Raw genomic sequence first — 126,658 nt, 5'->3', positions numbered from 1 at the left:
ATGAATGCAACGTTGTGTCAAAATTTAAAAGCATCGGTGAATAACTTTTGAAGATTTAAGATTTTCAACAAACGAACATAAACATTTTTATTTGTATAAAATAGATTACACAAAGTGTTTTACATAGTGACCTATACATAATAGTAAAAAACTATATTCTTATTATTTTTTCCAGAAAATAATTATTTACAAATTCATGATTTTCATGTTGCTGTATGTCTACCCTAAAGGCACTTGACCTTATATTATTATGCAAGGGTAAATAATTACGGATATGCAACCCTGAGTGTCCTTGCCATTGCTGCCGTTTTATTTTTTCGTCCTTATTAATAGTGCCGGCAAACCTCTTCCATTATCTTTCCCTTATATGGGAAATATCCTTCACCCTACGTTCCTTTACTTATGTTACCTAAATTCTTAAAAAATATTCCACTACTAGATCTAATAAATTTTATATGCAGGATCACTTTATCTTTATAAATTTCACGATCAAGTTAGCACCAATACGTAAGGATTACTGGTAAAGAGAATTTTTTTTTCTGAGAAATGAATATTAAACTTCTCATAACTTTACTCGTTTTTTTACATAGAACATTTGTTTATTGCTATGAATACTAACTTCTGCCTAAAGCCCAATACAGACATTACGGTAAGCTTTGAGGAAAAGCCTTGAAACTTTGTTTAGATGTCCGCATTGAGTTCTATATACCGCCCTTTCTATTTTTAGAACGATATTTATACACGAGTTTGCGAAGAAATATGGACAATAAATTGAAGAAAAGTTTTTATTTGTACACACATTTATGTATGTGCGAATGTATATACATATATATATATATATATATATAATATATATATATATATATATATATATATATATATATATATATATATATATATATATATATATATATATATATATATATATATATATATATATATATATATATATATATATATATATATATATATATAATATATATATATATATATATATATATATATATATATATATATATATATATATATATATATATATATATATATATATATTTATATATATATATGTTTATATATATATATATATATATATATATATATATATATATAAATATATATATATATATATAAATATATATATATATATATATATATATATATATATATATATATATATATATATATATATATATATATATATATATATATATTATATATATATATATATATGTTTATATATATATATATATATATATATATATATATATATATATATATATATATATATAAATATATATATATATATATATATATATATATATATATATATATATATATATATATATATATATATATATATATATATATATATATATATATATATATATATATATATATATATATATATATATATATATATATATATATATATATATATATATATATATATATATATATATATATATATATATATATATATATATATATATATATATATATATATATATATATATATATATATATATATATATATATATATATATATATATATATATATATATATATATATATATATATATATATATATATATATATATATATATATATATATATATATATATATATATATATATATATATATATATATATATATATATATATATATATATATATATATATATATATATATATATATATATATATATATATATATATATATATATATATATATATATATATATATATATATATATATATGGTCCTGGTACCAACCGTAATGTTTGATAGATGTTCGAATGATGCAATAAGGAATGAATGCAAGGCTGTGGATAAGCGTAGTCGATGAAATTTAAAAAAAAAAGCGTATTGAGATTTGCACGAGAGGAATGTATGAGTACGGAGAGAATGGTAAAACAAATTTAAGAGGCGAATGTAGTTGGAAATAGGAGCAGAGGAAAACTGATTTTTTTTGGCAAGATTAAGGTTTCCAAATACTTAAGTGTGGTTAGGTTAGGAGTCGCTTATCATCGGATTTGTAAAAGGAGATGCGTAATTGTGAAAGAGCCGATGAATCATTTCAAAAGCAGATTGGTGTGGCGTTCTATTCTCTCCTACCCCTGCAGGGAAGCGGTGTGATAGTTAGTTTTTTTTGTATTGAATTACTTTGTATCATATCAGCAGAATTAAAATGTACACAAAAACAGAAACGATCTTAATTTTTACGTTATATCTAACGTAAGTGATACTTTTTTTCTGGAAAAAACTTTTACTAAGTTTGACGCATTTCGATATGTTGGTTATTTACTCGTAACTTTTTTCAACATCTGAAAGCTCCAATATATTTTCTGCAAAGTTTTCAATTTTCAGGGCTCATGAAGTTCCAGGATCAAGGCATAATTATTTCATCTGATTGTCGGAATGCTACGCGCAAGCATTTTGCAAACTTTGGGGCTACCTGAAATTCTGAAACTTTACTGAAATTTATGATGGAGCTTTTCTACGCCGGAAGATTGATGGTGCGAGCACTGTGTATTTAGGGCTAAACATTTGCCCTAAGTTTAAATTCTGGAGTTACGTTTTGAAGTTTTGTTGGTAAATAAATAAATTACTGCCCCGATCTAGTATATGCACTTAGGGTGTCACACCGTTTAATTTATGTGCAATGGTTAATACGACAATTTTACAGACTACGTCAAAAGTGAGCACACCGATTTATTAAAATATTTAATTGTAATTATGTAACATCTTGTTAGCTTTTGACCTTTACTTTGAATTAATTTTTCATTCGCGTACATTTTTCTCCTTCATATCTGCTTATTCGCACCTAATTGTGCATAGGACACTGCATCGTATTGACATAGTGTCATCTTGATCGTTACTTACACGAAGGTAAGGTTATTACTCCTGCACTTCAGGGACCAGTCCAGGGTAATATTAAATAAATATTGTAGTGTAAAATCACCAATAATTATTTTACTTTCTTCTCCCTGGGTATCGAACCCGGGACCTCCAGCACGGTAGTTAAATAAGCTAAATATTACACCGCGGAGGTGGCTTGAGTAGGTTCATGTTAATACGCACACACATACTTTATAAGTATAGTAAAAATGTACGTGTTTATTTGTTAAAAATCTTGATTCTGAAATCGATAAAAATGCCATCATAAATTATTCACTGATTGCTTGAATTATTTTTTTACTTAAAAAAACATAATCGATTATCTTATTTATTTTTTAAAGAATGGGTGAAAACATGACGAGGACTAGAAATGCACTTGTGATGGAACAACTCTATGTTTTACTTCCAAACATTAGTGTTGGAACCAAGACTCCATTGTACACTGCTAGTGTAGCCTTATTTATTTTGCTTTAATAATTTTTTTTACAAACAATTGATTTAAGAAATGCATATTTTAATATTTTATGTATTCAGCATAACTCTTTTTCATATCGTTTTTTAAATGTAGATTATATTAATAAAAAAAGACAATTCTTAAAAATCTTGATTTTTAATAAAAAATAAATACTTATTTTTTTATCATATTTATCGAAACAAAAAACATTTCCTCAGAAAAGAAACGAAATACTTACCTAATACTTTCGAAAGCTAAGAGCATATTTGGAAAATTTACAAAAAAGTTTGAAAGATGAAGAAAATGTAATTAAATACAAAAGTCAAATTTGTAATTTCAATTTAAGTTTATTTTCATTAAACAGAATTTTATTTGTTTTAAAGTTGACATATAAAAACAAATATTCAATATTTAAGCGTTATGTCTTCAAAAAATTTATTAAATTTTTATATGGGACTCTAGTTTATAAATTAATATTTATGTTGTAAAACTTCTTAATTCCATCGCTCTTATAAATATAAAACCCGCATATTTTACGATAAATAATTTATGATAAGTTCTTGAAAACTCAAGATCAAAGAAAACTTTAAGATGATGAAAGAAAAAATAGTTTTAAAGAAATCTTTCGTGGAGTTAGCGAAAAGGAAAATATAAAAATTAATCAAAACTTTTATTAAAACACAAATTAATATTATTTATTTTATTTTATTTGTCACTCTGTTTCCCGTATTTTCGTTGCAGTAAAGACCTTTTCTTTCTTCCTTAAATAATTTATTCGTTCTATTGCCTTTGTATTTTCACTTGTTGATGGGAACATCAGTAGTTCTCATAACTCGAAAAGTTAAAAAATAAACTGAAAACAATGAAAGGATTTTATTTTTATTATTAGAAGTATAATGTTATTTTGTAGTTATGAAAAATTAACGCCTATAATTAAATTTAAAAAAATAGTAGTTGAATATAAATAAAATATATTTTTAAACATTTATTTAATCTTTACTCGCTACGAGACAAAAAAATTGCTGTTATGACATAATGATATCAATATAAAAATAAAACGCTTTTTTGACACTAAACGTGAGCTTATACAATTGTTTTATTGTTATATCTCAACAAATATGAATGACAATTGAACAACATGAAGTCGAGATAAGACTTGTCATAGGCTGGTCGGTTGACCATTTTATACACGTGTAACATTCACCAATTTACCCATGATTGACGACCACAGTAATAAAATTTTACAAATTTCTATCCTTCAATTGACACCTTCTTTCACATAAAGTTCTAAGCATCATCTATGCTTAATTTGAGTAAGTTTTTCATTTAACAAAGACATTTATGGAATTTATATTAGATTCTTCCCGAATTTACATACTAGGAGACGCTTGAAAATATATTATAATGTAAATTTTTATTTAACATATCTGACAGTTACAATATGTATATTGTTACAATATACACAATATTTCATATGTAATTATTACATAATTAATTCTACCATATATTCAGTGTTCAATTTTTGTTCACAAATCTGTGCAAGTACACATAGAAGTTTTTATTATTATTATTTATTGATATCTCAACATAGGTAAAAAAGAATGGAAAGAAAATAGTCTAGGTTTTATTGTTTTATTTTTTTATTTTAATCTTACTATTGCCCATGAATTACAAAATAATGCTTTTTTGTTGTTGTTTTTTACATACAAAATAAAAGATACTAGAGAGTAAAATACAAAATTATAATTAGGTGATTGAATCAGCTTTGAAAAACTGTTATATTTGACAAATTACAGTTTCGTGTCGTGTGTACTGTATGTTGGTATGTTCCACCTTCTAGGTCCAGATTAATTAAATAATTAGTCTTCAGGACACGTTCTCCCGTGGATACCACGCCTTGCTTCGCTAATAGTACGAAATCAATAAATTCTTATGGTGCTGACCAGAAAATATAATAATGTATTAGAAAAGTCGAACGTACTGGTTCTTGGCGATTACTTTTTGTTTTCCCTTATTAGAAAAAGGGTGGAATCTGTTGTATGAAATATTCAGTAGGTCTGTGGAATGGCGGGTTTAACGAATTTCCATAAGAATCTTTATTCTAGAGCCGTGTTCGATCGTGGGTCTAACAGTAGTCGAGGTCTGATCTCCTGGTACTACGGTATATGAAGTCAAACATTGCTTCCAAAAATCTCAAATATACGTATAATATTTTATTCGCATAAAATGGTTAAATAGTGGTTTAATAGTTTTAATCATGAAATTAAAATAATTTTACATTTTGTCATCTCAACAAAGATGATGAGGTATATGGATGTCTGGGTATATATGGGTATATAAGGCTCACAACCTGTCCAAGTGTTACACGTGTAATACTTGTGACTGGTCATAAGTCCTGTAAATACCTAGACTTACATATTCTTCTTCTATGTTGAGAAGTCGAAATTGAAAAATTATTCTTATGTGGGACCCATGAAAATTTCAAAATGAAAAATTAATTTATATTTTTTTTGTTTCTTTTTGTTTCAGGTTGGCGTTAGTGGTAATTAAGGTGTTTTTATTTGGAAGTGAAGTGTTAAAATACATTTGTGGTTTGGTTTTGTGGTTTAATATGTGAAATATTTTGTTCGATTTTGTCGTTAAAATATGAGTGAAACATAAATATTAGATCGTATTTAGCCAAATTTATCTTTGTATATAAATTCAGAGTACTGTGATTATCACAATGATGTTGCATAGAAGTTCTTCTTCGCGACGCCGTAGAGCGTCGAGGAGTGCCGCATCCTCTCCGCAGGGAAGGCCTGTACAACAAAAACCAGAAGGCGTAGCCGCCCCTGCAACATCGCTCTCGCCAGCTCGCAGGGCCAGTGTAGCTGTCACCTCAGATACAGAAAGCCTCCAGCTTCCACGAAGTCCAAGGCGAAGTCCCCGACACAGTCTCGCCCCAGACCTCGACGTCAGTCCGGGAACTCCTGACTTAGAGGATAGAACAATGCCCATACCTTACTTGGACAGAAGCCCGAGACACAGTCTAGCTCCAGATATGCCGAGCTTTAACAAAAGCCCAAGGCATAGTCTGGTACCAGATTACAACAGAAGCCCTCGAAACTCTCTAGTTCCAGAAAGCGCTTCCAGAAGCCATCGAAACTCTCTAGTTCCAGACAGCGCTATGAGTCCAAGAAACAGTCTCGCTCCCGGTTTGGAAAGGTCATCCAGACAAAGTAACGCTCCCGATGGTGGTTACGGATCGAGATTAAGTTTGAATCCGCTAGATTTCAACAGAAGTCCGAGGAACAGTTTAGTACCCGATACAGCCAGAAGTCCGAGAAACAGCTTGGTTCCGGATACTTCTAATTGGAGTCAGCATAGAAATTCATTAGTTCCTGATGTTGGTAGAAGTCCGAGGCACTCTCTGACCCCGGCGCAGACTGAAATGAACAGGAGTCCGCGAGGGAGTATTGGTCCAGAGAGTCCGCGGCTAAGTCCCCGGGGCAGTTTGGGTGACGGGAGCCGAAGTCCAAGAGGGAGTATCGGAGGAGGAGTTATCACTGATTCGGGGCTCCGCAGTCCTCGTGGAAGTATCGGCATGATTCCCGAAATCGGCAGGAGTCCCAGAGGAAGTATCGGGGGGCCAATTGCGGAAGGGAGGAGTCCGAGGGGTAGCATCGGAGGCGGGGAGAATGGACGCGGAGCTAGAGGAAGCCTGACTTTGACCTTCCAGGAGCCACCTAGCTCTGGTACGAGAAGAGCCAGCGACGATAATGGTGCTGCTGGTAAGTAACAATACACTCATTAGTAATTTAATTTGAATGAAGTCTAATTGTATCATACATAAATGCTGTCCATAACGTTCTCCCCTATAGCACTTTGTTGAGAGCCGGGGTTCTAATTAACCATTTTAGCACTAAATATTTTCCATAGAACTATCAAGAAGCGCGACCACGCTCTTCCGTACTAAAATGGTTAACAGCTAACTGGCAAGTGATTAGATACATACGTATCTGCTTACGCTCAAACGCTATAAAGGTTTCTAACTGTCTAAATTAAATAACAACAATAACAAAAAATCACGTTCTGGTTGAACTTTTCGTTGAAAAGGGAGTGATTTTTCTAAACACATGTACCTCGCTGCACGTTTGCAGTAAAAAAATGCGTAAATAAAGAAGTGTTATATTGTATTATTATTTTTTTTTCCATTTTCCTTTACGAATAATAAAAGTTATTTATTGGCAATTAAAGTTTTTACTAAAATAATGAATAAACCATGAACCAAATATATTTAACACGATTTTAACCCAAAATAATGAAATTTAAATAATTTTCATTTAAATTTTTCAAAAATTCCTCGAGTATTAAAAATACGTATTCAGTATATGGGGAAAAATTGTTCAGCCTGTAAAGTGTACTCAAGAGATTAGATCCGTTTCTAGAGCCGTGCGCTATTGAATATTTTATGATACTATTGGATCCTCTACTTTATACGGAGCCTTAGACAGGCTTTTTCAATGTAAAAAGTATACGATAATTATACGTTCAGTAGAATTAGCTGTACACTATATTGTCTTCTTCTTCTTTTTTTAAAGGACTATGTTTTATCATTCTCCGGTCCGCTCCTGGGAGGTGGAAGATCAGCTATCTCTCCATCGTTTAGGTGGTCTTCCTGGGGGTCTGCTCCCTCTTACCCTGCTGTCCACTCGATCCGAACTCGCTATTCCAACATGATTTCTCCAGAAACGTCTTCTTTCTCTTCTCTGCCGCGCAACATCTTCCACATCGCAGATTTTTCTTATTTCAGAGTTTCTTACTATGTCGCGAAGTGTTAGGTCTGCAATGGGTCGTAGAGTCTTCATTTCGGATGTTCTAAGAAAGCTTTTCGTTCTCGCGGTGTCGGCTCTTGTATTATATTGTATTTATACTTTATGTATTGTATATATATTTAATGTACATATATTATAATATATCCAAGACAGACTTTGCGTTGTTGGATATTTGTTGGTACAGAAATAAATATTTAAAAAATATAAAAAAATTAAAACATTTCGTGATACTATCAGGGATTAATAAAAATAAAAATAAAAGGATTATTTTAACTGGCATTGAGTCTTTCACTCAACGGATGGAGTACCGTAGAACGGGGCTACTTGAAATTTATGTGTTACTTGAGCCCGGTACAAAAAAGATTTAAATCTGTATTTGGTCTACAGTAATGAACGTATCGTGACAGTATGTGTCACCTATCAGGGAAACAATGAATCATTTCGATACGTTTATTATTGTAGACCAAATACAGATCTAAATATTTTTTTGTACCGGGCCCAAGTAACACATCAAAGTTCAAGTAGCCCCGTTCTTCAGTTTTACCTTTTTATTGTGGATGCCTCAACAGAGACGAAGCATCTATTGTTTTTGCACAAAGAAAACATAAGAGCATTTCAGCACTCTTAGCAATTAGGTGTCTTCAGTGATCACTGTGAACCCCTTTGTAATGTTCACCATACTACCCATTATTAAACATCTACAATTCATAATTTTTTAAAGTTGTATATATGCTTTTGTAAGTGTTTTTTTTTTATTTCGATAGACATAGAATTTCAATACATGGTGGTGCCATCGGTTAAAATTTTTGAGTTATTTGTGTCCTTGCCGCCTCCGTAGTGTAATAATGGTCAGCACGCTTGGCTACCGTTCTGAAGGTTCCGGGTTCGATTCCCAGGGAGGGATAAAATAAATACAAGTGATTTTTTCACTCTAATATTTATTCAATATTACCCTGGACTGGTACCTGAAGCGGAGGGCTGATCACCTTTCCTTCACATGTTAACGATCAAGATAACCCTGCGTTTATATGATCCAGTGCCCTATGCACCATTGGGGCGCAGATGATGGTTCGAAGTCTTCTCCAAGTGGACATACTTGAGATTTATTCTGCATCGACACACACACACACACACACACACACACACACACACACACACACGCACACACACACACACACACACGCACACACACGCACACACACGCAGACACACGCAAACACACACGCACACACACACACACACACACACAAATACATATATATCTTCCCTCGGGAAAAGACATGATAATATCAAAATTAATGAGGATCAAAATCATGAAAGGTATCTTTTTTCTTTTGAATGTTTGGAATACGTTCGTCGATAATTATGAATGTAAATAATAACAAACAACCATTTTACAGACAAAAAGGGAGATCGAATAATAATACATACACACTAAGGATCTTATTTAACTTATTTGTGTTTTACCTCTTATTTCCATAATTCGAAATTTTAGATGCTCATTATAATGACATGTTCATGCGCCTACACGCTCTTTTCTGCTGTTAAATATTTTGAGCTTTTGAGAAAGCACAAATGTTGTAAGAATTATAAGATAATGAAAACGAAAAATTGTTTACTGAATTATAAAACAGTAAACATATTTAAACACACACGTGCATCTTTTTTTCCTCATTCGCGACCATAGTGCATAGGGCTCTGCCTCAAATTATAATGTAAAGTTAATCATCAATTATTATTTTTCATTGACAAGGTGGTCAGTTTTTTGACGATTAAAAAAGAGAAGGATATTGGTACCGCAAAGCAAAATATGACACAAAATGCCAAACCCTCTTCTAGTGGAACGGAAGTCCTGTTGACGACAGTCAACAGTCCGGGTTTTTTGAGGACTTTTACGTAGATTTCTCCCAGCAATGAGCAAATGCTAAGAAGTTCCTGATTTGGCCACATAGTTTATCCTTCCTGTTATCAATGCATATTAAAATAAAACATGTTCTTAGCTGAAGAAACAATAATCCATTTAATGATCTATAAGCTTTGTATATATTAAGTTACGTAAATAATAAATGTGACTCCCATAAAAAAGGTGGCCAGTTTCACGATTCCATTGGACTCCACAGAGTCTACTGGACTTACATTTGAAATAAACATTTGAATGAAAAATTATTCACTTAAATATACCACTTTAATGAGTTTTATTTATATAAACGACTAGTTTCGAAAACTTACAGATGTTTTCATCTTCTGGTAAAAATTAAAACAGTTAGTTACCAGAAGATGACAACATCTGTAAGTTTTCGAAACTAGTCGTATATATTGTAAATAAAACACATTAAAGTGATATTTTCAAATGTTTGATTAAAAAAATCAACACGTCTTTCCACAAAGTAAATGCCGAATCAATAAATAATTAAAATCTGCACGTTTATTTTGATCCTCATGAAAATCGTTCGCCTCAATATTGTAGTGGTTAACGGGATTGGCTACCCTGCTGAAAGTCCCAGGTTCGATAAATGTATCTAAAAGTTCTCTCTCTCTCTCTCTTTCTTTCTCTTTCTTTCTTTTTTCTGAGCCCTATCCGCACTTAATTAATTTAAATACGGATGTATTTGTACATCTGTGTGATGTTATTGCCAGAGATTGGATATAAATGGGAGTTACCCTTAGGTAGATTCACAAAACCATTCCACAGTCCCACTGAATATTTCATACAATCTAAATCTACCCTTTCTGCCTGGCTGTAACTTAATAGTTCTCTAAGGGTCCAAACACAGTCGAGCCTTGTCGGTCGCGTAAAACACCCACACATTAGAGCCTCTTTTTACCTGATTGCTAGCACAGCATGAAGTATCAGGGTTTTCCATGTTTTCACTTTTCACAAATCGTTTATTTATCGTTAATCAAAGATGCAAGAAAAATACGATCCGTTTTATTGTTGGGATTTTTTAAATACGTATACAAACTATGTATAATTGTTTCTTTTGAAAAAATCGTCCTGTTTCATTACATGTAGGTACCATATACAAAATCAACAGTATTTTTTTTTTTAATTACCGATTTATAACTAGTTTTCTTTGAATTCACAATATTTTTATACTTTTGTTCACAAATTTTGGATTCGTCTCACTAAGGACACATTTATAAAAACAACTTTTTAGTGAAGCTTATGCAGAATTTGTGAACAAACATTTGCACACACTCAAAATACTGTTAAAATGCATCTGTGTTTAGAATTTAAATTTATTCGGTTAACCAAGCTCCAGTGTGAATGTGCCGTTTTAAGCTAGGGTATCAACCAGGTAAACAGCGCGTATTCCCCGCTACCATCCAGCTCCATTGTGAAAAGACCCTAAGGATTCTTATATAGGTCGGGTCATACTTTTTCTTATCTTTTGGGTTAGCTACACAGACTATACCGTATCACGCAATTTGGCGATAACTCACCTTATGCGATTGTACCATTTGTATGCTTGCTATACGATGTTATTACACCCTTATGTTTGTGTATTTCTGCATACATTTGTTGTATATGTATTTTTATTAAAAAACACAATAAAAAATTGAAATAAAAGTTACTGAGGCGTGTGTAATTTAACAACAAAGCAATGACATAAATCATACGATAACACTTCATTTTGTACAAGTCTACATTAATCATGTTACGATTTAGTGCTCTACGAAATTACTTTAAAAGTTATCGAATTTGCGATTCTCACATAGGAGATACATTTATAGAGAATGATAAGGAATTCGCCTACCTTGCATAAGATCTTGATTTACTTTTTTTTTTCAAACCAATAATAATTTATATTTCATGATGGATATTACATGACTGATTATTTTTTAAAGAAGAGATAATTGTATTTTACGAAAAATATAAAGAAAATGAAAAATAATTATTTTACACCATTTAACAACATAAATATTTTTCATATACATAGTAAACATTTCACAACTTATTGTATTCTTTGATAAATGTGAAAAAATATTTAAAAAGAAATAAATTTATGAAAATAAAACATTTAAGGTCATTTTTTACTTTATTAATGTAAACACGACTAGTTTCGAGAACTTAAGATATTCTCATCAATAGGCATTTGTATGTACAAAGTTTGTATTTTCACCTATAGTTCTCGAAACTGGTTTTGTTAAAATCAATGAATTAATAAATGTTTTGGGTGATTTTTTAAAAATAGTTTAATCATCGTGTTATTTCATAAAGTAAATACCAAATCTAATAATCTTCTGAAAAAAAATGTATATAAAACGTACAAACTATCACTGATCCTAACCGTACGATATCAAATACCTTCTATTTGAAAATCTATTAGGATCGCTTATTTATATCTACCTATTAAAAAAACAAACCCTTATACGTTGGTTATATTCAGTATTCATTGAAATTAGGGCCTGTAGGGTAGTTCAAAATGATAGAGCTTTTAAAGTCGTTATGCCTTGCAAAACTGTATAATTATCTATAATGATGTAATTATAAAGCCTAAGTTTGATGATTGTCAAATAATTTTGATTGACTAAACTGGATCGTTTTCAAAATAAATTATGAGGCATTTATAACGCATAAAAGAAAAACTAAGCCCTCGCACTATATATACTCAGTAGTCGAGATATGACGTCATAGTGTCAAGTAAAAAAATACATAAAACTTTGGTAAAATAAGCACTTAGGCGTTTGTCGTATGTAATATTGTAAATCCTTTTACGGTATAAAACTTTTACAACCCCATCGAAATAATACGATTACGGGGGTACATAAGGATATTAAAAACTTTTCCAATGCCATGAAATTAGTTTTTATTTTCGAATTTTTCTAATTATTTCAACCTAAATGATAGAACAATGGTATAAAAATATTATAATTGATTAGATTTAAGTTTTGTACTAACCATTTTCCAATTTTTTGGTGGAACTGAATTTTGTAAAATAAAATAATAAATTTAGAGTTTGATAGTAATTGTTTAATGTAAAATACGTGAAAAAACTGTATTTTTGTTATTTTATTTTATAATGATTAAAGAAAATACTTGTTTTTTACCACTTGAGTTTTATTATAGACTACATGTTTCAGAAGTTAAACTTCCATCATTCAGGTCTGTATAATAACATGTTATTATACAGACCTGAATGATGGAAGTTTAACTTCTGAAACATGTAGTCTATAATAAAAGTCAAGTGGTAAAAAACAAGTGTTTTCTTTAATCATTGTAACATGTCTTACTACAAAGTTAATGCCGAAACAATAAATTAAATATTTTATTTTATATTATATACTAAACTATATTATAAACTATAACTATTATTACGCCATTTCTCAGCAGGGGTACATAGGGATGATGGAATGCCAATCTACTGTATCTTTGAAGTTATGTTTCGCCTCTTCAACATCCATGCGTCTCCTGTATGCACGCCAATTATTTGGACCTCTGATCAGTCAACATTGAGGAATTCGAAGTAGATAATTTGAAATCTAAAAATGTCCTCAGCAGATGAGCTTATGATACGCAAGCTAACAGGAATACAAGTACGAGTACGGGTATAAAACTACGGGTGCCTTAGTTGTAGCTGTTTTTTTCCATTCCTAATATTTTAACTCAATTTCCTTACTCATATATAAATTTGTTTAAACGGGACTCTCACTTACATCATCTGTATCCTGTAAAACTTTGTCCACTCGCTTATGGAAAAGATTATCTCAACATCATATAAATCTTGATCTAGTTAGGGTCGCGTTTATCTGATGCGGTGACTTATTTACTGCTTAGATATGAGACAAAAGACGAAGAAGAAGAAAAGCTTAACTAATACTCACAAACAAAGATTTAACATTTCTGTTAAAAAAACGTAATTTGACTGTGTAAAGAGTTGTTTTTTTTAATGGATATGTTCGAGATAAGGGTTGCTTGAGTTAATTTAGCGTGGGAGTTGTAAAGGTTTCAGAATTAAGGGCGGAACAGTCCACACTGTTAATTTGGTTAAACTTTGAGAAAAGTCGAAAAATTTCACCGTTAAAAAAAATATTTATACGCTTTCTCTCCAATTTAATGCTCGTTCGAATGAAATAGGAGAAGGATTGAATGTTATTTATTAATCTCACGGTTTTTTATTTAATATATTTTCGGTTTGGGTCTAAAACACCTACTACCAGTTCGCCAGGTTTCGCAGCTTACCAAAAACCATTTACGCCACAAAGCTTTTAAAATGAAGATTTATGTAGGTACGTTTTTAAAACTTTATTGAATGAGCTACAGTTTATTTTACGAATCTGTTTTGTAAAACTTTAAAAATCCTTTCGATACTAAAATTGCCATTCGCGTTTGAAATGGGATCACCGTAAAATTCTTAAAGTAGTTAGTGAAATCGTAATTAGAAGTTCATGATAAATAACAAATCTAGGCATACTGGCATACACTACCAGGTTCTCATAGAACTAGCGATGGACGATCGAATCGAATAACGACTGCTTTAAAATAAGGCATTATTTATTTCCGTTTCAGGATTCATTAGTTACTTTTAACTAAGCACGGCAATCAGAGCATATATTTGGTTACGTCTTGCGTATTTATCGCTTTTAATATATTTAGCAATACACGTATGTTATAAATTGAGAAAACGTTTAATTACGTCCTAATTGGAATTAAAAAAATAGAAACATATTAAAAGACTAAACCATAACAAAGAATGAGCGGTTTTTTCTATTCATTGAATCATTTGACATGGTTTTTAATATTATTATTATTCATTATTAGTTGCTTTATAAATTTTCCATGCCCATTTTTTCAAGGATTTATGGCATTTTCTGTTAAAATATATTAAAAAACTGATGTGATGTGTTTAGTTAATAATAAGTAAATAAGGTTAATCCCTAAAAAAAATACGTAGGGTGAATACCCAGTTGTATGGTATAAATATGTGTACTTAGGTTTTTTTAACTGTCTTTTTCTGTTTAAAAGAAAATAATTGTTTTTATAATATTCTAAATGATTACATCGTCAGCAGTACGTTTTTATTAACAAAGAACTCAGGATCAAAATTCAAAAATAATTGAAACAAGCTTTAGATTGCTGATTAACTCACAATTCAAAGAACCCAGTATACCTGTACCACTTAAAGTACTTGAGAGAATGATAATTTAACGTTTTGAAATAAAGCTCCTTTGACGCTCTTGAAATGACACGAATAATAAGCTTATTTATCTAACAAGAAAAGCGATCTGTGGAACCGTAACAAAACAAGGTTTGGTAAAGAGATGTTATATTGAGATGATCATTGTTTTTCTCGGAAGAAAACAGTTGAATGCGTAGGTGTATCGTTTTTCACGCGGGTGAAAATTGTTTTTAGGTGTTTATTCCCTCCTTTGAAAATACCAACATAAACATATATTCTCGTGAAAGCAATAACGTTAAAGCAACATTGATTTTACTTAACGTTGAATTTTATTTCACCTTGTGTCATATTACACTAGTCCAATTGGTGATGTTTTAACAGTTTAATAATATCCTCTAATTAAATTCCTGTTCAGTTAAAAAATTAGTGAAATATATTACACGTGTATAAAGTGATCATTTAAACCTTCATTTAACAGGCAAGCCCTGTAAATACCGAGACGTCCATATTCTTCTTAATGTAAATTAAGATGTCAATATAAAAATTACTCCTTTGAGAAGAAACCAGATTTGTGAATCATGATTTGGGCACACTAATATTTTTGTAAATACAAGTAATTGTTCCCTTCAATATTTATTTAATATTACTCCAAGATGATACTGCTTACACTCGATGAAGTACCCTAAGCACCATCGGGTGCAGATAAGGGCTAGAAGAAGAAGATAATCAAACTTTTATCTCTAAGACCTTCTGTGTCATTTTAACTCATTTATACTCGAATTACTCTTGATTATTTGATGGATAATATTGCAACGTTACTTACATACATATATTAAACTCGTTATTTATATTTTTCCCTAATACATTCAAATAATCTATTTTTGAACTTTTTAAATATTTCTTTTTATCCGTTAATTTATTTAAAATCTTTTCCGCCGTATATTTATGTATTCGTACATCACAAACTGGTATTTGTTACTCGTCGATTAACTTTGTAAAATAAAATAAACATTTCGCTCACTCCTATCAACAACGTCATAAGTATATCAAAAAAACTTGATTTTTCAAGAGATCGTTTTTAAAGTTTAAAAAAAATATATAATGTATTAATTAAATTGAATAAATATCATGCCATTTATTGAACTTTTTACTGTGCAACGAATCATTTAAGGTAACCCCTGAATATTTTTCCTTTATTTGAAAAATATTTACTTTAGTTAAAAAAAATAATTAAACACTACCTATTCTTCAGAATGCAAAAACATCACTTTTTGCCCTGTAGCGGGTAAATATTAATACATTGTCTGGGCATTTCGAAAACACGCACAACTAAAAAATGCCGATTTTTGATATATGACGTTGTTGAAAGGAGTGAGCGATATATCCTTTGTTTGTTTATAACGATGATGATGGTGAAACAATTACATCATTTAAACAGTCATGTTTTCAACCAAAATAAAATAACCATTTGCCTCGGTCGTGATACGTGCGAATGAGACACTTTGTTCATACAAATTTATGTTAATTTATTTCGGCAAGCACGTCTCGATACAAATTGTGTTATCTCGGAGTTGAAATGTCAAATGTGTATCAACAGTTTGTAATTTAATTGCAAGCGGCACTCTCTCACAGCTCGATAGTAAATTGGACACATTATTTCTATTTGAAACGAAATCTCTCAGACATGTTGAGAGATATTTGTTTCGCCTACTTTCAAAATCCACCAGATCCAATTTAATTAGATTTAAAAACAAAAACTCTATCGGAATGCCAATTGTTGGTTTTATTATTTAAAATACTTATATACTTGAAAACCCTGCTAAAAAATACTTAAAAATAGCGTTGTATTTCAAATTCCGCTATATTCATGGAATTTATTTTCTGACCCATATCGGCCAATCACAGAGCGGGGATAGGTCAAACATTAAGATGACGTCATTATCAGTTATTGTCTCGTGTTTTCTTTTTTAATACTTAAAAATAATCTAAAAAAATGGGAAAATTCTTTATTACATAATATTTTATCTAAATAGAGACAAATCTTTGAAACATAAATGTTACCCGGAGAATTTTGCAAATTTTATAAAATCGACTTACATGGATCTGGCGGATTTTGAAAGTAGGCAACACATTTGTGGGATGAGTTTTATTGGAAAAGCTCAGTGCTGGCAGCGAATAACTAAGCGTTTGTTGCGATATGTACTGAAAATTGTATTTGCCACGTTTCAGGGCCAGTTTATGAAATTTTAAGGGTTGTTTTTCATGATGATATACTATTCAAAAGATTTAAAATCCAAACTGAAGAAACTTTGATCGAATTATTTGTGATTTTGAGAGGATAATTTTTTTTGATGGAAAAATAAAATCGTTGATTTTTATGACTGTTATTGTGTTCGCATGTTGACTAAAAAAATTATCTTGTCTTCAGTTGTCACAACTTGAGAACATGGATGAGATTCATATCAAATTCGTTCACATATATTATTAGGAGAGAGAATTTGTACTTTCATTTCAATATTTTTTATTAAGTTTAATTTGACGTCCGCCTCCGTAGTGTAATAGTCAGCACGCTCGGCTACCGTTCTGGAGGTCCCAGGTTCAATTCCCAGAGGGGGTCAAATAAATATAAGTGATTTTTTCACTCTAATATTTATTCAATATTACCTTGGACTGGTACCTGAAGTGGAGGGCTGATCACTTTTCCTTCGTGTATATGATCAAGATAACACTGTGTTTTTATAATACAGTGCCCTATGCACCATTGGGGTGCGGATAAGGGTTTCAAAATAAGTTTAATTTGATCAGTTAGTTATTATCAATTAATTGTTATTTATTCATATTTATTATATCAGGCAGTGGATTTTTTACCCTGCAGATAATATTTGAATTAAAGTTGCATGTAATATTGATGTAGTATTTGCAAGATGCATAATCCAGAATAGATTTTATACTCTTGTGAAATACAAAATTTACGTTAATAGGATGAAAAAAAACAGCTTTTTGATAGTTATTGTTTTGCAGAATGAGTTTTAGGAGTTAAATGTTTAAGCGTTTTAAATAAACAAAAAAATACTCGAAAATTGAAGATAAAATTAAATACATTTTTTTTACTCAAACTATTCTATAAAATGTTTTTTTAGAAAAGCACTGAAATTGGTCTTGATGAAATAAAAAAATTCTTTCGTTTCCGCTCTAATATCCTCGATTCCATCTTAAATAACCGAACAATTGAATGAGAAACAGCTTATAAAGAATGTATGGTACGTCTTTATAAACTCTTAACCACAAAAATGTGTTTGTATTAGACATACAAAGATGTGTTTGACGAAACGTAAAAGGTTTTTTCTCTTTAAAATTAGCCACTTTGAGGAATAACCCTCTGATGTTTCAAGAACTGGTCCCGAAATTGAGTGAATTGGCAAATACGTTCTGAGAATTCTCGCCGTTCAAATTGATTTCGTTAGATACCAATTTTATTTAGTACGTAAAATGGACGAGGAATTAGCCAGGTAAAATGATGGAATTGTTGAATGTGTATTATTTCGTGGAAAACCATTTTCTATTTGTAATTTGATAAAGAATATTGAAAAGCTCCATAAAATTCATCAGTTTTCGTGACAAATATGAAACATGGGGGGGTATTTTTGAAATGAGTGTGATAAAGAATCAAACAAACGTTGAATTAGTTAGAAAACATTTTTTTTATTCATTTCGCAAGATTTTTTGTCTGTCCAAATACTTGTTCACAAATCTGGATTATCTCCAAAAAGGAGTTTTTTTTATATTTCAACAAATATGAAGAAAAGTATAGACGTTTTGGCATTTCCGAGGCATACTACCGTCATAGACTGGTTTAAGTGATCAATTTATACACGTGTAACATTCACCAATTCTACCGATGATAAACAACCACACTACATAGCATAAATAGAAGTTCCAAGAATGTGAGAGGTTGTCAATCATGGATAGAATTGGTGAATGTTACACCTGTGTACACGTGTGTAAAGTGATCAATTAAACCAGCCTATGACGGTCGTAAGCCCCGTAAATCCCCAGACTTCCTTACTCTTGTTCATATATGTCAAAAAATAATAGTACTTCATTTTATGCATACAGATAATGTGAAACCTTTGTATTGTTGAATTGAATAATAAAAAAAAGTATTATACTTTATAATGAACCACAGGTGTAGACATTTCGCTCACTCCTTTCAACAACGTCATAAATCAAAAATCGACAATTTTCAGTTGTGCATGTTTTCGGAATGCTCAGAAAATGTACTATATCCCAGCAAAAGAGGCATATTTTTAATTTAATATTTACCCGCCACAGGGCAGAAAATGTTGTTTTTGCATTTTGAAGAAAAGGTATTGTTAATTATTTTTTTATATATGTTAAATATTTTTCGAATGGAGAAAAAACATTCAGGTTTTACCTAAAAAGATTAGTTGCACAGTAAAAAGTTCAATAAGTGGCTTGATATTTATTTTTAATACATTGTATTTTATTTTTAAACTTTAAAAACGATTTCCTGAAAAATCAAGTTTTTTGATGTACTTATGACGTTGTTGATAGGAGTGAGCGAAATGTTTATTTTATTTTACAAAGTTAATCGACGAGTAACAACTACCAGTTTGTGATGTACGAATACATAAATATACGGCGGAAAAGATTTTAAATAAATTAACGGATAAAAAGAAATATTTAAAAAGTTCAAAAATAGATTATTTAAATGTATTAGGGAAAAATATAAACAACGAGTTTAATGTATGTATGTAAGTAACGTAGCAATATTCTCCATCAAATAATCAAGAGTACCTCGAGTATAAATGAGATAAAATGAGAAAAATGACACAGAAGGTCTTAGAGATAAAAGTTTGATAATCTTCTTCTTCTAGCCCTTATCTGCACCCGATGGTGCTTAGCGTACTGCATCTAGTGTAAACAGTATCATCTTTGAGTAATATAAAATAAATATTGGAGGGAACAATCACTTGTATTTAAGATGTGTTGCACAGTAAAAAGTTCAATAAGTGGCTTGATATTTATTTTTAATAAACTGTGTTATATTCTTATACTTTAAAAACGTTCTCCTGATAAATCAAGTTTTTTGATTTATGACGTTCTTGAAAGGAGTGAGCGATTTGGGAATTTACTTCTTTTTCATAACATGTTTTATTTATGCGATAATGCTTTTCTGTCAATCTTATGCACCATGTAGTTAGTCAATAAAGGTACAGATTTATTAAGAATTAAGTTTTGTACCGATATTTCTTGGTGGGACTGCATTTTATAGAATAAAATAAAACTTTGTAGTATTTTCCATATGAATTTAATTTAACCAACAACTGGGTTTCATCGAAACCGGCATAATCAGACTGATGATGTCAGTTACGACGAAACCCGATTTAAAATTTAAGCCCGAATTAAAACATTAAATTAATTAAAAAAACGTGACTTAGTTAAGTCAAAGACAAATTCATGGTATTTCCAATTAGTTTTTATTCATAGCTCGTATTAAATTTACTATCGAAACAATTAAAAATAGGCTGAACAAAAAAGAAATAAACGTAACTAATTATTTGCATATTTTTAATTAAATTTAACTTTTTTTTCAACCCCTATGAAAAGTCATACAGAAACAAGTAAAAGGTGAAAAAGGAACTCGGATAAATTTAATATTGGCACGTCACGTCCAAACATAAATACCTGTGAATTATATAAGAGAAAAAAGGAATAGGAGCTTTAATCCATTTTAAGGTATTAAGATTCCATTAAGGGTTGGTTCTCCGTGGAATTAAAGAATATCGGACATAATAAAATATTATTCTAAATTTGGCACAAAGATCCAAGGGGTCTTTTTGAATATTTGAATATAATAAAGGATAGCTTTTGTCTTTCCAACAAATCGCTTTGGTCCCTTATGCGAAAGGCATATTTTTGCATTTAGATTGTATTTCAAGACTCATTTTCATTTTTTTCAATGTTTGTTTTATTACGAAAGCGATTATCCTCTGAAATGGACTCTTTTGAATTTCATGAGATTAAATGAAGCTGTTATTTTTTGAAAAGTATTCAATGATTGTTTTTTGAGAATCGATTTGACAAGTGAAGTTAAGCGAAAAGAGTTTAAAACATTCTTTCACGAAAACAAAGAGCTTTTTATATTTTATAATGTTTTATTTACGTTAAAAACTTTATTGTATTTTTTTATAAACATGATCTCTATCCATTTATTTTTCATTAAATTAGACTTAGCCATAACAACGCATAGCTGGGTACAGCTAGTAAATATAACTTTCCAAATATAAAGTATCTCCCAGCAATGTTTTTAACTGTTTATTTTTTTATACTTTGAGTGCAAAGTTGAACGAACTCCAAATAAGAACCTTATCGTGTTACCCTAAGAATGAAAAGAAGCGTAATGTTTCCCGGAGCAATATTAAACCTTCATACCTTTTAGTTGGAAAATTTTCATTTTCTCCGTACCACATTCTCGCATCAATATGCCATTTCAAACGTAATAAAAAAGGACATTGAATTTCAAATAAGGTACATTATACTCGTAGTAACAACGTTTTTATCAGAACATGATGAAGTCAGGTATTGCGTAATATATATATATGTATATATATATATATATATATATATATATATATATATATATATATATATATATATATATATATATATATATATATATATATATATATATATATATATATATATATATATATATATATATGTATATATATATATTTATATATATATATATATATATATATATATATATATATATATATATATATATGTATATATATATATATATATATATATATATATGTAGATCGGCAGCAAGATCAAGATATACAAAACTTGTGTCCGACCCATCATGACGTATGGAATCGAAAGTAGAGCAGACACCGCTGCCACAAAAAACACGCTTAGAGTGTCAGAAATGAAGACTCTGAAAAGCATAACAGGCAAGAGTCTTCGAGATAGACTGAGAAATGCCAAGATCAGGGAAATATGCGAGATCGAAGATGTCGTTAGGTGGGGAAGGCAACGAAGAAGACAATGGTATGCGCATGTGAGAAGAATGGAACCATCCAGACTCCCCCACATCGCATTGTACGGCCAACCCCATGGTAGACGACTCCCGGGCAGACCACCAAAGAGATGGGCCGATAGCTGGGAATCGACGTCGCAGGAGGCTAATCCCTCTTAAAAACAGGTCGTAAGGCCTACAATAAGAAGAAGAAGAAGAAGAAGATATAAATATATATATATATATATATATATATATATATATATATATATATATATATATATATATATATATATATATATATATATATATATATATATATATATATATATATATATATATATATATATATATATATATATATATATATATATATATATATATATATATATTTACATTCGTAAGCTACCCGGGCAGGGGATGAAAAATGAATAATTGGTGATAACGTTAAGAGAAAAAATAATGGCTCTCGAAAATTTTACACTTATTCCAATAGCAAAGTAAAAGACCTCAGGGTTTTACCTCATCCTCCATATTCACCAGATCTTGCTTCATTTGATTTTAATCTATTTTGGTGTCTAAAAGTTTCCAAAATATAGTCGATTTAAAAAAAATAAGAGGTATTAAAAATGCACAAAATATATGCGAATAAGTTATCATTATTGATGGAAATTATATTTTGTAATTTTAGCAACAACAAAAAATTAACCAATTTTATTGCGACACTAAAATAATTGGTCCACCATATACGATGTATGAAAGAAAACTGAATAACATATTAGATTTACCTTTTGTACTGACATTCCTTGGTGGAACTGCATTTTAAAGAAAAAAAAACTGATTTTTTTCCAGAGGAATTTTATTTGACCAGCAACCGAGTTGCTGACGAAGCTGGGTTACGAGTTGCTTCGTTAAATAAAATTCACGTGGAAAAAATAACATAATTTTTATTTTATTCTATGAATAACATATAACATATACCAAGATGACAAATATACATAACAAAGCCTTATTTTACAGTCCCTTTCCGTCTTTTATCGATTACAGATATCCTGAATTTCGAAACGCTTTAAGGAAATTTTTACCCTTTCAGGTAAGCAAACCCTTGGTATTCAAAAATGAATCCTGTTTCGATTGACACATATTGAGTTTGTTCTGAGACAAGGGACCAGTTTGGGCAGGTTTTAGTAACATTCATTGAAAAGTACCAGGTGTGAGACGAAATGGTTCTTCATACGCAATGAAAGGGGATATTTTTAGGACAATTCGATCAAAATAAGATGAAAATGAAATTTGTAAAAGAATACTAAATGTGTAAATAATGCAAATTCCATCAAAAAAGAAATGTAAAGGACTCTTGAAGAAAATGATTTAATTTTTCCATAAGTAAACAGGTTGTTGTTTTAAATCTTATCACTTTCATATATGTTAAGATATCAAAAATATATAAACATTTATTTTTAATAATAAATACATTTTGAGATAGTCATAAAAATTACTTATTCATGTCTCAAACCAGAAAATAGTTGACATCTCAACACAGGTGAAGAAGATTATAGAAGTCTGGGTATTTAGGCTGGTTTAAGTGATCACTTTATTCACGTGTAATATTCACCGATGATAAACAATTACACTTCTCAATTTTTTTAATTTTTGGTCAGGAGAACGGAACTCCACCCCTATATGTTTTGGCAAACAACCTTTGCCTCTTCTACATTTATTTATATTTCCTCATACAAACCTGACAATTATTACAACTCTTGACCTGACCGCTTTCAAGTAGTTGAAATATTCGAGATCGAATTTTCACTCACTTTTAAGTATTTGAAATGATTTCAAACCATTTCAATACGCCATTGTAAATTTTATCGATTATGCTTTTTTATAGATATCTTATCAATACTGAAAACTCGTTAAGAGCTTTGAGATACTTTCGATATTTTAGTCATTATTTGAACGAATCTTCTTCTAACCCTTATCCGCACCCAATTGTACATAAGACACTTTATCGTATTAACGCAGTGTTATTTTAATCGTTAATTACCAATAATTCAGAGACCAGTCATGGGTTATATTAAATATATATTAGAGCGTAAAACCACTAATATTTATTTTTAACCCCCCCTCGAAATCGAACCCGGAACCTCTAGCACGGTAGCTAAACATACTTACCATTATACTACGCAGACGGACAAATGTTAAATATTTATATTAATGAATGATTCTAGAACAAATAAGAACGTAAAGAAATGTCAGTGTTTGGTGTAATTACATTGCTTGCTAAATAAGAGCAGACATTTAGTTCTAGTTTTCATATGATTCCGTGTCAATAATTGAGTTAAATAAATAAAAAGTTAAGATAAGGAAAAGATAAGATAAGATCAGATTATTAAATAATAAAAATATATAAAAACAGACGTGAAAGACAAAATGAAAGAAACGTAGAATTAAAACACATTATATTCCATGTCGTTCATAACTAACGCTGATTATTTTCTCTCGCAGAAATACTAAACACAGATAAAAATAATGAAAGTCTGGGCATAAAAAGAGCTTACGATCCTCATAAGTTTGGTTAAATGATCAATTTACACACGTGTAACATTCACTAATTCTACCCATGATTGACAATCACACTACTCAATTTTTTTAAACTTCTAGGTATATTGGTCAAACTCGTATGTGCGAGTTTACAGTAGCCATCAATGTTGGGATAAGGAAAGCTTGTATGGTCGTTAGCTCTGTTAATACCCAGACTTACATATTACTATATTTGTAAGTCTGGGTATCTATCTTTATTACCTATCTTTATTGTGATGTGTCAACAATATGTAAAAAAAACTTTTTTTTTTGTGTGCCCAAATACTTACAATCCAGATTTTAAAGTATTTGGGCACACTCAAAATGTTGTTAAGATGAAAAGGTTATTTGAATTTTATATTCAAGAAACGCAATACATCTTAATAAAGAAAATATCTTCGTAGCAGTCCAAATACCTGTTGAGTTACAGGATGCCAAAGTCGGAAATCTTTTATGTAATATACTAAGTAATTGCAAGAACCTACCTTGCAGGATATTATGATTCAAAGGATTTGTATAGTAAACAATGTCTGAAAAGTACGTTTCAAGTACAGGGTAGCACACAATTAATCACCCATTGAAAGATGTTATAATTTTAGCAAATGACGTCGTACGTCAATCACATTTAACATTTGTGAACGAGATAGATGCAGTTTACAAACTGATTGATAAAACGAGCACAAATATGTTTCAATACCGGCGGCAGCCACTTGACGGATATTATCTTTTTTACTTTACAAAAAAGGTTCAAATAAAGATTTTCATGACTCTCTTTTTAATTGATTTAGTAAAAAAGTTATCAAAAAACAAATTGAATAAATAATTTTACGCCACTTTAAATCTGTTTGTAAACTATAGCTGTCTAGTTCATAAATGTCAAATATGAATAACGTATGATGCCATTTGCAATTTTTAATCATTTTCTGATAGGGTAATTAATTTTGTTTCTTAAATATTTTTCGCAGATACTTTGAGGCACATTTTATAAACTTTATAAAATAAAACAACTTTGTTTTTAACCACTTTTTTATTGGTTCCTTTTTTTTCCAGGTTGTTTTGACAAGAACCTTGTCATCATCAGGTTTGTGCAGTACACGTTTAACCCTACTGATGACAAGGTTCTTGTCGAAACCGGTTGGAGAAAAAATGTACCGATAAAATAGTGGTTAAAAGCAAGGTTGTTTTATTTTGTAAAGTAAATTAATTTTGTGCCATCCTGTATGTTCCATGTATTGTATGTACATCTAAGCAAAGAAATGATTAAGCTAAAGATTTTATGTATTTAAAGTGAGAGAAAGCTAGTGAGAATATTAAGACGAGGAATAAACGAGAAAGTATAATTATCTAGAAGATTAAGAGAAAAAGCTGTGACATGGATGTTATTTAAGCTCGGCATTTATTCTTTCTGAAAAATTACTGTACAATTTAAGTCTTCTAAATATCTGTAAATTAAGAAAGCAAATTTTATTTTAATCCTTAACACATGTTTTAATTCACTACTTGAAAATGAGATCAGGAAAATTCAGCTTTTGTTCTTTATCATAATTTTTATTCTATTTGGTGCAAATAATTAAAAAAAAATTAGGTGTTTCAACTTAAGATGAAGCATATATCATTTATATACAAAAAAAATAAAGATGCCTGAGCATTTAATTAGTAATTATCTGAATTAAATGATCCTTTTTTAGATTTGTGTAACGTTCACCATTCACCCAGTTATTTTTTTTTGTAAAGAGATAAATTTGTGTTTTTTTTTTATTGTATTTTATTTACACAAATATTTCAATTACATACTATTTGTGAGCCTAAGCGGCTCATTATTAGAAATAGGTATCAAATTGTAGTAGAGTGGGTTCGAACCGAGAAACTCTGACTTAAGAATCAATATTGAAAAAAAATATTCCTGCATGCGCATCCAACATATTTTTAAAAAATCATCGTGATCGGATATGCGGTTAAGAAACCAACAAACAAACATATATTATTTTTTATATATATTAATATAGATAGATAGATAGGGTGCATAATCCAGGGTCTGATTACAGCATAGAATTTGGCAAAGAATGGTACCGAAAATAAAATGAATTCATATTAGTTTTTTTTAAAGAATAGAACTGGAGTAAAAAATAATCTACATTATGAATTCAAAACGTTTACACCCACCTGAAATCCTAATCCAAGTATGTAATAACAAACAACAAAAATAATTTTATACGTGAGTGTCAAAAACCTTAGTTTTCACAATAGTTAAAATATCTAATTTTCAAATTGGTGGTGATTTAGGTGACAAATTTATGAATGATTTTAATAATACAATCAATTTTTTTTATTATTTATGTAAGCGAAAAATTAATAAAACGTTTTATCATGGACTCTGCAGACACCAAGCTAACTTGAAGGACAAATTTTCTTAAAATTAAATGAAAAATCAACTCTGCAAAACCTGTTATCCTTCCTTTGTTGGAATTTTCTATTGCGTCTCCTTTATTGAATTAACAAATGATTAAGGCTGTGAGAGAATTTTTCAAAAACCCTTCTGTATTGAAAAAATTACAAAAATTGAATGTCTCCTTATATCGAAGAAGCCCATAATTTAATTAAATCGATTTTTATGACATCATAAAATTAAGGGCTTTTCAAATTTCCACTTAACGAAATCGTTAAAAGCAAATGGCGACCACTATTTCCAAGGATAATGAATGTAAAATCTTTTTTTCTGCCTGTTAAATGGTTAAGCCTTTGGGAGCTTTAGCTAATAAAATTACGTTTTTTGTAACAAAGGAAATATAAAGTCTGTCCTAGAGTCCTCCATCAATTAATATCATTGGAATGAATAAGTAATTTTTCTATCGGAAATATTAATCGTTTCATTCTTGTCTTGGACCGAAGTTGTGTTTTGTTGAAAATTTAATTAAAAATGCTAAAAGCACATTATTTGGATATTTATCAGATTTTTGATTAAAAAATTGTAGATAAGGTAAAGAATCCATGTAAAAATAATTGTCTTTGAGATCGCATTATGAAATCACCCCGAATAACAATGCAATTTGCAAAGGTGCCTATTCGTTATGTTGAAATTTTTAAAATCATCTAATCACAATGCGACATTTTCATTCGAGCCTTATTTTTTATTTTTGGTTTCATTTTTCGATGCGATTTTTCGGTTTCTATTTTCGATGTGATTTTTTTGTTGTTTTCAGTGTATTTACTTTTAGTTATATATTTTTTCAGTTTCGAGGGGGCGTTCCTCCCCTTACGGGGGCGGACAAGGGGGCTACCAGTCTGGAGGGTACCAGGGTGGCCAAGATGGCGGTTCTCGGCGAGCTAGCAGCAGCGTTAGTCAGGTGAGGAATTATTTCAATAATTTAGGTTTCCATTATTGATATCTCAACATAGATGAAGAGGAATATGAAAGTCTGTGTATTTACAAGTTGCAGTTACACACGTGCAACATTTACCTTTCTACTCATGATTGACAACCACACTACTGAAATTTTGGAACTCCTACATATATCATTCATTTCAGTAAACTGTGTCTGTGAGTTCGCTAGATCCATCTTTGTTTTTGTGAAATTTGGAACATGCAGATGATAGCGTATATTCGATAAAAATGTTTTATAGGGATGAAAAGATTGATAATGGTATACAAAAGAGAGTGGTGATGTGGCGAGATGGTAGTTTTTTTTTTGTTTTTGGATGGAGATGGTCACAAAAATAAATAAGCCCATTATGTACCTTGTGGAATAACATGATGGTTTGAATATACAAAATGAATCATTTGTGTATAAGACCACTTTTGCATTGTCACCTGTTAATAAACATATCTGTAGTTCTTGAAACTAGTCTTGTTAACATTACTAAACTTTAAAAAATGGTCTTACACAAGTATTTTATTTTTATTTTTTATTATTTTATTTATGAGAATAAGCTAGTTACATTTTTCAACTGTTTTTTTTCCACACAGTTTGATAATCCCTTCGCAAGGTGAAACAGTTATTAAAAATTTTTGTAAATTAATGTTAAAAAATGTAAATTATGTCATGATTAATACTTACAAAAATAATAAATAGTAAAATATTTCATGGTGTTTCTGGAAAAACTTCTTTTCATGGCAAAACACAAGAGCTTGGGAATAGTTTTTAATGGTTAAAAATTATAAAGACTCGAAGCTTTTATGTTTGGCTTTTTAAGAAAGATTATAATTTTTATTGTATCGTTTTAAAGTGCAGTCAAGTTTATGGTGTCATGGGAGGCGAAAATTATCGCCTTAAAATAATAATAAAAAAATGTTTATCTGTAATCTAGAAGCGATAAAAGATTTATACGTTCATAAAAAACAGCCAGATTTTTCTGATAATCTGAACGTAACTGAAATCTCTGAATGTTCCCTTCCCAGTGAAACGAGTGGAAATTATTTTCTTTTAAGTATTTCATGAAGAAAACGGTCATAAATGTCGCGAGCAAAAGTTATGATTTACAGGTATTTCTGAGTTTTATTGTTTTTCGCACAAATGTCACGTTTTGCAGAATGACGGATAGTTTTCTGCTTTATCACCATCGCTAGTCACGTGGATTGCTATTAGGTAATTATTTAAGGCTTATGGTATGTATTATTATGGTTTTATACATGAGGGCAATGGAAAAGAATAAATCGGTTTTTTCCATGATGGCGTCACAGATTTCAAATCTAAGTAACGTTACCAAATCACCACTCTACCACAAATCGATTCATAGATATTTACAAACGAAAAATCCACACAAGTTGCGTTACAAAATGATAAATATTTCAAAAATATACATATTTTTTCATATTATATTTTAAAAATATGTACACATCAGTGGACGTTGAAATTTTAAAATTGTGTATTTAATTATCACAATGGTGACTGCAGGGATTCAAATTGCTAAAACTTATGTTCATGTTTTATGTCCAAAAAAAGAAATAAAATATCAAGGTGTAATAATAGATCAACACTTGAAATACCATAGTCACATTAATGAACTAGTAAAACGAATAAGAAAATGCATATATATATATATATATATATATATATATATATATATATATATATATATATATATATATATATATATATATATATATATATATATATATTCATTAGAATTCGAAACACTCACTACTACAGTATGGCATTATTGCATGGGGAGGCTCATACAACAACATACTGAACTCAGCAAAAATAGTACAGAAAACCATAATTAAAGTTATTTTGAAAAAAAAACATATATCCAGCAAAATTATTATTTAAAAAATTTCAAGTCCCAAATATAGAATCTATTTATAAAAAAAACCGCAAATTTTAAAATACTAAAGGGTGACAACTTTTTAAATTTAACAAAAAAATTATCATCGAGATTCTTTATAGATAACGATTTTTCTACTCCAAAATGCAACACCAAGCAATTTCAGCAAAACTTCAAATATTTGGCAATTAAACATTTTAATAAACTCCCTAAAGAAATAAAAAATAGATGATATAATAATACTTGAAAAAAAATTAAAGCTCTATACATTTAAATCTTGAAAAAATATACAAAAAAACTATTATATCTTTTATTATATAACATTAAACCACGAGTGTAAGTCCCTCTCCAAGCACAAGAGCACAGTCTCTTTTATGGAGAGGCACAGCGAATCGAAATATAAAAGTTCTCCATACGTATAAATGATTCAAATGTATTATGTTATAAATAAAAATGTAAACATATAAAATGAATAAAAAAATAAAAAAAATAAAAACATGGAGAGGTAATTTCCAAAAAAAAAAAACTTAAAATCTTCACTTAGCAATCAAGATTATTCAAACAACAAGTCATTGAATTTTACTAAGAACACTTCTACCTTGTTATTTTCTCATTTTCTCTTATAATTTTTTATTAAATGATTAATTTAACTCCTTTAATATTGTTAAATTAAATTAAAATCGTTTATATGAAGATTATAATAATCCTTTTACGTGGGTAAGGAATCGCGATCTTACATTTCTCGTAATTGATGTATCTACTGTACGACGAAATCCCTTTTGATCCTCTGACAATCTTCTGCTTGTCAACCTTACTTCCCTTGTAATTACATTTCTCAAAATTGTAGTCCTGGGCTATGTTATACTCATACTCTACGCACTAAGCCTTTGATATTTCCCATTTTGAATTTTCGTTTTTTTTGGATGAATTTTTTGTATATTTTTCACGTCCCATTAACTCCAATATTTTAAGACTAAATAAAGTTAAAAAGCTCTTTATGACTTGAACTACATAAAAAAATGTTTTAAATGTCAAGCATTCAGAATACATGTTAAACGTTTAAATTTATTTTAAAAGATTTCAAAAAATGTTTTAGACAAAGGAATCATTGCAAAAAGTATTTTTCTGATTCCTTTTTTTTCATTATTTTTAACACATTATTCTTCGTTATATTTGGTAAAATAATTGAAATATGAATACTACACTTATAGTCATAACCTGAATTGTAATCCCACCATTTGATATTATATTTTAACAAAATACATTTTGAGCAAGTATCATTAAGTATATACAGTTGATCAAAATTAGTATTCAGTTCAAAGCTAAATGAATAAATTTAAAAATCTAACTCAGTTTCTCGCTTCAACGAATTTCGTAGAAAATCTTTTTAAAACAAAAATCTGTTTAAACGTAGCTTTTTGTTTTTCAATTTATATTTTAAGTTAAAGAGGGAGAAAAAATGTAGTTTGATAAAAATCTGCTGAAAGGAGTTTGAACTTAAGATATGGTAATAACTTTAATCCTAGTAAGAGTAAGAAAATGATTTTATATTGTTTTCAATAATTGTATTTTTATATTCCGTGAGAGGTTTTACCACAAAAATTAATTTTTCTAAAAAATCTAATATGCAAAATAAGTTTATTCGATTTAAGTGAGTAGGTACCGTGTAAAAGTTAATTATGTTCGCGGGTTATTATTTTAATATACCATTTGTTATTATACATAATTATACATATATATATATATATATATATATATATATATATATATATATATATATATATATATATATATATATATATATATATATATATATATATATATATATATATATATATATATATATATATATATATATATATATATATATATATATATATATATATATATATATATATATATATATATATATATATATATATATATATATATATATATATATATTTATATATATATTCAATCTATCCCTCAATTTATTAAAATTACTATTCTTTACAAGCTCGTAGGTACACAATGTTTTTAAAATATTTAATCTTTTATTGTATTATTGTTCACTACTTACTTTTTCAAAATGAAAATATTGTTATTAAAATATGAAAGATATTTTAAATTAGGGAGTATAATAACTAACTTATTAGCTTTGGAATGTAGGTGTCCATACATTCCATTGCTAAATTACGATCAATATATTCTACTCAAACCTAATAATAAAAATAATTTCCTGATTTCCTTCATCAAATTCACTAAACTAAACGGTTCCTTAAAAAAAATAACGAAAGAACTTAAGCTTATATCAAAAGCTATCGTAACTGAAAAGATTGATTCCAGGAAAAGTATTATTTCTTATCTATCCGACCTGTCAAGCTTCCAAATATATAATATTTATCGCCGACCATTTTCATGAAGAAAATAAATGTTGTCAGCGCTTTTGATATGTAATTCAAGTCGATGTATCGACATTCTTTCAGCAATTTCACGGATGCTGACTAGAGTTACTTGTCATGTTTTTTATTTTATTTATTAAAAAAAACCGTTGGTAGAAAAAAGGGAGGATAATAAAATAATATCAATCAGAATATAACAATTTGGTGCGTCTGAATACTTGTTTACAAATTTGAATTATCTGGAGATATTTTTATATTTTTGACATCTCAACATAAACGAAGAAGAATATGGAGGTCTGGGTATTACACTTACAAAGCTTACGAGTATCATAAGCTTGGTTAAGTGATCACTTTAGACACGTGTAACATTCACCGTGTTTTCAGGCGGGTCTCAAGAATGTGAATTTAACACAGGATTCGGAAATAGAGAAACAGTATTTTCTTAAAAGCTTTTCGTATTCTAACTTAGATGGCTGTTGCGAACTCAAGTGTACTGTTTCACGAGATTGATTAATATATCTAGGAGTTCCAAAAATTTGAGTAGTGTGGTTGTCAATCATGGGAAGAATTGGTGAATATTACACGTGTGTAAAGTAATCACTTAACCGAACTTATGACGGTCGTAAGCTCTGTAAATTAACAAAGATGAAGAAGAATATGTAATTCTGGGCATTAACGACCTGTCATAGGCTGATTAAGTGATCACTTTATTCACATCTAACATTCACCAATTCAACACATGATTGACCCAGTACAAATGAGTTCACACCAGCCATCTACGTTGGAATGAGACTCTTTTTATTTGTATGTGAGGTCCGAATCCTAGATTTTACTGACTCGAAACCCGTTTGAAAACGTAATAATTTTTTTTGTAGCTTATGATTTGACCAGTCATTTAATTAACAACATTGTGAATAAGTGTTTGGACACACTTTAAATGTTGTAAATAAAATTGCCACTTTTACTTGCGCTGAAGACACTTTTTAATATAATTTATTATTTATTGCTTAAATTACAAGCAATTTAATCAATTCTGAGCTAAAAAATAAAATCAGCATTTTTATTAGATCCTGTGACAGCTTTCAGGACATGGAACCTCATTTTAATACACCCCCGGGGTGCGACAATATTATTAAGGCTTCAAATTTTCTCACAAGATATTTATGGACTGGGTAAAAATTATCATATTCGTAATTTTAATATACATAGTAAATCAGATATAAGTTAAAATAATAATTGAATATTTTTATTACTTTTTTTACGGTTGAAGCCATACAATAAAATAAAATTAAAAAAACACAAAAAAATACACTATAAAAAGATTCAATTCAATTCAATTCAATTCAATTCAATTTATTCAATAATTAATATATACATTACAAACAAACATTTAAGGCGTATACATTAAAAAAAAAAAAAAAAAACAAATTAAAAATTACACAAGAAGACTCTTGTTAAATGTGTAGAAGAATCTCGCTTCGGAAAACTCCTTCGGACACATGGAACAGATCAATATCCAATGTGATATTGTTCAACATAGCGGTAGCTCTTCCTACAGGCATAACCATCGGCAGGTTGGTCCTGTGTATAGGAATCTGAAACAATCTATGCCGACGCTGTCTTAGGTAACTATCGGGAACATACAGACCAATGCTCTGGATAATTTCAGGATTATCGATCATACCGCGCAACAATCGATAAAAATGCGTAATCAAATACGCATTCCTTCTAGTCTCTAAACTATTGTAGCCAAGCATACCCTGGAGAAACTGGGTCGGGTAGAGCCAAGGATAATAGCCGTACTCTCTCATGTAGAGATACCTCAAAAACTTCTTTTGGACTTTCTCTACCATAAGAGAGTACTTAAGCTCGTGTGGCCCCCAGATCATCGAGTCACTCTCGAGTCTACTTCGCACCAAGGAGTTATAAAGAGTTCTCAGCACGCGGGTATTTTCGAAAACCCTGGCAGTACGCAGAACAAATCCTAGCATTTTCAATGCATTACTACTGACTGCCTCTATATGATCGTGAAATGTCAGGGTGCTCACAAATCCAACGCCCAGATCCCTAACATTCGATGCTCGCATCAGATTTTGGTCGTTCATTTTGTAGCGATAAAATAATGTTTTTTGGGCCCTAGTGAAAGACGTGATCGAACACTTGGAAACATTAAACATTAATTTGTTTCGTCTTCCCCATTCACATATATTTGATATATCTGCTTGGAGAAGACGAAAATCGTCAAAAGTTATCACCTTTAAGAAAAGCTTTAGGTCATCCGCAAATAACAAAAACCGTGAGTTTAAAATTACATTCTTGATATTATTAATGAAAATAGAAAACAATAATGGACCCAGGTTAGAACCTTGCGGGACACCCGAGAAAGTATTGAAGGACTCTGACGCAAATAGATCGTAGGAGACGTATTGGTTTCTGTTTTGAAGGTAGCTCGCCATTAATTTTAGCATACCATCCGAGAAACCGATCTCATACAGCCTCTTCAATAAGACATCATGGTTGACTGTATCAAAGGCCTTGGCGAAGTCATTATATGAACAGTCTACCTGATGTCCCGCGTCTAGAGCTTCTGTGACGTAATTCGTAAAAACCATCAGATTTGTTTCAACCGATCGGCCTTTCCTGAATCCATGTTGTTCATCAATTATAAACGGCTCTACTCGGGAAGCGACGATTTTACTTATTAGGATTTCAAATACCTTAGCTGGTGCAGAAAGAACAGCTACAGGTCTATAATTTTCTACGGATGACTTAGAGCCACTCTTATGTATAAGAGTAACCTTTGACATCTTCCATGTTTCCGGGAAGACCCCTGTATTCACTGAAAGATTATACAAAAAACAAAGTGGTCTTTTAATCAAATCCACGCAGCCTTTTAGGAAGAAAGTTGGAATGAAATCTGGACCAAGAGAATTAGTGTTACTTAATTTTTTTATAGTGTCGGCCACATCTTTCTCATTGATATTACAAACATCAATAAACTGCGCACCGGTCGGCGAACATTTCTTGGCAATGCTAATATCAAGAAGCGGAGGTTCATTACTATATACAGTCTTAAAATGACCTGCAAACGCCTCGGCAATGTCTGCACCCCGTACTATTTTTTCACCCCACGTCATGGAGTTAATATTCCCACCATCCGCCTTTTGAGACTTTATGTAGTCCCAAAAAGTATTTGGATCCTGAAGAATACCATTTTCCATGCTGGTAATGAACTCCCAGTATGCTAATCGAATGCTACGTCTCACGACAGATCTGTAACGTCCAAACATCTCATAATCACTGTGGCAGCCAGAAGCTTTCCATTTCTTATGATAGAAATGCTTAGTCTGTATGTCTCTAATAATATCCCTAGAAAACCACTTCGGATATCGCCTTCCACCAGCAGCCTGAGATCTTCTAGGGAAGCAGGAATCAAATACACATTCAACAGATAGATAAGATAAGATAGTACCATACATAGAAAATTATGTGAAATATACATAGTAAGCTTAAAAAACTTTGTTTTTGTGAGCATGTCGAAGTAATAAACATTTATTTTAATATCAAACGGATTTTAGTACAGCAGAATTTTCGTTTAAAAAAACAATATTAATAAAAAAATGCCATCTATCGTCAAAATTCCACTATTTATTATTTAAGCGTGAAATCGGGGAATAACATCAGGATTTCATTATTTAAAAAAAATACTTATTTCTTACAATGTTTTAAGTTAATTAACGAAAACGTTTCAAGACCTACCGATGTTCTCGTCTAAGGTAAAAATAAAAACTTTATAAAACACAATGTTTGAATTTTCACCTTTTGATAAAAACATCTGTAATTTTCGAAACTTGTTAATTTTACAGTAATTAACTCAAAAAATTGTCTTATAACAGTGTTTTATTTTTATATATAAATTACATAAAATAACGATAATAGCCGCAAAAATAATAATAAATACAAATTTATAAAAATAAAAAAAAAAAACACCCTCCAGTTTCTCAAAAGTGTAACGATATGAAAGAGTCTATTAATTAGTAATGTTTGGAGTAAGACACCAATAAAATTAAACCTAATCGCCGCCTACGAAGTTTCACTAGAAAAAATAATGACGGTGATGGTTTAGCAAAATATTTTTTTTATTATGTTTTTAATTTTTCAAACACTTGTTTTTTAAACCCATTACAATTGATTTTTTTTTAAATTTACACTAAAAACGTAACATATCGACGTCGTCGTTGAACTTTAGTAAGTATACGAAAGAAAAACCTTTACTTTTAAAGAAATAGGATATCGTATCAATATTCTAAATGTTTTTACTATGGACAGTTTCACTCACACTATGCAACTCGAACCCCGGGGCAATGGACTTTCAAACAAGGTAGAAAATGAATCCTAAGAATAATCAAGCATAAGTAAACAGAATAAATTGCCAAGTTCTCGCTAATTCTGTCAATATTGAATTTAAGGCCCTAAGAATCTTCATTGAGAAAAATGTAAGGGGTCCAAATATTGTTTTTCCTGTATTTAAATTAATTTTTTTTACAAAGTCTTTGATCGTATTCACAAAATTGGAAAATTTTAGCAATCGGTGGTTAAATTGAATGCAATCTGAATTATTTATGCGTGAATTGTAGCATATAAACAGGATAAAATATATAAATAAAAATTCAAAATATGTTTAGAGAACATTTATTTAGAAAAATACTTATTTACTATCGTGTTTTGAGCTAGCCACTTTTGTAAACTTTATAAAATAAAACAACTTTGTTTTTAACCTTTTTTATTGGTGCACCTTTTCCAACCGGTTTCAACAAGAAACTTATCATCATCATGGTTTATGATGTACTAATTCTAAAACATTTAAATACTCATAGTTAGCTTATAGTTAATTATCCTTCCCTTACGATGCCAAAAACTTCCACGCACTCCGTACACCATATGAAAATCTGATTTAAAAAAATGTAAAAGTATCGGCGAAAAACATTCAAGAAAAAAAACACCTTTATGTTTGTGTTATTACCATCATATCGTATATCGCTCACTCCTTTCAACAACGTCATAAATCAAAAGTTGTTAATTTTCAGTTGTGCTTGTTTTCGGAATGTCCAGAAAATGTTCTATATCCCAGCAAAAGCGGCATATTTTTAACTTAATATTTACCCGCTACAGGGCAGAAAGTGTTGTTTCTGCATTTTGAAGAAAAAGTATTGTTTACTTATTTTATTAAATATATTTAATATTTTTCAAATGGAGAAAAAACCCTCAGGTTTAACCTAAGATCTGTTGCACAGTAACAAGTTTAATAAGTGGCTTGATATTTATTTTTAATACATTGTATTATATTTTTAAACTTTAAAAACGTTCTCCTGAAAAATCAAGTTTTTTTATTTATGACGTTCTTGAAAGGAGTGAGCGATATGTCAATGACATACATAGTATTGATATTTCAACATAGGTGAAGAAGGAAATTTGACCTGACTTTGGCGTTGGCCTGATGATTTAAATTCAAACCATTTATATTTAAAGATTCCCAACTAAATGATAATATTACAAAATGAAAGGGTCTGGAAATACGAATAAATCTAAAATATTGGTATTATTTACCTGTAAGTTTTGTATTGAGAAGTCTTGGTGGAACTCCATTTTATACAAAAAGACTTTCATAAAATAAGACTAATTTTTTCTCCTCCATTTTTCATCATATTTGACCATTGACCAGGTTTTGTCTTTTCCAATATCATGAGACTAGTTGGAAGCTAGAATTTTTTATGTTAGATATACAACAACGTAGTGGTTAAAAAACAAGAGTTAATATCATTTTTATAGCAAAAATACGTGAAATTAATATGATATAATTAAATTTATTGTGTAGGAATTTTAAGCAGGATTTTATATAAGTTTTATCACAGAAATTGATTTTTTCAAACATAAATTATGTAAATGATGTAATAAAACAATGGTTTATAATAACGTTATATTTTTTTGAAGTGTATAAAAGATAGAATTTAGCGTAGCCCACTAGCCTGATGATGTCGTTAATAACAACAGCCGGTCATAGGTCAAAAAAAATAAAATGAAAAAAAAACTTTAAGGTTGTTGTTTTATTGTATTACTGTTATGATTTTAGTGGAAAAGTCATCTATTTTTTCTCTTACCTTGAAATGACCAAATAAACATTGAATAAGTTATGTGTCAACACAAAATCCTATTAGATAAGAAACAATACATTTTCAATACATAAACTAGATTAAGCTTTAATTTTTTATTTATCGTTTTCGCTATGCCGCCGGCCGGCGAGAAAAATACAATGGTTTTAAGGAAACATTTTTAGAAAAAAAAAAGAATGATTCCGGATTCATTTGCGCAAAATAAAAAGTAAGTATTGCTAAACAGGCATTAAATGAGAAAAGTAATCAGGCAGAGAAAATCAATTCTCTTTGCTCGAATAGTAAAAAAAGTCAAGAAGAAATTTGTTAAAACTTTTCAAGAATTTTTTTAAATTTTGTTGAACGATTAATTTTAAGAAATTTAAAAAAAAACTTGGTTTTGACAGAGACTGTCCAAGGACTGCCAAGAGCCTAGGAATGAAATTCAAGATATCAAATTAATTTTGTAAAATAAATATCGCTCACTCCTTTCAATAACGTCATATATCAAAAATTGACAATTTTGTTTAGTTGTGCATATTTTCGGAATGCCCAGATAATTTACTATATCCCAGCAAAAGTAGCATATTTTTTACCTAATATTTACCCGATAAAGGGCAGAAAGTGTTGTTTTTGCATTTTGAAGAAAAAGTATTTATTAATTATTTTTTTTAAATATACCCAATATTTTTCAAATGGAGAAAAAACATTCAGGTTTTACCTAAAAAGATCACAGTTGAATCACATCTAAAAAGTTGCACAGTAAAAAGTTCAATAAGTGGCTTGATATTTATTATCAATAAATTTCATTATATTTTTAAACTTTAAAAACGATCTCCTGAAAAATCAAGTTTTTTTATATATGTATGACGTTGTTGAAAGGAGTGAGCGATATGGTATGCGTATTTTTAGATAGAATATGTTTTGACATATATTTTTTTTAAACATTTAAAATAATAACTGTTGTGATGATTCAAAATATAAAGTTTTTTTTCTAACAACATTAATTTTATTTATTATACGAGACACTGGATTATTCACCCTACGGATGATATGATATTGTAAGTGTTTCAACTTGATATGAAACATGAGATGACTCAGATTTCCATTTTCTTTCATATAAAAAGAAGGATTAAAATTATATTTTTATTTTATTTTTAAACACGGTGATTGATCACAAGACCATATTAATATTATGTGCTTGCGTAGTGAACAGTAAGTCTGGGGTGGCAAACCTATGGCGCGCGTGCCATAGGTGGCACTCGAGTCGATTTTGCATGGCACGCGAATGAAGAGAAAATAAAGTTATTATACAAAAAAAAAGTTTAGACTTACAGAAGAAAGTATTGTTTGTATTCTATTAAAAGCTACCAGCTATGTACCCAATATAAAAAAATGACATCTAGATGCCGATTTTTGTGAATGATCCATCCACAAAAATCTGCATAATAATGAAGTTTTGAAGGTACTACTTTTTTATTTAGTCTTTTTTTCATTTTTTTATTTTGCCATTAATAAGTACGTCATTATTTTTTCGATATCCATATGCTTTGTTTATGTAAAAAAAATCTGAAGTTACACAAACATTTGATGCATTTTTATTTGCATGGCGTGTGGCATGCGACATATTATTATAACGAAAAAAAATGGCACTCAGGGTCAAAAAGGTTCACCATCCATGATGTAGGTGAACGTGCTAAGGGAAAACTTTTTCGTAATTTAAAAAAAGAACCGCTTGGTGAAAATTTCCAGGTAAAAATCCGGAGTCAGTGGCTCAAGGTTGTAACTTGTAACTACGAAGGGTCGGAAAACGTATTGTTTTATTATTTACAGAGAGGAGAAGATCTTCCCTGCCTGGGCTAATTTATTTCCTACTCTCGGGGGTTCAATCAAAGGCGAGATCTCTGGATAATTCAAAAACTTTCCTACTACAAACACGTTTTGTGAAAAAGTTCCAATTGTAACAGGATGAGTAATGTATATTCAGTCGTGAATATAAAACGCCACATAAATTTTACTAACATAGAATGTTGAGAGTGGCGTAAAAAGTCAAGACAAATAAATACGTAGTAAAAATACAAGTGAAAAAATCCGTAACATGGCTTGGAAAGATTTATTTCATTAATTTGATATGGCAACCGAAAATATTTATTAAGTACAACTTCGTTCCACAGATTTTACGGCAGTAAGTAGAGTTTGTAGAAAATAAACAAGCAAAATATTATAATTTTACCAGATCTGGTCAAATTATAAGCTAAAATGATAAAAATGAAAATGACATTTTCTGGCGTTTCTCGTGTATGTGATTTTAATCCAGGATTCGGACCTCACATACTAATAAAAGAGTTTCTGCTCAATAAAAAGCTTCTTTTCATCTCACCAATAGATGTCTCTAGTGAAGTTCTAGTGATTCAAGAATAATGTTTCAAAATTGGTTCATATATATATATATATATATATATATATATATATATATATATATATATATATATATATATATATATATATATATATATATAGAACTTCCAAGAATTTGAGAAGTGTGGTTGTCAATAATGGGTAGAATTGGTGAATATTACACGTGTGTAAAGTGATCACATAAACCAGCCCATGACAGTCGTCAGCCCCGTAATTGCAAAGACTTCCATATTTTTCTTTATCTTTGATGAAATGTTAAAAAATAATATAAAATATTAAAACTTATCAAATATTTTTTTGTAACTATATAGCTTAATCTCACTTAATTATAACATCCACTGGTTTCGAAGGTTACTGCTATTGAGATTCAGACCGAGCTCTTTCGACGGCCTTTTTTAAAAAGCAGATAGTGTTTGAAATTGATAAATCTTGTTGAAGAAGCTAGCCAATCTCATAATTAAGTTATGATAAGTGAGTTACAAAATGTCATGTAAAAAAATTAAATAGAAAAAGAGTTACTGAAAAGATAAAAGTTTTGCAGATTAAAAATAGTATAAAAATATCTTATTTAAAAAATATATATTTTCGGGGCAATTCAAAAATCTTCAAATATTCATATTAATGCTCAACGATGAATACCTTACATCATAATTTAAAAAGATAAGATTCAGCTTCATAATTAAAGTTTCCTCATTTTAATAACGTTTATTTTCTCTTTTTGGTTTATTTCTTAATAAAAATACAAAAAAATATTTTTACCATGAACAGTATTTCTTCATTTTAAATCTGATAATTTCTTTTTCTTAAAATAAAATCGTTATTTTATATTTATTAAAACATTTTGAATACTACGTGTCGATCAAATTACAATATATGAATGTCATGCTTAGCACTTCAAAACGAAAACAGACAAGTCCAAAAAAAATAAAACATTTTTTGAAATAGGTTTTATTTGCTCGTTTTAGTGTACGAATATTTCGATGTTAGGTTAACTTTCCGTAAATGGCCTAATATCACGCAAAATAAAAATAAAACCAGCTTCACCAGACCCAATTCTTTATTTATTCAGGTACTTAAAAACAAATATCAGTCGAAAGTATTATCAAAGCTTTTTTTAATGTTTGTCAAAGGCCTTGTACATGAAGAATCTTGTTAAATACAAAAATGTATCTAATGAATAAAGTATGGACGGTACGCTGTTTATATTTTAAGATAAATGTTTTTGGTTTTCACGAGGGTGGCAATCAAAAGCTGTTTAAACGTAGACAATCCACAATACATAATCCCCGACGTGGGTATTTTGAGGGTCGCTACTTTTATATTTTTCGAGAGTTTTAAAATAGATTATTTTTTTATATTATTTTTTGACATCTCATCAAAGATGAAGAAGAATATGGAAGTCTGGGCATTTACGGGGCTTACGACCGTCATAGGCTGGTTTGAGTGATCACTTTACACACGTGTAACATTCACCAATTCTACCCATTATTGACAACCACACTACTCAAATTCTTGGAAGTTCTATATATATGAACCAATTTAGAAACCTTGTTCATGAATCACTAAAACTTCACTAGAGACATCTATTGGTGAGATGTAAAGAAGCTTTTTATTAAGCAGAAACTCTTATATTAGCTTCTTTACATCTCACCAATAGATGTCTCTAGTGAAGTTTTAGTGATTCATGAACAAGGTTTCTAAATTGGTTCATATATATAGAACTTCCAAGAATTTGAGTAGTGTGGTTGTCAATAATGGGTAGAATTGGTGAATGTTACACGTGTGTAAAGTGATCACTCAAACCAGCCTATGACGGTCGTAAGCCCCGTAAATGCCCAGACTTCCATATTCTTCTTCATCTTTGATGAGATGTCAAAAAATAATATGAAAATAACTCCTGTAATTGGAGATAATCCAGATTTTGTGAACAAGTATTTGGACACACTCAAAATGTTGTAAATAGATTATTTTTTGTTTAAATACGTATTACACATCGTTTACCCTAACGAAATTACTGTGAAACGTTGAATTGAATATTGCCAAATAAGAAATCATATTTTAAAATATAAATATTTATTTCTTAGAAAATTTGCTTTACTACTGGAATTTCATATTTAAATTATTTTCACCACTCAGTGTATTTAAAAATAACATTAACAAGAAATTGTCAATTTTTTTTTTTTTTAAATACGATAATTTTTATTCTACTAACCCATATTTGCATCCTATGGTGCATAGAGTACTGCATCGTGTAGAATCGTGTAGATCGTTAATCACGCGATTTTTTTTTTAAATCAGCCCTGCACTTCAGGTACCAGTCTTAAGGTTATATTAAAACAAGTTTTAATATAAAAAAAATACACATTATTATTTTTACCTCCCTGTGAATCGAACCCGGAACCACTATGTAACCTGGAACTAATTTGTAATTTTCATTTTAATGTTCTACTTAAATTCATTCAATTTAAATTAATTTTGTATTTTTTTTTTATAAAAACTCAATTTTATTAAAAAAAAATTATCCTTGTTATATAAATAACAAATTCAAATTTTGTTTATCCGCCCACCAGTCTGATGACGTCAATGTCACTGGTAAAATAAAATAAAAGTGGAAATATTTATCATATATAGTTGTTGTTTTATAATATAAAATGTCAGTACAAAAGTTTAATCTAATAACTAGAATAATATATTTTATGAAGTAGTAATGCTATGTTAAAGAAATAAAATAATTTTAACAACAAAATAATATGTCTATATTTCTTATTTAATTCTCCAATAAAATGAGATAATTTCATTAATTTATTCGGCAGTCACTTTGTGGTAAAATCTATCCATTTTTAATTAAAGTTTTACATAGTAAATACCAGTATTTTTCAAAATCTAATGTGACACGTTTCTTTATGCATTCCGCAAATGGTATTTGAAAATGATGCGGAATGCGTCGAAACACGTGTGCAGTAGATTTTAAGAAATAAAGGTATTTCCTAAGTAAGCCTTTAATTTAAAAAAAAATCTTAATATTAATTTATGTAACCTATTTCTACCTCTATTTGATCAAAACTGAAATAACGAAAACAAAAACAAAATAATAATAAATAATAATAATAAAACCCTTATCCGCACCCCAATGGTGCATAGGGCACTGTGTCATATAAACGCAGTGTTATCTTGATCGTTGATACATGAAGGAAAGGTGATCAGCCCTCCGCTTCAGGTACCAGTCCATGGTAATTTTAAATAAATATTACAGTGAAAAAATCACTTATATTTATTTTACCCCCCTTGGGAATTGAACCCGGGACCTCCAGAACGGTAGCCGAGCGTGCTGACCATTACACTACGGAGGCGGACAGAACAAACAAAATAATCTGAACGAATATGTTAAAATAATCCGTTTCCATATGAAAACTATCCAAATGATAAATTAGGGCGTGCTAGTAGATACGTAGGAAAACTTTTCCAAGTGTGTTTTCCTTTCTAAAATCAACCTGAAATAACACGCCATATTTGGTTTTAATGTGAAATAAGATTACACCGGGTTTCCTCCATTCTACGTTATTCTCTGAGAGAACGTGTATTAGGGAATGGAATGATGATGTCTAAAAGTCTTAGTATTATAATAATTATACATTTTTTATGCTTCGAAGTGGTTTCAAAAAGTCTTAAAAAGACAGCGTAGTAAAATAAACAAATTTATATGTACTTATTTATTTTTTTACAAAAATGTTAATAAAATTAGTATATAACCACTCACCTGTTATCTAAATCACAGTTAGTTCAATCAAATCCTCAAATTCCCAAATTATATGGCTTAATAAAAATTCATAAGGATAATAATCCCATTAGACCGGTTGTGTCCTCTTGTAATTCCCCAGCTTTTAAATTAGCGTCATTTATAACAAAAAATTTAAAAAAAAAAAACGGTGAGTGGTTATATACTAATTTTATTAACATTTTTGTAAAAAAATAAATAAGTAAAAATGACTAACCACAAAGTAAATGCTTTAAATATTAATAATATTGAGAATAATATAAATTTATATGTAATATTCTTATAAAATTATATATAAAATACCATAATATTCGTTTTTTTACCCTCATCCTCACCCAGTGGATCAAAGGGCACTGCATCAAATTAATTCAATGTTGAATTGATCGTTAATTATTTGAAGGAAAGGTACCTATTATTTAAGCTTCAGGTACGGTCCAGGTATACAATTTTTTTTTAAAACAATTTAATTTATTTTTAGTGCATTTCTACTTTACAATCTTAAAATTAATTATGCTGTTCTCTACAATTAAGAGATTAAGCTCTTGTTCTTGGAGGGGATTTATGTATACTACTTATTTATTGTATATGTTTGCGGGTGATTTAATTTATTTGTATTATTTTGTGTTTTTTTTTGCTTCGATTATGTAAGTCATTTAATTATTCTCTGTCTGATCCACCTCTTAACTTTTTCATTTGACCCTATCCACCCAGGGAATACGAAGCATTAAAACGCCTCTATTCAATTTTGTCCGCCTCCGTAGTGTAATGGTCAACACGCTCGGCTACCGTTCTGGAGGTCCCGGGTTCGATTCTCAGGAGGGGGGTCAAATAAATATAAGTTTTTTATTCACTGTAATATTTAATCAATATTATCCCGGACTGGTACCTTAAGCGGAGGGCTGATCACCTTTCCTTCGTATGTAAACGATCAAAATAACTCTGCGTTTATATGACGCAGTGCCCTATGCACCATTGGGGTAAGGAAAAGGGTTTTATTATAATTATTATTATATATTCTTAAAAACAAATAAAAAATATCTAATTCATTTTTTTTAATTGAGCGTGAGCACGCCACCATCCCCGAGCATGGCTGAACGCATTCTGATTTGAGCGCTTGAGACAAGCTTGAGATCTAAGCCTTAACTCAAATAACCTGTTTTATAATGATATCCTGTATCGCCGCAGAGTCAACATTGTTATAAAATATTCTAGGTCTCTGGTGACGAACAGCGGCGCCTTTGCGGCGGAGCCGCGGGGGTGAGCGGCGGCGGCGGCGGGAGCTCCGGGGGCCGCAACCCTCCGCCCCGTGCGCTGGTCTCCGCTCTGACGACCTACGGCTCGGTGGCCTACCAGCTCAAGGACGCCAACATGGAGGCCACGGGGACCTGCGACTTTGTGTGCCGGGCCATGAGGATCGTCAATCGAACAAGTAAAGAAAAATCTAAATATATTTATAACATTATGAGTGTGTCTAAATACTTACTATAAATACACAAAATCTGGATTATCTCCAATTACAGGAGTTATGCATCTTGTGTCTTGTCTTATCTTGTATGTCTTGCATCTTGTGTCTGGATTATCTCCAATTACAGGAGTTATTTTCGCATAATTTTTTGACATCTCATCAAAGATGAAGAAGAATATGGAAGTCTGGGCATTCACGGGGCTGACGACCGTCATAGGCTGGTTTAAGTGATCACTTTACACACGTGTAACATTCGCCAATTCTACCCATTATTGAAAACCACACTACTCAAATTCTTGGAAGTTCTTTATATACATATGAACCAATTTAGAAATCTTGTTATTGAATAACTAGAATTTCAGTAGAGACGTAAAGAAGATGAGATGTAAAGAAGGTGAGATGTAAAGAAGCTTTTTATTAAGCAGAAACTCTTATATTAGTATGTGAGGTCCGAATCCTGGATTATAATCATACACATGAGAAATGACAAAAAATGCCATTTTCATTTTTATTATTTAAGCTTATAATTTGACCAGATAATTTATTTGCAACATTTATTCACTCAAAATGTTGTAAATAAATTATCTGGTCAAATTAGAAGCATAATAAAAATCTAAATATTTATATTTTTTTCATAATAAAAATAAACTTTGTTTTAAAATCAATTCTTCATCTTCTTGGCTACATCCCAACTTGTCGTCTTTGTAGATTGCTGGAGTCAGCTCTCCTCGTCTGCAAGTTGTAGGTCCTTCTATCATGTTCAACGTCACCTAGGCCATGTCTTCGAATTATGTTATCTTTCTGCAGCACCCATGAATTTTTTGGTCTTCCTCTAGATAACTTTCGAGGAATATCCATGAATTGAAAATTAATTTAAATATTTTATTATAACTTAATTATAATGTAAACCGGTTTTGAAGCTAACCGCTTCTTTTTCATGCCTGATTCAAAACACTATGTACTTAAACAAATTCAAAATATTTTGGCCGTTAGGCAAAAAAGCTTGGGTAGATCTCAAGTGGCTCGTTTTTTACCACTTGAATTATATTTTAACGACTGGTTTTGGAAGTAACAGATGCTTCTATTTATTTTTATTCAAACCCGTAGACTGTTACTGATCAAATAAAATATACATGGAAAAAAAATACATAATAGTTATTTTTTTACGTAATTTTATACGTATGTTTGTTTTATTACGGAAATCCCCATTTTCTGTCTTGTCGGTGAAGTTCTTTTAACATACTTGTTTTAAAATGATTTAAAAAAAAACATATAAAAAACTATGATAATTTTTTTACAATATCAACTCTTAATCCCATTCGTTTATTTTGCTTTTGGTCCATATTTTTGATTGCCCTCTAGGGTACTATATCAGAGCTCTGTGGTGTGAGTAAAAAAGTAAAGGTTTGTCATAAATGTTGATAAAATATACTTGGTTTCGATTTCCATACCATAAGGGTAAAAGCTCATTAAAAATCGATAAGAAAAAAATGTGTGAAAAGCTCTCTGATTATTTTGTCTAGGTACCAACCGGGAAACTAAAATAATTTTCAGCATTAATTTTTGTGCTTTTACTAGAGGCAATATTGTCCTTAGGATAATCTATATTTTGGACAATATTTGAATAATGATGGCTTCAATAAAGGGTTACTTCATTGATCTTCCATAATATACATATTGTATAGTGGATTTTGGTACTAAACTAATAATAAATTATAATAACGTTTTATGTAGAACCAATATTGCTCTTTAATTAATTCCAAAAGTTAATTTAATTTAATTTTATGAAACATGTTTATTGTCCGCCTCCGTAGTGTAATTGGTCAGCACGCTCGGCTACCATTCTGGAGGTCCCGGGTTCGATTACCGAGGGGGGTAAAATAAATATTACTGATTTTTTCACTGTCATATTTATTCAAAATTACCATGGACTGGTACCTGAAGCGGAGGGCTGATCACCTTTCCTTCAAGTATAAACGATCAAGATAACACTGCGTTTATATGACACAGTGCCCTATGCACCATTTGGGTGCGGATAGGGTTTTTTTTTAATTTTTTTATGAAACATACTTAGCATTTTAGTAACACAAAAAGGGGTGAAGGGATAATACAGATTAACGATAATACGGAGAAAAATATTTAAACAAGTCCATTTTTACATGTATAAAATAAAAACATTCAAATGTAACGGTGTGTGATGAATGTTCAAATGATGATATAAGTTAAGAATGTAAGGCTGAAATAGGCATTAACGTTGAAATTAAGAAAGCTGTGTTGAAATCTCAGCATGTATATCGAAAGAACGAAGAAATAACAGTAAAATAAATGTATGAAGCAAATGTAGTTAAAAGATCGAGGATAACTTGGCATAGTCAAGTACATATTTCGAATACTCGAAAGCTTCAATCATATTTTCTTTTTATTTTCAGTTGTCGTCACAGTGATATTGGCATGTCTCTCTACACTTCCAGTCGTTATGCTAATTATGGGTAAGCTACCAATTTTTTATTTCATTAATTATTTTTTTTTACATTTTTAACATCTTAACAAAGATAAAGAAGAATATGGGAGTCCTTTTATTTTTATATTTTGTATATGAAAAGAATTGTTAACTTTGTCGTATGGTAATATAACACTCCTCATCATTCATCGTTCACTTTGTGTAATCCACTTAAATCAACAGTAATTCGTGACTACCAGTTTTGGAAGAAAAGTCTGACATTAAAAAAAATGAAAGAGAGAAAGAAGACGAATGAATCATAATGGGAATATTTTCAAAAGTGGACTTGAAGTTATATTTAATAAATAACCAACTAAATTTTACTACAAGACCACTTTAAAAATATTTCCAATGTGATTCATTTGTCTTCTTTTTCTCATTCTAAATTTAATTTTTGTACAAATGTCAGGCCGTGATAATTTGATTTTAATAGCTTGATGATGGAATAATTATTCTGAAACCGGTAGTAACGAATAAGAGTTCATTAAAGTGGTATTACACAAAGTGAACTATGAATGGTAAGGAGAGTGTTATGTGTTTGTATTATATCTTTATATAGAAGATTTGTGTGGGATATAGAAGATTTGTGTGGGAATGAGAAGAAGGTTAGCTGTGGCCTATTTATGAGAACTGCTCCAAATTTGCCTGAGTGGTAAGAATACATAACATAGAATTCTCAAGAGAAGACGGTGAACTGTCACTTGCTTTGGAACGAAATGCCAGACCTTCCGTTCCACTTCTAAAGTGTTAAACATTTTGTGACGTATTTAAATGGCATTTACTTTATCGCGAATGGTACCACCTCCCTCGATAAGTCCTTATGACGTTTTACAGGTATGATGTCAAGTCCTTGTTTATATATTTGTCTCACGCATCGAGTTATTGTCTTTCTTTGCTGAAATTAGGAAATGCATCTAATGGGTGAAGTAACAAAGAAAGATTTTATGTATTAGAGAAGTAAATCTGATTAATATTGAACCCGGGCAGCATTAAATATAAACTATGTTGGCCCATTCGTCAAAACAAGTTTTACGCAAAAAACCTTTTTATTCCTTTGGCCCAAAGGTATTTAGTTTGCTGCCCGAAACCATTAAAAATTCCAGTAGATCATGTCTTTAAGAACAGTGTCCGTTGATGGTTGCTTCTCGTTGGAAGGGACAAGGTAGAAAGTGATTTAATTTAAGTCCAGGTGTAATTATATTATTGTAAAATCTTTATACTGTAAATTGTTATTGTATCTTTTGTATGTAATGTATATAATCTTATAATAAAAAAATAAAACAAATAATAATAAATATAAAAAAATTGTATTACCATGTTAGTATTTCGGCTCAACACAGGCTAAAAAGAGCCGTAATACATAAAGTATAAAAAAATGTTAAAATCGGTCACATCAGCAGTGTAGTAGTCAATTTGTTTGTCTACGGTGCTGGAGTCCCCGGTTTCGAATTCAGGGGGGTCAAAATTAACGTGCTTTTAAGATATTTGTATAAATATTTTTTTATATTTTACCCTGAACTGGTACCTAAATCGCAGGCTAACCATCTTTTTTTCATTTATAATGATCAAAATAACACTTCTTGTGTATATATATATATATATATATATATATATATATATATATATATATATATATATATATATATATATATATATATATATATATATATATATATATATATATATATATATATATATATATATATATATATATATATATATATATATATATATATATATATATATATATATATATATATATATATATATATATATATGTATATATATATATATATATAATGTACTGCCCTATGGACCATTGGGAATGGGTAAGGGTTAGAATGAAATATTCTTGAGGAGTCTCAAGCCATCTAATGTACAGAAGGAGATAAAATATAAAAAAAATAGTAAAAACACAAGTGCGTGTTAAAATTGCCATGCATAAAAATCATGTCACAGCCATAAACCGTGATACATGGTATCATTAGGTAGGACAGCGTTCAGATTTTGTCGTGAAACTCACTCATCCCTTAAATCGATTGATTTCTGACGAACCCTCTACAAACTATTTAATCCCCGATAACACGGGTGGAAACACCTATAATCTTCGACCTTGCCGACTTTATTCCGCGAACCCACATTTTGCAATCGATAAACTTTTATCGAGTTATCGAAATGGCACACTTTTATCGAGTCCTTTGCGCGTAATGTAAATGTCCAAAATGTCTGACCGCAGAGGCTGAAATAACGGCGTTTGTCCCAAGAAAGACGAAGCTCAAATTCTTCCACCGAATGGGTTAAATAAATAGCCGATATCAGTTCGTATCTTCTGGGTTTTACGAGTGAGAAAATTCTCGAGCGCATCTTGGAGCTTTGAAAATACTGACCTTTCGTTTATTTTCGTGGCAAATGTTTAAACTTTATATCCGTTCTAAAAAAATATAAACCCAAAATGTTTACATTATAATAAAGTACGGACAAGTAAGTATGATTACTTTGCCGGTTTTTTGCGACAGCCTTCAAGTTTAACTTTGTATATATCTGTTTAGATTTATCGTATGGGAAATCAAAAACTTAACATTTTTACATGTTAACATGGATGAAGAAGAATATGTAAGTCCATATTTACAGGGCTTATGATCTGTCAACGGCTGGTTAAGTGAGCACTTTACACACGTGCAACATTTACAATTGTACTCATGATTGACTAACACATTCAAATTTTCGAAACTCCTTGATGTATTGATCAATTTCATGCCATCTATGTTGAATTAAGAAAGCTATTATTTAGCAGAGATTCGTTTATTTGAATGTATAAGTACGCAAGATCCGAACCGCGAATTATTTTTACATATTGGGAAATGCCAGAAAAAGTGGTTTTTTTTATCTACCTTATAATTTTTAAAATTATTTTTATTCACAACAATATGAGTTTGTCAAATACTTGTTCTCAAATATGGGTTTTTAGTCAAATACATACAAAATATAGTGCAACATGCACCAACCCTACCCATGATTGATAATGACACTACTCCAATTCTTGGAAGTTCTATATATATGATCCAATTTAGAAACATTCTCTGGTGAAATCCTATTGATTCAAGCACAATGTTTCAAAATTGGATCATATACTCGTATATATAACTTCCAAGAATTTGAGTAATGTAGTTGTCAATTATGGGTAGAAATGGTGAATGTTACACATGTGTAAAGTGATCACTTAAACCAGCCTATGTCGGTCGTAGGCTCCGTAAATGCCCAGACTTCCACATTCTTCATCATTTAAAAATAATCTTCGTCTAAAAATAACTCTTATAATTGGAGGTAATCCAGATTTGTGAACAAGTATTTAGAACCACACAAAATGTTGTAAATAAAAACGTCTTCAAATATTTAGTTTTATTTTAGGGTTTTTTATTTCGTGTTAGTCAAGTATTTTGTATTTTATATTCACACTTTTATTCTAGTTTTACTTCTTTAAATTTCTATTGTGGTCTTGCCAGTGCCCTTTTCTATGACCTGCATTATATTGTATACCAACACAGGCCATGCCTTTGTGGGATCTTTTTTTGTATTTATATTTTATATATATATTTTTTTTATTTGTTTTTATATTCCCATGCTTTTTCGATCCCGATTCGATTCAGTGATCCAAAATAAATGATCTGAAATAATACTTTATGGAAAATTATACATGTAGCGTTTAGTCATATTTTCTTATTTTGTTTTTACCTAATGTTTTTTTTTTTAAATATTTTCTCATTTGTTATAGTTTGTAATTTTTAATATTTTCTCATCTGTTTATTTTAAATATGCTTCTTACCTTATGTTTTTCTCATTTATTTTATTAAAATATGCTTTTTATGCCTATTTTTTATACCTGTTTATTGTTTTTATATTTTGCCTTTTATTAGTTTTGGTTATTTAAAAAAATATATTTTTTGTAAGTTTATTATTTGTGTTCCAGTCTTGTTAACCTTAATCCCATGTCCCAAAATGAAAAATATAAATTTTTCATCGGGAATATTATATATATGACTTATGTACGAATATGTTTTGAAATAAAAAAAAAACATATTAAGTTTTATAATACAAAAGAATTTTAAAAAAAGACGTTCATTATATAATACTGTTTCCACTCATGCAAAGTTATATATCGCTCACTCCTTTCAAGAACGTCATAAATCAAAAATCGTCAATTTTCAGTTGAGCATATTTTCGGAATGCCCAGAAAATGTACTATATCCTAGAAAAAGTGGCATATTTTAAACTTAATATTTACCCGCTACAGGGCAGAAAGTGTTGTTTTTGCATTTTGAAGAAAAGGTATTGTTTAATTATTTTTTGAAATAAACCAAATATTTTTCAAATGGAGAAAAAGTCTTCATGTTTTACCTAAAAAGATGTGTTGCGTAGTGAAAAGTTCAATAAATGGCTAGATATTTATTTTTAAAACATTGTATTATATTTTTAAACTTTAAAAACGGTCTCCTGAAAAATCAAGTTTTTTGATTTATGACGTTCTTGAAAGGAGTGGGTGATATCACAAACGTGTTGTAATATACAGCACGTCAACAGAGGTATTCTCGGGAAGAGCTTCGTAATCTTCAATTACTAGTACGAGTACATCTCTCGGGAAGATGGAGTAATCTTGCAGTAGAAGCATTCCTTTCCTGGAACGACCAGTGACATTTTTAAATTAAAATGCACAGACTCTGACATCCAGGATAAGCAAAGCATATTCCAGACGAGAAGTTTGCAGAAATTTAATGAATTAATTAATATATGTTAAAAGCTTGGTATATGAAAATAATAGGAAGTAAAGCAAATATATTTTCTGAATAAAAACAGATTCAATTTAATTAAATTCAAACCCTTATCCGCACCCTAGTGGTGCATAGGGCACTGCATTATACAAACACAGATTTATCTTGATCGTTAACACACGAAGGAAAGGTGATCAGCCCTCCGCCCCTCCGCTTCAGGTACCAGTCCAGGGATTACCCTGGACTGGTGATATTAAATAAATATTAGAGTGAAAAAATCACTTGTATTTATTTGACCCCCGTGGGAATCGAATCCGGGACCTCCAGAACGGTATCCGAGCGTGCTGACCATTACACTACGGAGGCGGACATAATAAAATAAACAAACATAATAAAAATAGAAATAGTGTTTAATTATATATTCATCTTTTTTTTTAAATAGGAGTACACATACGAGTTTATATGTCCACTACCGTGATAGTGTATATGTTCACCTCCCTGCAGGTTCTGGGTTCGACTTTCGGGGGGGGAGGGGGAAAAATTTATATTAGTTATTCTATACTCTAGTATTTATTTAATATTACCTTGGACTGGTCTCTGATGATCAGGATTGATCTCCATGCCTTCATGTAAGTAACGATAAAGATAACACTGCGTCAATACTATGCAGAGCCTTATACACCATTGGATGTGGATAAGGGTTAGAAGAATATATGAATTTCACACTGTACCTTATTCTAATCTTTGCCCTCACCCAATTGTGCAAAGGGCACTGCATAGTATTGATGTGGTTTTATATTGATCGTGACATGAATTCAAAGAACAAGATAGAATATTTTTTATACATGGACAATTTAAAAAACACAATTCAGACCAATAAAAAAGGTTTTTTTATCGTACGACACTTTAATCACGTTTGAAAAATGCACTTTCGAATATGTCAACAAATTAATAAATATTTTCCGTCTCCTATAAAAAAAAAGTTTTTTTGTGACATATGTGGTTTTTGTCCTTATGTCCTTAGCGTTTTCAGGAGAAGACGTTTTCATTTCGCAATGTCTTTTATTACTGTTGTTTCGAGATCATTGCCATACTAAATGGTGAGAATTACAAACAAAATTGAAGTTTACAATCTTGTTCGAAACTTGATATGTCGCGCTACATCTGAGATTCACGATCACATTTAATGTGATGTGTTTTATTATGATAAGCCCCGGGGAGCTTATGTCCCTTCAGAGTATTCAGACAGCTGAAGAAACTCGTTAATAGTGTGACTTGCGAACTTAATGTTTCATCCCTAATACTCAAAAACAGAGTACAAGAAATCCAGTATCATAAAAGTCGGTTTTACATAATTGTTTCGAATATTTAAATTTTATGCATTGGAAAAATTCAGTGTTAAAGCCTTAAAATTTTTATTGATACAAGCTTTTTAGCTACGCGTAACTGCGGCTCAGTCTGATTAAAATTAAAAGATAGGAAATAGATAGCATATATTTCTAGAATGCTTCAACTTACAATGCTTGGGAAGCAATGAAAATATTAATTATCTATAGAACAGAAATGGAATCAAATACCAATCTAAATGCTAAAATGAAAATAAAATAAGCAGGGCTTTTTTCATGACGCAATAATTTTTGTGCTTTCGTAATTACAATATATATTTACATAATTCGTCAAAATGATAAAATATGTTTTTGTAATAAACTATTTTTTTTTAGTAAAAAGCTTGACATGAAGTGAGTTCCGGTACCTTTTTTTGTTTTAAAAAAAGCCCTGATAAAACGTGACAGCAACTGTCACTGTATTCCTCTTACATTTAATAGATGGCGCTACGATTGCGATGAGAAAAGCTACTTAAAATATGTTTTTACCTCTCAAAGGTAAAAACACCTTCTTTCCCGTGTACTACAATATGAGTGATAATCGATTTGCTTTTTTCATGGTCAGTCTCCAACTGACTCTATTCTCCGCTCGTCTCTTAAACTCGGAGAATCCGCTACAACGCGTGTCGGAGATAATTTGGTACATGTATGTTAAGCGGCCGTCCTCTGTAGTTTGTGCTTTCGCACATGCAAAAACACCTGTCACAGGTAAATAAAAAATGCACATTCTTTTAATACAATTTTGTGTGTTCAAATTCAAGTTGAACACCTCTAGGAAATTAAAGATTTTGGACAAACGAAAACTTGCATTATTTATATTTTGAGTATGTCCAAATTATTATTTATAATTTCTGGATTTAGTTATATTAGAAATAAAAATGTTGCTACTTATCAATTGTTAATATTTTTATTTATATACTACAGATTTTTGTATGTTTTATTTATATATATATATATATATATATATATATATATATATATATATATATATATATATATATATATATATATATTTATATATATGTATATATATATATATATATATTTATATATATATATATATATATATATAGAATATAAATAAATGGACTCAGAAAAGCACATTTATCTCTCTCTGAGGGATTATTATCGTGGTTCATTCCTTCAGGGTACTATCTCAAACCGTTTAACGTCAAAACTAATCTAGAATCCAAAGCGTTAATCATTAATAATGATCTTGATATTTCACTCTCTTGACTAGTCGCGTACTATTTAAAATTAAAACCATCCCTTCGTGACACTTTCCATTTGAAACATTAAGGACGTGTTTCCTTTCTCCCTCAAATTGAATTAAATAATGTATCATTCGAAACCTTCAAAGAACTACGTTGTCTTATCACGTGATCAGTAATTAAGGCCTTTGGCGTTATCATTTACTGAAAATTAGCTGAAGGAAAACCAATTATTGAAAACTGAAATTTTATTTTTAAATATTTAAGTATTTGTAATTATAAGGGTAAGAAAGCGTGCTGTTATCTTACATTGGTGCGTTATTATTTTAAACGGTGTTGTTAAAGTAGTATTTTTTGTATCTTAGTCAATCGTACTGAAAGTCAAGAAACGTTTAAAATTATATTTATATGGGAACTATACATACAGGGACAGGTGCTGTGGCGTAGTAAGTTAGCTCCTGACTGCGAAACTGGCGTGGCAGGTTCGATTCTCACCTATTGAAAAAAAAAGATACAGCCGATGCTCGTTTTTATAAAAATTCATATTAATTTTAAGTGTTTTTTTAATTCAATTAATTTTTTTATTTATAGATAATAAACACATTACAAACTTAAATTTAAATCGAATACTTTAACAAAAATATTAAATAAGCAAGAATACTATTGCTAAAGGTGTAAAACAATCCAACTTCGGAAAACTCCTTCAGACACACGGAACAGATCAATATCCAATGAAATATTGTTCAACATAGCGGTAGCTCTTCCTACAGGCATAACCATCGGCAGGTTGGTCCTGTGCATAGGAACGTGATATAATCTATGTCAACGCTGTCTTAGGTAACTATCGGGAACATACAGACCAATGTTCCGGATAATTTCAGGATTATCGATCATACCACGCAACAATCGATAAAAATGCGTAATCAAATACACATTCCTTCTAGTCTCTAAACTATTGTAGCCAAGCATACCCTGGAGAAACTCGGTCAGGTAGAGCCAAGGATATGAGCCGTACTTTCTCTTGTAGAGAGTAGAGATTTGTATAGTCCGTCTCCGTAATATAGTGGTTGGCGCATTTCACTACCTTATAGAAGTTCTACGGTTTGATTTTCAGTGGGATTGGAATAAATATATGTGATTTTCCACTCGTGTATTTTTTAAATAAATTTAATATTAAACTAGACCGATATCTGAACCGCAGAGTAGATCATCTTTCCTTCATATAATTAACGATCAACTTAAAATTGCATCAATTTCATGCAGTGCCCAACGCACCATTAGACTGAAGAAGAAGAATATAATATAAAATATTAAGGGTGATTCATTATGACCTTTTTTTAAACTCTTGATAAAAGTCCAAAAATTTAAATAAATACGTAATTCAAATATTCGTTGGTATTTTATTCTGGTTCAAAAACAAAAATGAACCATGTCAAAATTGTTAATTAAATAAACGTAAAATGTTTTTGACAGCCAATATAAAAAGAGGTCCGCAAAATTCATGGTAAAAACATGTTATATTCGGTGGAGATTACGTTTTTTTGTTGTTTATTTTATTAATTTAACTTTCTTAAAAAGTGAAATCGATTTTTTTTTCTGATAGCCAAATATTTTTCGCATAGCGTTTATGGATTATTGATTGCATAAAAATGTGAGAACCACGAAAAAACTTACAAATAAACTATACATATTCTATCCAATAACTGTCAAACATATTATAAACCATAGATAGTTTTTATTCATCAGATGGTCTTTCGTTTCATTGAATAGAAAATTTGATTTCGTAAGTAATTCATTAGCATATACACATATGTATATTTGGAGGAATTTTAAAATTTAATTTTTGTAAAGAAAGGAGTTTATTTTAGAAATGAGCACTAGACGTGAGTAATTTAATCGCAAAGCTCTCCAACTGCACTTATTTACAACTGTTTATTCCATAAATGAAGATGCAGGACGCGGAAGAAACAGTGAAGGTTTAGTTATGCCTTGCTTCGCGTAGTTCTGACGTCAATCTAGACATTCTTAAAGCTTTCAAAATTCGTTGCTCTTTTTACCTGCTGACTTTCTGCTATCCTTGACTCAACATAATCTACTTGATAATATATATATCCGCCTCCGTAGTGAAATGGTCAGCACGCTCGGCTACCGTTCTGGAGGTCCCGGGTTCGATTCCCTAGGGGGGTAAAATAAATATAGTGATTTTTTCACTGTAATATTTATTCAATATTACCATGGACTGGTACCTGAAGCGGAAGGCTGATCACCTTTCCTTCATGTGTAAACGATCAAGATAACACTGCGTTTATATGACACAGTGCCCTATGCACCATTGGGGTGCGGATAAGGGTTTATATATATATATATATATATATATATATATATATATATATATATATATATATATATATATATATATATATATATATACATATATATATATATATATATATATATATATATATATATATATATATATATATATATATATATATATATATATATATATATATATATATATATATATATATATATATATATATATATATATATATATATATATATATATATATATATATATATATATATATATATATATATATATATATATATATAATATATATATATATATATATATATATATATATATATATATATATATATATATATATATATATATATATATATATATATATATATATATATATATATATATATATATATATGTATCTTTTTCTGTAATTGATTTGGCATGAACTTTGTGAAATAACATAATGATTTAAATAAAAATATAAAATACTTGTTTACTACCAAAAAATAATTTATGTAAACATAACTGGTTTTAAACACTTAACATATTATCATCAATAACTGAAAATACAAATATGTTTTATTTTCACTTATTATCCCAGCCACCTCCATTAGTACCTTAATTATTTATCACTCGTTTGTTTGTATTTTCACTTGTTGATATCTCTTGTTTTCGAAACTAGTGGTTTTTATATTAACAAACTCAAAATAGTGCATTTATACAAGTTTTTTTATTTATATATTAATATCTTTATTTTTTGTTCAATAGCTTTTTTTAACCATATGTTACTACCGACTTGATCTTTTTTTTAAATGTGAACACTGAGGTATTTGGTAAATAAATGTTAACAAGTATTTATCTTTTAAGAAAATTGCAAACTTTTAAATAATGATTAAAAAATAATTTCAACCGATATACTTGTTTTTTTTAACAGAGAATAATTTGAACTAATTTTTTTACCATTATTATAGTTTAAAAAAACATATTTATTTATCTTTTTATGGCATATTCTGTAAGCATTCTCATTAAAAGCTTCAAGCGTAAGCTGATTAGGCATGTCAGATTTACTCCGGTCTCACATGTTAGCTTTTGCGACTACAGAATATGGGACCGTTTTTTCTCATTTTATGTCTCATATTTTTTTCGCCCAACAATAAAAATATATTACTCTCCTAAGGATTTGATAAACGAAAACGTAAAAATACGCATAAATAAAAATGTAGCATTAGTATCGACGTGGAAGCCTCTTCGTTCACCTGGAAAATTTAAATTGATTTCACTTGCTAAATTGGCGAAACTAAACGATTCTTCACAATATTTTAAGTGTGTCCAAATACTTGATCGCAAATCTGGGTTTCTCCACTTATGAGTTATTTTTACTTTTTTGACATCTCAACATAGATCAAGAATAATATAAAGTATGTTTCTCGTTCCAAGCTAACTATGGAATGAATTGCATCCTACGACATTTTGAGTATTTCCATTCAATAAAACGCTTCTTTTATCTCACTGTAGATGTCTCTAGTAAAATTCCAATGAATTCAAGCACTATGTTTTGAATTTGAACAATATGCATAGAAGTTCCAAGAATTTGAGAAGTGTGGATGTCAATCATGGGTGGGATCGGTGAATGTTACATGTGTGTAAAGTGATCAATTAAACCAGCCTGTGAATATGGAAGATTGAGTATTTACAGGGCTTACCTTTCAAAGGCTGGTTAAGTGATCACTTAACACACGTCTAAAATTCCCCATTTTACCCATTATTGACACCATACTTCTCAAATTAACCAGACTTTGACAGGCCCTGTAAATACCCAGACTTCCATAATCCTCTTCATCTATGTTGTTTCTCCAAAAAAAAAAATCATGTGAAAACACTTCTCCATTGGTACTGATATATCAATAAAATTGTATTAAATAATCATGAAAATGTATAAGATATATGTAAAAAAAAATGGTAAGTATTATTTTTGACATCTCATCAAAAATGAAGAAGAATATGGAAGTCTGAGCATTTACGGGACTGACTACCGTCATAGGTTTAAGTGATCACTTTACACACGTGTAACATTCACCAATTCTACCCATTTTTGACAACCACACTACTCAAATTCTTGGAAGTTCTATATATATGAACCAATTTTGAAATATTTTTCTTGAATCACTAGAACTTCACTAGACACATCTAATGATGAGATGAAAAGAAGCTTTTTACTGATCAGAAACTCTTATATTAGTATATGAGGTCCGAATCCCGGATTATAATCACACACATGAGAAATGCCAGAAAACATCGTTTTCATTTTTATTATATTAGCTTATAATTTGACTAGATAATTTATTCATAAAATTTCGAGTGTGTCCAAATAATAAAAAAATTGTGAACAAGTATTTGGATACACTCAAAATATTATAAAAAATGGTAAGGTTTTTAGTCATTGAAACGTGACATACAAAAGTTTTTTATTAATATTCGTCAGGATACATTTCTGGCTACAATGTGAGCATAAAACAAAAACTCATTTTTTAACATACAAGTTGTCGATTTATCAACGACTTTATGCATGCCCTATCCAGTGTGAAACCAATCAAACAATGTTAGTTACGAGGTTTGTGATTTTAAATGATGATTGAAGTTCTGCGGTTTTGGTGCGGAGTTAATTGAAAATGGCGGTTGCAATTTCGATATAGTTGAGCGAGAGTCATTAAACACATTGTTTTATAATTTCTATAGAACGATAGTTGAAGTATACAGAGCTTATATTGCCCACTCCTTTCAACAACGTCATACAAAAAACTTTTTAAAGTTATAATAAAAATATAATAAAATATATTAAAAATAAATATTAAACCACTTAACTTTTTACTGTGCAACAGATCTTTTTAGGTAAAACCTGAATGTGTTTTCTCCATTTGAAAAATATTTATTATATTAAAAAAATATTAAACAATACCTTTTCTTCAAAATGCACATACATCACTTTCTACCCTGCAGCGGGTAAATATTAAGTTAAAAATATGATGCTTTTGCTGGGATATAGTACATTTTCTGGACATTCCAAAAACATGATTGAAAACACAACAGAAAATTTACGATTTTTGAAAAGAGTGAGCGATATGTATAATAGCTGAAGTATATTACTTCCGACTTTGAGTAGGGTTAAATTTAGAGATAAAAATAAAAAAAATGGATATTTGTGTAATTGAGATATAACATTTTTAAATGTTTTCACTATTTCAAGCATATTCCTTCGATTTTAACGATGTCACAATAAAATTTAAAAAATCTTGTTTATGTAAACGAGTATTTATATAAATGAATTATTTTCAATTCTCTCTACCTATCCCTGCTGGAAAATTGATGTAATGGGTAGGTAATAAGTGTGTATATGCCGTGTTAATACTGTTAAAAAACTTTAACTCTAAAATCCCTAAAGATTTTAGCCTGAATAAAATACCCGCTATTAATCTTTAAGTTGAATTTACTTGCAAAACCGCATAGTACTTAGTGCATTTTGCCAGTACACCCACTATACATATATATATATATATATATATATATATATATATATATATATATATATATATATATATATATATATATATATATATATACACTTATTACCTAACCATTACACGAATTTTCCAGCAGGCATAGGCAGAGAGAATTGAAAATAATATAAAGATAATATTTTAAACCTTTCTCTATTGGTTTATCATCATGAAGCGTCACGATTGTATGCCGCGCTCCACTGCGTCCTCCCAGCGCATCCTGCGCCAACTCGCTCGACCCGATTGAATAATGCCTGGCATTATGCAGGATGTACCTGCCCGCATTCAACTCGGAGATAATATGGTTCCATGTTTGGGAATCAATATAAACTTATTAATATTAATATCTAACGAATTAAAGTGGGAAAATTTAATTGATTTCCATAAATTATTCTCCAATTGCCGAGGTGCAACGTAGTTAATACGTAGTTATTTGGTAAAATTTAATAAACAATTTTAAATTTCAAATTGTAATCATCATGGATACATTTATTTAACATGTGTCTTGGCGTTGTTGGGCGCAATACTGCGAACTGGCGTCATGGGTTTGATTCTCACTTATTGCAAAATAAATTCAAAAAAGATTTATTTTCATTTTTTCTAGGTGTTTGTGATATGTTTTTCACATTATCCTTTCTAAATGCAGACTTTTTTTATAATCCTTTGAAAGCATAATTAAAAAAATCAAATAATATTTTAACGTGTTTTATTTTTAATTAAAAAAAATAAGTTTTGAGTACTACTTTCTCACGTATTATATGTTATGGATGAGGTCAAGACGAAAGATATAACTGTTATATGGTTAAGGAAATAGGGGAGAAATATTACGTACTATTAATAGAGAAAAGTAAAAGGAGAATCGTTAGGGCACTTGGGGTTATATACTCGCATTCGCATAAATATGTTAAAGTTCCTGATAATATGCACGAGTTCATTGAAGTTAATTCAGGGTAAATAGCATAAATATGTACAATCGAAATGAGTATTTGATTAAAAAAATCACCAAATTCTTGTAGCATATAAGATAACTCTAGATATTTTCAGTGTAGTATTTTGTGTTTCCTTTCCAATGCTCAATTTATAAACTCCACCCTCCAATTTGCAAGTTCGTGGAATGAATAACAAACTTCAACTGCACGACTTTTTCAGCTTTCAGCAACCTGAAAACTAATATAGTATATGTGAACCCAAGTAATAGTAGGGTAAATGGCTTCTCCTAAAATAAGCTCTTTTCTGAAAGGTTTCATGAGAACTTGAACCAGAGCTTTAATCGAACTTTTCCCCAATACTGTAGCACTTAAACGAAAGCATTATTTCAGTATACCGAAGTTTACTTTCAGGCACATGCAAGATTACTTCTGGTTAAAATAAAAATTATAGCCAAATTAACATGTTTAAAGTCTGAAAATTAAAAACAATATCTTGTTTTTCGAACGAAACTATGGGCAAGCTTACGTTATTTTTACTTATGTACTTTCATATTATGAAATTTAATTACGTCCATCAGTACAAATGTTCAATAATGCTTGATGCGCAAATAATTTGGAGTACATAAACATTGATATGAAAAAAAATGTCATTAGCATGCAACACTGACGCTTAATAAGAGGTGCACAAAAGTTTAAATTCAGATAAAAAGTGGTAACTTCTAAATAACATTAAATACAATGTGTGCAATTTGTGAAGTTTCGTTTGAATTTATGTTTGCATTTAAGAGGTACTGCTATTATGCCTACCCTATTTTATTAAGCAGTGCTCACCCTACTAATTCAAGTAAAATTTGTGTTGCTAAAAAACAAGAAGCTTTAAAATGATACCTGAATTTTTTGAGGGAAACATATGGTATTATAATTCTGCTTATCCTAATCAAAAATTGAATCTGTGTGTTATTTATTGGAAGTTTTGCGAGTTAATTTAATGAGTGTGTAAATAAGGAACGTAGATATCTATATGTTTATGAATTAAATAATTGTTTTGTACGTAATTTAGATGTCATATGAACCAAAGAAGTTTGCATACTTCACCTCAAATTTAAGAGCACACTTTACCTCAAAAAAGTATTTAAAAAAAATTAAATAACATTTTACAATGTATTCTACAAAGCTTTTGTCTCTGTTTTCTCTGTATTCAACCATTCAACAATCTTTTATTATAAACTCCAGATATCTTCATTTTGTTATTAAAATCAGTACAGATTATTTGTGTTATTTGAATTATTATTACTAGAAAAATAAACTTATCGCTAGGGGTATTTTTCACGAGATTCTTTGTGAATGGAATGGTGTCAAGTTTTCTGTTTGCCTGGGGGATAATATTTATCATAATACGTATGGGCGTTAGGTACGTAACGTGAAATTTGATAGCTTGGGGCGAGTAATAGAGATCTAACGTTTGTACATTACACCTAATTTGGAGCAAGGTAAGGCTAAACTTGCCCTAGTATTATGTAACTACATAAAAATATAAATTGACCATTTATTATACTGATATAATTTCACACAAAAATTCATACAAAAAACATTCAATTTAGATTTTTTTGATATTTGAGATTAGCTACCTTTATTTTTTTATAAAATAAATGAACAACTTAAAGATTTTTACCATCTTTGTATTATTTTTTAGTGATCGGATATTTTCACTACCGTCATCATCATACTGGTCACTAAAGATTAGTAAAAAAATAATAAAAAAAAACTACCATCATAGTTATTGCATTATCATATAAATGATTTAAAACATGATATGTGTTTTTCCATGACCCATCTCTCAGATCTTCGCGGAATATCTTGGTTGTGATGTGATGATGTTGGTTACAACTTACCCGGTTACTGGTCAAATAAAATAAAAGTGGAGAAAAGTCCACCAAGAAATGTCCGTAGGAAATTTATATCTAGTTTCGATGCATTCAAGATCATTTTCAAACATTGTGTGATGTTGAATGATCGAAACACGTGTCACAATATGGTAAGATAATTCGTGGTATTTTATAACTTAACATCAAATATAAGAGCTTCAAAAATGTGAGTAGTGTGGTTGTCAATCATTAGTAGAATGGTGAACTTTACACGTGTTCTATCAAGGTAATCACTTGAACCAGCCTTTGACGAGTCGTAAGCTCTGTAAATACCCAGACTTCAATATTTTTCTTCAGTCAATGTTTTTATTTTTATTTTATTTTATTTGTTCGGGAATTGTACAGCTTTACATATAAAAAAGTGATATATTAAACAAAAATTACATTAAAAATAATGAACATTACATTACATTAACAAAAACAGTTAAAAAACGTTAAAAAAAAAACAAATAAATAATTCCACATTTATGTTATGAAACTATTAAAAAACATTCAGAGATTAAAAAAAGGGTATGGTATAAAATAATAGATTTAGTTGGAAGGAGAAGGAAAGGAGAGGAAAAAGGGATGCCGGATATCAAAATGATTTAAAAATACATTGTAAAAATCTTATTTTGTTTTCATACTTTATTATCATAGTACCCTAATGTACGAATTTATACATCGCCACTAATGAAGATTTAATGTAGGTACACAAAAAACAATATTATCCAGTTCAGCAATGGTCATACTTAGAATAGGTCTTATAATACACATTGGGTAAATTTTCGCAGCATCGAAATAAGCTTTCTGACTTATTATACCTCAATTTGTTGGCAACACTGGAAAGCTTTCAGATTATTCTAATTCAATCGGAAGTCAACATCCCACATCCTCTCCGATTCGCCGGATGCTGTAGACTCGTGAAACTTCATCATTTCCTGTTTCGGTCGCCTCCAATACACTATTTGTCGTTATAGAAATGTCTAAATCTCGCAAATGTTTGCTTACAACGTTCTAGTTGCCTTTATTTTTTCGATTTTTTTTTAAATAATGAAAAAATGTAACAATAAAAATATGAATGTTGGTTTGTTCAAAATCTTAAATTATTCATCGATTGTTTTGAAATCAAATTTCACAAATATTACGCTTATAGTGTTGTACATAGTTGACCTAATTTTTGGAAAAGTACTGTTTTCAAATGAAAAATATATTTTTATACAAATGTTTGCTTATTGATAATCTTAAATTTCCTTTGATTATTTACCGATTGTTTTGATTCTTTTACAAAATATTTCATTCGAATACGCGCTTAGTTTTATGTGACATGTGAAAAAATATTTTTAAACATCTTTTATTTCAATGGCAGCGCCATCTATTGTACGTAAAATCAACATACGCAATGCTAAATATCTCTGATGGCTGACAGCTGCTGTCACTTGTAATTTTTAATGTAGCATTGTTGTTTCATGGATTTTTTAAAAATATATTTTTTGCTTCAATAGGAGTATAAAATTGAACATATTAGAAAATTGTGCTTTCCATTTTCTTTCTTTACTATTTAACAAAAATAAGACAAAATAAAGCGTAACTGAGTCCAGGTAGTAAAATGGCTGATACAATCACGATGAAAATAAACCAATTATTTATCGGAAATTGTCAATAAATTTAAAGTGCAAAATTCTCAAATACCAAAACTTCGCTATTCGAGAAATATTACAAAGGAGAGCTCTCATATTTCTCAATTACGAGAGTTTTGTAATTAACGTTGCATTAATAAACGGTAATGATCGTTAAAATGGGCTCCGGTATCTGTGGAGGTAATATCGGAGGTGTATTAGGCACTTGGCACTCGAGGCGGGGATGAATACTTTGAACATTTTGAACGTTCCCCATTCACAACACTTTTGAACTCACCGTATTCCTTGAAAACTTGGGCTAGCATGTCTCCAGCACATCTTTATAAAAGTACATTTACTTTAAGCTGACTGGCTCAGCACGAACATGCTAGGTGTCAACACACACACACACACACACACACACACACACACACACACTAAAGATCAAATTGAATTATAAACGTACATATTGAATTATAAATTATAAACCTAACCTAACCTAACTTTGTGATTTTCCATTTAATAATTTAAATGATTTTTTTTGCTGTTGATGTTTTATCTTGAGCATCGCAAATCAAGACACCTTCAAAATTTTCATTTATCGGCAGTCGGTTTGTGGTAAAATCTTTACATTTTAATTTAAGTTTTACTTAGTAAATACCACTTTTTCTTAAAATCTATTAAATTCTTTAATATTTATATTTCATCGTTAGAATATATCATATTATATCATCGTTATGATCATTGTATCTCACCATCATCAGTGCCTGAAGTTAACAAATTGTTTAAAAAAAATATCCAACGATTTTTTCACTATCTCTACCAAGGAAATGCCTACTTACGAGTAACCGTGAGTTACCTTACCCGAGAACGCTTAAATCTCGTATTCGTATTAAAGGACTCCCGAAATGGGTGAACATTAATATCATATTGTAATATGAATGCATAAACGTGTCACTGTTAAGGGAATTTTCAGCAAATGTGATACTGCTGTACTCGCGGGATAAATAAAATATAAGCAATAGAGAGGTAACGGCGTGCCTACGAAATTCACACAAATACATCATATTTTTTTCTGAAAATCCAACCGACGACGATTCTCAAATTCGTTGCGAAATACACGAGGTATTAAAGTGAAATAAAAGCGAAACATATTTACAAAAATGGCGAAATCTGTGCTGACTTGAAATATATTATAATCACGACGTTTCACACGTTTGAATCTATGTAAAACGTAAATAAAAGGATTTTTTCATAATTGATAGAGTAATACCATAGAGTTATATATAATTTTAAAATAAATCTTCTTTAAATCCTTATGTGCATCTGATGGTGCATAGGGCACTGTATCATATAAACGCAGTGTCATCTTCAAAGTTAACACACGAAGGAAAGGTGATCATCCCTCCGCTTCAGGCACCCGTCCGAGTTAATATTGAATAAATATTAGAGTGAAAAATCACTTTTTTGACTATAATATGTATTCATTTATTTGACCCCTCCCCCTGAGGATCGAACCCGAAACCTCCAGAACGGTAGCCAAGCATGCTGACCATCACACTACGGAGTCGGACTAATATGTTTAATAAAGATTCTTTTAAAGTTAAATGTGTAGATTTGGGTATTAAGTAGTGAAAAACGTAAAAAGTTTGTTTTTAAGAAGCAATTTTTTTAGGAATGAAATGATTGATGTAATTACAAAAAGGATAAGGCTCCCAGCCTTGGAAGTGAATGGCGCAATAGAACTAGTTGTATCAAACAGAAATCACACGGTGGAAGCTAAACTAGCAGTGCATAACGGAGTCTAGGTATCAAATATTATGTAGGAAAGTGAAGCATGGAGTTCATCGGAAATTCATTTACGTATTTCAAATAGAAAAATTGAATAAATAAAAAAATAACTTTAACACATTTTGAGTGTGTCCAAATACTTGTTCACAAAATAAAAAGCTTATTTTCATCTCACCAATAGATGTCTCTAGTGAAGTTCTAGTGATTCAAGAATAATGTTTCAAAATTGGTTCATATAAGTAAATAGAACTTCCAATAATTTGAGTAGTGTGGTTGTCAATAATGGGTAGAATTGGTGAATGTTACACGTGTGTAAAGTGATCACTTAAACCAGCCTATGACGGTCATCAGCCCCGTTAATGGCCACACTTCCATATTCTTCTTCATCTTTGATGAGATCATATTGTCAAAAAATAATATGAAAAAAATAACTATCAAGAAAACCATGTTTTTATACGATATAGTATTATAAAAATATATATTTAAAAGAACTCAAGACACACAAGATGGCTTAGTGGGTCTCTGCAAAAAAAAATCTAAAGAAGTATAAATTGTGATTTAAATTAATGTATACAAATAAAAAATAAAAAATAAAAGTACCTTATGTACTATTGGGTTCGAATAAGGGTATGAAGCGAAAAATTTCTACGTATGAATTTATGAAATTTTGTAAGTTACAACTGAATATTCAAATAAATAAAATAAAAACCGGATAAGTTTCCCTTAAGAATTTACTTTTGAGTTACGACGCTTACACTTTCACTTAAAACTTTATATTTTGTTTCAAAAGAATTTCAATTTCTAGTATGTTCACAGAATCGATAAGGGGGTAAGTTTTCAGGATTCGAGTCGATAATACCAGAACTTGCGGTGCTAGTTGAAAACTAAATATACCTTCTCTATAGACGCACCCGTAGTACACTCGACAGAACTGTTTGCCTGTAATTTACTCACGCTACTATTACCCAAATTAACGCAACCGTAATACAGCACTAAGGGGATGTTTTCAAATTATCTACATTATCTGACCTCTTTCATGGTGTACTGTTTCGTGTTTTAAGAAACCATACTATCAGTCAATTTGGACGTATAAGGTTAAAGTGTTTACATATGATGAGGATGAAATTCGACCGCTCAGACATATGTGTTGCAAAACGACGTTTGATAGATGTTCGAATAGTGAAATAAGGAAGGAATGCAAAACTGAGACAAGCATTATCGATAAAATTGAGAAAGGTGTGTTGAGATGGTTTGGACATGTAGAACGAATGAGTGAGGAAAGAACGGTAAAACAAATTTATGAGGCGAATGTAATTGGAAAAAGGAGCAGAAGAAGACCGAGGAAAACGTATGCACGATTAGGTATGCCAAATACTTGAAAACGGTCAGGTTAGGAGTCGAAACAATCGTCGGATATGTTTGAGGAGATGCATGAATGTTGAAGAGGCGAAGAATGTTCGTAAAGACAGAGTGGTGTGTCGTTCGATTCTCTCTGCCTACCCTTGCGGGGAAGCGGTGTGATGGTTAGTTAGTTAGTTAGGATGACGTTAAAGACCTTTTAAGATCAATTTCAGACTGTGATTTTTATTATCCTACTTAATGAAACCCACATAGTGTTTTATTTTAAACATTTTTTTTTAAACTTATTTTGTAATTATACTTGGCCACACGTTGGCGTGGTTCAATCTGGTGAAATGGAAAGAAAGAGGAGAAAAAATAGGAAAATTACGATATTAACATATATTTTTTTCAATTAATAATTCATATGGTTACATTAAATAGATATTTAACTAAAATAAAATATAGTTTTAACTTCAATTCAAATCACCCATTCAAAACTTTTGATGAAGGGATCACTTAAAGCAGCTTACGATAGGTCGTGAGCTCTGTTAATACCCAAACTTCAATATATTTCATATTTGTAGAAGTATGAATATTAAAAAGCCCTTTAAAATTTTAGTGATAATCGCATCTTTTTTATTTTAAATCAAACCTTTTCAACTTTCAGGTATAATATTTACTCATACTCATCATTATTTGTGCTAAATCTTCGAAAATATTTCACCCCGTATTAATTACTCATTACATAGTACGCTTTTCACGAGTTGTGAAATATTTGTTTTCTAAGCACTTTTCAGCAATTCATTTTTTCGTTGAGCAGGCATTGCTCAAGAGGTTTTTCATTTACATTAATCTCTAGAATGTAGTTTTAAAAATTGTATTGCTCGCTTGTTTACTGAAAAACCAGACCGCTGAAAAATTGGGCTCGCAAGGGATGCCTAAACAAACTATTTGCTTCATATAAAAAGGCATAGTCTATACAATAGTGAACACTGATGGTAAAATTAAATTTAAATGTAAGAAAACATTAATATAATATATTTTTTCTAATAAAGGGTATTTAAGCTGAAGATCTTTTATAAAGTTCTTTAAAATTTATATTTCTCAGTTATGATTTTCGTTCCAAGGTAACTATGGAATGAATTACATCTTACAACATATTGGGTATTTGTGTTCAATAAAACGCTTCTTTCATCTCACTATAGATGTTTGTAGTGAAATTCCAGTGAATTCAAGCACTATGTTTTGAATTTAAACAATATGCGTAGATGTTCCAAGAATTTGGGAAGTGTGGATGTCAATCATGGGTAGAATCGGTGAATGTCACATGTGTGTAAAGTGATTAATTAAACCAACCTGTGAATATGGAAGTCTGAGTATTTACAGGGCTTACGACCTGTCGTAGGCTGGTATAATTAATCACTTAATACACGAGTAACATTCACCATTCTTCCCATGACTGACAACCACACAACTCAATATACATAAACATATACACATAAAGATGATTTTTCGATTTTTATGAAGCAATAATTTGACCAAGTTTTTATAATATAATATAATTGTTTAATTATACACAATATTTAGTTGTGTCCAATCCTTGTTGACAAACTTAGATTTCACCACCAAGGAGCTATTTTTATAACGTAGTATACGTCACGTGTAGGTTTAGCATTTGTACAGGGTTGCGCAAAATTAATCACCCTATTGGATGATGTTATAATTTTTTAAATGGGTTTGTACGTTAATCATATTTGACATTTGTTAAAAAATTGATAAAATGGGCACAAATGTGTTTCAACACTGGCGGCAGCCACTTGACGGATCTCATATTTTTTACTTAATATATATATATATATATATATATATATATATATATATATATATATATATATATATATATATATATATATATATATATATATATATATATATATATATATATATATATATATATATATATATATATATATATATATATATATATATATATATATATATATATATATATATATATATATATATATATGTATATATATATATATATATATATATAGATATATATATATATATATATATATATATATATATATATATATATATATATATATATATATATATATATATATATATATATATATATATATATATATATATATATATATATATATATATATATATATATATATATATTTGGTGATTAATTTTGCGACACTCTGTATATGTGAATCTATGTACGCATATCTTGAACACAGAAGATGTACATATAAAATTTAATGTATGTAGGTACCTTTTTGTCTAAAGACAGTTAACAGTCGAAGATATCCCCCAAGGACTCTCAAAAAAGCAAAGAAAAGAAGCTAAGATTCCAGCGGATAATGATAAGGAATTTAGGCAGCAAATCCTATCTCAACCAATGTGTACCGCCCCTCGGGATTCACCATAGACAGGATCTTAAAAAACAGTATCCTAAGACCCTCCTGTGCCCTATATCTAACAGGAATAAATTACTTAGTAAAGAAAAATACACAAATAATTTTACTTGAAAAAATCTGCGTTATAAACAGAATCAAGTGTATAATTTAAAATATTACTCACAGCATTTTGGGTGTGTACAGAGAAACCCGGGTTTCTTCACTAATTAGTAATTTCTACATTCCGACATCTCGTCAAAGATTTACAGCACAACATTTAATACGAATTAATAACTTAGTAAAGAAAAAGACACAATAATTTTACTTGAAAAAAATCTGCGTAATAAACAGAATCAAGTGTATAATTTAAAATATTATTCACAACATTTTGTGAGTTTCTCCACTATGGAGTTATTTTTACATTCTAACAAAATGAATAAATGTAAAATCAACTCAAATAAGCGGATAAATCCAATAAACAAGTATTTGAACACACTCAAAATGTAGCTTGTAAGTATTTCATTAATTGTTTCAGCAGTCACTTTGTGGTAAATTTTATTTATTTTTAATTTAAGTTTAGCTTAATAAATACCACTTTATCTACAAAACTATCGTGACATGTGTTTCGATGCAATCCGCATCATTTTTAAATACCGTATGTGAAGTTTATTCTTAATTTTCGAGTTGTCAATGTTCCATGTCTATGTTCCCACGAATATGATAAGAAATAAATAATAATAAATAAATAATTAATAAAAATAAGAAACAGCCCTAGCCCTATTTAACCTTCAACGCACCAAGGAAAAAAATAGAATAAGCTTCACATGCGGTGTTTGAAAATGATGCGGAATGCATTAAAACACGTGTCACAATAGATTTTAAGAAATAGTGGTATTAACTTAATAAAACTTACAACATTTTGAGTGTATCCAAATACTTGTTCACAAATCTGGATTATCTCCAATAAGAAGTTATTTTTATATTATTTTTTGACATACAACATAGATGAAGAAGATTATGGAAGGCATTTACGGGGCTTACGACGTTGGTTTATACCAGCTGTCATACACTTGGGATGTCAAAAAATAATAAAAATAAAACTTAAATTAAAAAGAAGTTTTTTTTAAAACGAAAGTAAATAATTGAAATTTAGAGTGTTTTTGAGAAAAGGTGATTTAGTTCGTTTTGATTTTCAGCTACTCAGTGTCCATTCACCTTTACCTCGCCTTAATTAATGAATGAAACTTTCACGTAGCCCTTCCAAAAGTTTCGTTAAATACTTATTAAGAAGCGTTTTGGATGAATTTCTTGTGAGTGGAGATAAAAACAATATCATTAAGAAAATGTAAATACCCCCTATAGCGATACGTGCTTCTAAATTTCAACTCAGTTTCCAAGTTGCGAGTAAGTTTTGGATTTCGAGAAATTGTACTTAAACCGAAATATATATTATCTGGATACAAGTTACTTTGAAGTGTTTATTTCAATATGGAAACTTAGTTCTTCAGAAGTAATGTTCTGAGACAGTTAATTGATTAATCAACTCTATCTTATCCTAATTACTAATTTTAATCGATAGTATGTTCATTAAAAAATAGATAACAAATTATCTAAGAAATTTGGATACCTTAATGCAGAAATATATTTTTTTAATGATATTTCTTGTTGAAACTTCATTTTATAAAATAAACTGACAACTATGGATATAATTTTTTAACATATTTTATTTTGACTAATTACCGGGTTTCGTCGTAACTGACACCAGTTTGATGATGTCGGTTACGTCGAAACCCTGTCACTGCTCAGATATAGTTTATGTGGAAAATCTATATTTCTTTCATAAAAGCTTTAGTAATTGAGTGATAAAACTCTAGCGGTAATTCAAAAAAAAAACCTTATAAAATATTTTTCAGTACTTTGATATGATTACCTCTTGTGACATTTTTATATACATGCATAGTTAAATGAATGAAAGTTGATTCTAACAACAACAATAAAATATGTTAAATTATAAATTTAACATATTTTTATATTTTTTTACTGGTAAAAAACAAGCGTTTTATTTATAATTTAATTATGTCTTGCCACAAAGTAAATTCCAAAACAATGAATAACATATGTTTGGTTGTTTCAGGAATCCAGTTCTATCGCGACTGCCCACGCGAGCCTCACATCCCTCTGTACATGGTAGTAGGGGGTGCTCTCGGGGGGTTGAAATTGGCATGGCTTCTCTACGCCCAGTTCGCAGTAAGATCACCGCCATCGACCGGACCCCGTCTGGCCGCCGTATCTCTAACGATCCTACTTTTAGGGTGGTTCGCCCTCGGCAATTACTGGATCCTAAAAATCAAGTGGCCCGACTTCCAACCCACCCTCTTCGAACCGAACCACTGGTGCCACAAAACCTTGTACACATTTTCCTTGGTACATCTCTTCATAGTCTACTCTATCTTCGCGGTGATGTTTGTGGTAGTTCTGGTGTTCGCCGGGTGCCAGCTGATCGGGTGTCCGTGGCTCGGGCCTTCTAGGTTCAAGTAGCATCGCAGGAGCATGGTCTTGGAGATGTGGCACAAGACTGTGAACGATACTCTGGAGAACTCTACCCTCAGCGTGAAGGCCGGCGCGGACCAATGATTGTCGCTTGACTTCATCGCCAACGGGGTGAAGATCAACGCCAAGTGCAAGATCGGGAAGAAGAAGCGGTGCAGGAAAGGAAAATGTCTGAAACACGTTCACTTTGATCTCGCTACTGAAAAGATTTTCTATTGATTTGCTCAAACCGCTCCGATATTTTAGATATACATAATAAACATATACTTTAACTTGTCTCATCAACGAAAATTATTAACAAAAGCTTAGAATGATTCTCTAAAGACCACAATAAAATAAATACTTATAAATGTTTAACGATATACGCGACAGTGTACTATACGTAGATTAGGAATATTGTTTTGTCATTTTGGTTTGTACGTTAAATAAATTCTGAAATATTAACTTCAATTTGATTGCTAATTTTTCTCATTATTAAATCCTTGAATAGTTCTTAAATAATTTGGTCGTTTTGACGACATGTAAACGCACAAGGGTTAACTTTGATGATTTACATCAGATTAAAGGATTTTTAATTCAAATAAGTTTATTTGGAGGAAAAAAGTATGTTTGAAAATGATAATGAAATAAAGCAAGTACGTAGATACGAAAATAACACGTATTCATTCATTTGTACGTTTTCCACTAATTTTCTAGAAAAAAATCGATGCTAATATGATTCGTCTTACGTGTATACAATACTCAAATAATAAATGTTAATTTAAAGAATAAATATTTAAAAAATAAAAATCCCTGTATAATATTGACCAAATTATTGCTAGCTTACTTAAAATAAAATCCATAAAATTACAAAATTAAATGAAAGCATAAAATATTAATTTATATACAAATATAAAAAATATATTTATATATTCATTAAAAAATTTGGTCCAAATACTCTCTTAAAGAGAATTTAGTACTCCAAAACATTTCTCGGATAAGGTCTCTATAGGTATTTAAAAGAGTGTAAATCTATATTACATATATGTCTATGTTTAAAAAATTGTGAATATTTATGTATCATTATTAAAATTAAACTCTTGTTTATACACGTAAATTTTAAAAGTGTCATTATATGTAAGAAAAATATTAAGTATTGATAATACTGCCAATGAATTTAATTTAAATTTTATGGCTGATTTATAAAGAAAGCAAACAGATGGCATAAGGTTCGAATCCGGATAAGGAAGAATTTTATATATGTAACAGAATTTCGCATATATTAATAAAAATGTACGAATACCTTAGAGCGCAAATGTCATAATTTGGCACAACGAAAAAACAGTATGAAGTTATGTTATAATTGATTTTCGAATAACGATTTTAGATGATCTACATTTTTTTAAATTTTAAATTAAAAGATTGTTTAAAATCACTAGGTATCACTAGGCAAAATCACTGTGGTTATTTATTTGGCTTCCGAGAATTTCAAAGCGAATATAATTTATTATAAGATTTTTTATACTCAAAACTTTTTTTGCTTTATGAGAATTAAAGCCGTTTGCTTCAAAAGTGGTCGATATAAAAAAGTTACATGATTTTAAACTATGTTTTTGTGTAAGTTATGATGTCGTTTTTACACATCAATCATTTAATTAATTAACTTTAAAATATTAAACATCTTAATTATATTGTAATTATTATAAATCAAAAGGTGTGTTTCAGGGTAATATTTAATAAATATTACAGTGAAAATTATTTATATTTTTGTATATCACTACTGTAATTAGTGCGTTTGTGCTCTAAGGGATTAGTAAACGAATATGAATAGTAAGTAGGTTTATTTTGATTCGAGTAAACATATTATGACTTAAATTTTAATTATGCAATGATGTTCATGTTTTATTTGATTTTCGGTTTTAAAGATTAAAATATTTTGCGAACGTATTATCGTTGTCACGTTCGTGTTATAACAGTTAAGTGTAGTAGAGTTGACTATAATAAAAAATAAAAATAATATTTTCCGAATGACACTTTTGATAGTTTACGAAATGCTTGTGGTACAGGCTTTAAAAAATCATATCAAATCAAAAAAAATACTCAATGTATAAAAAATGGGTGTTGCTATTCCTTTCACACTCACATGACTTGTAAGTTGTATATAGTAATTGGTAATAACTACATAGTAATGCTTTCTCTCTCTCTCTCTCGCTCTTTTCAACGCACGACGTCTTTATTCATCTTTTATTTATTTATTAAAATTCGATCAAATACGTTGTTTCAAAATGATGCGGAATGCATCGAAACAGGTGTCACAATAGATTTTTTTAAAAGTGGTATTTACCAAAAATGGATATATATCATCACGAAGTGACAACCAAATCAATTCAAACGTTCTAAATCAGCATCTAGAGAGTTCTCGATTGATTGATTATTTTTAAATATGGTCTTATTAAAGCCGGCTAAAATCGCGCAAATTTCAGAAAATAGGTGTCTTATTTGTATTTACTATCTTATGCTACAGCAAAACTTCAATTACTAGAACTCCGACCATCTGAATCTCATTCAGAATAAAAAAATACTCATTAAAAATTCTAATCATTTAAAAAATGCAAAGTAATGAATATTAATTACTTTTTCTTAAGTTTTTCCTCTTGTATTTTTGAGTTAAATAATATAGACAATTTTTAATATTTTGATTATAAACGTACATATTATGCGAGTGATAAGTACACAGCGTGTGAAAGAAATATTATATATTATATGAATACATACCTACATATATTTAGCTTATCATATCTTATAATATAATTAATTGTAAATGTTAATATATCGTTTGTGTGTTTAAAAAAAACGCATTTAGTAAAAAAAATGTGTTCCAAAATCGTCATAAATATTATAATATTGCGAAGGAAGTATTTTAATTTATTTTTTGTAAATACTAGGAAGATTGTGAAATGTAAAATATATATTTTTGAGACAGGTATTGAGAAAGGATTATAGGAGTGGTTGCTAAGGAAAACGAGTCTAAATTATGATATTAGATTATTTAGGCGGTAGATTTAAATAAATAATACAATAGTTGTAAGATTGTATTTTTTTCGACCTGTTACAGGTAAAAAAAATATTTTGCAAAATAGTTTTTTTACTGCTATGGCAGTGCCATCTGTTGAACGTAACAACAACATACGGAATACTAATCATTGGGCAATGATAAGTATTATGAAATGTTTTTTTAACATCTGTCAAAATATTGTATGTATCGATTGTAAAATTAAACATATTAAAAATATGTGCCAACTCTTCTGTATCTTTTCTACTTCACTGAAAGAAAAAACAGACAGCAAAAAAATCATTATTATTTTGTATCAAAAATTAAATAAAATATCATAGATAAAATAATCTTGCATAGAAGATGCAAGATTAACACCGCATTTACATTTACAAAAAAAATCCATTTCTTAGCTATCTTATACCATAAATAATAATCTGAGTCAATCAGTGAAACTTATTGTTTATTGGCATGTATTTTTTTTACAGGATATAACAAAATTATGGTTAGTCATAGGATGCTTAAAAAAACACACGGTGAATGGCGAATACTGTATAATGTTTCATTGTCAATCAATTACACGGGGTTTTTATTTACCTACATATTAAAAAGAGTGATGTATCATTTTGAAAATAATAATAATTAAAAAAAAACATCTTGATAGTAATAGGCAAAAAATCTCATCCGCCAATGATTAAACGTTGCGAACAGAAAATAATACATAACATTACATAATTTACTTCCAATTAAGTTCATACCATAGTAGGTTCGAACTTGCTATATAAATGTGGAATTCGGGTTGCTATTTTTATTCATTTCGATACATACAATATGTTCCCGTTATTGACAACTGTGTACCGATATTTGTAATACATAGTAAATATCACGACATTGATCAATATTTCCTGAAAGATTTTGAAAAACTGTCATGAAAAATTCTGCAAATTTAAAACATGTTTTGGTAAAATCTCCCTTCTTCCGCCGACCAAGCCTGATAAAAAACACTGGATCTTTGGTACAAAATATCGCGACAGGGTTTGGGAAAAATGTGGCAATCCTAGACTTGCATATTAATTCAGTTCCAAAGGCTGTAAAAAATAAATGAAGCAATATTCAATATTTGTTCTAACGTTCTTTATAAACGAATGAAGGTTAAGAAGGTATTTTAATGAAGAAAACAATAACAACATTTGTGTGCCCATTACATTTATGTTACCCTTCAAAACCTTTTACAATATGAAATGTTGTTTGTAAATATCTAAGCTAAAAAAAATAAACACCATAAAGTGTGTAGTTACATTTATGTAATGTTTTTTCTCTAAACAAATGTATGCTTAACAAGTAATATAAGAAAATATATTTACATGAACTTTTATTAACCTATCAAAACGTATATCTAAATCAGATAATATTAAACTATGTAGATTCTCTATATAATTTATACATGTTAGAAATAAATAAAATATAGGTGTATTAAATGTGCATACTATTTAAGAAATGGTTTATTTACCATACATTGTATTCTCATTGTATAACCAAAAAAACTAGAAAAATACTTATTTGTTGTATGAAAATAATTAAATGATAAGTATATTTATAAAATATGATCAAGTTTGAACAAAAAATCATTCGTTCAATTGATTCTTCATGTTTTTTGTGATTTTTTATTAAAAATTATACTGCTCATAAATTGACATATTATTTTTTTACATAACAACGTACCTACAGCCTGTCTGAAAAGTACAAGTATATGACGATTAACAAAAAAATAATGGTTACGTTAATTTTTTGTATGCTTTAAAATAAATGCAAGTCTTTGTCATAAAGGCGATTGTCCATGATTATTACTAACGCTTCGAGAACACTCGGGGTTTTCATCTTATTTCAAGCGAAAAATGAAAAAGAAAAATTACGCACGGTAATTTTCATATGGGATTCATGCATTTGGAATTCTGAAAGAGGAAAACGCCCATGGAATCTTCGCGTGTGCGAGTTACTTTATGATTTATATTAAAAGTGAGATAATATTGTATTAGTTTCACGTTTGTTAAAGAAAGTGTTCTTACAATATATTAAATTTTGAACCGAATCTCTTTATGACAAATGATACAAAATTCCGTTGTCTCTGCATTTTTATTTATGTAATTAAATAAATTAAATTAAATTAAATGCGTTAATAAATAATTACGTAAAAATAATTAAATGGTTCCACTCTTGCTACTAATGCCATCTATCGGTGATTAATGAAATCTTATCCCGAACGTAACGCTACTGAAAAAAGTTTGGGATTTTTTCCATAGATGAATATCATGTGTGTATTATTAATTTTAATGCATAATAACGTGGATATACTGGCAAAAGCGTTAACTCTAAATTCCCTGTTTTAATAATCCTTGTTATTTAAGACTTTTATCCTGAATAAAACACCCGCTATAAAACTCCAAGTTGTATTTACTTTTAAAACCACATTAATATGATATTTCAAACTACTTAGTGTATTTTGCCAGTTTATAAGACTTTGAAAACTTTATAATATCTATAATAAAGTCAAAATTGCATATTTTCGAGTCAACGTTTTATGCCAGTACACCCACGACATGATGTAACTATTATAATTCAATATTAAGCAGATATTACTAATAATGTGTTCAAACAATTTATGTTTAAAACTACGCCGTTTTAAAAATAATTAGTACATTAATTTAGCAAAAAAGTCATAATGATTGCCACCAATATTATCCATTAATTTTTTATACTTAATTAATGTATGCATTTATACTGGATATTTCGTAACTTTCGATTGTACTGAAATTCCATTAAAAAATCTCCAGCACATTCAATTCGAAAGCACAATGTTATAATAAAATAAATAATCATAGTTGACAATTCATGAGTAGCATACAGTATTTTGAATGACGTAATTAGAGATTCACGACCTGCTAATTATTTCATGAGATAATAACCAAATATTCACCCAATTCATTCGAAAAAAAAAATTGTACTTTTTTTCATATTTTCATTATTATCCGAATCGTTAAACCATTGGATGAATATGATAATTCACAACGTATTTAAAAACAATTGTTTTTTTATTTTTATATTTGCAAATATTCGTTATGTCTTAAAATTTAATATATGTGTTGAATGTGAAAGCAGATATCAGCCACAGAAACCCTCAATTTTTTGTGTATGAACTAATTTTAAAACTTACTGTTACTTTGATAATATTCGAAAACCATAACAAAAGACAAGGCATTTAAATCGTCTCCCAAAATCTGTTAGATGATGGTTTCCATCAATTGATAAAAGGATTTGAAGTATCAGAAATCGATTATTCTAACAATATACTACATGTATCACATATACCATTTAGTTCTAGGAGTTAATATCGATCACTCCTTTCAACAACGTCATTTATAAAAAAAAATCGTCAATTTTCAGTAGTGCATGTTTTCGGAATGCCCAGAAAATATACTATATCCCAGCAAAAGCGGCATATTTTTAATTAAATATTTACCCGCTACAGGGCAGAATGTGTTGTTTTTGCATTTTGAAGAAAAGGTATTGTTTAATAATTTTTTTGAATATACTAAATATTTTTCAAATGGAGAAAAAACATACAGGTTTTACCTAAAAAGATCTGTTGCACAGTAAAAAGTTCAATAAATGGCTTGATATTAATTTTCAATACATTTTATTGTATTTTTAAACTTTTAAAACGATCTCCTAAAATCAAGTTTTTGCGATAGATGAAATCGTTGAAAGGAGTGAGCGACATGTGATTGAACGTGTTGTTTCAATTATAAATTATCACAAATATTTAATTTTTTTTAGTTATTTTTAAATACGTATCAAATGATATTTTCATATTAAAGCAATAAACGAAAACACACGATTATGGAATTAATTTGAATAAAACTAGGGTTTCCTTATTGTAATTACCTAACACATGTCTCGCATCGTAATATCACACATAACATTATAGTAAATTTATCTTATAGATGTATCTTACGTATATTATTTAGATGCTGCTTTGTAAAATATTTCCTAAGAAATTATGTATAATTGTCTGAAAGACTTGTAATAAACAACTATTTAACCGAATTGGCTTTTTTTATTTTTTTATCTCTATGTTTTTTCTCTGTATGTACAATATTTGAAAACTTTAAGTATATTTACACTACTCTACCGAAAAATGAGTTGAGTAAGCAGAGTACAGAAATACATCGTGTCTATGTGATATAAATACTGATGACAGGCGCCGTGGCTCGACTGTAAAACTGGCGATGCGGGTTCGATTACCGCCAATTCCAAAATGATTTCTTTAAGTATTTATTTTCCGTTGGTCTGGGGTAATGTATTTTTCACATCTACCTCCCCTTTCCTACATATCCTATCTGCACACAAGCCTCTAAAATAGAGACTTTGCGGATTAATCCATATATTTTTTATTCATTTCAGAAGATATTATAAGAGTCTACAAGTTAGAATAAGGAACACCAGAATAAGAGACATATGCGAGATCGAAGATGTCGATAGATAGGGAAGACAACGAGAAAACAACGGTAAGCAAGTGTGAGGAGAATTAAATCACCCAGACTCCCCCACATTGCACTGCACGACCAACCCCAAGGTAGTCGACTCCCGGGCAGATCACCAAAGAGACGGATTGAGAGCTGGGAATCAACATCGCAGGAGGCTGATCCCTCTTATCAAGTTTTTATCAAGTTTTTTGATATATGACGTTGTTGAAAGGAGTGAGCGATATGTCAGAATTAAAAATAAAGATATAAGAATGATGTGTAGGACTAAACGAGGGATAATTGAAAAGATTCAGAAAGTTATTTAAGGTGGTATGGCCATATGGAGCGAAAAGATAACGAGAGAATGACTAAGAAAGTATATTTAGCAAACGGGAAGATCAATCAGGAACACAGGAGAATTTGATCGTTTGCTATATGCTGAGATTACCAACATTGTAAGTTGACATAGATATCGTAGTGTGTCCCACGTTTCATACAATTCGCCTTTGACTTGAGCTTTGATTCATCCCTTTCCCCTTTCCCGTCCCTCTTCGAGATATTTTCACAGATTTACAAATGTGGTACAGTGAAACCTCTATCTATCGTTTTTAAAGGGACCTAGTGAAATAAACCTAGAATGCGGGAAAACAATGAATGCGGGATAAAGAAGTCAATACACAAGGACATACGATCGAGTAAAAAAACTGTCCTCCCAATCTGCATAACCATTGGTAGGTTGAAATTTTAAGAATACAAGTTTTAGATGTTAATAAATGTATTTATTGAACAAAAAAAATACGATGTTGAACAGAACTCAAAGATCTTCATACCTCTTCTGCTGTATCCATCACACAAGCTTTCCGGCAAAACGATTATTCGAGGAACGATAGATAGAGGTTTCACTGTATTTTATTATTGGGATAGTACAACTTCTTATTTTGTAATTCTCGTTTATATGAATGACTGTTTTGTAAAAATCGATTACATAATAATTTTATTAAAATTAAAACTATTTGTACCAGAAGATGAAAACATTTGTAAGTTTTCGAAACTAGTCATTTATATAATATAAATACAACTCATTAATGTGGTATATTCAAGTGTTCAATTTTAACAAAATAATCATGTCATTCCACAAAATTAACTAAAATAAAATGAAAATGATCAGTTCTGCGCTTCAGGTACCTCCATCGGTGCTTAGGGCACTACATCATTGTGACGCAGTGTTACTTTGATCGTTACTAATATGAAGGCAAGGTGATTACTCCTACGCTTCAGGTACCAGTCCAGGATTATATTAAATAAATGTTAGACTAAAACATTCCTAATATTATTTCGACCCTCTTGGGAATCAAACCCGGGTCCTCCAGCATGGTTGCCAATCGCGCTAACCACTACACTATGGAAGCGGACATCAATCTATCATCCATCAAGTTACCATATTATTATTTATCTTAAACTTGAGTGTAAATTCAGAAACATTTATTTTCACCCCCCCTGGGAATTGAAGCCGGGACCTCCGGCACGGTATCTAAACGCACTTACCATCACTACCAAAACAGGTTATATTTAAAACAAATAATGATAGTAGAAAGTCGCTTATAATTATTTTGACCCCCCTGGGAATCGAACCCGCATTCTCCAAATACATATCGCTCCAAATACATATCACTCCTTTCAACAACGTCAAATATCAAAAATCGACAATTTTCAGTTTTGTGTGTTTTCGGAATGCCCAGAAAATGTACTATATTCCAGCAAAAGCGACACATTTTTAACTTAATATTTACGCGCAGAAAGTGTTGTTGTGTTGTTACAGGGCAGAAAGTGTTGTTTTTGCGTTTTAAAGAAAAGGTATTTTTAATATTTTTTTTTAAACATACTAAATATTTTTCTATTTTTTTTTTTTTAATTATACTTAATATTTTTCAAATGGAGAAAAAACATTCAGGTTTTACGTAAAAAGATCTGTTGCACAGTAAAAAGTTCAATAAGTGGCTTGATATTTGTTTTTAATACATTTCATTATATTTTTAAACTATAAAAACGATATCCTGAAAAGTCAGCGATATACTGCCAACTGATACTCTATGAAGGTACTACGAAATTTTGAGTTTCTATTAAACTTTCCAATTAGTCTTGAGTCTACATTCCTTGTTAGTGGATACGAGTAAGTTTTCATCGTTACAATTGAAAACACGATTTGCAAGTTTATGATATTGTTTTGAAAGTGCTTCGCTTGATACCGATGCCTCGTCCTAGGAAATCCAAACTATATTACGTAAAGTGGAATATCAACAAGCGCATCTTCCCTCCCTCTCGAAGTACAGTGGAGAAAAATGAAAAATTGGGAAATACAAGTTATTTCAATAACTGATACGGCATTCATTTTATTCCAAAATTAATGCCGCATCGTTCTCTCCTTCAAAATTTTATTTTTGTACAAATGTCAGGCCGTATTAACAATAAATATGGAATTAAAACACTGCAATATATCGTTCTTAACATATTTAATCTGTAGCTGACGGCGGTAAGAGGTCAAAATAAAATACGGAACACAGGCAAAATAAAAGAATGAGTATATGATAAACAGTTAATTCTATGAAAATTATGAAATGGTTTTTTTATTATTTCTTTTTTTGTGTGTATATATTGCGTTAAAATATATGAAAACAGTAAAACTCCACCGACAAAATACACAAGATGGCTTGGTGGGGAAAAACGATGTATGATTGATGTTTGAATGGTGATAAAATAAAAGATTGCAAGGCTGAGATGAGGATTATTGATAAAATTGAGAAAGGTGTGTTGAGATGGTTTGGGCATGGGAAGCGAATGAGTAAAGAAAGAACGGTAAAACGGTAAAAGTTGGAGTTGTTGGAGTTGTAATAGGAGCAGAGTAAGACCGAGGAACACTCTGGAAGTGGTCAGGTCAGGATTCGGAATAATCGAAGATGATACTTAAATGTGGGAGAGGCAAAGATAGTATGAAAAGACGGATTGGTATGGCATTTTTTCTGCCTACCCCTGTGGGGGGAAGCGTGTTTGTAAGTTATTTTTTTCTCATGCTACTAATACCTACTAAGAACACGATCGTTTATTTTTACACTTGCAGGTAAACTCCATGAGCTCGCTAGTGCTTTTAAGAAGCTTAAACATTTATTAGCTTTAAGTATTTTATGCTTTCTTTCGCTTCAATGGGTTCATCTACTTCACTCTGTTAAAGCTAATGTCAAAGGTTAAACGCACATATAGACGTAGACACATTAACTCTTTCTAGCTGAGGTCTAGAATCATCAAAAACAGTTTTAACGCGTAAGGTACCATAAACGCGTTTACTTGCAGGGCAAGCCATACAAAATCAGCGAGCTAAAAAATTTAAGTAAAAATTCTTCTTTTTTTTTGGGTAATATATCCTAAATTAAACAAGGTTATTGGATTAAATTCTACTTTTGTTTAAATATATATGACAAAATGTAACTCGTTTCGTCTTATTATGACATTATTAAACACGATTGAGTGCTGATAACGCTTCCCCGTGGAGGCAGGCAGAAGGAATAGAACGCTACTCCAATCTGACTTTGCAAACAATCTTCGCCCCTTCCACATTCATGCATCTCCTCACACTTACCCTCCTTTTCATTCGATTTCTTGACCTGTCCTGACCACTTTCAAATATTTGAAATACTTGATCATGCCAAGTTTTCCTCGGTCTTTCTTTGCTTCTATTAAAAACCACATTCGCCTCAAAATTGTTTAAATATCCTTTCTGCACTCGTTAGATTCACATGCCCAAACCATCACAACACACCTTTCTTAATTTTATCAATAAGGCTCATCTTATCTTGGTATTACACAATCGAGTTTTGATTCTCAATTATTACATTCTCAAACGTATGTTGTAGTACATATTGAATATTTTGATGGTAAAATGTGTCTTATAAATTGATATTCACCAAATTGAAGTTTCATTTTATTCACGTTTAAAAAAACACACATTTTCTTTTGAAACCAGCACGAAAACAAACCCAGAATTTAGGACAAGGCAGTGAATTGTGCAAACCCCCAGTCATAATTTAATTTTACCATCCCATACCTACCAAACCGAATCTAATCTAATTTGCTTTTAATTCACTCTTGCAGAAGAGAGCATATTTCATTTCGTTTCGAAAATATGAAGGATGACCCACTAAGTCAAGTGATTATTTTGGTGGGCTTCAAATTTACATGAATGATAAAAAAGCCATGTCAATAAAGACTTAGAGATGAATGGTATTGACAGGGCTTACGACCTATCAGAGTGGATTAAATGATCAATGTGTACACGTGTAACATTCACCATCTACCCATGATTCACAATCATGCTACTCAAACCTCGGTCATTCTATATATATATATATAAATAATAGTAAATTTGGATAATGTATATACCGCCATTGTCTTAAAATACTACCTCAAGGGCATATGCAGGATGCGGCAGCAAAACTCCCTTTTTGATACTTAATAAAACCCATATTATGAATCAGAATTTTCAAAATTTGTTTTTTATAACGTAGGCACATTGCTTAAGTTTTTTTAAGATCAAATCAGGTATGTGACTTTCCCCATTCTCCATACACTGAGTAAACAGATTTATATAATGTTTTATATGACTCTTGCTCTCATATCAGGCGTTATTCTGTTTATTTCTTCCTGGATAATGGTATGTGAATATTATAGGGTCTTTGGACGGTACCCATGAACACGTGATTTAAAAAAACCCCAAAGAAAAAAAAATTCTTCGTCTTATTCCTATTTACTGAGGGTTGTGACTATTGTGTAAGCATGACTCTTCTCCAAGAGTTGAGTTGAGTAAGTTTATATTTTGTAGAGACCTTTTTGAAATGTTTGCAAGATTTTTCCCTAATTATCATTATTTTTTGGTTTTTAAATTTTTCTCGTAAAAACCTTAATACGTAGATAAGTTGTTGTATGTTACGTGCCAGATGTAAAATTTAAATGAGGTTAGATGTTCCAGAAAATGTAACCAATTAACCTGAAATTAACCATGTAAGAGAGCCATTAGGTAATGGTTTTCTCCCAACAGGGTTGTTTGTCTCTCTCTATTTATCTCTCGATATAATTATGTCAAATAGCAACGCTGACCATTGGGACGACTATCGGAGATTTCGGAGTTCATTGGCGTAGACTAGATAAAAAAAACTATAAGGTGTTTAAAAAAAAAATTAACTAAATTTTTTTTTCAATTACAAACATGTATCAAATTCAGATTGCAATCGTCGTTTTATTATCCAATATCTTTTTAAACTAGGTGCCATATTAAGCAAACGTCTCAGAAATAACACATTAAGGAAAAATTAATAAAAAAGAATATTTTACTAATGTGGTTTTTATCATCTTTTAAATTATGAATGATACATTGTTTAACATGGTGACTAAGATTAGCATTTTAAATTTACTTTAAAATTGTAAGATGCTGAGATTTCCACGTCTTTAAGACTTTTTTGTCTCTGTTATGATTTTAATAAGCCACTTCTGTGGTAAACCTTTTAGAAAAAATTGTGTAAAAAAAACCAACCCTTTATTTTCACTATAATGTTTTTTTATCATATGGAAACATAATAAATCAATATTAAATATAAATAAACAATATCAGGAAAGAAAAAACAAAGGAAGAATGGATATATCTAGACTAGTGGGGGTATGATCCGAGCTGGATTCGGGCAAATAACTATAAAAAGTTTCATGTGCCCGAACTGGATTTGGGCAAATCACTGTGTCAGCAAAATACCTACCCGAAATGTATTCGGGCAAATCACACAAGGGCTTAAAATTACTGCATATCATTTGTGAAAATAAATATGTCTGGATAATTAACTCAAAGACGTGATTCAAAAGTGCCTTTTTGAAAACGTCTTTGAAATACAGAGTAAAAATATTATATAACTTTAAAAAAAAAAAAGATTTTTTTAGCGTCACTTTCGTAAAATACTATCTCAAAGGCGCCAAAGTACTATTCTTTCTACATTAAAAAATTAGAAACAGCATATACTCATCCAATATCATAAAATACTATCTAATTTATGAATATATTGGATACCAGGAACATAGGCCTATTTTTAAAAGTCAAACGAAAATGTCCTTAAAGCCCAGTTATTTTCTCTAAATATAGGTAATATTTTATGTACGTAATAATTTTTATCTAAAAACACCTTATTTAAATTGAAAAAAAAAGTTTTTCTTCGAAATAAATACATAGTATTGAAAGGAAAGGAATTGAAAAATATATATAAAAATATTTTGCAATGCACATTCTAAAAATCAAAAAAATATTCAATGTTCATTCTTTAAAAAAATCGAACGAGAAGAAACGTGTGATTTCTTTGGCGTTCGGCCGGCGATTGAATTCTGTGTTTGCGTTGTACCCCTTAAGGAACGAATAAGCTTTTTGTAGTAAAAACGTAGCGTTTTCGCGATACGCCAGTGAACTATGAAATATATACAAGCCTTGACTTACTTAGCTTGAAATAAATTGCCCTAAACTGACAAGACGTCTCGCGGGACCGTCACATAATCTTATCCCTGATAACTCCGATATGTGTAAGAAAACTTCCGACATCAGGCAAGATAAACAAAAATATATCTACCATAATTATGGATTATTTTTTATTTTGAAATGCACTTTTTGAAAAGTACTTTTTTTAATAAAGCGTCTTATTTAAAAAATAATGGGAGTGGAAAATGTATATACAATTATACAAATACGTAGCGATAACCTAAATGAAAAAAAAAATCTTTCTTGAATTACTTGAATTATTGGCGTGCATCGAATCACAAGTAATACAAACGTATTGGAGTATTCAGTTAAACTCGTTTAATTTTAGTTAAAGTCGTTTTTAAACTTTTTTGACATATTTATAACATAATTACAAATAATAAAAAAAAACAAAAACGTGCCCTCACCGAGTTTTTCAGTACCAAGGGCATACTTTACAAAAAAAAACATTATGGAAGAAAATTGTTTATGTAATCAAATACGACATGGCTGAATGATGCAATCTATTTCAGAACTCCCAACTTCCATTGTCTACCTATGAAAATACTTAAATATATATATATATATATATATATATATATATATATATATATATATATATATATATATATATATATATATATATATATATATATATATATATATATATATATATATATATATATATATATATATATATATATATATATATATATATATATATATATATATATATATATATATTGTATATATATATATGTATATATATATATTTACATATAAATATTTGTAAATATATTTAGGTGTCATTTGAGAGCACTATTAACGACTGTGATATGTAAAAGTTTGAATAAAATCTTAGAGTTAATTATATCTAGCTAGTCACAATCTACAATAATTATTCTACGTCTAATTGCACCAAGAATAATTAGTTCCGTCCAAATAAATACTCGATTTTGAAGTCATTCTCTTCTAATTGGGGTCCCAATTTCTCAAGGGTTTAGAATTTATTCCGTTTAACTCCGCAAGAGAAAGGTCTAGAACGTGACTTAGTTACTGATGAACGAAAAGATTTTATAATTTATATAAACTTTGCTGTGAAACATTAAAGAAAATTGTTTTGGGGCCCAATTCTGAACATAGCCATGGTAAAAAATGGGTTGTAATGACATTTAAATGCAAGCTTAAGAATTATGTTATATGTTATGAATTATGAAAGCATTAACTTTGTGGATCATACTGATATATTATTTGGAGAAACAAAAATACTTTGTTTTTTGATCCACTCACATTTTTATTAACAACCAACTAGTTTCGGCAACAACCTGTTGCCCTCTTCAGGATTTAATTTATGACTAAAGTAAAAAAATTAAACCCTGAAGAGGGCAACAAGTTATTGCCGAAACTAGTTGGTTGTTAATAAAAAAGTGAGTGGATAAAAAAACAATGTATTTTTATTTCTCCAAATTATAAAATTATGTTATAAATGAAATAATGAATTGTTTGTTAAACAACTATGAAGTTTGTAATTTGGTATCAGTATAAGGTTGAAATTTTTTAAATAATTTCTAGCACTTCATTATTTAAGTGAACACCATTATGGCCCAGTATTCGATAAATTGGAAATGAATTTTCTTCAAACTCAGGTAACATTTGACGTAATTGATTTTTTTTTATTGAAATACCATTTTGTATTGCAAAAAAATGATTTTCTTCAAAATATATGGTTATAAAAAGAAAAGTTAAAAAACACATGAAAATATTTTTTTGATATATATTCTAAAAAACAAAAATAAAAGTACGTGTATTTTTTTATTTGGGCGTGAACAAACGTCCGTTTTTTTACGCTGCCGGATGCTTACTGAATCCTATTATTGAGAGTAAGGCCTTACATAAATCGGAGTCCAAAATCGACAAAACAAAATATAATATTTTGATTATCAAAATAGGTGAAGAAAAATATAGTCTGGGTATTTACAGAGCTTATGACCTATCATAGGCTAGATAAGTGATCACTTAACCAGCTTAAGACCATAAGCCTTATAAATACCCAGAAATCCATATTCTTATTCATCTATGTTGGGAGGTCGAAATGCAAAAATAACTTATTTTATTGATTCAGGAGTCACTTTTTGTTAATATCTATCGATATTTAATCATTTTTTTTACTTGGTAAAATACTACTATTTCTTAAAATCTATTGTGACCCGTATTTTGATGCATTCCACATCATTGAAATCGATCGGTGCTTAAAAATGATGCGGAATGCATCAAAACACGTGTCACCATAGATTTTAAGAAATAGTAGTATTTGCCAAGTAGAACTTAAATTAAAAAAGTAAAAATAATTTCTCTTAAGAAACCCAGATTTGTAAATAAAGATTTGGACATACAAAAATGTTGTGAAGAAAATATAATATTTTTTAATTGTTTTTTTCGCAATTGTTATTTGGGCAGACATAACGAAGTTATCGAAAATATGTCTACTTTGGATAAATTATAAATCAGAAAAAACAATATGAAATCTGAAATCATGTAAAGCATTAAATTTTAAAAAATAAACATAGCAGTGAATTTGTACATGATACAATTTGAATTCATTCAAGCAGAATAGTTATTTAATAGAATACAATATTTCATAGTTATTCTTGCTCGGGAAATTCATTAGTATTAGACAAAATTTGAGATATATAAATCGCTGATTTTTACATTTATATTTATCGAGAGATAGAGAGTTGGTGTACAGGCAAAAGATAATATGAAAATATTCGTAAAAATAAATATAATAAAAATCTATTTTGACATCTCAACAAAGATGAAGAAGAATAAAGTCTGGGCATTTATGGATAATAGAATATTAATATGAATATTATAATATTATCATTGTTGATAATACAAATTGATTGAAATTTTTTAATTACATTTAGTTACCAAGCTATATTTTGACCTGACATTAAAACAATGACGAAATCATTCAAATGAGAAAATAGATGGACTTAATCGGCTGGTTTAAGTAATCACCTTGTTTTGTGTAATTCCAGTATGCCGCCAATGATTAAACATCCAAATCACATAATATATTTAATATAGGACCTTACATTCGCATGCAATTTTGAGACATCTTTTGTGATTTTTATGAAATAAATAACTGAAACCTTTTATCATTGTTTGTCATGTTTCCGTTTTGTTGACGCTACATTTCATATGCTCTTTCATAAATTGGTTCGACTCTATTCAGAGTGCTATTTTATACATAATTTTTAGACATCTCAACAAAGATGAAGAAGAATATAAAAGTCAAGGCATGTACAGGGCTTACGACTATCATAGGCTTGGTTAAGTGATCACTTTACACACGTGTACGATTCAGTAATTCTACCCGTGATTGACTACCATACCACTCAAAATTTTGAAACTACTAGATACATTGATCAAACTAGTAACGCAGTATGTGTGAGTTTACAAAATTCATCCACGTTTTGATGAGGAAAGCTTTTATGAAGCAGAGACACTCCATAAGTACGTAAGGTCCGAATTCTGGATATTCCATCCATATTCTTCTTCGTCTACATTGATGTCAAAAAAAATGCTAAAAAATAACTCCTGAATAGAAATAATTCAGAGTTGTGAACAAGGACACAAGTTGAAGCTATTTAGATCTTGCACATCTTTATATAAAATTTAAATTTAAAATAAGCCGAAATATTGGGATTGTATCGTTTTCATAGTATCTATCAACCCATAAACTATAAAAAAAACACTCTCCTTACCATCCGTTGTTTACATTGTATAATACTACTTTTTTAAACACTTATTTGTGACTACCGGTTTCGGAAAATCATTCCATCACCAGGTCATTAAAATTAAAATAAAATTATTTTCAATAAAAAGTAATAATTTTAATGTAATAATTTAATTTTCATTTTAATGAACTGGTGATCGAATGATTTTTCGAAATCGGCAGCCATTAATAAGTGTTTAAAAAAGTGGTATTACACAAAGGAAACAATCGATGGTAAGGAGAGTGTCTTATTACCATACCACAAAGTTATCAATGCTTTTAATGTACAATATATATAATAATAATAAAATAATAATAAAACCCTTATCCGCACCCCAATGGTGCATAGGGCACTGCGTCATATAAACGCAGTGTTATCTTGATCGTTTACACATGAAGGAAAGGTGATCAGCCCTCCGCTTCAGGTACCAGTCCAGGGTAGTATTGAATAAATATGACAGTGAAAAAATCACTAATATTTATTTTACCCCCCTTGGGAATCGAACCCGGGACCTCCAGAACGGTAGCCGAGCGAGCTGACCATTACACTACGGAGGCGGACAATATATATATTTAAAAAAAACGTTCAAACATGTTTCGATACAGTTGTAACCATGTAATGAACACATCCGTCGACTAATTTATTATTTGTCATACGACGTACGAGCATGTAGAGTTCGTGCGTGATGGGCTTACAGAAACGTTTCTCTTTCTCAGACGCAATAATTGTAATCCAATAAGAGAATTCTCACAGAATCACCCGTAACAAATACTTTATCGTATTTCAAAGGCAAGCAGACGACTCCCGAGTCTCGAGTTGCTTGAAGGAATATATAACGAATCATTTTTTTATCATCTCAAGGCTTAGAAAATTTATGGAACTGCTAATGACTGATGAGGGTGCAAAAATTATCAAAATATTTAAACATTATTTTTATTCATATTATTTTTTGACATCTCATCAAAAATGAAGAAAAATATGGCATTCTTGCAGAAAAGTCTGTGCATTTACGGGGCTGATGACCGTCATAGGCTGTTTTAAGTGATCATTTTACACACGTGTAATATTCGCCAATTCTTCCCATTAGTAACAACCACACTTCTTAAATTCTTGGAAGTTCTATATGAATATGAACCAATCTAGAAACATTGTTCTTGAATCACTAGAACTTCACCGAAGACATCTATTGGTGAGATGGAAATAAACTTTTTATTGAGCAAAAACTCTTATATTAGCATGTGAGGTTCGAATCCTGGATTATAATCACACCCATGAGAAACGCCAGAAAATATAAAATTATTTTTTAAAAATATATTATTAGATTAAAACCAATATTTTTAGCTTTTCCACTTTTTTTTATTTGACCAGCGACCGGGTTTCGTCGTTACCGACATCATCAGACTGGTTACCGACATCATCACCAGTCTGATGATGTCGGTAACGACGAAACCCGGTCGCTGGTCAAATAAAAAAAAAGTGGAAAAGCTAAAAATATTGGTTTTAATCTAATAATATATTAAAAATGCAATTCCATCACGAAGTGTCAGTGGATAATATATTTTTTTTTATTTTAGCTTATAATTTGACCAGTTAAATATGTCAAAAAATAATATGAAAAATAACTTCTATAATTGGAGATAATCCAGATTTGTGAACAAGTATTTTGACACATTAAAATTTTTGTAAATTAGTATTATTACTACTACTAGCATCACGCCCTTTCGCTGCAAGGGCAGGCAGAGGGAATGTAACGCCACACTATGTCCTGACATAGCTTCCTTCACGTCCATACATCTAGTTATATTTATTTATATACCCTCCGATTACTTAGACTAAAACAATAAAACATATTACTTTTCTTTTTTTTTGCTTTGTTAATGAACCACTTTCTATGAAAATCTATTTTATATGTGACACGTGTTTCGATGCATTCTCCATCGTTTTTCAACACTGTATGCGAAGCTTAGTCTAAATTTTAGACTTGTGTCTTGTCTGCACTTTGAAGGATGAAGAGTTAAACAGATATTACCACAAAGTGACTGCCAAATCAATGAATGAAAACATTTATTGATTTGGCGTTTAATTTGTAGAACTCCATTTTAATTGATGTATTAATTTTAAATCAAACACAGATTTTTTGAGTCTACTAAGTTGTATTTTATTAACAAAAACACATAAAAAATTATACTGTGACAATTGTTTCGCCTTGTTAGGGCATTATCAAACGAATGTTTGTTAATGTATCAAACGACATTCGTTTGATACTGCCCTAACAAGGCGAAACAATTGTCACAATATAATTTTTTATGTGTTTTTGTTAATAAAATACAACTTAGTAGACTCAAAAATCTGTGTTTGATTTAAAATTAATACATAAATGAATGAAAACATGTTATATTTTATTTTATTATACTCGTAACTGTACATTATTTCTTAACAAAGAAGAAAATAAAAAAAATGTATTAAATTAGAAAAATGTCTTCTTCGCTAGCATGAATTGAATTAATTGAACATAATCGAATAAACATAATAATAATAAATAAAATCTTCTTGTAAGCCCTGTTTCCTTGGGTTCAGGATATCAAGATATGATTGCAAAATTAAAAGATAAAATGGAAGAGTAATATTAGGTAGAAAGGGAGAATAGTAATACTGGTTAGGACTGTCGGGGTTGCATAGCCGTACTCGTACTATCTTGTTAACTTGTAAGGTGTACGAGTCCCTTAAAGGCAAAATATTTTTAGAATAAAACTATAATTTTACAATTTTCATGTTGCTAATTTGTCCTCAAGGCTAAATAATTATATCGTTCCTTTTAGAATATCGAATGGGGATCAGACTACTAAAACAAATTAACTAAGCAAACGCGGTTGATAATAGAAGCAGAAGAAGACCGAGAAAAACTTGGCATGATAACGTATAATAATTTAAAGCGGCCAGGTCAGGAGTCGGAATAATCGGCGGGTATGTAAGAGGACATGCATGAATATGGAAGAGGCGAAGATTGTTTGCAAAGACAGATTGGTATGACGTTCTTTTCTCTCTGTGTACCCCTGCGGAGAAGCAACGTGATGGTTATTTACTTGTTTTTTTTTTAGTTTTATAAAATATTGTTCAATCAACATAAGACACTCCCTTAAAATGTAGATAGGTTGGTATTACTTTGAAATGGGGTGACAATAGAATTGAATTTCTATTGCATTCTGATTGTCGAGTTTTTTTAAGAATGGAATTCGTTGTAGTTCAAATTAGGGGGTAGTTATCACGTGTCTCTTTAATTTATATTACATATTTTTCTAGATGACAGAGATGAGTATGTGACATATTTTGCATTTCGTCTGTCATTTTCAAAGCATTAAATTTTTCTAGCATCCGAGGGGTGAATTGAAAATATCATCAACTGAATCACATTCCTAAAGTCCTGAAACTCGTTTAAAGGGTTCTTCAAATTATTTTTTTGACAAATATATGGATATTTTTTTCACAAAAATATGGAAGTCTGGCCATTCACAGGGCTTACGACCGTCATAGGCTGGTTTAAGTGATGAGATGTTGAGATGTCCAAAAACAATATGAAAAACAACCCCTTTAATTAGAGATAATACAGATTCGTGAACAAGTAAGGAACATGAAAAATGTTGTAAAAGTTTCCTCAATTCAATATATGTAAATGGCTGTTGTGAACTCGAATGTACTGTGTCATGAGATTGATCATACATTTATGAGCTCCAAAAAAGATAGTTGTATGGTTGTCAGTCATGTATACAATGGTGAATGTTGCACATGTGTAAAGTGATCACTTTACACTCGTAGAAGGGAAGACAGGCTAAAAGCCTTCTTCTTCATCTATTTTGAGATACAACATTTTGAGTGTGTCCAAATACTTGTTCACAAAATCTGGATTATCTCCAATTACAGGAGTTATTTTCATATTATTTTTTGACATCTCATCAAAGATGAAGAAGAATATGGAAGTCTGGGCATTTACGGGGCTTACGACCGTCATAGGCTGGTTTGAGTGATCACTTTACACACGTGTAACATTTACCAATTCTACCCATTATTGACAACCACACTACTTAAATTCTTGGAAGTTCTATATATATGAACCAATTTAGAAACCTTGTTCATGAATCACTAAAACTTCACTAGAGACGTCTATTGGTGAGATGTAAAAAACGATGTAAATATGTAGATGTAAATGTGGTGTATTTTGAGATGTTAAAAATTACAGATTTTTTTAATATTTCATTTATTTGACTAGTGACTGGGTTATGTCAGTTTAAATAAAAGATTTAGTTAGCTTACTTATAAAACATATAAACCCAAATAGAGAGAAATGCAAATCTTACTGTATTTTATTTACCATAAACTGTAAAGGGTGAAATATTAAGATCGTATTAATATTTTTGAAAACGTGTTCGTAAATTATATGGCTTTAAAACTCATTTCTAATCGTAATTAATTTAATTTATCTCTTACAAATCCAGGATTACATAACAGTATAGGAGTCGATTTCCAATTTAGTTACGACCCAGTTGAAAATAAAGCCCTGCTTACTTCTGAATCCCGAACCGGGCGGTTTGCATCACTAATGGACCACGGAGGCAGCAAGATTTCGGATTTAATGAACAACATCCAATATTAATACCTGTATCTTACCTTTTTACACTTTTGTGCCCCTGGTTTATAAATCCTAATGGAATACTGGTTTTCTTGTGAGAAAGTTAGTGGGAACAACTAAGGTAAACAGAAGACCGAGCAACGCGCCATTTAGGTTTACGTTATTAGCAAGATCTGTATTACCTTATTAGATTATTAACTCCTAGTAGAATTTCTCTGAACTTTGTTAAACTGTATATGAAGAATCTCTCTTCTTTTCCGTATTATATTTATGAGGAAACTTACACCAAAAAATGTTATACATTTTCGTAAATTATTAAAATCTATAAATCTTGATTTATATATCCTAGTAAATTTTAGCATATTTTTATGCTGTCAGACATTTTTGTTAGAGGATAAGCGCGCTAGGCTACCATGCAGGAGGTCCCCGGTTTGATTTCCAAGAGGGACATAATAAATATTTGTGATTTTTCAGTCTAATATTAATTTATTATCACCCTGGTCTGGTGGTAACTGAAACGCAGGATTTATCACTATTATTTCGTAAAATTAACGATCAATATGGTTCTGCTTCTACACGATGCACTGCCCTATGCACCATTGGGTACGGTTAAGGGTTAGAAGAAAAAGAATCACATAAATATTTCAAAATTTAAAGATCAACGATATGTTTTTTTTTCAACATTTTGAGTGTGTCCAAATACTTGTTCACAAAATCTGGATTATCTCCAATTGAAGGAGTTACATTGATGAGATGACATCTCATCAAAGATGAAGAAGAATATGGAAGTCTAATAGGTGTCTCTAGTGAAATTCTAGTGATTCAAGAACAAGGTTTCTAAATTGGTTCATATATATAGAACTTCCAAGAATTTGAGTAGTGTAGTTGTCAATAATGGGTAGAATTGGTGAATGTCACACTTGTGTAAAATGATCACTTAAACCAGCCCGGTAAATGCCCAGACTTCCATATTCTTCTTCATCTTTGATGAGATGTCAAAAAAAATATGTTGTTTTTCCCTTTGAAAAGTTTCAGGTAGGCAAAAGTAAGACATCTGATAAATATTTATGAATTAATGACTACTATCAAAGGAAACGCGAAATTTTATTGTGAAATTTGAATAGCTACATATTTTATACTGAAGGTTTTTGCCAGAGAAACGCATTTTTGGGAAACCCACCAGGGCATCATGAAACCGCGAGGATATACTCGTACACGCAATACGTTTTTTTACTAGTTTCCTTGCCGGGAGCGCTAGAGCTTCCTGCTTGTACATTGTTTACCAACGCTCCATTCAACCCATCACCCCTGCGTTAGTTCTGTGTTCCTAATCCAATTCCCAGCATACGTATTCAGATACGTAAAGGTCAGGGTCGCCCTGGGTGTGAAACAAAAAATATTTACGTCTGAAAATAATCCCGTATAAGATGAATAAATTAAGTATCTGAGATTCACACCAAGTCAACAACTAAAGCAGTAGTATTTTTGACATCTCATCAAAGATGAAGAAGAATATGGAAGTCTGGGTATTTACGGGGCTGACGACCGTCATATGCTAGTTTAAGTAATCACTTTACCATTATTGACACCCATTATTGACAACCACACTACTCAAATTCTAAAAAATAAAAAATAAAAATAAAAAAAATCCCAGAAATAAATGTAAATGCCCAGACTTCCATATTCTTCTTCATCTTTGATGAGATGTCAAAAATAATATGAAAATAACTCCTGTAATTGGAGATAATCCAGATTTTGTGAACAAGTATTTGGACACACTCAAAATGTTGTAAAGCAGTAGTCTCCAAACTCAATAAGGATGTGAGCTACTTTCAGAAATTGAAGTTTTCTGGTGAGCCACCTATACTAATTCCCTCTTCATAGTTTTTTTTATCATCGGCCCTCATAGTACCATACATAATATTGCTTTATTAGTTTAAATATATTTGAACATCAGATTGACAAAAAAAACATAAAATGCGTACCTTAAGTATTTATTTATAAACAAAATAATAATTGAATATAGGTGTGATTGAAAATAAATATAATAAAATTTGCTACAAATTTAATATCCTACGCAAGCCACCAAAAAAACCTTAGTGGCTTAAACTTAAACTTTAACTACTGGTAGCTCACGAGCTACCGTGTGGCGATCTAAAGGATTTATGTTACAATTTTTTTTGGCGAATTTTTTTTTCAAGTAGTAAAAACTCATACTGTCTTTATCATACAATACTTCAAAAAATACGAATTTCTAATAACCAATTCTTATTTCAAATCAATATGGTGTTATTGATCAAATGGTTTTTTTTTAGTTGCCAAATATAATGGTTATATGTATATTACAGATCCAACATTGCCAACAACCTAATACCATTTTTTATATATATTTTTTAAATTGAAAATACTTATCTTTGTTTTATATAATATATTAAGTCGTTTGTATTTCAAACGCGTTAATATTTTCCAAATCTCATAATCACTTTCATACAATAATAATCTGTTACAAGGACTGCATTGTGCATTGCTAGTTAAACTTTCACTGACAAGCTTTTGTCTGTTGCAACTGATTTCTAAATATCGTTTGTTCTCTGAACCTGGCATCCTAGCAATGCTTTACCCAATTTCCCATTCCATTATATATTCAATCAATTTGTATTATTCCTTTGCCAACTTCACATCTAAACATTACATGAAATGTCTAACGCTCTAATTTGGTCCTGCGCTTTGCATTCACACGAAAGCATTGCTCAAGGCGTCTGTCTGCTGGGTAGGATTCTGGTATGATCTGTTTATCATTGGTCTCGAAATCACCCCATCTAAGGGAATATTTGATTAGGCTACTCGGTGGATTGACATACCCAGCACTCTAATAGTCAGTCTCGGATATTGTGGTTTTGACATTACTAATCCGGAATATCCGCATAAAGAAATGTGTGCAGCAAACAGTATTAATGGCATACCTACAAGGTTGTTTGGATAAATTGTTGATTTAAAAAAATATATATACTACGTTCAAAGGAAGCACTATTGAGGTATCGACTAATAAAATAATTCATGTGATACTATTTAACAATATCAATTATTGTTTGTTAAAAGTACATTTTACCAATATTTATTTTGGATACATAACCAAAAAAAACAAATTCTTTATTTAGAGATTAGGCGTTTAATTTTTAGAACTCCATTTTAATTAATCTATTAAATATTAAATCGAACACTGATTTTTACTCTTAGTTGTCTGAGTCTACTTAGTTATTATATATTGTTAAAAAAATAAATTTCGCTAGCCACATAAAATAAAAATGATGTATTTTTTAACAATAAAATACAACTTATAGTAGAATTTAAAAAAATCAGTGCTTGATTTAACATTTAATACATAAAATAATAAATGTGATACTGTCTTAACAAATCTTTTATGAGAAAAATATATAAAAATGAGATTTTATTTTCTTCGTCTAACCCTCATCCTCACCCAATGGTGCATAATAAAACCCTTATCCGCACCCCAATGGTGCATAGGGCACTGCGTCATATAAACGCAGTGTTATCTTGATCGTTTACACATGAAGGAAAGGTGATCAGCCCTCCGCTTCAGGTACCAGTCCAGGGTAATATTGAATAAATATGACAGTGAAAAATCAATGGTGCATAAGACACTTTATCGTTTATAAGCGGTGTTATCTTTATTTACAACAAGGCAAGGTAATCAGTCACCCTCCAAGCGTTAAATAAATATTAGAGTGAAAAATCACTAATATTTTATACGTTTTTCAAGTCATCGCATTTATGTAACATAAAATGTTTAAGGAAATTACATAGTTTCGTAAAAGGTTAACGATGTCTTGAGATAATCTAGGTTAAATTTATTTGTTGTGGCCAGACCATATAAATAAACTTATGTTGCGTATAAAAGTAAAGCTGCGAATACAGAGTCTTCGAATGTTATTGAGATGATTGGATAAAAGTATAAGCGAAATAAAACGTATGCGTTTGTTTTTTTTTTACCTGATAATAATTGAGACTGAAAGGGTTCAAACGTGTTATCTTTTAGAGGTATCTTCCTTTGTCATATAGATAAACAGCCATTTCTTGCAAAAACTGTTTTGTAGGAAAATCATCCCTCGCAATAAGATTTAACGCTTGGAGGGTTTTCAAAGGGTTTAGATATTTATATACTCCATTTGTATGGGATATTGTGTTATTTTGTTTGTTTCCAGATTCGGAGATATATTTGGCAAAGAATAATGATGGAAAATGTAGGCGACAGGAGAGTCGGTCTGGAATGGGTTACACTACCATGTGTTGTGTGCATTCATACTGGTTTTTGTTATGGGATTTGAACAGTACGACGCACAGTTTTGTCGAAAATTTATGTTATCTATTTAAGGGCTGATCAATTGTTCCAGAGGGTGTGCTGGATTGATTATTTCTTGGATCAAAGGGGGGTAGTTGACTTAGACAGTAAGCAATTTTTATTTTATGAAAAAAGGAATTCACTAAAATCGATGAATTATATGTGTTTTCATTCAAACGCTCATCCGCCCCCGAAGGTACATAGGGCACTGCGTCATAGAAACACAGTGTTATCATGATCGTTAACACATGAAGGAAAGGTGATCAGCCCTCCGTTTCAGGTATCAGTCCAGGGTAACATTGAATAAATATTATAGTGAAATATCACTTATATTTAAATGACCCCCCTGTGAATCGAACCCGAGACCTCCAGTACGGTAGTCGAGCGTGTTGACCTTTGGAGGCCGTATATTTATACACAACATTTTGCTCAGTCAGTTCGGTTGTTTGCGAGTACATCCAGTTCAGTAAGCGCCCGGCTGCACAAGAAGCTGCACGTGTGGACTGCGCGTATTTTTATTTAGATTACATCTTTTAAAAAAAACATTATTTAACTCCATGCTTATCGACAACTCTTTTTTAAAAACCATATACTTGTTCCGAAGAAAAACTATTTTTTTCAAAACAAAATGGGATTTTTAACCAAAATATTCAATAACGTCAAATGTTAACAGGGTAAGAAGAAAATTAAGTTGTGATTTATCGTATGTTTGCCCGTAAGTATAATTTTTTTTAATGTCTAAAAGCAGAAAGAGGTTTGATTCTAAAATGTTACTGTAAATATTTCGCGATACAAAGCCACTCGACGCCCTAAATAATTGATGACAATTAAAGCAATATTGTTGAATTATGCCATCGCGGATTCAAAATGGCGTAACTCGACAATGGCAACCACAAGTGGTCCCGGCGGGAAACGTTTCGCGTCCCATACACTAATGAATGTACAGGACTATAGCAAGTCGGCAAACAGCGTGTGTAGGTCTGTACACATCCCCAATTCAAATAAAACGACGCATTCACTGTGGGGGGTTAAGGATAACAAACCATAATTTATTATTTATATGTTATTTTTTGACATCTCATCAAAGATTAAGAAGAATATGGAAGTCTGGGCACTTACGGGGCTGACGACCGTCATAGGCTGGTTTAAGTGATCACTTTACACACGTGTAACATTCACCAATTCTTCCCATTATTTACAACCACACTACTCAAATTCTTGGAAGTATATATATGAACCAAGTGTGTAAAGTGATCCCAGTAAATGCCCAGACTTCCATATTCTTCTTCATATTTAATGAGAACTCCTGTAATTGGAAGATTTTGTGAACAAGCATTTGGACATACTCAAAATGTTGTATTATTTATATGTTTTATTTGCATTTTTAGGATAGGTGCTCGATGCGCTTCCTTGGTGAAATGGTTAGCGTATTTAGCTACCGTGCTGGAGGTCCCGGGTTCGATCCCCAGGGGGGGGGTGAAGTAAATATAAGTGAATTAATTTTCCAGTATTTATTTTATATTAAACGCAGGAGTGATCACTTTGCTTTATGTAAATAACGATAAAGATAACATGGCGTCAATACGATGCAATGCTCTGTGCACCATAAGGTACGGATAAGGGTTCGAAGAAGACTTTAAGTTATCTATAATATACATAATACAATAAAGATTTCAATCAATTAGTCTGCTACAAATCATAATTAGCACACTCTATGGAAACGTACATAGAACTTCAAGATCCAAACTTATTAAACAATCAGTCCATTCTACAGTATGGGATTATTGGTTTGGGTAGTACTAGTAAAGCATTATTTAATTATGTTAATTTTGAATTGGTGAATGTTACACGTGATCACTTTACACACATATAACATTCACCAGTTCTACCTATGATTGACAACCACACTACTTAATTTTTGAAACTCCTAGATATATAAGCCACTCGTGACACTGTAAATCTAACTTAAAATTTTACCGCCATCTACATATATTGGAATAGGAAATCTTTTACTAACCAAGATTTTTCGATTGATTCGGACCTTGCATACAAATACAATTGCGTATTTTCAAAGCATTTTTTTCAAAACAAGTAATGTAGTTTAAATAAAATGGTTATGAAAATATTTTTTTTTTACAAAACCTATAAATAAACGTTGACAAAATAATTTAAAAAATAATTGCGTAATAAAATTAAGAGTAAATAAGTCTTACAAAATGTTATTAAGCTTTTTATGGGTGTCACTATACACGTTTTTATTATAAATAAATATTAATTTTGTTCAAATAATAATTAGTTGTTGGCATATTATATATGATATATCGTTGTCGTACAGGAGAAAGTGACTAACTACTAAAACGTAAAATGTTCAGGAGGGTCATTTAAGTCACTTTTGCTTGGCAAGAAAGTAAACACCAATGCAGTTAGTCATTTTAACAAAACATTTTACTATACTTCCAAGTTTAAAATCCTTTGGGATTTTTTTCATGGCAATATTAAGCTTGTAAGATTTTACATAATCAATGATCACTTTTTGGCAAAAAATGCGCTTGGTCACTTTCTCCTGTATGACTATGATATAAACGTTGAGTCATCACTCTAAATATTATTTTAAACAGGTTGAAATTGATTCACCCTCAAGTACCTACTTAATAGTTGCACCCACATTTTATAAACATGAAAGCGAATTATTGTTGGCGCAAGCAAAACAGATTTTGGTCCGCCATTGATGCGGAATGATGTGTTCGAATTACGAATGCACGGCTTCCGAGTTCAAACAGATTGTGATGCGTTCGGAATATGAATGGTATAATGATCAGTTGTTGATCAGGGAGCGTGTTGGCACTAGATTACCCAAATTTCAAGGGTCATGACCATTGTTTGAGCTTAAAAATGCATGAAAATAAAAATATGAATAAAGTAGATGAATATTTTGAATATTTTGAATATTTAAAGCACTAACTTTGTAGATCATTGTATAGTATATATTATTTGGAGAAAAGAAGTAACTTTATTTTGTGATCCACTCACTTTTATTGTTACTATATGTACATAATTTATGAACGCGATGAAGTCTATTTGGATAACAGAGAAAGCCAAATCAAAATAAGATATTATTAAATATTTTCAAATAAAGCTAATTAAATGACAGATTTAGATGTTTGAAAAGCATATTTTGGTGATATTATTTGCCCACCTCCGTAGTGTGAGGGTCAGCACGCTCAGCTACCGTACTGGAGGTTCCAAATTCGATTCCCAGAGTTCCCAGTTTTTTTTCTTCATTTTAACTACTACTACTACTACTACCGTCACGCCGTTTCCCCGCAGGGGTAGGCAGAAAGGATGGAACGCCACACTCTTCTGTCCTGACATACACTCCTCGCCTCCTTCACATCCATACATCTAGTCATACATGCCCTCCGATTACGCAGACTTTTGACACCGCCAGATTTTAGGTTCTGATTGATCTGATCGTGCCAAGTCTTTTTCGGTCGTCCACGTTCTTCATTTTAACATTTATTTAATTTAATTTATTGCTCTGGACTTGTACCTGAAGCGGAGGGCTGATCACCTTTCCTTTACATGTTAGCGATCAAGATAATACTGCGTTTATTTGATGTATAATCGGGAGTTTGAATGAATGAATGCTGTGAATTGCAGGAAACTTCATGTTCATGCTTTTTGAGTATTAGATTCTTAAAGACAGGTTCCCAGTTTTTTTTTTAATTTGGTATCTCCTTTACGAAATTTCTGATCAAAGGTGAAAATAAAATCGCCAAAATGTTATATCAAGGATAAAAGAAATAAAAATACATTGTTGTGTACTGGAACTTTAGTGCCCTAAAGAAAGGCAATATCGCCCACTTTGAGAAGGACTAATCTAATGTGATCACTTAAACAAGGCGATGACAGGTTGTAAGTCCTGCAAATGTTCTGACTTTTAAATAACCAGCTCAACCACTTCGTTATCTGTATTGAAATATCAGTAAAAATACAGTATTTAAAATAAAATAAAAATACATGCTTTGTATTTTGGCGAACCCTGTTTCTCTATGAAATTTTCCGTCTCTTGAGCAAATAATTCAAACTTATATTTACTTAGTTCACCCCTCATTAGTGTACACACTAGGGTTGCCAAATAAAAAATGCCTGTTAGTTTTATTTTTCATTTGAATACAATCATTATCTATATATTTTAAAACTGGTTGAGGGTCTGTATTTGCTTTGGACAGAAGTTGAATGGTTAACGCAACTAGATAACTCTTAGAATTTCAAGGGTTCGCGGTTCGACGGTCGGTGTAGGGGGTGTAAAGAGCTTTTGCTGTTATCTCCTGTTTGTTAATCCTGGGTCCCTTACTCCTGCGTGGGAATTGATTTATCCATTCCGGCCATCATGCAATTTTGATAAAAATCACTGTTAAATTATCCGAATGAATTTTAATATTTTAAATCAATCAGAAATATCTTTTTGTTTGCTAGTTTTAAAAATAAGAAAAATATATTTACAAATATAATTCAAGAGGAAGATGAATTGATTTATTCAATTATTTTTTAACGCTTTTGGCACATTTAATAAACTATTTACAAAGTCATAAACGTTGCTTTTAACCACAATTTCTTTTGGTACTATTATTCCCACCAAGGTCATGATTGACAACCACACTACGTATTTTTTTCATTGCGTAAGCCTAAGTATATTTAATTTTGTAAGTTTTATAGTCTATACCTAAATTGGAAGTGGATATATATATATATATATATATATATATATATATATTATATATATATATATATATATATATATACATATATATACATATATATATATATATATATATATATATATATATATATATATATATATATATATATATATATATATATATATATATATATATATATATATATATATATATATATATATATATATATATATATATATATATATATATATATATATATATATATATATATATATATATATATATATATATATATATATATATATATATATATATATATATATATATATATATATGTATCCACTAATGTATATATTTATAAAGTTGGTAAAATTTGATTATATTTATGCTTCATTCAAAATATGTTTTGTATATCAAATACTTCTTCAGGGGCATCTATGATTGAAATCATCTATGACATCTTTGGTCGAGAGCTGTAAACGCCTAAAACTTTATTGCTTTTCTTCATCTAAGAAATAAATATAAAAAATCTTAAGAAAGATATAATTATCCGAAGAAAGTTCTTAATTAGATAGATATTTGTGTAACATAGAAAATAATAATAGGATTAAATAAAAAAAGTAAGAAAAAATTTGGGATTTTTTTTTGATAAGTTAGGATTATGGATTAAGAATCTCTACCAAAAATATTTTTTTAATACGGGATTATATTTGTGAGCCCTGTTAATGCCTAGACTTCCAAACTTTGCTTCATCTATGAGATATCAATAAAAAATCTTGAAAGAACCTCTTAATTAGGTATATATTTGTGTTACATAGAAAATAAATGCTTAGAATAAAATAAGCAAAAATTATTGGATATTTTTTGATAAGTTAGGATTATAGATAGAGAAACTCTACCAAAAACATATTTCTTAATACGGGATTGGGTTGAGTCATCATTTACTAATTACTTTGCGGGAATCCGATTCAGGAACCTGGAATCGGTCTGCAGACGCAAGTTGTTGGGATTATTATTTGTAAGGGTGCTTCCCAATACAGTCTAATCAATTGAGCGTATAAATTGATTGGTCGCTATTATACGAGTATATTTGAATGATGTACGCATTAAGAAATTGTTTTAAGTCCATCAACCACAATTTCATAGGAGAACGAAAAAGTGTCATAAATAAGTAATTTTTATCTCGACTTATTTTTTAACTTTGAGGTATATGCTTTAATATTATTGTCACAGATAAGCGATTTTACGAGATTATTTGTGCATAATATACTTGAATATACATATATAGAAATGTTATCAAAGTAAAAAAAAATATTTGATACCGTAGAACGGGGCTACTTGAACTTTGATGTGTTACTTATGCCCAGTACAAAAAAATATTTAGATCTGTATTTGGTCTACATACAATAATGAACGTATCAATATGATTCATTTTCCCTGTTCATTCATGTTTCCCTGACAGGTGACACCTTATACGTTCATTATTGTAGACGAAAAACAGATTTAAATCTCTTTTTTGTACTAGGCTCAAGTAACACATCAAAATTCAAGTAGCCCTGTTCTACGGTACTTCAAAGATTTTCAACGGTACAGGTGAGTTCAAATCCTTGGATTCAAATCTGAGTTTCGTCACTTTGAAAACATATTTTTTTTACATTTTTTAACATTATTTTTACATTTGACATCTATACATAGATGAAAATTAAGTAGTGTGGTGGTCAATCGTGGGTAAATGGGGTGATTCGTTTATTTCGTAATCTCTTTTATCTTAAACATTAAAATAAAAACTATAGTCCGTCTTCGGAGTGCAATGGTTTTCGCTCTTAGCTAACTTGCTAGACCACCCGGTTTAACGTGCGGATTCGATTCCCAGGGCAGGTCAAAATAAATATTTGTCCATAGTATGTTAAGTGTATCCAAATCTACAAATCTAGGTTCGTCAACTAAGGATAAATGGATAAGTAGTAAACCAGCATATAACAGGTCGTAAGCATTGTAAATATCTAGATTTATATAGTCTTCTTCATCCTTATTGAGATGTCATTAAACACTAATATTTTTTCACTCTTTTATATATTTAATATTATCCTGAACGGTTCCTAAAGCGTGAGGCTGATCAACTTGTCATCATTTAATTTACGATGAAATTAACATTACACCTTATTTATTTAAATCAATGCAGTGCCCTATGCACCATTAGGTGCGGATGAAGGTAAAAAGAAAATTAAAAAAAGACTTGTAAGGGTTTTGAAATGCAGAGTTCATTATTTCTTCCTTTCTCCAAGCAATACAAAAATAAGGTTCATCTTGCGCTATTTTTATCAATAATCAATATTTAGCTGAAGGGTTGTTTTTTTACGAAATTCCTGGAATTCGTAAGCTGAAAATATGTTAAAAATAACTGGTTATTTTGGGACTTAATTTACAATATGAATTACTGTTTTCTTGATAAAAATGTTTTTAAAGAAAAACTGTAAAAAATTAAATATATAACCCTGTGATATCACTCCATTTCATATCACATTTAATTTTTATAATTATTTGTTTACATTTTTATTAAATTATTGTTACACATTCGAAGTGTAAGGGTTAGAGCGTTTATCTACCATGCTGGAAGCCTCGGATTCGATTCCCAGATGGGAAGGGTAAAATTGATACCTGAAATACCAAATTGATCACCTTGCCAACATGCAAATAACGATCAAGACAAAACTGAATCAGTACGATACAGTGCCCTATGCACATTTGAGTACGGATAAGGAAAAAAATAAGAGAGTTCAATGCGTGGTAGTAGGCTACCAAATAAGTTTTAAACAATATTATGTAACATAAAAACCGTGTGAAATTCACGAAAACTGCCTAAAATCCCGAATGGGTTTGTAGAAACATTTTTATTTATTTAGAAATTCAACAGAACGTTAACATAAATACATTTACAATAATGAATAGCAAATAAAACAGGTTATTGTAATATTATTTATTGATTCGGCATTAACTTTGAGGAATGACATGATTATTTTATTAAAATTAAACACTTGAATAATCCACTTTATCGAGTTTTATTTTATTTACGACTAGTTTCGAAAACGACAATTGTTTTCATCTTTTTGTACCAGAAGATGAAAACAATTGTCGTTTTCGAAACTAGTCGTAAATAAAAATAAAACTCGATAAAGTGGATTATTCAAGTGTTTAATTTTAATAAGGTAATTGTAATATTCCAATTTCACAATTTCACAAATGTTAAATGAGTTAAAAGTAAACAGCAAGATTAAAATATAGCAAAAGTTAAGAAGATGAATAGGCAGACTTAATTTAGAGCTACAGTAAAAATAATAATACAACATAACATGTTGATTAAGTGTAAGAAAATAGTTCTGTAACGATGTTATTTCTTGTTGGTAAATTTTACTCAAAATAAATGTTAGAAAACGCTAAAAAATATTGCCTCAGTCCTGCAAAATATCGTTTAGTTTTTTTCAGATTATTCTAATCTGAAAAATTTGATAATCTGAAAAAAACTAAACGATATTTTGCAGGACTGAGCCAATATTTTTTAGCGTTTTCTAACAAACGATCCTATTAAAAAATAGTGTACCATAGATGCTTTATTTAGTGAACATTTTGATACTACCCTTAAACATTAAATCTCTCCATCTACTTGTATAATAATTTAGTGAATTAATGATCTTAATACACGCTATAACTGAACATAAATTATATAGATAATATGATAATATTACCTTTGGATAATAACATATTAATGTTTGTGTGATAGGAGTAAATATTTGACAGTAATTTAGGATATATTTCAGAATATACAACATAGCTTCTTATAACTCTAAAGGTATTCACTGTAAGTCATCAACGTTTTGAGTAGAAATTCTATTTTCGTATACATAATTACATGTTGGTATTTGAGATAATTACGGTCCACACGAATTTAAGCTTAAATCATATTCTAATGTTGATTATTTTTTAAAAATTAAACACTTGAATATACCACTTAATGAGTTTTATTAATATATACGACTTGTTTCGAAAACTTACAGATGTTTTCATCGTCTAGTAAAAATTAAAACTAACAAAAAAAAAAAAAAAATATATATATATATATATACATATATATATATATATATATATATATATATATATATATATATATATATATATATATATATATATATACATACATATATACATATATATATATATATATATATATATATATATATATATATATATATATATATATATATATATATATATATATATAAATATATATATATATATAAATATATATATATATATATATTTATATATATATATATATATATATATATATATATATATATATATATATATATATATATATATATATATATATATTTATATATATATATATATATATATATATATATATATATATATATATATATATATATATATATATATATATATATATATATATATATATATATATATATATATATATATATATATATATATATATATATATACATATATACATCGAGTTTATATAGGTTAATAAATATAGGATAGGGGGGGGGTTAAGGAACAATTTTTTTTGTAAAAAGAAACATAGATAATAATGGTGACGTATTTTGAAACAGTATATTATTAATTAACGTTTTATCTGAATTAAAATTCTTAGGTATTTTAAAATTTTCTAAATTATTCATGACTTGACCTTTATTTGTAACAGAGTGTAATAATTTAAGTGTTTAAGAGTCAAATGAGTGGTTAGCTTCCATGATATAAAAAAAACTAAAACTAACCATCACGCCGCTTCCCCGCAGGGGTAGGCAGAGAGAATAGAGCGCCACACCACTCTGTCCTTGCAAACATTCTTCGCCTCTTCCACGTTCATGCATCTCCTCATTCATACCCGCCGATTGTTACGACTCCATGATATGATTTGCAAATTCCGAAAAATAATTACTAGTTAGTCAGTCCACTGCGATGTTCTCTTACTTTAATTTTTAGAGGGGTACATTCAAGTGTTTTATTTTTTTTAAATAATCAACATGTCATTCCACAAAGTTAATCCTGAATCAATAAATAATATATTCTAATGTAATTTCTTTTAACTACTTCTTTTTTGTATACTCTATCCCAGTGTACCGCAAAGTGTGTGCCGCAGCACACTGGTAAAAATCTAGTTTTGCGATGATAATGTGATAATGATGATATGACGCGGAAAAAATCTAGTTTTGTGATAATAACACACCTTGAAAAAGCTGAAAACTATGCTACCGAGGAGCTTTGTTACACGAAGAGTTTGAAAATTGGGATCTTGGGCTTTGACTACTTTTAAATGAAAAAAGAAAACGCCTAAGGAAGATTAACGAAAAGGTGAGAGCAGCTTTATCAACAATTGCTCCAAATTTTTATCACCTGTACTCAGTTAATTAGGCTCACAATTCGCATTAAACATCGTCTATTATTTATCTTTTCAGATTTTATTAATTTTAATAACAAATTAATTTCAAATAAACTAAGTGTTTTTCTTTGGTATCACTCTAAAAATTCTTGATTTGGTAGATGTACCTTGAACAGAAAAAGTTTGCGGAATATTGCTCTATCCGGTTCCTTAGGATTTTGGGAATCACCACGATGTACATTTTCATTTCCTGCCCTATCCGAAACACCCCCTGAACTCCTCACAGTCTAGTCGCGTACATTTCTAAGCCATGACATCAAAAACCACCCGCCATTTTCTTGAATCCCATACTGAAACTTTAGGCTTTCTGTCAGATCCACAATTGCAAAGCTAAATTTTGGGAAATAAATAGCGAAAATTATGAAAAATTTGTAACATTATATCCAAATTTTACAGTGAATTTACATTTTATACTTTTAAATGTGTCTGCCACTGACAGTCTTAATAAGTATACTTATTTTTTTTACAAAAATGTTTGAACTGAAACCTTTAGTGCATGTTGGTCTTCGGGTCGACCAAAAACCGCATATGTTAAACATTTTGTGTAGTTTTAAGTGTGTTAATAGTGCTATGGTAGTAAAGGGTAGTATTGTTTGCATGCTGTGGTAGTGATTGTCCTGACGAAGAGACGGGAACGTCTCGAAACCGGTAGACATAAAAATCTCGGTGAGTGGTTATATACTAATATAATTTACATTTTTGTAAAAGAAAATAAGTAAAAATTACTAACTACAAAGTAAATGCTTTAAATATAATTAATATTGAGAATAAATTAGTAGGTATAATACAAATTTGGGAAACCGTCATAGAGATTCTAAGGCTGTCCTATTTTTGGCAGTTACAGGGATTAATAGATATTTAATTCCGTCAGTCAGGTCCTAACCCAACATTCGCTGGTACGTAGATGCCTCTACAACCCCGGCCTGCACTGGCACTGCAGACAGACGGAAAGCCGTGCCAATGTATTCGAAAAAATTATTCAGTCATTGTTTTTCCCATTTAAGCTTTTTTCACCCGCTATCAATAAAAGGTATTAAACAATTCAAAATTCGTGACAAAGAATTAAAATTAAAAATTACAAAATTCATCTATGAATAATTAAATTATTTATATACCATGAAATGTAAATACTATGATACAATTGTGTTATTTGCATTTGTGAATGAAGCCCAAAATAATATTTTGTTCAAACAACATGATGGAAGAATACTAAATAAAATAAGAATGGGTTAATTTTTTTACGATTTTATTTTTAATTTATCCATTGAAGTATACAAAAATATAATTATTGGTATGTATAGTAAATATTAAAATTCATTTGATCAATATGAGGTATGACTGCATCGCTAGCTTGTGTGGATTAAAAACATGTTTATTTTTCAAACGTTTTTTGCTGATTATTTATGTCACATTTTATAAACTCAATATAATGAACAAAACACAAGCATTGTTTTTTTGTTACCATTTTTCCAACCGCTTTCTACAAATATTTGTCGAAACCGGTTGGAATAATAGTACGAAAAATAAAAGTTGTAAAAAACAATGTTTTCGTTTTATTAATTTTATAAAATAAAGAATATTTGCTGCTAGCTTGCGACAAAATGTGGTTGCAAAAGTGAAAAAGCAAACGTATTTTATTTATTTATAAATAATTTATACCCTTACATAATACTAAATACAAATTTTAGTACATATTCTCTTTAAGAGCTCAAAATAAGCTTGTATATACGTAAGCTCTAACAATAGGAATCCTAATAGTTTAAGAAATCATCATTTCCTTGGATATTCTTCCTCTCCCCTTTCAACTTTTTACCTAATGCTATTCACTTTATTTTGTAAATGTTTTTTTTTAAATAATTTACAACTAGCACATTCTTAGTCGAAACTTCATTTTCTCTTCATCCAGGTAACATTTTAAGTAAGTGATTTTTTCTAAAAACACCGTTTTTTTCGAAATAATTATATAGTTTTGAAAAGCAAATAGTTATTGAAAGATAAGGAGTTAAAAAATCCTATTTTTATTTTTATGTGAATAGAAAAAAAAACATAACATTAAAATGCTAAAATATAAATTAAATGAATTGTATTTATGTTGATCCAAGAAAAAAAACATAAACAATAAATAATAAGTGTAAATCCTTAGTCTCTTTATTGGAAAGAACTGCGTAATTAATTTTAAGATTGTAAAAGAAGAAATGTATAGAAAATTAATTATTTTTTTTTTTAAACTTTTGTTACCATATTAAATAAAAATAAAATATACTTACTTTGTTACTGTACGTTACTTCTCCGGCTATCAGCCGCTGATCGAATTCTATGCTTGCGAGTAAGTCCTTAAAGAGACTTAAAATATTTATACGACTGTCTCTTGTATTAAATACAAACTAAAGTAGACATTTATATTATAAATAGTCGAGTTTAAATAGTCGGTTTATAAATAGTGGAGTGGTGCGCGTGGTAGAGTTTGACACGTGACCTCTAGCTGGAGGGTGGACACGCGCCCCGAACTGCGAACAGTAATCTGGGACTCTACAGTCCGCCCAAGCTTTAGTACCGCGGACGTCCTGTCATCCACAGGCGCAAAAACGGGAGTAGACTCTTTGTCGAGGATAATGGGCAAAAAATATTCTTGGATATTCAAAACTCATTCACTCTCGGAATAATGTCTGCCTACGGACGAATATCTATAGAACTTGCGAGAATAATTCTCATTCACATCAGTTTTAGGTCCATCCAAATCCTTGTTTACAAATCTGTGTTTCTCCACTTTTAGTTATTTTTTTAGTTGGCAAGTTATTTTTACATTTTGACATCTCAACATAGATGAAGAAAATATAGAAATATACGTCTTATAAGTTGGGTAACTAAAACTGGTATGTAGACTGACAAAACCTTGTCACTGGTCAAATAAAATAACTGTGAAAAAAACTATGAAACAGTTTTTTTTCAACAAAGACGAAGAAGAATATGAAAGTCTGGATACTTATAGGGCTTATGACCTTCAAAGGCTGATAAAGTGATCACTTTACACACGTATAATTCTACCCATGATTGACAACGACACAACTAAAGATTTCGGTACTCATACATTTATTATAAACTTCATGACGGTTTATGTTTGAGTTAACGGGAGCCATCTATGTTTGGTTTAAAAAACTTTTTATTTAGCAGAAACTCTTTAATTTAAATGTATTCAAGATTCTAACCGGATTATTTAACATACTGGGAGAGGCCTTAAAACATGATTTTTGAGTAAATCTGATCACTTAACTAGCCTATGACAGATCATAAGCCCTGTAAATATCCAGATATCATTATTCTTCTTCATCTATGTTGAGATGTCAAAATATAATTCCCGTTACTATTCTTATTATTATATTTTTTAAATAATAGAGAAATGTTTGTGTTTTTATTATTTACACAAATATTTCAATTTCATACTATTTCTGTGAGCCTAAACGGCTCATTATTAGAAATAGGTATCAAATTGTAGTAGAGTGGGTTCGAACCGAGAAACTCTGACTTAAGAGTCTGCGACACTAACCACGGCACCACAACCCGACATTAATCCTATGATTTATTTTTCAGTCGTTTATTTAACATAAGGATTCAAATTGTTATGAATTTATATGAGATAATTTTCTTAACACTTATCTTAGTATGCCACGTCAGAGTATGACTTGATTTTATTATTTTAATAAAATTACTTTCTATTTAATTTTTCCTCCCATCCCACCATCGATCAACCACCATCGATCACCACCATCGATAATAAAGGCTTTGGCAGCGCATCCGTAACTCAACGAATGAGACCATTAGAGCCACACCAGGATGGATGCAGTCCTAGATGTACATCTATTGACGAGATCACTAGGACCTCCTTGACATGCTACCTTCTACAGTTTAAAAGAACTTTATATTATTATAATTGAAAAATTAAAGGCGAGATTGACAGTCGCAAACACTAAGCTAGACTTGCGTTTAAGAGTAAATCAGTAACTTTCCAATAAAAAAACATAGATCTGAAACTATGCAAACTTATTTTCAAAACGTATGTACCTATGGAATGTGCTACAGTATGGCTGCGAGACATGGTACCTATCTGAAAGAGATAAGAATAGGCTGAATGCGTTGGAGATGTGGGTCTATAGAAGAATGCTTGGGATATCCTGGAGAGACCACATCTCCAACGACGAGGTACTACGATTAATCAAAGAAAGAAAGCACCTACTCGCGACTATCTCCAAAAGACGCGCCGAACGGATCGGCCATGTGCTAAGACAAGAGGGTTTCCTGCACAAAATAATAGAGGGGACGATCGAGGGAATAAACGCCAGAGGACGCCCACGCTGCGAATACCTAAGCGACTTATACGAAGACATAGGCCGCTCAACGTATGAGGAGCTTAAGAGGGCTTCCGAAAATATACGAGAATGGTGAAGGAGAGGTCATCTGTTGCTGCTGATCAATTCGCTAGATTGAGACCAGAGAAGAAGATATTATTATCTAAATTGGTTGTCGTATAATAAAAACATTCTCAAAATCTAAATTTTTTACTATTGTAGAACCTACTAGGAAAATATAACATAAAAGTAAAGTTGGTGTAATTCGAAACATAAAGCAATCTAAAAAATAAAGATAAAAAAGGCAAGTTACAAATTCCAAGTAAAGTAGCTGGTAATTTTTTTTGTGGCAAGAAAAAACGGTAAAATGTTGTTCTTTATCCGACATTTAACAGTTTACGCTAAAGGAAAAAACTGTTTCGGCACGACACTAAAATTTAATTCCAGAACTTACCTTTTCCTTGATTTACCAGCCCAATTTCTGGAAATGTACCGCCGTAAATAACTGTAAAATTTCCACTCATAAACTGGAACCAGGATGATGTTAATTTTCCCTAAAGAATAAAACAAAACGGTTCACTCGGCCAGTCGTAAGTTTCATTCTTTGTAATAAACCCTCGAAGTGGGGACATTTTAGGGGAGATACCTACTATCTTCATCTGGTTGTTTATATTGTGAGTAGAAGTTTAAGGAAAACTTCATTTCTTTACTTTAGAGAAATCATTCAACGATTCAATGAATAAAAAAAAATTGAAAAAAAATTTAATAATTGGAGATAATCTAGACTTGTGAACAAGTATTTGGACACACTCAAACTGATGTAAATAAATTAACTGGTCAAATCACAAGCTAAAATAATAAAAATTAAAATGACATTTTCTGGTATTTCTCATGTATGTGATTATAATCCGGGATTCGGACCTCACATACTAATATAATAGTTTCTGCTCAGTAAAAAGCTTATTTTTATCTCACCAATAGATGTCTCTACTAAAGTTCTAGTGATTCAAGAACAATGTTTCGAAATTAAAACTTAAATAAAAATTTCAAACATCCAAGATTTTGAGTAGTGTAGTTGTCAATAATGGGTAGAATTGGTGAATGTTACACATGTGTAAAGTGATCAATAACGAGGTTTTTTTTTGACAAAAATAAAAACAATACTATGAAAATTGTATTGTAATAATGTAATGCTTGTGCGTACAGAAATGTCAAGAAATCACACAACGAATTAGACGGTCTTAATACGATAAATATAACCCTTAACCCTAGAGATCTGTACAAAAGAAATACACCTACGTATACAAAAAAAATCTAGCAGCATTATGAGGGTTGAATTTAAATAATGCTCTCTCTAAAATCTTTCCATCCATTTTGGAGCTTTTTATCGTGCTATGAAAAATCTTAATAAATCTTTAAAGAGCTTAATAAATTCATTTTGTAATATTGAATTCATGCCTCGCCGCGTAATATCCCAGAGGCGCGACGCGGCATCGTACCGCGCGACGCGGCGAGCCGCACCGAGACGCCTCGGGTATTAAGGGGGTTAATCTAGTACCTAACTATGATTCGGTGTAAAGTACCAAGAATGTCCAATCATCAATCTGTCAAAATATCAAGGCATAATAGCGTAGACAGGATACAAAAACGTGCAATGACTTAAAAATCGGCATCTAATTATAAATCCGAATAAATTTCCTATGTATTTTGTATATTAAAAGCATTAAAAAAAATATTCCCGCTGTGATTCATTTGTCTTCTTCCTCTCTTTCAATTTTTTGTATAATTATCAGACCATAATAATTTTAATTCATATTTTTTTTATATATTTTTTATATAAAAAGCATTTTTTAAATATTCTCACTGTGATCCATTTGACTTCTTTCGCTCTTTCATTATTTTATTTTTTGAAAAATAAAAAAAAAATAAAAAAACCGTAACCATTTAATTTCAATCTACATTTGACCTGATGATGGAATGATTATTCCGAAACCGGTGGTCACGAAGTAGCGTTTTTTTAAAAGTGGTATTACACGAAGGGAACGATGAATAATAAGGAGAGTGCTACTGAAATGTGTGTTTTGCTTTTCTAGACCATTTGGCTATTAAACAATCACCAAATCTCTGACCATTTAACGGGCCGGTGATTCGCGGCTCCAAGGACCAAATTTGATTTGACGGGCTCGACGTGTTGGGACGGTATATTGACAAATTGTCACGGGTAGGTGATGGATTATCCGCTCCACCGAGCGCAGTACTAATGGCACTGCTAACACCACACGTGAAGCGCAAATCACACTAATAGATGCCCTGATCTCACGTTCAAGCATTAATCAAATATATTATTTTTGACATCTCATCAAAGATGAAGAAGAATATGGAAGTCTGGGCATTTACGGGGCTGACGACCATCATAGGCTGGTTTTAGTGATCACTTTACACGCGTGTAACATTCACCAATTCTACCCATTATTGACAACCACACTACTTAAATTCTTGGAAGTTCTTTATATATGAACCAATTTCGAAACATTGTTCTTGAAATTAGAATTTCACTAGAGACATCTATTGCTGAGATGAAGAGAAGCTTTTTACTAAGCAGATAGTTTTATATTAGTATGTGAGGTCCAAATCCTGGATTATAATCACATACATGAGAAACGCCAGAAAATATCATTTTCATTTTTATTGTTTTTAGCTTATAACTTGACCAGTTGCTTTATTTACAACATTTTGAGTGTGTCCAAATACTTGTTCACAAATCTGGATTATATGCATATTCTTCTTCAGCTTTGATGAGATGTCAAAAATAATATGAAAATAACTCCTACAATTGGAGATAATCCAAATTTGTGAACAAGTATTTGGACACACTCAAAAAGTTGTAAATGAGTCAAATACGTACTTTATGCAGAGATTTGAACTTGCAAACGTTTTGCACATTTAATTTTAAAAAAAACAATGCAATTTTTTATTGTTAAGATATTTAAAACATTCACAATGATCATTTCTGATCGAAACACAATTATGGACGAATCAATGTCGGATTGTGGTCCCGTGGTTAGTGTCGCGGAGTATTTAATCAGAGTTTCTCGGTTCGAACCCACTCTACTACAATTTGATATCTATTTCTAATAATAAGCTGCTTAGGCTCACAGAAATAGCATAAAATTAAAATATTTGTGTAAATAATAAAAACACAAATAACATATCTCTTTTAAAAAATAAATATACAAAAATAAAGTTTTAATTAAACATTAATTACGTACAACACTTTGAGTGTGTCCAAATACTTGTTTACAAATCTGGATAACCTTCAATTAGGGGTTATTTTTTATTTTATTTTTTGATATCTCAACATAGATGAAGATGAATATGGAAGTCTATTTACGGGGCTAACGACCGTCATAAGCCTCGTAAATGCCCAGACTTCTATATTCTTCGTCATCTATGTTGAGATGTCATGACGGTCATACGCCTAGTAAATGTCCAGACTTCAAATTCATTAAAAATCACTTAATTTATAATTTGCTCATTATGACAGATTACATATTCTTACGTAGGTACTCAAATTAACGCTTATTCAATTATAAACGTTACCTTTCTTACTTCAATAGTCATTTTATCGGGGTTCACCATCCTACCTAACATTTTGATAAGCCCTGCATGATAAAGTCATATAAACGCACCTAAAAGTTAAAAAAAATTACCCACCAAAAACACATGATCATATTGTTCATGTCCATAAAAATCAATGTCACTGAGTCATCTCAATATTTGTTAGTATTTTTTGATACATAAGGCATATCAATTTACTTTATAAATGATCAAATTGTGGCTACTCCTGTTTACTACAACTACTCGGCTGTCCAAACTCAAAACACAGTAAAGGACATTTTTTGAAAGACGTTTTTTTTGTATTTTGGACTAAGTATAATAGGTTCTAAGTCCAAAAATGCAAGAAAACGTTGTTCAAAAAAAAAGTCCCTTACTGTGTTTTAATTTTGGATAGCCGTGCTGGCTATGTAGGTAAAACTACTCTTGGTATAACTGTTCCGAGGAATGAACTCTATTACGGAACATATAAAGTCCAACTAAGCCAAGTTATGCATTTCAGAATCATAATCTTTGAGCTTTCTGAACTGATATATTTTATATTAATTTTGCTTATATCAACTAATTTTGTATATCGGCACTACGCAGAGCGAACTGTAAGACAACATTGTACGTGGGTTTGAGTGACGCACCTACGTGGGTGAAAAAGGTCTACTCTTGGTTTTATTGTTGCGAAACATATATTTTATTAAAATACGCTATGATATGGATCATGTTTAATGGCTGATTTTAAAAATAGCGAAATTATTTCAAACGTTTCCATGAAATATTAGTTTGATGACAATATTTACTGAATTACCACTTTTCATATAAAGAATATTTTACGATGTAAGTAAGTCACTGTTGGAGTATTAAGTGAAAACAATCATTTTTTTTTCATATAAATATATGAGAAATCTCAGGAAGTAAAAAAATGGTTGGTAAATAGAAATAAGTTAATTATCACACTGTCCTTTATTATCTGTCCGCCTCCGTGTTGTGATAGTCAGCACGCTCGGCTACCGTTCTGGAGGTCACGAGTTCGATTCCCAGGGGGGGGTCAAATAAATATAAGTGATTTTTTCACTCTAATATTCATTCAATATTACCCTGGACTAGTACCTAAAGCTAAAGGCTGAATACATTTCCTTCAGGTGTTAACGATAAAGATAACACTGCGTTTATATGATGTAATGCCCTATGCACCATTGAGGTGCGGATAAGGGTTAGAAGAAATTATTACACTACTATCACCACGACAATAAGGGTTAAAATGTTTTTTTTCGATACAGTTTGCCATAACCTTACATTTAGACAGCTGCTAACTCGAGTACAATAAAGTTCTGAAATTAATTGAGGTAAATATTGAATAAACTATTAGAAGGCAAATACACCAGAGACATCATAAAACATGGTAAAGGTAGATACTGATATTAATTATAATTGGAAATCTCAGTATGTTTTACGACGGCAGTTACATACGCTTTAGGGTTTTAAACACATGGGCTCTGAGCGCCGCTAATATACAAGAGAAAAGGATAATATCAAATGGATAAGGGTGGGATACAGAGGGTGAGATTCTGCCTAGTCTATTTTTGTAAATAATGTCATTTTATTTTGATATTAAAATTTAAAGGCAATTGTGAATACTCGCAAATATTGCCCACTCTTAACATGGAGGAGCTGAGACGTTCAATGACGCTGGACTAAAGAAAAACTAACTAACCATCACGCCGCTTTCTCGCAGGATTAGGCAGAGAAAATAAAACACCACACCATTCTGTCTTTGCAAACATTTATCGCCTCTTCCACATTTATGTACCTCCTTATACACACCCGCCGTATTTTCGACTCCTGATCTGACCTGTATTTGACATAATGCCAAGTTTTCCTTGATCTTCCTCTGCTCATTTTTTCAACTACATTCACCTAATACGCTGGACTATTGGAAATTTTTAAAGAATATTTTTTAAAAAATAATTTAAAAAGGAGTACTGGATTTGGCTGCTAAGGACTGAAATTACTGGCTGAGTTTAAGGTGAGCCTTACATACAACCAGGTTCAGAACGGTTCCTTTACAAGCATTTAGTAATGTAGGTACATTTGTTTAGTCGTAATTTAAATAACATAATTATGTTTGCTGTTGTTTTTTCTTAACCATTTAAAAAAATATAGAAACCTCGATTATCCGGACCTTAACTATCCGGATATCCGATTATTTGGATTTTCGATTATCCGGATTGATGGAAAACAAAAAAAATTACAAAAAAAAATAACTGCTGTTGTTACGTTGTAATGCATAACGTTTTGGTCTTTGCTTTATGTGTTCTTCCCAATGATGTCCTGGAAAATATGTGTGAGTTAGAATTAGCAGTATAAGTGATTTGGGAATGAAAAATTGATTGAAACAAAAATTTAAAATCAATATAAAAATTAAAATGTAAAAATATTGTGGCTAATTGTTAACTTATTGGCCAAAGAGCTAAATATGCACATCAGAACGATTTTAAAAAATCTTGAGAGCCAATTCAGTATCCAATTATAGTACACATTTATTATGATTTTAGACTTTTATTCAATGATGGGTATACCCAATTAAAGATGTTACACATAATAAGGATTTTAATTATTGATACAAAAATCGTAAAAAAAAGTAATGCACCATAAAAATACTACTCATTGCGAATAATGTCACTGTATCCCCTTTGAAAGTTTGAACGAGTTGGTTTGCAAATCGTTATTTTTAGCACGTTTCCAGGTTCTCGCCAATAAGACGCTTTCTCAGTTTGCCTTTAATAAGGCGCATGCTTCGAAAATATTGTTCACATGAATACGTAGAATCAAAGAGCTTTCCAACGGATATTTGTGCCGAAGCCGCACTTATAAGGTCAAAGAGCCGCATACGGCTCCCGAGACATTCTTTACCGACCCATGATCTACAATCAAGACTAATAAAAATGATAAATACTGGGTGTACTTTTCTTTCTTTGTCAATTATGATTTTTCTGTATTTTTCCTAATTCGGACTACGTTCATCCCCAATTAGTAAGGATATTCGAGTTACTACTGTACACTTAGACTGATTTGTACCGCACATGACTTTAACTCGGAAACTTTACAAAAACACCTCTACTTTTAGCTAACGTAAAAATATCACGTAGACTTATTTCTCCTTTTAGAAACAACTAGAGAGAAGCTTCTCTATGAAATATTTACACAAAGTGTTTTATGAACTAATTTACTCTGAACAGCGTGTACCGTCGCGCTCGTAAATCCGTTATCTCTACAAATGCTTTTAGTATTTTTTTGCACAAAATGAAGAAAAGACGCATTTAATTATTGTTTGCATGGATGAGAGTTCCATCTGGCAGGTCCAACTATGTTCCAAATGCGAATGTTTCAATGCTACATATATGCAACTTGAATATTGAAGCAATATGGATGGTGAATAAAAGGCAGAATGGTGAATGTTACATAATTATTAAAAGTGATCACTTAAACCAGCCAATACCAACCTATATGATGGCATTTTCATAAAGCATTTTCAATATATACGATGGCAATGTTCTTTCACAGATTTTTTATATTTTCATCGCTTTAAAAGCATTGTGAATATAAGCATACATATTATATATAAAAAAATACTACATGATTATTATTACACAAATTTGATTTGACCAGTGACCGAGTTTTGTCATTACCGACATAATCAGACTAGTAGCTAGTCAAAATTCACAGTTATAAACGCAATAAGGCAGGGATTGAAAACAATGATAAATTATAATTTTCTCCAACAAAATTAAGTTTAGTTCAATAAATTTAAGTAGTGAATTATAAAAATAATTATTCTTAGGTGATGGTAGGTGTTTAAAATAATTGTATTTTTTTTTTAAATTACCAAACTTAAAAACATTTATTAATACACTACTTAAATTGACATTTAAATTCGTTGGTCAGAAAAAATATAAAATCATGATTTTCCACCTCTACCTTGTAGTGTATGGAACATGAATTTTTTTCTAACCTCTCAGCAGTCTAAAGATGTCAATAACGATAAAACTTGGTCGCTGGTAAAATAAAATATTTGTGGAAAGAAGTTAAGTGTCTGCCAAGAAATGTCAGTAGATACAAAACTTAAAAGAATATTAGAAATGTATGCTATCTTTTTTCATAATTTTAGTTTAATCAGTCTTAGTCACAGTAACTAGAGGCTGGGTACAGCTAATGAATGATAATTCTATATAAAGATATAAATGCGCGATTCCGACACACTATTTTTTACGCACTAGATATGTTTTTATAAAAATATCCTGATAATATTTTTCTTCCGTTAGCTTTTTTCTATGGAAAGACGTCGAAATATAAATACGAATTCCACGAGAAGCAATTTAACGGGAGTAAAAATAAAATAATTAACCATTTTAGACATTTAATTAAAACGTAATTATGAATTATGTACAAACAATTTTTTTTTACGAGAAGCACGAGAAATTTTATTAATTGAAAACAGTTGTAAACAAGGTCAAAATTTTAATAAAGTAATTAAAACTTTATTAAACGGTTCGTGTAATAAAATATTTCTCTACAATTTCCGTACTAGTAAATACTTGAACGTTTTGAAATTAAACGATTTTAACAAAATATACTTTTAAGCATTATGAAATCGTAAAAAGTTTAAGAATTTTTTAAATTAATTTTTCAATAATTTTTTAAGTCTGGGCATGGGATGGGCAAATAAGAGATAGAATGGTAGGCTTCCGGGAGTGGCTGATGAAGATCTTCATCTACATTTAAAACTGCTTGTGGAGCATTGATGGGGGCTGGGCATGTGGTAGCACTGGAGAACAGTGTTGCAATTGCCAGCGAGCTGATGTTCCTTACATCATCTCTCCAATATTAAAAAAAAATATTTTTACTATATATTTTTATCTTCTTACAAGATATACTCGGCCTAAAGTTCTTGTATATCAGTTTTGTTAAATGGAAAAGAAAGAAAATAGAAAACACATTTCTCTATGTACGTATGATTTCACAATTGTGAGACATTGTATATGTTGAGAATCAATGAAACGACAATCCAATCGAAAACATTAACACTGCTAGGCGATAGCAGAATCAAGAAACAAGCTGAGTAATGTTTAGTATTGCGTATGCTGCTGTTATGTTCAACAGTTGGCGCTGCCGAAACGGCAAATAAGCTTACTTTAAAAAATAAAACTCGTTTAATATGATTAAATTTCGTTGTAATTCAAATTGGATCACGGTTTTTGCGTTTTTGGTATGATTTTAGGTTATATATGGTATAGTTTATATTCATTATATGAATTTAATGAATATAAACTATAGTTTTATATATGTATATATGTATATATATATATATATATATATATATATATATATATATATATATATATATTTATACATATGTATATATATATATATATATATATATATATATATATATAATATATATATATATATATATATATATATATATATATATATATATATATATATATATGTAGTAAAATACCTAGGTACCTACCTATACATTTTATTAAGTACTTACAAATAGTACCTACATAAAACAATTCTACCACCAGATGTCGCATGCGTCGCACTGAATAAAACAAAAGACATCAGATTGAAAAAATATAATATTTTGAACTGTCAGAATCAGATAGATAGATAGAAAAATATTGTTAAGATGAATTAAGAATAAACTTTAATTATAAACTTTAATTACAAAGCAACACATTGTTTATTTTATTATTATACACCCACTTTACATATTATTTAATCAGTGACTGAATTTTTACAGTTACTCAAAACAGGTATTGACTGCATAAAAATATTTGTATGAATATGCAATTATGTCTTGCTTTTGGATGATTCGCGAAACGTTAAAATATGTATTAACAATGTTGACAGGACACGTTAAATGTTCCTTCCGTCTTCACCCCTCATAATATATGTATCTCTATTCTGACATTATTAAAAAAAACACAGAGATGCCATTACGAGTACATTAAAATTGCAATAATGCAGCCCCTTCATACGAGTTAACCCCTTTTGAAATTTCAATAAGAGCTGCCAATGTGCTTATCCCTCCTAGTGATTGAAGCGGATTTGGCCACCCTAATCACAGCCCTGAATTCCCACTAAAACATTGTAGTTCATTTGTTTAATTCATATTTTTTCACAAACCAAATATGTTTATATTTGGGATATAAAAAAATGATTAGCTCAGAAAAGGTCTGATACAAGCGTTTTATTTTTATATTAAATATTATTGTTGAAATTTTTTTTCCAGTATAAATGATATCTTTCCTGTTCTTTAAATTAATGTATTATTTTTGGGAAGACGCTTATTCTGTTAAAAAATTATTAAAAATCTACAACAAAGAAGAAATACTATCATGAAACTATAGCCACAGTTCTTCATAATATTAAACGTTCGTTAAATTAAATTACTTTTGTTTATAGTTATTAGTATCAACAAATCAGTTAGAGTAACATATACGAAAAAGTTATACTCATGTGGATTTCGAGATCAAAAATATTCATATATTAAATAATAAAATCTAAGGTGGGTCTGTGCAAAAAAAAAGTTCTAAATATGTAAAAAAAAAAGCACTGATTTTTAACACACTGAGTGTACTAAGTGAGTGATAATTGTTTTGCCTTGTTATGGCATTATCAAACTTCTGTCATTATATAAAATTAAAAAAGGAGTTCTACAAATTGATCGCCAAATCTATAAATAAGTCTAAAATATTTATTAAAATGGTTATAAAACTTTATTTCGGTTTCACTATAAAATAATTGCCATTTCAACCACTGCTCCCAAACGCACCCCGATTTAATTCAAACCTTCCTGAGTTGTCAATGGCCACTCAACGAGAAAAAAATGAATAAAAAAAACATCAATTTAAATAATCATTCCAAGAATTCAAATTTGTCGTCGGTCCATGGCGAATCGAGTGTCAAGGGCTTCTTAATACCATTGTTCAAATACCAGTTGGCTCATGGAACTCCATTCTTTTACGT

General features: G+C 30.1%; 1 protein-coding gene across 1 annotated transcript; it reads left to right on the top strand.

Moving 5' to 3' along the window:
- The first annotated feature begins 5,879 nt into the window (after window positions 1–5,879).
- Window positions 5,880–75,438, top strand: LOC148299547 (uncharacterized). Its single transcript, XM_088275949.1, has 5 exons — window positions 5,880–7,125; window positions 28,150–28,262; window positions 46,122–46,338; window positions 48,804–48,863; window positions 74,234–75,438. The coding sequence occupies exons 1-5, from the start codon at window positions 6,078–6,080 to the stop codon at window positions 74,635–74,637; spliced, it is 1,842 nt and encodes a 613-aa protein (XP_088132075.1). The 5' UTR covers window positions 5,880–6,077; the 3' UTR covers window positions 74,638–75,438.
- The last annotated feature ends 51,220 nt before the right edge of the window (window positions 75,439–126,658 follow it).

The sequence above is a fragment of the Brachycentrus maculatus genome, unplaced genomic scaffold, assembly GCF_059751285.1.
Source record: "Brachycentrus maculatus isolate JH-2025_06_01 unplaced genomic scaffold, ASM5975128v1 h1tg001092l, whole genome shotgun sequence".
Classification (NCBI taxonomy): domain Eukaryota; kingdom Metazoa; phylum Arthropoda; class Insecta; order Trichoptera; family Brachycentridae; genus Brachycentrus; species Brachycentrus maculatus.
Note: the sequence above shows the minus strand (reverse complement) of the source record. Positions and strands in the feature narration are given on the sequence as shown.

Coding starts and splice junctions, on each gene's coding strand:
- LOC148299547 (XM_088275949.1), top strand. CDS start 6,078: ATGATGTTGCATAGAAGTTCTTCTTCGCGACGCCGTAGAGCGTCGAGG. Junction 7,126..28,149: donor CGACGATAATGGTGCTGCTG/GTAAGTAACAAT, acceptor ATATTTTTTCAG/TTTCGAGGGGGCGTTCCTCC. Junction 28,263..46,121: donor CTAGCAGCAGCGTTAGTCAG/GTGAGGAATTAT, acceptor AAAATATTCTAG/GTCTCTGGTGACGAACAGCG.